The sequence below is a fragment of the Homo sapiens genome, chromosome 11 (assembly GCF_000001405.40).
Source record: "Homo sapiens chromosome 11, GRCh38.p14 Primary Assembly".
NCBI lineage: Eukaryota > Metazoa > Chordata > Mammalia > Primates > Hominidae > Homo > Homo sapiens.
This window is the reverse complement of record NC_000011.10, coordinates 56,298,140-56,442,318: the sequence shown is the minus strand read 5'-3', so window position 1 is coordinate 56,442,318 and position 144,179 is coordinate 56,298,140. Positions and strand designations below refer to the sequence as shown.

General features: G+C 35.9%; 5 protein-coding genes and 6 pseudogenes across 6 annotated transcripts, besides 1 other annotated feature; 2 read left to right on the top strand and 9 right to left on the bottom strand.

Moving 5' to 3' along the window:
- Positions 1-24,086: 24,086 nt before the first annotated feature.
- Positions 24,087-25,061, top strand: OR8U3 (olfactory receptor family 8 subfamily U member 3). The gene has a single exon (NM_001004744.1). It carries the CDS (start codon positions 24,087-24,089, stop codon positions 25,059-25,061), a length of 975 nt encoding a protein of 324 aa, NP_001004744.1.
- Positions 25,062-28,635: 3,574 nt separating this feature from the next.
- On the bottom strand, positions 28,636-29,623 carry OR5AL1 (olfactory receptor family 5 subfamily AL member 1 (gene/pseudogene); annotated as a pseudogene). The gene has a single exon (NR_145506.2). The product of NR_145506.2 is annotated as an olfactory receptor family 5 subfamily AL member 1 (gene/pseudogene), transcript variant 1, noncoding (transcript).
- Positions 47,670-48,589, bottom strand: OR5AL2P (olfactory receptor family 5 subfamily AL member 2 pseudogene; annotated as a pseudogene).
- OR8L1P (olfactory receptor family 8 subfamily L member 1 pseudogene) lies at positions 59,729-60,683 on the bottom strand (annotated as a pseudogene).
- Positions 65,766-66,695, bottom strand: OR8U1 (olfactory receptor family 8 subfamily U member 1). Its single transcript, NM_001005204.1, has one exon. It carries the CDS (start codon positions 66,693-66,695, stop codon positions 65,766-65,768), a length of 930 nt encoding a protein of 309 aa, NP_001005204.1.
- Positions 66,696-80,807: 14,112 nt separating this feature from the next.
- OR8J1 (olfactory receptor family 8 subfamily J member 1) lies at positions 80,808-88,028 on the bottom strand. The gene is made up of 2 exons (NM_001005205.3): positions 87,994-88,028; positions 80,808-82,092 (listed from the first exon to the last, which is right to left on the bottom strand). Exon 2 carries the CDS (start codon positions 82,070-82,072, stop codon positions 81,122-81,124), a length of 951 nt encoding a protein of 316 aa, NP_001005205.2. The 5' UTR covers positions 82,073-82,092; positions 87,994-88,028; the 3' UTR covers positions 80,808-81,121.
- On the bottom strand, positions 84,037-85,046 carry RPL5P29 (ribosomal protein L5 pseudogene 29; annotated as a pseudogene).
- A 7,292-nt stretch (positions 88,029-95,320) lies between the features above and the next one.
- OR8K1 (olfactory receptor family 8 subfamily K member 1) lies at positions 95,321-96,280 on the bottom strand. Its single transcript, NM_001002907.1, has one exon. The coding sequence runs from the start codon at positions 96,278-96,280 to the stop codon at positions 95,321-95,323; it is 960 nt and encodes a 319-aa protein (NP_001002907.1).
- OR8K2P (olfactory receptor family 8 subfamily K member 2 pseudogene) lies at positions 106,250-107,176 on the bottom strand (annotated as a pseudogene).
- Positions 109,708-110,208: an enhancer, noted in NCBI's record as "H3K4me1 hESC enhancer chr11:56099587-56100087 (GRCh37/hg19 assembly coordinates)". NCBI's record gives its function as "activates a minimal SCP1, AML or CMV promoter by ChIP-STARR-seq in naive H9 embryonic stem cells {active_cell/tissue: H9 hESC(naive)}" and the evidence as "EXISTENCE:reporter gene assay evidence [ECO:0000049][PMID:30033119]".
- FAM8A2P (family with sequence similarity 8 member A2, pseudogene) lies at positions 109,780-111,412 on the top strand (annotated as a pseudogene).
- OR8K3 (olfactory receptor family 8 subfamily K member 3 (gene/pseudogene)) lies at positions 121,680-127,175 on the bottom strand. Its single transcript, NM_001005202.2, has 3 exons — positions 127,152-127,175; positions 126,262-126,319; positions 121,680-124,035 (listed from the first exon to the last, which is right to left on the bottom strand). Exon 3 carries the CDS (start codon positions 124,010-124,012, stop codon positions 123,074-123,076), a length of 939 nt encoding a protein of 312 aa, NP_001005202.1. The 5' UTR covers positions 124,013-124,035; positions 126,262-126,319; positions 127,152-127,175; the 3' UTR covers positions 121,680-123,073.

Here is a 144,179-nt window from a genome sequence, read left to right as displayed (position 1 = left end):
TGAAGAAACTAATACTTCACTCTTCAGTTTAGAACTGTCATTCATATCAGCCTTTATTAGTCTCCTTCTCTAAAGCCTAGGAGGGTGGGCTGTTTTTTCCTTCTCCTCTGGGATCTCTTCAAACTGATCCAACTCTTGGACTGTGGTTTTTCTATACCTCAACTCAATTTAGGATGCTACCTAGTAGTGATGGGGACAGAGGGCAGCAAAATTCTAGACAGATGGGGCAGGTCCCTAGTGAATTCCCACCTCAAGCTGAAAAGCTTGAGACCATGGCCCAAAGTGAGAACTTCCATCCTTGTATTCCTGATGGAACGTTTGCTTTTCCTAAACTATCCATGGCCCAGCCCTGCCCCGTCCTGTGCCTATAAAGACCCCAGACTCAGCCGGCAGAGTGGATAAGCAGCTGGATGTTGGGGACTATAGCTGGACATCAGAGAGAAGTGGCTTGACTTCAGCTTGATGGTGTAACTTTGGAGAAGAATCCAGCTGGAGTGGGCTGGACTTCAGAGGAAGATTACCTACCCTCCCCATCCTCTTCTCAGCTCCCCTTCCCACTGAGAGACACCTCCACTGGCAATAAAATCATCGGCATTTACCATCCTTCAATTCACTTGTGTGACCTCATATTTCCTGGACGCTGGACAAGAACTCAGGAGCCATGATTATGGATACAAAGGGCTGTCACACTCGCCTTTGCCCTCCCTGGTGGAGGGAAGCCACAGGCCCAATGAGCTGTTAACACTTAAGCTATCCATGGAAGACAAGCTGAAAGAGCACTGTAACACACCCTCTGGGGCTTCAGGTGGTGTCACAGGCACCCAGCCTGAATGCTGCCGTGTAGCCTGCACAGAGTTCACTCCTGCTGGTGCCCAAAATTGTTTCTCCAGCTCCTGCATGTGTTCACCTGTGCACTCTCTCCCATGAAGAGTGGAATTCATTGGGGACCAAGTAAAGGGAGTTTGATCTCACCAGCACTGAAAAAGCCAGCTGGTCCCAGTGCTCCTGCACTCCAGTTCCTGCCTCGCTCACTCCTGCACTCCTCCAACAAGGAGTTGAGAGTGGCAGGCTGAGTAAATGAGGCACCCCTATGGCGAGTCCTGTGAAGGCGTCAGGGAAGTATCCTGCTTCAGTAGAAGGGCAGTAGAATCTCTTTTCAACGATTCAATAGCCTTTAAATCCTACCCACATTGCCAAATTCAGGTTCAACCCTTATTGCCTATGATTAGAAAAATCGTTATTTTGTCATTATAAGTGTGTTCTCACTCTGGCTTCAAAATTTATTTTCTGCTTTTTACACTACCTCTGCAAAATAAACTTTCGAGCCTGAATGTCATAATTATAGCTCATTCCTTTTGTCCAGAATTTGTACCTTGACAGTAATTCATTTAGAACACTTCCTTTCTGCTTTTATGATAATGTTCAGATTGGGTAAGGCAGATATAAAAATGCTTTTAAAAAATACATAATTTAATACAATAATATTAATGTCTTCACATTAGTATCTAAATTTAACCATAAAACCTGTTTTAAGATAACTTGAACTAACTTAAGCTAATGTGATTTTCAAAGACTTCTCATTAATTCCTAATACAGCAATTTTTGCCAATATTTACTAAAATATCATATGAGATTGTTATGTATAGCACACAGACATTTTGGTATTTTCAATATTTGAAAATATATAATATTTGTTGCTTTCTATTTGTGACAATTGGCACAGAATTATCACTTGCAGTGGCTATATAAAATTTAGTTTCGGATTTATTTAAATAAATGTGATTTAATTTAAGATAAATATGCTTAGCACACAATAGTCCATGTGATTTGTCAATGTAGGAAAAAAGAATGTGGAAAAAATGTTCTGAAAACACAACTCTAGGCCAAGTTAACACAGTCACATACATATACACACAAACACACATGCACACACCAGCCTGTCATATGTATACAGAGTCAGTGTGGATGTATTGTTCATAGAATAATATATATGCATATATAATATACAAAGTTTTACCATATACAGTAACTTTAGGGGATATTATCTGCCTCATAGGCACTGCTTCTCATGAGTTTTATATGTTATCCACCTTCTTTACAATGTTTCAGAGTTCAGTAATTTCCGTAATGTTCAGAACTATTAAGTAATATAATTAAGGCTTGAAGTCCAGTACATCTAATGTGAAAGTTTCTGTTTTTATATGACCGATTAATTTCAGTCATATAATATGCAAACGTGTTAGGAGGGGACTCAGATGTACCATGTGCTTCCTACATTGTAGAATGAAATGTTTTCCGGGACAGAGCCAGCTTTGAGTTTCTGAGTTTTATGAGCACCATTCACCCAGGAGTTCATAATGTTAAAGCAGCTTTGCCTCTTTTGCCCACCATTCAGAACTGGTTTTGAGGAGTCCATTTGAGAGAAGTCAGAATATTATCTAATTTAACTTAACCAGTGCATGGTACAAATGAGCTTTGACATCAAGACAGTAAGATTCCAAGAGCTACCTTCTTCCTGCTTAGCTAAGGTGCCACCCTTGGAATGCTGGCAAATTTTAAGTACTAATCATACCTGGATCTGAATCATGAGCTTGTTGGTGAGATGATAGCAATAATAGAGTGAATAACAAGGTTAATCAGGTCAGGATAGAAAAGGGATTGTCTGTTACTATAACACACACTTTTAGCATGGCTTTTTTTGGAGTACAATTAACATGTCAGAATGAGTTGCTAAATCCATTCTAACACTATCAGAATACGTAGGTCATAATAATGCAGTATTATAATTCAGAACATGGATTTAATTAAAAACTAAATAAATCTACTGCGGCACAACATATTTTGGCATTTTGTGATTTTTCTCTAATTAGTAAAATAATAAGCTATTATAAAATATTTTATTCTTAACTTGTTAGAAATAATCCAACATTTTTAGAACAAAATACTAAAAAATATGTGTTGAACAAGACAATATGGCTACTGTAAAACTTTTTACTTATTGCTAAATTAACTTTTTCTGATAATACTCCTTAGAGTGTTGTGTCTTTACATGTTGCTTCCAGTTTGTCTCCTTTCATTTTTTTTAAAATAGCTTCCATAGCCTTTTACACCCGCCTCCTCCACCACTCCACTGAAAATCTTACCAAGGCCATACACGACCCCTATGTTGCATAAAACGATTGTCAAGTCTCCATCACATGCTGTTTATCCTGTCAGCAGTATTTGCCAGAGCTAGTCACTCTTTGATTATCTTTCCTTATGTGGATTCCTACACTCTCCTGATTTTCTCCTACTTCTCTGGATGTACCTTCTCGGTTTTATTGCTGTTCCTTCTTCATTGCCTTCTCTTGTTAATATTGGAGAGACACAGATCCAGTCACTTCTCTGCCATTTTGTCTTTTTATAGCTGCACATCTTCCTTTCCTTGATAATTTCATTCAGTTTTTATACACACCACACACACACACACACACACACACACACCTAACAGGTCCTAGAATAACAATCTTTTGTTCAGCATCATTTTATTATAAAGTTGACTAAAAATTAAACATCAATCTTTGGCCAGAGCCACTGTCTGTGTGAAGTTTGCGTGTTCCCCTCATGTCTGTGTGAGTTTTCTCTGGCTAACCTGTGTGTTCCCACATCCCAGAGATGTGCACGTTAGACGAATTGGCACATCTACATGGTCTCAGACTGAGTGTGGGTGTGTGAGTGTGCCCTGCCATGGAATGGCATCCTGTCCAGGATCAGTGCCTGTCTAGTGTCCTGAGCTGCTAGATAGGGTCTGGCTACCTGCCGCCCTGAACTGGAATAAGCAGGTAAATAATTATCTTACTTGCTTTTATTAATGTTTCTTAAATCTATCTATCTATCTATCTATCTATCTATCTATCTATCTATCTATCATCTATCTATCTCACATTTATTTTGTGAGATAATTAGAAGTGTATTGGTATTTATTTTAGAAATTATTCTACCATAAAGACATATGCATGTGAATGCTCATTGCAGCGCTATTCACAATAGCAAAGATATGTAATCAACCTAAATGCCTATCAATGACAGATTGAATAAAGACAATGTGGTACATATACACCATGGAAAACTCTGCAGCCATAAAAAAGAATGAGATCATGTCTTTTGTGAGACTGTAGATGGAGCTGGAGACTATTACCCTTAGCAAACTAACACAGGAATCGAAAACCAAATGCCCTATGTTCTCACTTACAAGTGGAAGCTAAATGATGAGAACTCATGGACACAAAGAAGGGTACAACAGACACTGGGGTCCACTTGAGGGCAGAGGGTGAGAGGGGAGAGAGGAGCAGAAAAGACAACCACTGGATACTGGACTTAATACCTGCGTACAGATGAATTAATCTGTACAACAAACCCTCATGACACAAGTTCACTTATATAACAAACCTTCACATGTACACCTGAACCTAAAATAAAAGTTAAAAAAATCAATTTATAATATATCCAAAAGAATAAAATGCCTAGGAATATGTTTAACCAAGAAAATCAAAGATTTGTGAAATGAAAATTATAAAACATGGCTGAAAGATAATAAAGGTCTAAATAAATGGAAAGTCCTCCCATGTTCATGGATTGGAAGACAGTGTTATTAAGATGGCAATAAAAATGATCTACAGATTCAATGCAATCTCTACCTAGATCCATTTTTTTCCAGCAATGAAAAAGCCAGTCCTCAAATTTACATGAGTTTGAAAAAGAAGAAAAAAAAGAAATTTGGTGATGTTTTTGTTACCAGAAATATGCCGTAGGAAGTTAACTCTTGTTTACTTCAATTAGCTTCTGATAAAATTGATCTCATTATACTTTGTTTTGTGTCAAGTCACAGTTTCCAAGAACCTATCATTGAAATTAAGTGAGGACTGTGTATGTGTGTGTGTGTGCATGTAAAATTTCCCAATTACCTCCTCATCTCAGCACACTCCTCTGAATTCTAGACTCCTATATTCAACATCCTATTTGACACCTTTACTTGGAAGCATATTAAACATCTCAAATTTATTGTCCAAACTGAACTCTTGGTAAACCACCTCAAATCGGCTTCTTTTTAACTTTTCCTAGCTCAGTGCATGGACACTTCATGGTTGCATCAGGCAAAATCCTTAGAGTAAGGCTTGACTCGTGTTACTCCTATCTCACATTCACTCTGGTAGGAATTCTGGCTCCAGCGTACAACTACATTTACCAACTGCACTCATATTCTGTGGTCTTGCTTACCATTTTTTTGTAATACAAATATTTTTCCAAGTAGGTTTGTAGTTTCTATGCTTTCCGCCTACAGTCGACTGTTTTTGTTTTTTTTGTTTTTTTGTTTTTGTTTTAACACTGTAGCCATAATAATCCTTTTAAAAAGAATTGCCTCCGCACAGAAATTCTGCAATGGTTGCCCTGTTTCACCCAAAAATTCAAAGTCCTTATGACAGCCCGTAAAATCTGGCATGATCTGGCCCCTGTTAACTTTCTGATTCTTGATCTCTTAGTGCTACCTTGAAATCACCATTCTTCTATCCACTCTGACCTCAAACACTCCAGGGCCAGGGCAGCCGTGAGTATTTGTACTTGCTTTCCCTTCCTGGAATAAGTCTTTCTCAGATATTGCTATGCTTTCTCTCACTTACTGACACTTCCATGGTTATAAAGTGTGAGAGCCCTGGAGGTGGACTATCTGGCTGTAAATCTGGCTCTGCCATTACCTTCTATAAGAACTTGGTCACATAACATCTCTGTGTCTTATTTTCATCATCTTTAAAAGAGTAACAGTAATAGTAAATGCCTCAAGTGCTGCTTTGAAGACTGGGTTAAACTGTGTGAAGATCTAGAATCCTGCTGTATAAGGATTCATTATAATAGTACTACCACTGTATTCCTTCCCATATACCTTTTTTCTCATAACATTTATCACTATATAATATTTTAAAATTGTTAGATTATTTGATGTCCTTTTGATATTTTATTTTATTTTTTTAGATGGAGTCTTGGTCTGTCTCCCAGGATGGAGTGCAGTGGCGCAATCTCGGCTCACTGCAACCTCTGCCTCCCAGGTTCAGGTCACTCTCCTACCTCAGCCTCCTGAGTAGCTGGATTTACAGGCATACACCACCACACCCAGCTAATTTTTGTATTTTTAGTAGAGATGGGGTTTCGCCAAGTTGGCTAGGCTAGTCTCAAACTCCTGACCTCAGGTGATCTGCCCTCTTCCGTCTCCCAAAGTGCTGGAATTACAGGCATGTTCCACCGTGCCTGGCCTCTTTTTGATATTTACTGTGTCTGCAAACATTTTGGTCTCCTTTTCACTGTTTTCCGTAGTGTCTGACACAAACTAGGGACTCACTATGAAATTGCTCAAATGAAAGAATCTCTTAGAAAGCTTTGACAATTTCACTCACAGAACTGCTGTAAGAATGCCCAATTTTTCCTGCACTGTTATTAAGCATTATAAATTTGCCAAGTTGATTACTTAAAAATGCTGTTTCTTCTTTTATGTGTATATGTTTGATCATTAATAGAAATTGATTTCATGTTTTTTATTCACTTTTTTCTATTTGAGATTGTTCATGATTTCTATGTATTTTCACATTGTTTTTCAGATTTATTTACTGCTTTATAATACTATGTTATTTTAAAATATCGGAATATGTTTTCATTTACTGAAATCTTCTCCTCACTGTTTCCTGTGCATAAATTTTTGTTGTTGAGTTTCAAAATAGAGAAGCTTAAATGAATGCAAATATACCCATTAAGTTCTTTGTTCTCTCCCCTCTTTTAACTCTTCTTTCTCTCTCTTTCCCCTCTTTCCTTTCTTCTCTCCCTCCTATCTTTCCCTCCCTCCCTTCCTTCCTCCTTTCTTCCTTCCTTCCTTCCTTCCTTCCTCTTTTTCTTCCTCTTGGCTATGCTTGAGTTTCTCCATGCTAACATTGTATCAATGTTAATCTGGGGCAATTTTATGTCTTTTAAAAGTATAATTAACTCTTTAATTAGTCATAATTATTTTTATAATAACTATAAATAACTCATTAATCAATAATTTATTTTACTATGGGGAATAAATCAAGGATTCCACATTTTAACTTTATTTATTCTCCATAAAATTGGTTGATGATCAGAGCCTCATTTGGTGTTTAAGACATCTTTTTCTGTTTATTTAAAATAGTGAGTACCTACTATGTGTCAAACACTATATTATATGCTTGAGACACAACGGCAAGTAAATACAGAGAAGACCCATGCTCATATGTCACATATTTTGATGGGGAAGGGATATTAATGCACAGTGAAATAAATTTTCCCAAACTATAATCAATTATGAAAAAAAAATTGTGTTGTACTAGGAGAATGTGTAACAGAAGGGCCTGGTCTAAAATAGAGGTCAGTATCATTCTGTTGAGGTATGATTATGAGTAGGAACTCACAAAGCAATAATAAAATTATTTGAAATACTCCTACAAACCTGGTTTGCTTCTCTGATTTCTGTATTGTGCCATTAACAGAGCGACTCTTTCCCAACTCTTCCATCACAGTTTAAAGATTATTATAGATTGAAAATGACTTACTAAGTGGCAGTGTATTTTCTCACCTAATATTCTGTTTTTTCAAAAAATTATAGTCAAGATCATTCATTATATTTTTCTAAATAAATATCTGTGTATATATACCCCCCGCATATATGTGTATGTGTATATGTATATACACACATAATTTTAGAATCTCTGTTATTTTCTAAAAGAAAATCCATTTTGTTATTATAATTGTACCACATTTATAAATTAACTAGAAGGTAGAATTGAAATATTTATGATATTAGGTATGTTCCTTCATGAAATGTACTGGGCTTCTTTATTGTATGTCCCACAGTAAACCTTTTAAAGTGTCTTTGTGTTAGTCCTATCATTTTTTATTATAACAATATTCTGCTCATTTTCTCCTTAGTATAGTCAGAAGTATTTTTTATTGACAATGATGCAAGATTAAGCTATTACATGTATAGTTGTATGTATATATGCATGTGTATGTGTGTGTGTGTGTGTGTGTATATATATATATATATATTTGTAACTGGCCACATTAATAAAACTTTGTTAATTTATATACATTGTATTGGCTTTTCTATATTGCCCAGAAATAATAGAATACCTGTCTCCTTTTTGCTAATAATTATTTCTTTTATTTGTCTTCTTATCTTTATTGCATTTGGTTTCTTTCTTTATTGCATGTGGCTTCTTACTTCCTAGTCTCTATTTTTCCTACTGCCTACCACCCTCACAAAAATTCTTAGGCTATAATTTTAAAAGAAAATTAATGGAGGTAAAAGGAATCTCTCTCTTTCCTGATTTTCATTAAGACATTTCTACTTTTTCTCCATTAAATATGATAGTGACTACTAATTTGTGACAGATCATCCTTATTATTATGTTAATATTTTTCTTATTTCTGTTCCCTTGGAGCTTTATTTATGATGAGGAATTAATTTTTATTAAACACTTTCTAAAAAAATGTATTAGGGGAATAATGCATTTCTTTCGTCTCATTAATTTTTTGAATCACACCACTAAGTTCAACAATGAAAACTCATTAGCAATTAGAATAATCTTTACATTTAAAAATACCAAGCAAATAGATATAGTGTCTTAAAAATTAATTTAATTTTTTTAACCATTTAATTATATCAGTGATAGCAGCAGGAGGCAGACAAATGCCTAAGCAGATGGAGAGGGTTCTCAGTGAAAGGCCACCTCCATGCCAAAGGCAGCCTGAAAGCCAAGCTACAAGTCAAATCCATGAACCAGATTAAGAAACTGTCTTCCCATCTGGCAAGGTTTTCTCTGATTCATCTTTGCCCATCACCTATTTTACAAATGCCTACCCTTCCCTATTTGTTTTCTTACACTGTCAGGCTCAACTTTGAGTCATGCCTTTGTTTTAACTTTTTTTCATACTCACAAACCAATCAGCACACTCTCCCCTATTCTGAGCCCATAAAAGCCTTGGACCCAGCCACACTGGAGAAACCACCCAACTCAGGGGTGGAGGACCACCCCCTGACACCCATGTCCACTCTCTGGTGAGAGCCATTCTGCCTCTCAAAAAAATTCTTCACTCATCCTCACTCTTCAATTTTCAGCATATCCTCATTCTTCCTGGACATAGGACAAGAGCTTGGGAACCACTGAACATGGGTACAAGCTATAGCACAGGTGGGCCAAGTTGGTGGGGTACCTCCAGCAGCAGGCCCAGGGCTGAGTGAGGCCCACATGTGGGGGCATTGCTGGCTGTGGAGGTCCCTGGATGGCAAAGTGGCCTAGAAAAATCCTGTGTCAATAGTATTGTTAATGTCTATCTTTTCTCTCTGACAATATCCTTTCTGCTGCTAATACATGAGCATTTTTGTTGAAAATATAATCATGTTTGCTAGTGTGGACCATTGCTAATATATCGGCAGTGTGCTTGGCTAATACATTGAAACTGTTCTAATAACTTTTCACAAATTATGTCAACTTACCCTTTATAATAACCCTTGATTTCAGGTTTTAATATTAATAATATATATTTTCTTCTGCTCTTTATTTACATGTGAATAAAATAAGGTCAGTAGAAGGAAGACTAGGTGCTCAATATCACACAAGTTGTGTAAGTTTGAAACAGAGAATATAGTTTTCTCACCACCTCCCCCATATGAACCACATGAATCTTTTAACCATTTGTTATACAGATTTCCATATTAATGTTTTATTTTATTTCTAATTTGAAACTCAGCTTATCTCAGACTTTTTTTTTCTTTTCTCAATTTTTGGAACTTAATATCTAATGCACCTTGTTACAGTCTTTCTTATTTAATTACAAAGTGGTATAGCACTGTGCATGAATAACACTCTGCATATACCTTCATTTGTAAGTAAACACATTCAGAAACAATTATGGCCCTGATGTTCTAAACTGCAAAATTAAGATTTTCCTTCAAGAACATTTATTTTAGTAGTTTTAACTAGAGTGATTTATTTTGATATGTTTTAGTACAATATTTGTTATGCAATAAGATATTTGTGGCCTGTTATATTTCTAGAAAATAATTAGACCATAGTTATAAGCATTTTATCTTAGTTCAGTTTATAATGTATACTCTCAAAATATGCAGTAACCAATGATCTGCCCAACTGTTGAAGCTCATAAATCATCAACCCCATTGAAACTGTGCAGATGTGGCATGTGCTATGTTATATTATTAGCATGTGTGTCTCCACATTTGATATTTATATCCTATCTACATGTGAGTAGGCCTTTAACTGGTTGTCTGTCTTGTATTTCTTGTTCAAGAAAGAATGAAACAGCCCTTAGTTTCCTTTAATGCATTCTAATAGGGCATTCTTACCATAGAACATGTCAAAAATTTTTATTGTGATAAAAGTTGTAGTTTGCCATTGAATGTAAAAAACATTAATTGGTGATTATATTCCCAAATTACTTTATACAGATTAATATACACTGGCTCACCAAAGAATTTAAGAGCACCAGTGTAAAAGGAATTAGTTTAGCAATTCTATTTCTAGCCAGACTTCAAAAAGTCAAAGTATCTGGAAAAATTAAGAAAAATGCCATTTTATGTAACTGCTATTCTTCCTCTGTTGATTTTAATTAAATAATTGCTGATCATTAGGTAAAGAGAAATGAAGTCAGAGTTTGCTTACACATTGATGATGAAACTGTCTCTCTGGGTCTCATTACAAAATTCTTCATTGCAGACACAACTCCTTACCGTAATTGCTATAAAAATTTGATTTACTTACTAATCAGTTTCCAAGGGCCTTATTAAAATGATTGGTTTCTCAGCTTTTTCATGGGGACATATTAACTGGAACCAATCTCAACAAACACAAAGTTTCAACTTTTTCATTAAGATTAATGAATATGCAGTTTAATTTGAAAGTGTTGAGATAATTATCTTCTTCCTCAGGGATGGTCATTTCCTCTACTTCGAAGCACCTTCCTTTGGGAGATAAGGTATTTTAGTGGGAAAAGAAGAGGATTTGGAGCCAAACCTAGGTTTGTACCCAGGGTCTTCTCCTATTTACCCATGCGCTCTTGGGAAAGATATAAACTCAGAGCCTCAATTAAGAAATGAAAATACTACTTACAGCAGAGGACTATTTTAAAATGTACAGTTATAGTGAATATTAAATTACTCTGCAAAATAGAAATTAATGATATATGGATTGTGAATAAAATAACATTAATGATGATGACAGTGTTTAACATTTAGTCAATGCTTATTGTGTCCTACACAAGGTGCTAAAATATTTATATATATTATATCATTAATCTTCATAAAAACATGAAGATATAGGTAAAATGAGTCCACATTTTGAGTAAGAAAAGAGGCTCAGATAATTTAAATACTTTGCCTTAAGCTACAGCTGATAAAAGTGTTAGCGAGAATCCAGATGTGAATATAGATTAGATATTTTTGGCTACTATTGTGCTTATTCCCTCCCTTTCTATTTTATTTTTTCAAAATTTATTCTAAGATACTAAAGCATGCATTATGATTGTGTCTCAGTAAACTGTAACAAATTTGCCATTCTCATGTTATTTGTAATAATAGGATAGACATTGTATTAGACATATAGATAAGAGACAGACAGATATATACATACATACCTACATACATACATGCACATGACAATAATTCTTTGCCTGGTCAAACCTTTGTGTGGCTCCTGAGCCTTCTCCTAAGCCCATCTATGTACCTGCTTGTAAAATTCAATTTTAGCAAATAACCCCGCTAAGTCAGTTTAACAAGAATCCCCCCACCCATGATATCTGATTTCTTTCAATATCTGATCAGGTTCGTTATCTTCCACCATTCTCTACGTAATGTCTGATCATCCTGGCCTGTCTTCTGCAAGAATCCTGTAAGGTTGGTTTAGCCAGAAGCTTCTTTAACAATTATGTTTTCTCTTAGTCATTTTCCACTCACTGACCTCCACTCTGCCCCCTGGCTATACATTTCTACTTGCCCATGCCCTACTCAGAGCTGAGCTCAAACTCTCTCCCCTGCTGCAAGACCCCATTGCAGTCATCCCTGTATCTCTGCCAGTGGTCCTGGATAATTTCTTCCTTACTGTTGTTTAACAAGTGTCATTAGATATTGTTTTTTTCTTTAATACATGCGCACACTTATGCATATATTATTAAATTCCTCAACTAAGACTATCAGTCTTCTAACTATGAATCCCAGTAACACAATCCAGGGAATAGTAAACTAAATACATAAATATCAAAATTTTCACTTTTTTTAAGTTTCATACACACAACCTGTAATTTTTTTTTAATTTTGAATTTTATTCTGTTTTTCTTAATTTTCCCACATTTTAGCCTCTTTGAAAGTTACTAAGTTGTATTTCATTGTGTTAAGCCCCTATTTCATTGAAGGACTTTTTGAAAATGCTACTTCTGATTATATCAATCTTATATATCTGGTTGGTGCAAAAGTAATTGCAGTTTTGCACCATGAATTTTAAATCATTATAACTAGGCTCAAACAAATCTTTATTAATCAAACTAGAAACAACTATAATCAACACATTTTTGCCAATGAGACATAAATTTGCTTATTCCTGTAGTGTAAAAATCCGTGCTTTGGGATTTGACGAACTCTTAGAAAGCATTTTCTGCATCCTGCTGGTTGTGGAAGCGTTTTCCCTGCAAAAAGTTGTCGAGATTCTTGAAGTGGTAGTCAATTGGCAAGAGGTCAGGTGAATATGGCCGATGAGGCAAAACTTCATAGTCCAATTCGTTCAACTTTTGAAGCGTTGGTTATGTGATGTGCAGTCTAGCATTGTTGTGGACAAGAGTTGGGCGCTTTCTGTTGACCAATGCCGGCTGCAGGTGTTGCAGTTTTTGGTGCATCCCATTGATTTGCTGCGCATACTTCTCAGCTGTAATGGTTTCTCCAGGATTCAGAAAGCTGAGGTGGATCAGACTGGCAGCAGACCACCAAACAGTGACCATGACCTTTTTTTGGTGCAAGTTTGGCTTTGGGAAGTGCTGTGGAGCTTCTTCTCAGTCCAGCCACTGAGCTGGTTGTCACCAGTTGCCATATCCACTTTTAATCGCACGTCACAATCCGATTGAGAAATGGTTCGTTGTGTGGAATGGGAAGATGACACTTCAAAATGATGATTTTAAAAAAATTTTTGCTCAGCTCACGAGGCCCCCACTTGTTGAGCTTTTTCACCTTCCAATTTTCTTCAAATGCTGAAGGACCGTAGAATGGTCGATGCTGAGTTCTTTGGCAACTTCTCATGAGGTTGTAAGAGGATGAGCATCGATGATTGCTCTCAATTGGTCATTGTCAACTTCCGATGGTTGGCCACTATACTCCTCATCTTCAAGTCTCTTGTCTCCTTTGCAAAAGTTTTTGAAACTTTTGCACTGTACATTCGTTAGCAGTTCCTGGGCCAAATGTGTTGTTGATGTTGTGAGTTGTCTCTGCTGCTTTATGACCCATTTTGAACTCGAATAAGAAAATTGCTCAAATGTGTTTTTTTGTCTAACAACATTTCCATAGTTTAAAATAAATATAAAATAAACATCAAGTAATAAGTCATTAGCCAAAAAAAAATAAAGCAAGAAATGCGCATTAAAATGATGTATAACATAATCACATTTATTTAAGAATGCATTCCAACATCAAACAACAAATTTCAACAATGCAAAAACTGCAATTACATTTGCACCAACCTACTATATAGCATTATACAGCTTCTGTCTGCTATGGGACTTAGACTACACTCAGAGGTATGACTTATGAGGATTTATGTTGCCATACTCCTTTCTTTGTAACTTCTTTCCCTAATATTTTCCTCCTTGCCTACCACAAAACTTCTCCTTCATTGGCTGTGGCTGCATTTCTTGTCTTTGCACTTGCTGTGTCACTGAAATACTTTTTTTTTTTTATTACACTTTAAGTTCTAGGGTACATGTGCACAACGTGCAGGTTTGTTACGTATGTAAACATGTGCCATGTTGGTGTTCTGCACTCATTAACTCATCATTTATATTAGGTATATCTCCTAATGCTATCCCTCCTCCCCTCCCCCCACCCCACAACATGCCCCGGTGTGTGATGTTCCCCTTCCTGTGTCCAAGTGTTCTCATTGTTCAATTCCCATCTATGAGTGAGAACATGCAGTGTCAGGTTTTAAAGCCTAACATTTTCTTGTCCTTCTAGTACAAGCTCAGAAGTTAACTTCTTAGAAGAAATTTACCATATGCACTCACTCTTCTCCTTACCTGATCTCCAATAGAAAAAAAAAGTTAATTAACCATTTCTCAGTGTACTATCAGTGTCTTCTTGTGTCACTGTTGTATTTTCATACTGTGTTATAATTCTTTCCACATCTGTTTCCCTTATTAGGCTAGGAGTTATCTGAGGACAGGAATTCTGACCGAGTTATCCCTTTCTTTACCTCCAGTGTCTTATATATTATGGTGACTCAGTTTATTATTCTTATTTATTTATTTATTTTAGCAAATAGTGGACCCATTTGAAAGGCATTCAAAAAAACCCTTATAATAATAAAATATTATCATTTTAATTAAATTTTCAAGCCAAATCATTTTATTTCTTTAGGACCTTTTTTTATTTGAATATTTTTGATGTTTAATTCAACATACACTTTACCTAACAGATCCCACTCTAAGTATTTTTTTCCCATTGTATTTTTAAAATTTTTGTCTGCAATACATAGGGGTTTCATTTTTATTAAAATTTCAACATTCTGATTTGTTGATTTCCTTAGATTTTACTGATCACATAACTTGTAAAACATATTTTTATTTTTTCTTTAACAAATCTGTCTTACTTTTCCTTTGTGTAGATTTGTCAGCCTCTATGATAATACTTTTAACAGAGAGGTACTGATATTTCAAACCCCAAACTAATACAACTATTTTAAAAATTGTAATCTTTTTATGTTTTTACTATATAAACTACTTATTATATAAGAAACTATTAAAAACTTTTTATGGACATTTTCAAACAAATATAAAATTAGAAGAATTTTTATAGAAATCCCCCTATAACAATTACCCAACTTAAATTTTTCTCAAAGGTCTTAGAATGCACCCACCCACACCTAAATACATAGAGGTGATATTATTTCTAAAAAAATTCCCAAAGCATTTAATTATCAAGAAAAATGTTAGATAAATTGCAAGGAAATTAGAGAATTATTGGTCAGATTCTTGTGAAGAAACAACCCACAATAATTCAAATAAAGAGAAATAAACAAACATGGGATACTGAGTACCTGGGATCTAACCATGAAACTATTAGCACCTCAGTGGCTGAAGGGACTCAATGGGAATCGAGAACCCAATGATAGGTAGGGTGTGAGTGAGAGGTTGCCTGAAAGGAAATGAGGACAGGGATGCCTCTACTGCCAGGCATCACTTTAGAACTGTGACAGCCATAGTTCAAGAGCAGAGAGAGAGCAGGGCTAATGTATTCTGGCCTCTCTCTCCTCATCCCATCTGATCTCCTGTTACAGGTTCCAATTGGCTGCAACCTATTGAATCCAGCCATCAAGTATTCCTTAGAGATGTAGTCCATGGAAATCAGTAACTTCATGCTTAGAGAAGAGCAAGAAAGAAAAGTGTAAATTAGTAGTTATGTTTCTGGAGTTAGTCAAAGTCCCAGTTCGCTGCTGTGTGGCCTTGAGCAAAGTGCCTGACCTTCCTAGACTTCAGTTTTCACCTTTGTAAATAGGGATGATAATACTACTTATAGTGTTGCCAGGACTAAATATGCTAATATATGGACCTCTTAGACTACTGCTTGGCACAATATGAGTGACTATAAATGAGTTTATAGTCTTATTTACAGTGAATATTATTACCAGAGTGAATATTATTACTACGAAAGACTGTGGTGTCCTATTCTTCACTCATAGATGAAATTAAGAGAGATAATTGTGAGAGCTCGAGGATTCTTGGTTTCCCCATCTGTTTAAATGACCATGTTAAATTAGATGATCTTAGAAGGCCAGATAGAGAATGATGCAAATAATTACTTGTAAGACCTACATTAAGAAATTAAAAGCAAGGTTTAAAACACACTTTTCCTCTCATCTGATTTCAGTTGTGTTTTTGTGTGCTTATATTGTACAGAACAAACTACTTTTAAAATTGACTGATAGATAAGTCAATTTTAAAATATTTATTTTCATTTTTTATAGTAAGACCTGTGCTAGGATGCAGGAATACAGTGGTGAGCAAATTGGAAATGGTCCCTGACCTCACAGATCTTACAATTGACTGAGAGAGACTTAAAATAAATGGTCACAAAGGAGCATAAAATTACGACCTGTGATTAATCCTTCCAAGAAGAGATGCATGATGCTGAGAGAATTGGAAGAGAAACCCAAAATAGTTCAGTTTTCAGCAAAAGTTTCCCTGGTAAATGATGCTTAGTTTGAATACCAAAGGATTGGCAAAAGGGGTGAGAGTAGGGACAACATTTAAGGAGAAAGAAAACAATATTCTGAATCTTGAAGCAGCAAGAAACTTGCAACATCAGAAGAAATGAGAAAAGCTACTGTGGCTAGAACAAAAGTGAATTTGAGGGAGAGCAAGGTAGAGCTGGAGAAGAAAGTCTTAGATCATGCAGGAACCTGAATACGATTGCATAAAATTTCATCTTTATTCTAACAATATTTGGAAGTCATTAAAACTTCTTAAATCAATATGATTATTCAATGGGGTTTATGTTTCAATAAATTTATTAGAGACTAATTAAAATGATATTTTAGCCATTTTAGAAAAGATGATGTTAGTTGGGATTGGAGGATGGCAACGGAGAGGGAAGGAAAAGCATGAATAAGGTGAACATCTAAGAGGTAAAAAATTAGACATAAAATGGGGGAAGTAAGGAAGACAAAGAAGTGAAGGATAAATACTAGCGTATGACTTGCCTAGTAGGATAGACAATAGGGATAAAGCACACAGGACAACGACTAAATTTGAGGTCAAGATATTGGGAACTTGGCCTTGGGAATGTAGAATTTTAGTTGCCTTTGAGCCATGCAACTTAAACTCAATACTAGGTATTTGGATATAGAGCTCTGAAGCTACAGGAAGTGGTAAGATAGAGAAACAAATGTAAGAATCATTGATAATTGAAGTTGTGGGTATAATAAAACAGTCTACAAAAATGAGGAATGGGAAAAACTAACAGCTGAACTGAGGATGCCAAATCTGCAATTAGTGAGGTAAGAGAAAAACAAAGAAAATGTGGTGGCATCACACAAGACAAGTGAGACATTGTACAACATTTCCAAATTTCAGAAGAAATTCAGCTAAGAATGGACAATTTTCCATTGTATATATCCATAGTGAGACAGTAGGTTAACCTAGAAAGGATTGGTCTCAGTGATAAGTGGGAAGCTGGATTTGAAAGAGCAAAGGATTATGAAAAATTGGAAACAATAAACAACTTTTTTGAGAATTCTGACTAGTGCTACAGGTTGTGTTTTACATCCACATACCTAATTCATATATAATAGTTTCTTAGTTTGTAATTTGAGAAGAAGCTGAACTTCACCATTAATAACAAATAATATATTTTTCAATATTGATTTAGAAAAAGCATGAAATGAGGACTTCTTTTGTTCAGGTATACTTTTTTTTTCTTTCTTCTTTTTTTTCTTTTAATTTTTAGGTTTATGGGTACATGTTCAGGCTTGTCATATAGGTAAACTTGTGTCACAGTGATTTGTTGTACAAATTATTTTGTCACCCAGGTACTAATCCTAGTACCCAACAGATAATTTTTCTGATCCTCTCCCTCCTCCCAACCCTCCACCTTCAAGGAGGTCCCAGGGTCTGTTGTTTGCCTCCATGTGTCCCTGTATTCTCATCATTCAGCTCCCACTTACAAGTGAGAAAAGGTTGTATTTGGTTTTTTGTCCCCGTGTTAGTTTGCCAAGGATAATGGCCTCCAGCTTCATCCATCCATCTTTTATATGTCTCACATTTCCTTTATTCAGTCTACCACTGATGGACACTTAGGTTGATTCTATGTCTCTGCGATTGTGTATAGTGCTGCAATGAACATATGTGTGCATGTGTCTTTACGGTAGAAAGAAGTTCTTTTTTTTTTTTTTTGAGATGGATTCTCGCTCTGTCACCCAGGCTGGAGTGCAGTGGCGCCATCTCGGCTCACTGCAAGCTCTGCCTCCCGGGTTCACGCCATTCTCCTGCCTCAGCCTCCCAAATAGCTGGGACTACAGGCGCCCGCCACCGCGCCTGGCTAATTTTTTGTATTTTTTAGTAGAGACGAGATTTCACCACGTTAACCAGGATGGTCTCGATCTCCTGACCTCGTGATCCGCCCGCCTCGGCCTCCCAAAGTGCTGGGATTACAGGCGTGAGCCACCGCGCCCGGCTAGAAGTTCTTAATGTACTACAAAATCAATGTCTTCCAATGTTCTAAAGTGATATAAAATTTAAAAATAAGGGTATAATCCTTTATATTGAAAGATGGTTTTAGAAGATGTAGAGAGACAAATCAATCAGAAAAGATAGATTCAGTGGCAAAAAGAAAAAAGGTATGAACAGTAAGAAAACATAATGAGATGAGATGTAGAACTTAGAATGATGAGTCATATATGTGTCTGTATGCATATACATGGGTGGTGGGAGAGAGACAGATACATGAGGAAATGAATTTTGAGGAGTATGTAGAAATCATTTTCATTGAAGACAGCATAATGTACACCAGAAAGATTTAATAAATTTTCCACCTAGATAGAGATTGAAACTGGTAGTAACGGTTTTGGTTTTCTTGTCAGCTTTTGGAGTATCTTTGTTTTATTTGTGGTTCTGATTCTGTCTTGCTTATTAAAACAGATATCTTTGAACATTTACTGCCTACCCGACAGTTTACCGAACTTTTCACATACATTAACTCATTCAGTACTCTCAAAGACATTATAGAGAAGGTATAATTTTACTTCATTTTAAAATTGAGGAGATTGAGGCTCAAAAAGTCATAGACCTTTTCCCAAGATCTCATAAGTAAGTTGCTCAGGATTTAAGTGTTCATCTTATTGTTTCACAAAACTTGATTCTTAATAAAAATGAACTGGGTGTTATGGTTTATTATATCATTTCCAGTAGTAGATCACACATTTGCCCTCATGGATATGTATATAAGTATTTTTGAAGTATGACTGTCTCAGGAATACAGGTAGTTTGAAGGATTAAAAATTTTTTTCAATGTAATTTGTCCAGCTCATCTCACATTGAGAGAAACATAGGAGGAAACATCAAGCTTTCAGATACCTCTAGAGGTTCAAGTTTAGATCCAATGGGACCTAGGAACTAATAAATCATCTGAATAACTTCTAAATGAGCTCATTAGGAGTCAAGATCACTGCTAAGCAGGTAAGTGAGTCTTTATATGGAGCCAAGAGGCATCCCTCCACCCATGCCTCAGATCCTCATTAGAAGCCTCTCTCTTCGGTAAGCTTTAATGTTAAATGGATTCAGACTGCATCCTAACTGTATTTCATACCTTCACACTGTCTGCTTTTCCAGAACTGTCTAAAGGATATCTATTCGTATTTAAAATAATACTTCATTGCTGTATTTTAAATTTGTATTTGAAATAATACTTCACTGCTGAGGCAGGAGAATCTCTTGAACCCGAGGGGCGGAGTTTGCAGTGAGCCAAGATCGCGCAATTACACTTCAGCCTGGGCAACAAGAGCGAAACTCCGTCTCCAACAAAATAAAATAATAATAATAATAACAATAAGAATACTTCGTTAATCCTCAGTGCTATCTCTCTCTCTCCTCCTTACAAACATACACACACACAAACACGCTCTCTCTCTCCCTCTCTCTCTCTTCTTAAATGATGACATGATAAGTCGAGCAGAGAACCTCTTAGAATTTACCATGCTTTCTGCAATAGTTCCCACAAAATAAGAGTTGTTACTATATGGACGATGGAGGAGAGAGATGTATGCGGATGTGATTTTCTGACTAAAATTCTTAGGAAATTCATTTACCAAGAATGGCCCTCCTTAAGTTCTGGAAATGAGATTTTTAATAATCCATCCTTAGCCTTGGCAAACACTGAACATAAGGTAAAATTTTCCCTTCTAAATAAGAATGAATACTCACTATACATTTTTGAATCCTATAACACAATAAAGTAGAAACCTATTGGCATATCATTTACCGAATATTGCTTCTCAGGTGAAGTATTCAGCTTTAACCAGGGCTCCAGTGTAATCCAAATCAAACCAGGGCTTCCCAACCTTTTTCCATGCCATATCATGCCATTTTTGCATGCGTTAAGTTACATAGAGGGAACACCAATGGTTCAAGATGTCCTCAGGTCTGAACACCTATAGCACACTGGTGGCGCACAGGGTGCCCCTGCAGCCTGTTGCTAAGATCTGGTGAAGAAATCAAGCTTGTTGCAGTCCTGGAATGAAGAATGCTTGGCCTGAAAAAGCCCTGAACACCCTGATAAAGAACAAGGTAGAACATGAATAGCACTAGGCAGTGAGTAAATCAGAAAATGTCTTGATGTTTTGATTGATAGGGCAGTGGAAAGGCAAGAGGAGGTCTCCATTAATCTTTTGCTTTTCCGTTATTGAATATATTTTTCTATGCAAAGCATTGCCATTGTATTAGATGCCAAAGTGTTTAAAACCTGAGATATATGTCTCTAATTCTTAAGAAGCAAGGCAAGCCCTTCAAGAATTAGTGTTTCAGAGAGAGATATAATTCATGTTGCAACTGAGTTTTGAGAATCTAGATGGGCAAATATAACCTACGGAGATTTGAAGATAGCAAAATAAATAAAACTGCTTAATTTTAAAGAACTAGCCAACTATCAGAAAGGCCTAAAAAAGACAATTGCTAATTAATTTTGGTACTCACCAAAATAATTAGAAAAACCAATATTTTCTTCAACATGCATGGTTAAGTGAATATCTAAAATTTTCGTCCAATAGTTTAAAAAGGTACTAAGATGTAATTTTTCAATGCTGTAAATATTGGCATTTAAAATTAAATATAGATTTAAATGAATGCCTAAAATTAAATGTATCTTAATATAAAATAATTAACATAACCTATATTTTTCTAATTTTGATGAGTGATGATTAAATATAAATTTAACTTGTTGAAAATTGTCTTATTAATGAGATGGGAGTCATATTAATGGTGTCTTGATAAGAAGGATTATCCAAATGCTGAAGTCTTTTAGAATCCAGGATATTTTTTACACCTGGGGGCAAGAGATCATAAGATTCCAGATGGATGAAAAGTATGCCTTTTGTTTATAACATGGGAAAATGAATGATTTTGAAAATAGAAAACCAAGGAGAACCAAGAGCACAGGTACTTTCTCAATCAAATCATTTTCAGAAAAATGGAAAGATAGAAATAGAGGAACTGAAGATTAACTTTCTTAAGACTATTTTTGTGCAGTTGGGATTTCACTGACATGGTGGAGTGTTGTACTCAAACTAATTCACAGGTTAGGCAAACAAATCCCAAAAAGAAATTTTGAAAATATTTCCAAAAAATTTTAGATATTTTGAAAATTTTGAAAATATATCTGAACTCTGGTTGCCATTCCAAAAATCAAATTTGCTCTTTAGATTACTGATTCTCAAACATGGTTGTACATTAGAATCACTTGGGCCTCGGTGCCTCCAAGATGTTCTGAATAAATGGTATTGGATGCCCCAGTATTGTCATGTTAAGAGCTCTAGATGATTCCAATATGCAGTAAAGTTTAAGGCAAAACTTGCTTTAGGAAGATGAAGTGAAGGAAGAAACATTAGTGCTCATGAAATAACTCTTGGTTTGAAATATGGAATTGATTTTAGATTTCCCCTAAAAATAGGTAAAGATATGAAAATGACCAAATGGGTGGTGAGACTTTGGGATGGTGATTAATTCAAAAAAACCCAGACAAATGAATTGGAGGCTATGAAGAAAAACTGCTTTTAAAAACTTAGAGGAATTAATAAAATAATGTACAGAGTTGTAAGGTAGATACAAAATCATAAATGCTGTATTTTTATGAGCACTGTAACAGATTTTTATAAGTAATTTTATTTCTACGTGATTTTTAAGTTTATTGAATTTGGAATGTAAACTCCAGTTTAATATCCAACTTCGCTGTGGACTTTGTTTTTCTACCATAATGTGCTGTATGTATCTACTTAAACTTAAATATTCCATGTTACCTAATAGCACGTGTCCACCATAGTTAACGTTCTTACTGATACATCTATTTTCTCATGTGGCTTTTTCTCATTTGGTGTGACATGTACCTTGGAACCACCACAAATCTTGAAGTTATATAAAAGCAATAACACAAGAAGTGCTAACATATAGATGGACTTCATTAAGTAAAAAATAAAGTGAAATAAATGGTAGATAAACCTCTTTCCCTGACACTATTTTTCAGTGAAGGTGGTCTATTTACTTTTACATTGTGGGATAGCCTTATAATTATCCTCAATTAGGGTTCAAATTATAACTTCACAGCTCGAATTGACATAAAATCCTTTGTGAAAAAAAATTGAGCATATTCAAGTCCCATATGTAAGTCAGATAATTCTCACTTTTGAATATTCATGAACGAAACAGTTATTTACTGAGAATAGCAATATATATGTATATATGTATATGTCTATGCATCTGTGTGTGTGTGTGTGTGTGTGTGTATATATATATATATATATATATATATATATATATATATGTTTTAGGAGTCTTCTATTTTACTTTGACCTAGTATATGAAAACTTAGCAATCTTTGGAAAACTACAGTTTTCATGTTTGTCTTCTGTAAGCTTTAAACATTTAGTTTGACACTTTAGCCTCGTTCTTCCATCCATCCCGGCGATTAAAGCTTAAGGAACAAACCACTACACTTGGGCAGCATAAGGATGATTAGAAATATGGGCTCTGCTGTCAGTTATACATAGTCACACTAATACTCTGTGACCATCACCAGAAAGTCGGATTTTTCCAATGTTTATAAGGAGTTATGGGTGAGAGCCTTCCTCATAGGGTAAGCAAGAGACTATCTTAATTCATGTAATGCACTCAGAATATCTGATAAGGACATCACTCAATTGCAATAGATAAAATAATAATAGTACTAATCAATGGAATATGAAAGACAAAGTGGTTAGATATGATGATCTCTCAAAGCATTTTCTAGTTAATATTTCATGATTCTATTTTTTGAAAAATAAAGCCAGGACCAAATTAAAGTTTAAATAGGCTAATATTGGGCTTAACAAGATGAATCCTCTTTTTTTCAGGGCTGGTAGAAATACAAATAATTATAATTATCCTAAAAGATGCATCAAAAACTCCACCCACCAGTATATGTTTCCATAAAACTTTTTACAACTGAATGTTTCCTTTCTCATATTTCTGATCAAATTTCTTTCCATTTCTACAGCATAAATTACTTATTCTATATAAATGTGGGAAGGAATATAGCAAATTGAATAGTTCATAGGAGCTCTAAAATTATTTTGATCTATTTTTGACATATTTTATGGAAGCACGCACAAAACCGAAAAATAAGGAAATATAAATGTGGTCACGTCTATAAATTCAATATTTTTGTTCTGTTATATATGCATGGAAAATATATAAGATTTTTAATGGCAGCAAAAACATTGAAATATTAGTGTCAGTTGTCACAAGCGGTTTCATACTATATAATTTTAACCAACATCTTCTCTTATTTTCTAAAATTACAAAGCAAAATATTTCTTAAGGTGGTCTATTTACTATTCTGCAAGTAAAAGACTCCCCTCCCTCAGGCAAGATTGGCCTCTGTCATTAGAGAGGTAAGATGTATGTTTTTGCCCACATGATGATATGATTCAAGGCAAGAAGACAACAATCATCACCTTTACCCAACACTGACAGGGAACATGAGAAGTATCTTTTTTATTTTTCAACTGCGACAAAATCTACAAAACCTGTTAGGATAAATGGCTGAAGTTAATATCATTTATGTCACTGTATTCATTCTGAAAGGAATTACCAACCGGCCAGAGCTTCAGGCCCCGTGCTTTGGGGTGTTTTTAGTTATCTATCTGGTCACAGTGCTGGGCAATCTTGGGTTGATTACTTTAATCAAGATTGATACTCGACTCCACACACCTATGTACTATTTCCTCAGCCACCTGGCCTTTGTTGACCTTTGTTACTCCTCTGCTATTACACCGAAGATGATGGTGAATTTTGTTGTGGAACGCAACACCATTCCTTTCCATGCTTGTGCAACCCAACTGGGTTGTTTTCTCACCTTCATGATCACTGAGTGTTTCCTTCTAGCCTCCATGGCCTACGATTGCTATGTCGCCATCTGTAGTCCCCTGCATTATTCAACACTGATGTCAAGAAGAGTCTGCATTCAACTGGTGGCAGTTCCATATATATACAGCTTCCTGGTTGCCCTCTTCCACACCGTTATCACTTTCCGTCTGACTTACTGTGGCCCAAACTTAATTAACCATTTCTATTGTGATGACCTCCCCTTCTTAGCTCTGTCCTGCTCAGACACACACATGAAGGAAATTCTGATATTTGCCTTTGCTGGCTTTGATATGATCTCTTCCTCTTCCATTGTCCTCACCTCCTACATCTTTATTATTGCCGCTATCCTAAGGATCCGCTCTACTCAGGGGCAACACAAAGCCATTTCCACCTGTGGCTCCCATATGGTGACTGTCACTATTTTCTATGGCACACTGATCTTTATGTACCTACAGCCCAAATCAAATCACTCCTTGGACACAGACAAGATGGCTTCTGTATTTTACACAGTGGTGATCCCCATGTTAAACCCCCTAATCTATAGTCTAAGGAACAAAGAAGTGAAAGATGCCTCAAAGAAAGCCTTGGATAAAGGTTGTGAAAACTTACAGATATTAACATTTTTAAAAATAAGAAAACTTTATTAAACAAGCAGGAAATAAATCAAACTTTTTCTTGTAATTATTTCCCAATGAACTGAAAATGTAGCTGTTACTTTAATGGACCTTGACATTTTCTGCAAGAACCAGGCAGATCATGAAAAATCAGTACGAATTAAAGCATTCAATTCAGGCCATCACAGTCTTGGCAGACCACTGAAACCACGTTCAAATACAAACAGAGACACACTCATATATGCAAACACTCATAGGTGTATTTAAAGCAAAGGCAGCAGCATGTTTTTGTTAGAGTTTGGGATGCTGAAACAAGATTGAGTTTGAACACTATTTCCTTCATATTAGCTCTGCAACCTTGGAAAATTGAGCTAAATTTTGTGTGGCTTTGTCTCCAAGTCTGGGAAATAATAGGACCTAACTCATTGCTCTTTTTTTAAGGATTGTACAGGTTAATATTTATGAAATGCTTAGAAAAATATCCAGTGATAATAAGTGTTTTGGAAGCCTTAGGTATATAAATGTTTGTTATATAAAGTTAGAAATGAATTTATTTGGCCTGGCACAGTGGCTCACACCTGTAGTACCAGCACTTTAGGAGTCAAGGGTGGGAGGATTGCTTAAGCCCAGGAGTTCAAGACCAGCCTGGGCAACATAGCGAGACCTTCTCTCTCTCTCTCTAAAAACAAACAAACAAACAAACCAAAACATAAAACTATTAAAAAATAAATTCATTAAGGTCTTCAAGGCTAATTAGTCAAGTAGTCCTACTTGCTACAATCAAGTAAACATATGATGTGTGTGAAGTTTTCTCTCTAAATTGAAGGTCACATAACTAGCAATATGAAAATTCTAAAAGCAAATTTAGGTTTATCTGAATTTTTTGTTAACACTGTGGGTGTTAAGAATGAGGTTAATTGGATTTAAATGTGTCATTATCAGATTTTTTAAAAAATATAATTGGAAGAACATGTTTTATAAGAAATAATTTTTAAAATAAACACCTTCATTGTACTTGCATATTTGTTCAATTAGAAAGTACCCTATGTTATTATGTAATTTATTTGTGCCTGCTATTTATTCAGTCACCCTTGTAGATGATGACATATGATTAAAAAAAGTGATATGATACATTTTTATTGTTTTGACATTTCAGAAAAAGTAGTGGTTTAAAATTATTATTTTTTTTCAATTTTACAAGGAGATTATGATACTTGCAGCCATTATATAAAATACAATTTGAGCTTTACAATATACTGTGATTATTTCCTCTTCTGTACTTTCTTTGTAAATGACTCAGATATGCTACCCTGAGGTGCTTTTAGAACCTTGTGAGTGGAGTGAATTACCTGGCCTTTAAAACAGGTTTAACAGAGAAACCTGGTTTTTCTACTCTCCACACTTTGTCTTGTGAGTGTATATTTCTGTGGATGGATATACACAATATTCTCACATATCAGAGCCACGACAAGAGTCATAGACAGTCTCTCTTTTTACAGGTAGTGAGATTCAGGTCTACGGATCCTGAAAATTCACCTGGAGGAGATTGGTCTTCTGTGGTTTCACTGCACCTGCCTACTTGATAGAATTATTTACAGTAGCAATGTTTAAACATTAATTGAATTCTTCATGTCTTTACAGAGTTATAATTCCCTACTATTAACAATCACATATTGAGATAAACCTAGGTTTTCTAAGGGAAATGAGCTAAGAAATTCAACTTTACTCAATAGACTTTTTTTTTTAAATGTTTATTCTTGCGCAGATACACGCAGTTCTGTGCAGCCTCTAAAACTATCATCTGAAAATTGCTCCAGGTCACTGAGTTCATCTCCTAAAACACCAGTCCTTCAGACAAAACATTGAAATAAACACTATTCAGTCTCCAGGCATATTTAAATAAATACTTGTATTTGTCACCCTTCTGTTTGTGATCTCTATGATGTTTCTGTATCTAGGTATAGAATAAATACAGAGGCTGACAAATAATATAGGTCTTTAGCGGTGTCTAAGATCAGTGGAGAACATGCTTGATTCCAGAAAGATTTGACCACAGATTTGAGTTTTGATACTTCTAGTGTATAATATGTAAAGCTCAAATACCTTATAAAACAAGAAACATGCTTATTCCACAAGCTACAGTATGAGTATGTAGTAGAAACATGTGTGAAGGCCTTGGCATGATGGCTGTCACCTAAAAGAGCCTTGGTAAGTATCAGCTTTATTATTATTGGTGAACGACCCTTAATACACTTTCTTGTAAATAAAATTTTTATATAATTTATTTTTGTATCTACAACTGATTAGTGGTCCACCTTGAATAAATACTCATCTCCATTCAATGTTATAAAAATTAGCTGAGGCAATCCATTTTAAACACTTCACCCAGAATTTGATACAAGAAAAGCACTCAGTAGACGGTAGCTCATTCATACTTTGAAAAATTAGGAGTTCAATAAATTCGTAATTTATTAATCTAGTCTTTGTTAAATTAAACAAAAGTGGTTTTATTTTTTAAAAATGCATATTTTAAGTAACGAGTATGAAGGAACCTAAAAGAGTTATTTTAAAATATGTCTATCAATACACACACACGATGAAATTTAAAAGAATTTATTTTAAAACACCACAATAAAATAGCTCCTTAACTTTTATATTTTCTTTTTGTTGATTTTAAAATAAAGAATATCATATTGCCAGCTATCTCAAACTTTATTACCTTACTATCCAAGGCCAAATAAGAGAAATAATTGGTATAATAACAATGTCAATAATTAAGTGTAATACACACCATATGTGAAGTACCAGCTGTGTGCTAGGAACTTTGCAAAGCTCTATATTTATAATGTTATTTAATCTTCACAATCAGTCCAAGAGATAAGAAACTACAAGCGCATTTTGAAGATGAGGAAACTAGGTACAAAATGTGAAATAATTTACCAATGACAACAGTTGATTATCACAGAAACTAAAATTATTAGTCAAACTGTTTGAAGATTTGAAGAGTCCAGTTACTAATCAGATGCTTATATAGAGCAGGCAGTGAATTATAATGGTGTGAAATGGCTCTAGTGGTCCAAATGGATACGGAATTCATGGTAACTCTGCTGGTGCTACCCTTCCCAGTAGAATGCAGAGAAAGTAGAGTGCTAAGGAAATTATCCAGTCTTAAAACCAAGAAAAGTATCCTTGCTATTTAAACTTTGACACTGTTTCCAGATAATCTGTGCAGCAAATTTGAAATGTAAGATAACAGATGTTGAACTTTAATATAATTCAAATATCACACATGATTTAAATAAAACAGCTATTTCCCATGCTGTTTATTTCATTATTGATGAAGCTGTGTTGTTCAGAGAGGAGTAAGATTCTCTCTCTCTCTCTCTCTCTCTCTCTCTTTCCTTTTCTTTTACAATTCAATGACATAAAATTTACCAAATGCATTTTATGTGGAAACTATGGAAAACGACACAGTGGATGAAACATACCCTGAGTGATGTTGAGTAGCCAAACTACGGAATTTGGCTCTGTCATTTACCACCAATGTGACTCTAGATAAGACACAACTCAAAGTCCTGGGTTTTGCCTCTGTCTAGGGATTTTTAGGTTATTTGACAGCCAAACATAACTTTTCTATAATTCTCTTTAGTGCATTTTTTACCTCCTGATTTCTTAAACTATAGATCAGTGGGTTTAATGTAGGAATCACTACCACATTAAACACAGAAGCAACTTTATCCATATTCAGGGAATGGCTTGACTTGGGCTGCGGGTACATAAAAATGATTGTTCCATAAAATATTGTGATGGAGGTCAGATGGGAAGCACTGGTAGAAAATGCTTTCTGTCTCCCTTCAGCAGAATGTATCCTCAGGATGGCAAAGAAAATGAAACCATAAGAAATCAGCACAATTACTAGAGAGCAGAGAGTATTGAACCCAGCAATGATTAACAACATCAGCTCTTTGACATGAGTGTCAGAACAGGCCAGAGCCACTAATGGAACATCATCATGGTAGAAGTGGTTGATCACGTTGGAATCACAAAAAGACAAGTAGGATGTCGCCACTGTCTGTACAAGTCCCACAGTGAATCCATACACATACGTGCTAGCAATCAGTTTAATACAGTTTTCTAGGAATGAGAATGACATAAAGTAAAGGGTTACAGATGGCAACATACCGATCATATGCCATGATTGAGAGCAAATATAATTCACAAACTACAAATGTGATGAAGCAGCATACCTGAATGGCACATGCATAAAATGTTATACTTTTAACTTCACACAGAAAATTTACCAAGGTATTTGGGGCAACAGATGAAGTAAAAGAAAAATCAACAAAAGCCAGATGGCTGAGGAAAAAATACATGGGTGTATGAAGCTGAGGACTGATTTGAATTAGCATAATCAAACCGAAATTACCCATAAAGCTAGCTAAGTATACTACAAGGAATATACCAAAGAGAGTGACTTGAAGCTCTGCATTATCTGTGAGCCCCAAGAGGATAAATTCATACACTGTTGAATGATTGCCTTTGGCCACTGAGTAGGTATAAAAGTTTTCTTCCAGAAAACCCTTTAGAGCACACATTCTGAGTAATGGTGTTCCCAATGGAAATAATGAAGCAGATGTTAGGAAATGATTCTGACCCGCCCTGATCTTATGTTGAACACATTGAAAGGAGCATCTTCAGGCTAGTTCTGCTTTCTGAATAAAATAATTTGTCCCAAGTAGAAATTCCAAAACATGCATTTCTGTGGAGATTTGTAAAGATAGAAAGATGACATGTTAAAGGTTTACATAATTGAATGATCTATGTCATGTCTTTCTTTTAATAAGAGAAAATCAAGATAGAGAGTTATTTGAACACAGATAACAAAAAGCATTTTAAAATTACTGGGGCTGGACATGGTGGCTAACACCTACCTGTATCCCAACACTCTGAGAGGCCAAGGCAGGAGAATCACTTGATCCCAGGAGTTCAAGAACAACCAAGGCAACGTAATGAGACCTTGTCCCTATTAAAAAATATTTTTTAAAATTAGATCACTTTAAATAAAATTGTACTAATTCTTCTGGAAAATTTTAATTCACACGAAATAATAAGTTTAAAAAAATATTGCACAGTAGGTATACGAAAGTTCCTAAAAAATTATGGGTACAAATAATCTCTTTATAATACATTCAGAATTATTTTTTTATTTTTACTTTTTCTTTTATCTATCAATAATTCTTAGTTTTTCTTCAATTGCTATGTACTATTTGTGAATTAAAGATAGAAAAATGCTTAAAAATGTGAATAGACTTGCTTTTAAAAATATTCATAACAGCATTATAAATGCATTAAGTGATCCAAAAAACACATTTGTCATGTTTCTTAAAACATCCAGATGCAAAGCAGGAGAAGTAAACAATTCTAGAATGAGTGTGTAAAAGTACAACCTGGTTCCTGGCTAATTAAAAGTAGCCAGCATTTAATGATCTTCACTTGAACAGAAGTGATATAAATTTAATTTTTTGTTATTATTCTAGCTTAGATTATCTTTACATCTAGCCTATATAATGGCCCTATGACTATCATCTTTATTTTCACATATAGAAACTGAAGCTGAGAACTTAAGCCCTCTTCATGCTTCATGACTGGCATAAGGTGAAGCAGAATAACTCATTACCTAGTCTGTGACTCCCTAACCTCAATCCATAGTTGATGCAAATTATCAGAAAGGCAAAAATTTCTGCATCAACAAGAGATCAAGGCAACTTTGATAAAGCAATCAATGAATTCGTCCATGCCAAGTGCTTCAGGTAGTGACTATCTCATACTGTTTGCCAAATAAATCAATTTTAGCTCTTGATAGCGTTAATATTATTTAGATTGAGGCTTACTCTGCAGAAGCCTGTGAGTAATCTCTTCATATTGATGATTGTAGGAGCTTAATCTTTTTTGGAATATTTTGAAGTGTTCTTCCATTGCCTGTCTAAATTGTAATCTCTAATCCTTACCTCTCCTGGCTCTTACTCTTTTCAGTGCTTACATTGCTGTGCTGAATTGAAACCTGTGTGCCTTTTGCTCTGATATTACCAGACTCTCCAACATCTTGAATCATTTGATTTCTCATTTCTTAAAACAGAACTTGGCTACTCCTTGAAAATCTGTTTTTCCTCAGGACATTTCTATGCTCAATTTAAAATTCTCCACACATTTCAAATATGGCAGGTGGGATAAGGCATTGCTGATGCTTGGAAAATTGCTGCATATTGATAATTATATCTTGCATTTGTGTCAACTCCCTTGATGCTTTGAAGCTTACACACTTATATGCTTTGTCACTGTATTAGTCCATTCTCACATTGCTGTAAAGATACTACTCAAGACTGGGTAATTTACAATGATGGTGGAAGAGGAAGCAGGCACTTTCTTTACAAGGCAGCAGGAGAGAATGTACATGCAAAGGAGGAGCTGTCAAACACTTATGAAACCATAAGATCTTGCGAGAACTAACTCACTATCATGAAAACAGTATGGGGGAAACCACACCCATGGTCCGATAAACTCCCACTAGGTCCCTCCCTTGACATGTGGGGATTATGTGTATTACAATATGAGATGAGATTTGGGTGGGGACACAGACTCAAACCATATAATTCTGCCCCGACCCCTCCCAAATCTCATGTACTTTCACATTGCAAAACCAATCATGATTTCCCAGTAGTCCCCCAAAGTCGTAACTCATTTTAGCATTAACTCAATATCGTACAGTCCAAGTATCATCTGAGACAAAGAAAGTCCCTTCTGCCTATGAGCCTGGAAAATCAAAAACAAGTTAGTTTCTTTCAAGATACAATGAGGGTACAGGCATTGGGTAAACACTTTCCAAATGGGAAAAATTGACCAAAACAAAGGGGCTGCAGGCCCCATGCAAGCTCAAAATCCAGCAGGCAGTCATTAAATCTTAAGGCTCCAAATTAACATCTTTGGCTCCATGTTTTACACCCATGTCATGCTGATGCAAGAGGTGGGTTCCCATGGTCTTGGGCAGCTCCACCCCTGTGGCTTTGCAGGGTACAGCCCCCCTCGCAGCTGCTTTCATGGGCTGCTGTTGGGTGTCTGAAGCTTTTCTAGGTGCATGGTGCAAGCTGTCAGTAGATCTGCCATTCTGGTGTCTGGAGGATGATGGCCCTCTTCTCTGGGCTCCATTATGCAGTGCTCCAGTGGGGACTCTGTGTGGGAGCTCCTACCCACACTTTCCTTTCACACTGCCCTAGCAGAGGTTCTCCATGAGGGCTACACCCCCAACAGCAAACTTTTGCTTGGACAGCCAGGCATTTCCATACCTCCTCTGAAATCTAATTGGAGGCTCCCAAACCTGAATTCTTGACTTCTGCTCACCCATAGGCCCAACACCACTTGGAAGCTGCCAAGGCTTGGGGCTTGCAGCTTCTGAAGCAATGGCCTAATCTGTATGTTGGCCCCTTTTAGCCATGGCTGGGACATAAGGTACCAAGTCTCAAGGCTGCACCGAGCACAGTGGGGCCCTGGGTCTGGCCCACAAAACCATTTTTCTCTCTTAGGACTCTGAGTCTGTGATGGGAGGAATTTCTGTGAAGGTCTCTGACATGGCCTGGAGACATTTCTCCCGTTGTCTTTATGATTAACATTAGGCTCCTCATTATTTATGCAAATTTCTGCAGCCAGTTTGAATTCCTGCCCAGAAAATGGGTTTTTCTATTCTACCATATCATCAGGCTGCAGATTTTCTCAGCTTGTGTGCTCTGCTTCCCTTTTGAATAAAAGTTCCAATTTGAAACCATATCTTTGTAAATGCATAAAACTGAATGGTTTCATAATAATCCAGGTCTTGTCTTGAATGTTTTGCTGCTTAGAAATTTCTTCTGCCAGATACCCTAAATCACCTCTCAAGTCTGAGGTTCCACAGATCTCCAGGGCAGGGAAAAAAAAATGCCACCAGTTTCTTTGTTAAAGCATAGCATGAGTGACCTTTACTCTAGTTCCCAATAAATTCCTCATCTCCATCTGAGACCAATTCATCCTGGACTTCATTGTTCACATAACTATCAGCATTTTGGTCAAAAACATTCAACAAGTGGAAGCTCCAAACTTTTCCATATCTTTCTTCCTTCTTCTGAGCTCTCCAAACTGTTCCAACCTCTGGCCATTACCCAGTTCCAATGTCGCTTCCACATTCTTCGAGTATCTTTACAGTAGTAACCCACTCCTGGCATCAATTTACTGTATTAGTCTGTTCTTACTGCTATAAAGATACTACTCGAGACTGGGTAATTTATAAACCAAGGTGATTTAATTGATTCACAGTTCTGCATGGCTGAGAGGCCTCAGGAAACTTGCAATCATGGCAGAAGTGGAAGTAGGTATCTTAACAAGGTGGCAGGAGAGAGGGTGTATGCAAAGGAGAAACTGTCAAACACTTAGGAAACTATCAGATTTCATGAAAACTCACTTACTATCATGTGAACCACATTGGGGAAACCATCGTGGATTGAATCATCATTCAACCCATGATTCATTCAACCCATGATTCAATTACCTCCCACTAGGTTCCTCCCTTGACACGTGGGGATTATGAGGATTACAATTCAAGATGAGATTTGGGTGGCGACACAGAGACAAATGTTAACAGTCACTTATGTATTTCCAGGTCAGTCCTTGTTATTTATTGAGAATGTTGACACCAAGATCACTGTCCTGTCACAAAGTTGTCATTAGTTCCCATGAACTTGACACATTTAACATACGGCTTTTCTGATTATTGATTATTTTTATCAGTGACCCCAGCACCATTCCACTTCAGCTTTCCACCCCCATGGTTCCATGTTTAAAATTATTTGTCTACAAGTTTACCAAATGCTAGATATCCAAAACTTAAACATTTTCTTATGATCACAAACTTCTACCCTCCCCTTTTCACCTCAGTTATGACTACAGGTCTTCACTTATTCACACATATCACTATTCCTTAAACATCTTAAAATACTCATTTATTTTGTCACTTTATTTTTTCAATTCTTCTCCTATACAGCTTAGTCTCCATGACGTATTGCTTCAACTACGCTTCCCAACAACCAACATTTTTTTAGGTATACCCAAATCTGGGTATTTTGTAATGTTGTCTTCACAATGAAATCTGAGCTATCAAGAACAACAGTTAAGAAAAAGTGAACTATTACAAACTTATATTCAAAATCAGCTACTTATTTACTTGACTGACTTTTCCTTAACCAAGGGCTTTCTCCCAATCTGCATGTTGCTATTTCAACCCTTTCAATTCTATCCATGCTACTCCTACCACACATGCTAAGCAGTACTACTCCTACCACATATGCTAAGCAGATGCTAAACTTTTTGATATTTAAAATGGGAATTAAAATACTAAAATATAAATTTCTCTACTTCTTGTCACCAGTTGTGTGAAACTACCTGCTTCCACATCTATTCGTATTACATGTTTTTGTGGGGGTGGGGGATTGGGGAGGTCTCCTATTTCTTATACCTAAATTTATATTTTGGTTCCATTCTCTTTGGCCTTCCACGTCTCCTTCCTCTGCTAATCTATTAAATCTCTCCCATCAATCTACTACTCCTCCACCTTTATTCCTTTACCTTTATTCTTATCTTCATTCTTTTAGTACCAGAAAAAGTTACCAATGCTCACTGCATCCTTCACGTTTGTACATCAATCTCTTGTATTTAGATATTTTTTTCTTAGCATTGCAATGCAATTACTCTCTCCAAATTCACCAACATTCTCTTTTCTCCCAAATCCAATGAAGATTTAAAAATTTCACTTCTCTGTAGCATCAGACACCACTAGTATCACCTTTCATCATGAAAACCATTATTTTGTTGCTTTCCAAGCCATCAGAGTCTCTTGGTTTTCCCATCTTTGTGTCTACTTTGTACTTCCCTTGATGGCTGTACTTCTTTGTTTATGATTTAAATAACCCTATTACTTTACAGTTATTTCCTAAGCCAAACCATGTCTTTTTTGCATATTCTTGTTGGAAGCTATCATCCGATGCTATGGGTATCATTGCTATTGATGTGCTGGCGATGCAGATGTCTAGATCTCCAGGTCACATTTCTCCTTTGAACCCTTTGTACACATATCTACTTGCTTTTCAGACAGATTCTATTACATATTCCAGATGTACCTAAATTTAACATGTTCAAGGAGGATTCATCAGTTCAAAAGCCACCCAACCCCACTCACATGCCTCTGAGTATATATTTTATAACTCACTAAATGGTGCCATCTGCCATGCAGTTTAAAAACAAAAACAAAAACAAAAATTCATATGTCCCTCTAATGTCCACTAATAAACCATAAGTGAATGCTACTGATTTAATCTAGATTTTGAAGTCTGTCTACTTCTAATATCCTCCATATTTTCCTTATTAGAGCCTCAAATAACTGCTGGGGATTGTTACCCTCTAACTGTTATCTTCCAGGCAGTTTTGCCACCCTATATCCATGTGGCACCTTGAGGGTACGTTCTAACATGCAAATCTTAGCTTTCTGTTTCCCATTAGCTTTGGACTACAGCCCAAACTTCTTAACCTGGTTTATTAAAGCTTTCCTAAATAAACCCTTCTTTGTAAACTAGTCTCCTTTCTTGCAATTTCCTTTATGCAATCCCCATGCACCAACCATGTTGCATACCATCAGTTTCTCAGATGTGACCATGGACTTTGAACATAGTTTGGCCAGAATACTCCTTCCTTTATATCTTTGTTCCTCTGGCTGGCTACTATCTTTCCACTTGTCAAATCTGAGGTGAAATTTTACTTCATTCTAGAGGTGTTTTATTATCTCCCGATTATTACCTCCAACAATCTAGTCACCTCTTAATTTGTTTGTAAGCTACTTTAAATTGTTTAATTCTCGATAAGCAAAGATTTATATTTTCCCCAATACTTAGCAGGACTCAGCAATTACTAGACACTTTAAATAATAGTAGAATAAACGAACAAATGAATACAAAGTTTGTGTTACCTGAAACCCCATTTTTCTACCTCAATTACCTTGATTTCTTTCCCACTACATCTTGCTTTTGAGTAATGCACAACAACCAAAAAGATTCCAATGTATCCTTAGGCAAATTCTGTGAAGGTCAACAATACTTAACATTACTTAAGTGTTGTGAATATATTTTGTATAATCTGTTGGTTCCTCTAGAATATTCTCATTGAATTACATCATTTTTAACAATTCTGAACCAAAGACACAATGATGTTTCACAAGCATGAGCAATTATGTTATGGTTGATCTTTTGGGACCCAATTTGTTTAAAAGGCAAAAAATAACCACTTAAAGGGCAGGTTACTATCCTGAACTAAAGTATAATAAAGAATTAATAATGGATAGCAAAGGTTATTTTAACATATGGGAAACAAGTCAAAATGTTTTGATTTATTTTTTATACTTTGTTTTAGACTTTATGACATTTATAAATTTTAGTAAGTAGTCCTGGTATACACTCAATCAAAGTTAGTTATCTTGCAGTTGAGCTTTACAAGCCTACAAAGTAATGATTTGGATTGTACCAAAGATGCACCCTTATATCTGAAACTCAATAACCTGTTGAGCAGTAAGCAAATAATAATCAATCCATAAATTCCTTATTGTCCTGGAGGTATATTTAGTTCAATCTCTGAACATTATTGTCTGAACGTTCTGTTCAAAGTGTTCAAAACTTTGAAATTTCGTTGTGCTTCCTAAGGTCTTTTGGAAAACATTTAAAATCACGAAGATAACAAAGAAATTAATACTTCATCTCTTCAAGCCCTTAACACACTCTGTTCATCTGCATTCCACACACCCGTAGGGATGTAGAATGATAAATTGAAAGACATATAGATAAAAAATATCATAGGAAATCACTTATTTTTACAAAAGAAAAAAACAGGAAGAAAAATTTAGTCTTACTGAATGTGAATTTTTTATTAGAATAATTGCTCTGATTTTTCATAATATGACTCCAACAGAATTGAAAGCAACTACAAAAATATTAAATAAAAATTTTGTGGAAGTCACCATATTTTTCTGGATTTTTATGTCTAACTAATCTGTGATGATTATACTACTCATTTTCCTTGGAGTCTTGAAAGAAACTCAAGGAAGCTTGAAAGACAATTACATATACATGGGTAAGAACCTCTGAGAATCTGTTCTTCAACTATTTTAGAAAGTTTTTAAATTTTTTTTACTTCTGTCAAAATCACAATATCTAATTTTAGGAATTCTTCTTAAAGTTAATTTAATTAAAAATACAATTATTTATGTCATCATTATTGGTTCAGCCATCTATTGCTAAATAAAAATTTAGTCCAGACTTTAGTGACCTAGAGCAATGATTTGTTATGTCTTAGAATTCCATTGTGCTAACTAGACTGTTCTCCATGTGGTGGCAACTGAGACGGTGAGAAAGCTGTAAGTTCTAAGATGACCTCAGTCACCTGACTGCCTTTTGGTGAGGCTGTCAGCTGGAATGTTTTGTTTTTATTCATGCAGCATCTCCATAGGTCTGCCTTGGGCTTTCAACATGGCAGTTGGGTTCTAACATTAAACCTTCCCATGAAGAAAATACAGACACTTCCAAAACCCTTAGGGTCTACCCTTAGAAGTTGCACAATATACTTTTGCGCTTTCTATTATATAACGCAAGTTACAAGGCCAGAGTTCATAGGGAAGTGGAGTATGCAAGTATTCATGTGGACAAAGGGATTCATTGTGTTCATTGTGGACCATTTGGCAATAATCTACAACAACCATGATCCTGAATCTGCCTCAAGGCACTTAAAAAAAATAAAAAAAACAGATGAGACCATGGATCATTTGTTAATATCCAAGAGTAAAAAAGAATTTTCAATTCAGAAACATTTAGCTCCTAATCCTGATTTTGCTTTATATAAGATGCCTGTTTGCAAGCAAGACATTCATTTCCTTTACGATTCATTTACAAAATTGGGATAATTCCCACCACACAGGCTTACTATAATGACTTAACTTGGCTAATATGAATCAATAAAGTTTAACTGCTTTATAATCACAATATTTAGTGGTATAAGCCAACTTATTTTCTTATAACCAGAATTTATTAAATTTTATTTTTATCTCGCAATTATAAATGATTTATCCAAAGTATAAGTCTTAGAATGATTTTTTTTCCGAGTTTGACACGAGATGTTTTATTCTGTATATTAAATAATTTTCTTGGCCTTGGTTTCTCTGAAAAAAATATGATACTGTATAGCAAACTTCCTTAAAGATATATGAACTCTTCCGTTTCAAAATTTTGCAAATGGAGGTTTTAATCACCTTGATGTTTATTTCACAAAACACCATGATGTTTTACCATTTTGATAGAATCTTGCTAATTGTAAATGTTGAACTCTGAGTGGCAAGATCTCTAAATGCCTTAGTAACACATATAAATCAAATGGTAGGAGAAGAAAAGCCACAAAAATTCAGAGTCCAGTGGTTTCCCGGGTGCATTTGCTTCAAGTTAAGTAAGCAGTGTTAAAGCAAACTAAATATGTCCTGAGAAGGACTCCGTACTTCTATATTTGAGTCCTTGTGGATGAACTGTAACCTAGTTTAATAGTCACACAAAATTGAAAACCTAACTTAATAGTATGCATCTGTAACAATAGCTGAGGGTTGACCAATCCCAGCGGCCATACTTCAACCACTCATAGACTGCTGAGTTTTAAAACTGCCTTCAAATAAGGCAAATGCGGAGCTATAACCAATCTCACTGTTTCTATACCTCACTTTCGATTCCTGTACATCACTTTACCTTTGTTGTCTACAAATTTGTTCTGACCACGAGGCACCCTTGGAGTCTCTGTGAATCTGCTGGGATTCTGGGGGCTGCTAGATTCACAAATCGTTCATTGCTCAATTAAATTTCTTTAGATTTAATTTGGTTGAAGTTTTTCTTTTATCAGATGGCGTCAGAAGCGGGAACCAAAGTGGAGCTTCTAGCGACCCGCAGGAGTGCTGAGTGAACAGCAAGGAACCTGCAGGATCCACTTGTGTCCCTTGTCTCTCAGAGCCGCTGGGGATCATGGGTAAGCTCCCTTTTGGGTCTTGGAACTCCACGGATTTGTGTTTTGAGCTCTCCAAGTTACTTTCAGCAAACGTCTGATCCAAACTGGGTTTGGAGTCGCAACAGAAACTGGACTGTGTCTAAGAACGGATTTGATCTGGGAATTAACTGGCTTGGATCCAGTTACAGGCCTCTTACATCTCACTGGGTCAGAAAGGAACTGGTAATAAGCAGTAATATTGCAGGGGTTATAAAATTTGGATTTGAAAATTCACAGGGATTTTTGTGTTCTACCCCTTTGTTTCACTTTTCTAGCGCGCTTAGTTGGGGAAAAAATTGTTGGTTAAGTTAATCAAGAGAAACTGAGAGTAAAGCCAATGTTTTAGGTAAAAATGAGATCCTTAATTTCTGGAAAACTGAGAAATTTCTCGGTTTTCTGAAATTTATAGAAACTGAGTATAACCTTAAAACTTTTGGCTTATATTTTAAGCCTGGGAGGCAGAGAAGTCTTAGAGAAACAGCAAAATCTTACTAAAGATAACTTAAAGTGGAACATTCCTAATGAACAACAATGCATTGAAGTACATTTAAAAATGAGGGCTCTCGCCGGACGCGGTGGCTCAAGCCTGTAATCCCAGCGCTTTGTGAGTCCAAGGCGGGTGGATCACGAGGTCAGGAGTTTGAGACCAGACTGGCCAATATGGTGAAACTGGGAGGTGACAGCATGCTGGCAGTCCTCACAGCCCTCGTTCGCTCTTGGCACCTCCTCTGCCTGGGCTCCCACATTGGCGGCACTTGAGGAGCACTTCAGCCCACCACTGCACTGTGGTAGCCCCTTTCGGGGTTGGCCAAGACAGGAGCCGGCTCCCTCAGCTTGCAGGGATGTGTGGAGGGAGAGGCACGAGCGGGAACCAGGGCTGCACGCTGGGCTTGGGGGCCAACTGGAGTTCTGGGTGGGAGTGGGCTTGGCGGGCCCCCCACTCGGAGCAGCTGGCTGGCCCTGCTGGCCCTGGGCAATAAGGGGCTTAGCACCCAGGCCAGCGGCTGCGGAGGGTATACTGGGTCCCCAAGCAGTGCCAGCCCACTAGCTCTGCTTTCGATTTCTCGCGGGCCTTAGCTCCCTTCCTGCGGGGCAGGGCTCGGGACCTGCAGCCCGCCATGCCTGAGCCTCCCACCCCCTCCGTGGGCTCCTGTGCTGCCCCAGCCTCCCCGATGAGCGCCGCCCCCTGCTCCACGGCACCCAGTCCCATCGACCACCCAAGGGCTGAGGAGTGCGGGCACACGGTGCAGGACTGGCAGGCAGCTCCACCTGCAGCCCCGGTGCAGGATCCACTGGGTGAAGCCACCTGGGCTGCTGAGTCTGGTGGGGCCTTGGAGAACCTTTATGTCTAGCTCGGGATTGTAAATACACCAATTGGCACTCTGTATCTAGCTCAAGGTTTGTAAACACACCAATCAGCACCCTGTGTCTAGCTCAGGGTTTGTGAATGCACCAATGGACACTCTGTATCTAGCTACTCTGGTGGAGCCTTGGAGAACATTTATGTCTAGCTCAGGGATTATAAATACACCAATCAGCACCCTGTGTGTAGCTCAGGGTTTGTGAATGCACCAATTGACACTCTGTATCTAGCTACTCTGGTGGGGCCTTGGAGAACCTTTATGTGTAGCTCAGGGATTGTAAACGCACCAATCAGTACCCTGTCAAAACAGACCACTGGGCTCTACCAATCAGCAGGATGTGGGTGGGGCCAGATAAGAGAATAAAAGCAGGCTGTCCCAGCCAGCAGTGGCTACCCGCTGGGGTCCCCTTCCAGACTGTGGAAACTTTGTTCTTTCACTCTTTGCAATAAATCTTGCTACTGCTCACTTTTTGGGTCCACACTGCTTTTATGAGCTGCAACACTCACCGCAAAGGTCTGCAGCTTCACTCCTCAGCCAGCGAGACCACGAACCCACCAGAAGGAAGAAACTCCGAACACATCCAAACATCAGAAGGAACAAACTCCAGAGGCGCCACCTTAAAAGCTGTAACACTCACCGCGAGGGTCCGCGGCTTCATTCTTGAAGTCAGTGAGACCAAGAACCCACCAATTTTGGACCCAAAACCCCATCTCTACTAACAATACAACAATTAGCTGGGTGTGGTGGTGCACGCCTGTAGTCCCAGCTGCTCCAGAGGCTGAAGCAGGAGAATTGCTTGAACCCGGGAGGCAGAGGTTGCAGTGAGCCGAGATCGTGCCACTGACTCCAGCCAGGGCAACAGAGAGAGACTCTGTCTCCTCCACCAGCTGCCCCCACCAAAAAAAATGAGGGCCTCAGTAAAGTCCTTTTTGGCTAAGAACGGGTTTGGCACTACGGGATGTCAACTGCTATTCTCTTTGGAATAATCTGCCTTGCACTTTTTGCTGACAGCTATGAGTGACAGGATTAAGCATGCAGGATCTTGGGACATGGGGAGCTTTTTTCTCCCTCAAAAGGGGAAACTTAAGAGCTAATGGGACTTCTGGAAAAAAAATTCCTTCACAACAGCAGCCACAATTTCACTGTCGCTGCAAATGGATGGGTCTTTCTCTGGCCTCTCTGAACATTTTGTCTTTCCCACCCTGCCACAGGCAATGCTTTTCTCAAAAATTCAAACATTATAAAATTAAAAAATTAAAAATGTAAATTTCTGCCTAGATTAGAGAATTAAAATATTGTTTTAAAAAATTAAGCTAAAGGTTTGAACAAGTTGTTAAAAGTTTATGGAAAGTAATTATAAGAGATTCTATGTGTGAACATATTGGCTAAAGTTAAAATGGCATTATTCAGTTTTTTTTCCCATGAATTAAGCATTAGAATAGAAGCACAACAGAGTTTTTTTAGAACATTGCTCTGCTCTGAGGAAAACAAAATGTGAAGGGGTTATAAAAGGTTTATAAAAATCTTACATTATGGCCAAAATAATTAAAACTGAATAGATTTATAAAATGTTATTAAAAACTGACTTAAACATTAAAAATACACTAATGGAAACATAAAATCTGGTTTTCTCTTTTAAAAGAGAAATGTAATATTAAAAGATAATGAAATGTTTTTGTTTACCTTCTAAGTAAACTACAAAAGAGAAAAGGTGGGGGAAGGAAAGAAGGGAGACAGGGTCAGTTGTCCTCATGCTGTCTTCATTGTCTTGTTTGGAAAGCTGAGTCTCCTATGTATCAGAATAATGTTTCATCCTTTAAAACATTTTTGTGTTATTATTTTGGCTAAATGAATGACTTATGTAACCTAAGATTCTATTTTGTAATATCCAATGTTTTAAACCTTTGGTATTGACCAAACCTTTCAAAATCAAGCTCTAGATTATCATGCTAAATCAGTCAATACTAAAATTGTTTAAATATACAATGTAATTGAACTCCATGGTCTAAGTCAGATTATGATAACCCATTAGTTATCAGTGCTATGCACCTAAATTGGAGAAACAACTGGTATTCAAGAGGACATGAGTCCACTGTTAAGCATGGATTCATGAAGAACCAGGATGGCCTACTTGTCCTTCCTGAGCCCTTCAAGCTTTTGTTGTTAAAGGTTCTACCTTCCGTAACTCGTCATGGGAAAGACAAAATAATCTAAATTAAATATATTGATGTGGTGACTTATAAATTGCAAAAATAGTTTAAAACCAATGTTTGGTTCCATATTCCTGGGAAGACAATCAAAGCTTCAGATACAATTGGCTACCAGATGGACCATTTAAACATTTATAAAGGGATTTCATTCCATTGTCATTTTTAATGCATGTTTTCTGGTTCTATTAAAGGTTTTCCATGCAAGGGAGCTGATGTTATTATACCAGTAGTTTATTATGCTACAGTGTATTTTCACTAGTAAATAAAGCTTTTTATGGTTCACTGAGGACAGTTCCTTCACAGTCTAGAGCCTGAAGATTGGATCTTCTGAGAACATCTGAGGAAGACTGTCCTTGCCATCCACACTACAGCAAAACTTTGGCCCCTTGAATTTTGGGTTTATAATCTCACAACTGAGAAGGTTCCTTCCACACTCCTGGAACTGTACACCCATTGGAACCCTTAAGGTAAAACTAACCAGGGAAGTTTCTCCCCAGAAGAAGATGGAATACTTGATGTGAACAGCTTTTCCCAAGATCATGGATCAAAACTTCAACTACCATAAGACTCTTATCTTTGAATATTTTTTCCTTGTTATGTCTCTATGAACAACAATAGAAGTGAAAAGGGGTTCCATTATGTGCAATTATAGTGTATACTTTTCTTTGTGAAGGATTTTCCAGCCAGTCTTATACATGAATAAACTTATACTTCAATAGATAAAAGATGAAGGCCCAATATAGGCGAGAAACTTTAGTGGTGCATATGTTGCCTCATAATCAGTCAAAACTCCTCTTAACCCATATCATGAATTAAAGAGAACTTTATCAGGAGGCCTTCACTCTTCTAGAAGGACATCATTTATTAAGTTCTTTTTCCATGGTTTAGAATAAAAAAGGCCATAATCAGAAATGTCTCCCTCATAATAGGCTCAACAGCAAATTACACTATAAAGGATATTGTTACACAACAAACTTTAAATTGTCCTGTGAAAGTTATGCTAAATAATAGATTGGCTAAACAGAAAAGCACATGTGCAGCTGCTGACACTTGTGGCCTATGGAGAAATACACCAAATGTAAAATATAAAAATTCAGTTGCAGGGGATTAATGAAAGACCACTTAGTCAAGTGAGTAGACTTTGCACCTAGCTCATTCTTTAATCTATTTAATTTGTTTTGTTTTACGGGGACCCTGGGTAAGGATAACTCCAAACTCTTGGTGTTATCCTCCAGATATTCATAGTAATAGTTTCCCTGATGCACTGTATTTTTCTCAAAGGCTTTAAATGTTTGCATGCAGCCATCTCTAGAATGTCAAGTGCTTTCTCTTCAACTAGAATGACGAAAGCTGAAAGAAATGTGCTACCATGAGGACACCGTAACTTATGAGTGACATGCTGAGACTAGAAACCCAAAATGATGGTAACTGAGAGTGGTGCTAAGGCCCTAAGCTTTGGTCACACTTTCATCTAAGTGAGAACCTGAGCAAAAAGGGGGAATTTTTTTTAAACAAAATTATGGGAGGCCATTATTTTGGACTAAGCTCATGGGCGAGGCCCTAGCAAACCAAACCAAATGAAAATGGAGTCACTTGTGCTAAATGTGACATAATCAAACTAAGGCTTCAAGAAAACACTTAGATCCTAGAACAAAACAGGTTTTGTTTTTCTCCTGTAAATAAGATGTTCCAGCACAAGGAGGTACCCTCTACTCAGTCCTTATTCTCTCCTTACAAACCTCACTGTTTCCCAGTGGGTTTCAAAACTGTATAAGTACATTTATGACAGTGATAGTAACATCAATGACTAAGGTTTCAATCAATCTCTCAAAATTGAGGAAATGAACAAAAAGGGGGAATTGTTAAAAAAAAAATAAACTAAATATGGCCTGAGAAGGACTCCATACTTCTATATTTGTGTCCTTGTAGATGAATTGTAACCTAGCTTGTCAGACAAAATTGAAAACCTAACTTAATAGTACACACCCGTAATAATAGCTGAGTGTTGGCCAATCCCAGTGGCCCATACTTCAACCACTCATAGACTGCTGAATGTTCAAACTGTGTTTAAGTAAGGCAAATGCTGAGCTGTAACCAATCTCACTGTTTCTGTACCTCACTTCCAATTCCAACTCACTGTCACTTTAACTTTTTTGTCTATAAATTTATTCTGACCACGAGGCACTCCTGGAGGCTCTGTGAATCTGGTGTGATTCTGGGGGGCTGCCTGACTTGGGAATTGTTCATTGCTGAATTAAACTCCTTTAAATTTAATTCGGCTGAAGTTTTTCTTTTATCTATGGTAGTTTTTGCTCATCTCCTCCAAGTTAGAAAACACATTGCTGTGCCACAAGTTTAGAAATAAGTGTAGCACTTTTTGGAATGATTTAGGGTTACCATAAACAATATACTATGCTGGGGTCTAGAGCTGTAAGCCATTTACTGGGTATTCCAGAAGACTACCTCTTTTGCCTCAGTCCCAGAGGAAGAGTAGATTTGGAAAGTGATCCAATGATGTTGGAGATATCTGTGCTGGGAAATAATGATACTTGGTCTCTGGAAAGTCCAAATCAGCATCACAGCACAGACATTGAAGCAAAGCCAGACATTCTGATGAATACATGAAATAGTTTTCTGTCTGAAACAAAGTGCCAGATGAAGGGACACCAAGTAAACATTAAGCATCAGCTGTCTATTCTGTACTTGATATTATAAGATTCACCAACTTATAAGTTTGGGCAGCCACAACAGCAATCCATTGCAAATGGAAATTATTCATATACAACCTGGTTAAATCAGGTTGAGATGGCATTAACAAATTATATAAACAGCGAGTTCACGGTTTTTATCACCTATTCCTGCTGCATAGACCCTTTTCTGTCAATATGTGCTATTATTTCATGGGCTAGAGGTTCCAACTGAGGAGTTTCCAAGTAAGATTTGTGCCCAGTACAAATAAGGGTTGCTACATCATGTAGAAAATAATCAGATATAAAGTTGTGCCACTTTATAGTCCCACTAGGAGGTGGCCTTGAAGGATGACGGTGAAAGCAAACTGTCCCAGTGGGTAGAATATTTGGTCTTCCACTTCATATGGAGAAAAGGTGGCCTGAAGAAATGGATATATACTGATTCATAAGCAGTAAGAAATAATATTGGCCAGTTGGTTAGAGGACTGGGAGTAACGTATTTGAAAAAACGTGGTATCCTTGGAAAGGAGATTTTAGATAATTTTGTAGAAGTGGGCACAAGACATTAGTTTCATTTTTAACTCCCAAAGATTAGCTCTAGCAGAGGAGGCTTGTAACAATGAAGACTGGATAACCTGTCCTGTAGATGGCAGTCATCCTTTCTCCTCTCTTGCAACCTCAGGGCTTTTACATGTATGCAATGGCACTGTGAGCAGAGCAAACAATGTCAGGAATGAGCCTATACATATATTCAACAACAATTTACAATATTGCTTCAGAAGAAAATAATACATTTTATAGCAACGAAAGTTTGATGTGATCATGCTATATAATGAATGGTCTCAACATGTACTCATCACTGACAATCATTTTGCTTATAGAATATGGACCCCTTCCTTATACAAAAATTAACTCAAGATGGATTAAAAACAAATGACACTTCTCAAAAAAACAGACACTTCTCAAAAAAAGACATGTATGTGGCCAACATATATATGAAAAAGAGCTACACATCACTGATTATTAGAGAAATGCAAGTCAAAACCACAGTGAGATACCATCTCACACCAGTCAGAATAGTGATTATTAAAAAGTCAAGAAACAACAGATGCTGGTGAGGCTGTGGAAAAATAGGAACACTTTTACACTGTTGGTGGGAATGTAAATTAGCTCAACCATTGTGGAAGACAGTGTGGCGATTCCTCAAGGATCTAGAACCGGAAATACCATTTGACCCAGCAATCCCATTACTGGGTATATACCCAAAGGAATATATATCATTCTACTATAAAGGCACATGCACATGTATATTTACTGCAGCTCTATTTACAATAGCAAAGACATGGAACCAACCCAAATGCCCATCAATGGTAGAATGGATAAAAAAATGTGGTACATATACACCACGGTATACTATGTAGCCATTAAAAAGGAATGAGATCATGTCCTTTGCAGGGACATGGGTGAAGCTGGAAGCCATCATCCTCAGCAAAGTAACAAGGAACAGAAAACCGAACACTTCATGTTCTCACTCATAGGTGGGAGTTGAACAACGAGAACACATGGACACAGAGAGGGGAACATCACACACTGGGGCTTGTCATGGAGTTGGGGGCAAGGTACGAAGAGCACCCGGACAAATAGCTAATGCATCAGTTCAGTAAATGTGCTGGCTGAATGTGAGGGTAATATGGGAGGGATGATGCTTGAATGATCAGGTAAAAATATTCAGTCAAATCAATAGAGATATTGTAAAATGAAGGATAATCTAACTTGTAAGGGATATTCAAACCAAAATCTTTCAGCCAAGCATCTCACCATTTTCCCCCCAGTTCAACTATGGAAGAAAACCTTGCCTAGTATTTGCAATATTATATGCAGTAATAATAATAGCACATGTCTCTCAAGATGACCTAAAGTTCTCAATATCATAGTGAAATAAGATAAAGTCATAATTTCAAGGTGCTTTCTTCTTTATTTCTATTTAGTATTGAAGCATCTCATGGTTAAAGAGAGTAGATTATTCTTATCTCTCTTTTGCAGTTCAAAAGTGAAACATTTACAAAATGCCTATCATTTGTAAGCCAAAGCAATAAAAGACATATTTTCAAAGAAAATAAGTTCCAAAGGACAAAGGCTTCTACATATACTAGCACTGTACAAACCTTGATTCAAAATGTCCTGACTCTGTACGTAGTATTTCTTTTAGTACCAACAAATTTTACTGTTGATTACTAGAACACATTTTTTCAATAATTTTTTTCATAGCATTTTTTTACCTCTTGATTCCTCAAGCTATAGATCAATGGGTTTAGCATGGGAATCACCACTGCATAGAATACTGAGGCAAATTTGTCTTTATCTAGTGAGTGGCTTGACTTAGGCTGTAGGTACATAAAACTGAGGGTCCCATAATATATGGAAATAGAAAACATGTGAGAAGCACAGGTAGAAAAGGCTTTCTGTCTTCCTACGGCAGAGTGGATCCTTAGATAGCAAAGACGATGAATACATAGGAGATGAGAACAATGATAAGAGAACAAAAAACATTGAACGCAGCAATGATGAACAACATCAATTCCTTGACTTGTGTATCAGAACAAGCCAGAGCAATCAGAGGAACATCATCACAGTAGAACTGGTTGACCACATTAGAGTCACAAAACGACATGTGGAATGTGGCCACTGCTTGTATGAGTCCCATGGTGAAACCATAAATATATAAGCCAGTGACCATTTGAATGCAGAGTCTCCTAGGCATGAGAACTACATAGAGTAAAGGGTTGCAGATGGCAACATACCGATCATATGCCATGAGAGCAACAATAATTCCCAGACTGAAAGTGTAATGAAGCAGCACACTTGAGTGGCACATGCATAAAATGACATGCTTTTAATTTCATGCAAAGAGTTGACAAGGGTGTTTGGAGTGATAGCAGAGGTACCGTAAAAATCCACAAAAGCCAGATGGCTGAGGAAAAAATACATAGGTGTGTGAAGCTGAGGACTGATATGGATTAGCACAATCAAACCAAGATTACCCAACACAGTAACTAAGTAAATCAGTAGGAATACACCAAAGAGAATGACTTGAAGTTCCTGATTATCTGTGAGCCCTAGGAGGATGAACTCAGTCACTGATGAATGATTGCCTTTTGCCATGTAATAGATACAGGATTCTTCTAAAATGAACTCCAGAGCATACCTTCTGAATAATCTTGACTCTATAAGAAATGACCAATTAAATGTGAGAAGATAGCCATGACTTACCAGTGTATTATATTAAGTTTAATTAAATTAAAGTTCTGATAAGTACTCTGAATTATACATAAATTTTCCTTATGCTTTCCAGGTAAAATAATTTGGTTCAGGCAGAAATTCCAAGATAGAAAATTCAGTGAAGAGTTGTAAAAGAAAAAAGTATTTTAAGTAAAATACTGTAGTCAATACAACAGCAAAATCTATGTTGTACTTTTCTGGAAAAACCAAAAAATAAAAACACATTGCAATGCTAAGAATGTGAGTAACATTGACAATATATGTAAATTTATTTCTTAAATTGTAAGTTTGTTTTATGAAATTATACACAGATATATTAGTTCACAAGGATATCACAAATTAACAAAATTAAATGAGGAAAATATAACATAAAAGTTCAAAATCAAAATATTAACACTATCATCTTGGGCATCCAAGTTGGAGTGATTTCAAAATTTTCTTCCTTTTGCTTATCTCTTTTTTTTCCTTTATAGACATTTCATTTTGATATTAAAGAATAGCAGGATTTTGAATACCCTGGCTTTGTCTTTTTGGAAGAGTACACACCAGTGAACAATTTTACAGAGTATGAAAAAACTTTAGCTGACGGAAAACCTTATTTAACTTCTATGTTTAGATATCTAAGTGGTCCAATGTGTATAGCATTTGGGCAGTGTTTTGAAGAACTAAATTCTACAGACCATTTTCTCAAACCCAAACTGGGCTCTGAATGCTTGAAAGCTGATGGAGTTAAATTGATCCCTGCATTTCTTAAGCAGAGCAGGGGATAAGTAAACTTGATTCTTTTTTATAATTATATTGTCTCTTGTTGCTTTACATGTACCTTGCAGATCTTCGAGGAAGGTAAAAAAATAAATAAAATATAAAAAACACCCATTCCCATAACCTTTGTCATCTCCTTAGAAATTTTATCTTGGTTAGTCTCTTCTCTTTTCTGTCACTTGCACTTCTCAGCCAAACATCTTAGAGTAGGCCTCTACTTTTTCAATCACATTCATAATTTAATCAAGTGTAATTTGCCTTCCTTTCCCATTAAACCAAAAAATCTCCTCACCAACTTCACTATTGACTTCACGATCTCCAAATCCAATCCAGCCTATTTTTCTTTGGCAGGGTATTAGCACTGGACTCTGTTAATATACCTTAAGTTTCCCAAACAAAGCAGTCTCTAGGTTGATTGTTTACTTTGATTCTGTACGTTGGAAGCTCTGCTTCCATTATATATGCTTCAGGTGACATGTACTTCAGGTTCTAAGCCCCCAAGCTCTCTTCTTTACATCTTCTTGTTCAGTGATTTTATCCAATCCTATGTCTCCAGTAAGCATCTATATTCTGGCTACGCACACATATATATTTCTATTTCAGATTTATTTTCTCTATTGGTATCTCTGTGTGTTAAATCTAATATTCAAAACCTGGAATATATACTTTCTCTAAATGAATAGGGACATTATTCACCCAGTGTTTCAAACCAGGGACCAATTATCTTTTACTATGCATTCCTGTTCCTTATGCCAATATTTAATTTGTCCCCAATTACTAACAATTTTATATCTGACATACTTTTCAAATCTGTTAACTTACATTCCTCTCTTGATGCAACTTTTGTTTTCTTTATTGTAACTGGCAACTGACTCATATTCTTGCCCCCAGTCTTTCCTATTTCTCTCTCTTCCTTACATTGCAGCTTAAATAAACTTTTTACAGATACAAACTTTATTCCAATATTCTCCTGGTTAAATCTCGTAATGCCTTCTCCATTGCCCTTAAGATAAGGTCCTAGTTTTTTTTTTTGTTTGTTTGTTTTAAACATGGCTGACATAGCTCTTGAAAACCTAGGCCCTGCATCTCAGACCAGGCTCATCTTTTGCAGCATTCTCCATTTGGTCTTCATGTTCCAGATATGATCAACTATCGCAGTTATTCAAATGTAATCTACATATTTATATAGTTTCCTTCTGTGCCCAGAACACTTTTCCTCTGCTATTATTACCTATCCCTGATTTTTCTTCTGGTTAACTTTAAATTTTTCTGTTGAATAATTTCCTCCTGGAGGCTTTCCTGACCTTCCAGGCCAAAATTAGTGCTTCTTATATTCACTATTTTGGATCCACTGATTGCTTTACGATAGCACTTGCCACACTATATTGCAACCAACTGTTAACACATGTCTGTAACACACCCTAAACTTGAAAGTCTTCTTTTTAAGCAAGTTTTAATTCTTAAATTATTTTATGCCCATTTTAATTACTTACCTCTAGTAGTGTCTAATATAAACAGATCATCAATAATTTCCTGTTAAATGATTAACTGAATAGAAGTAAAAGCCATATAAGTTTGATGCCTTTCCCACAGTTTGAGTTTTTTGTTTTTTCTATGACCCAGTGTCTTTCTATATTCAAAATGCTGTCTTTCAGTTCAACAACAAACCTCCAAATAGCACATTGCACCTGAAAGCAATGTTTGTGAAGCCAGTAACATTTAAAATTATGTAGACGTGAGACAGCTTTGTAATTTTTTTTTTTTTTTTTGGTGGTTCCTCTGGAAACTTTCTGTTGTTACTTTTGTTAAACAAACATTGCAAAACAAAATAATGATTATTCAGTAACAGGCGATTATTTGATGTTTAGTGTTTGGGGACAAAGCTATTTCCCTTGAAATGGTAGATCACTCTTTCAACTATTAGTCAATAAATGAATAGGGAGTAGAGGAATATTTTAATGATCTCTTTTGGGAAAGCAATTTGATTAATGGCTATATCTACTTTGATTATTTGCTACATTTGCTTTAGTTTTGCTGTATTGGCTTTTAATGGCAATTAAGAATTTATTTAAAATAAATGTTGAGCTTGTGGGCCTCATATTTAGCAGCAGATTTTATAAAGTTTTAGATGAAAAATAACTTTTCCAGTTAATAACACTCAAATCTGCCTTCTGAGATTAATATCACAACTTGTTGTTATAATTGGCGTTGTAGTTCAACAGTAAGGATTAATTATTTTTTAAAAATTTGTTTTCCTCCCTAGGAGAGAAATGCATGCAAATCATAGGTTAATTGACACCTAGTTGTTCTCATTCCATGGAAAGAGATGAACTCCTTCATCCAGGAGAATGTTTAGCAGTAATATCTGAAGCTTTTTTTATAAATTTTCTGAGATGGCTCTTTAAAGTCTGTATTGAAAGATGCCTGACATTATATGCAACAGATAAGCTAGAAATACTTTCACATAATAATGAAGGCACAGGAAGAAAATTGAGGTATGTAGGAGTATGATGATTAATTTATTATGTAGAAATAAAAACTCTCCACCTGTCTATATTTTTAGGAAGTCACAGAAGACAGTTTCATTGCTTGGGCAATAAGGAATGCACTAGCGTAGAGGAAACTGGTATTTTTTTAGAGGCTCAATAGTGGCTGTGCTCTTCGGCTTGTATGAATGGAGTGGACCTACAGGTCTGTGCTCCCTAATAACAGTAGGGATGTTGTTATTCCAGAATGAGAGTAACAAGGTGGATGCAACACTGGTATTGGGTTACAATACTTGATTAGGCTGCAACTGAGGTACTTTAACCCGGTTTCTATGGTAATGGGTTATGGATTGTGATGTTCTTGGGTTTAGACGGATGGGCAGCTGATGTTGTTTAATAATTGTATATAATTCTATAATTGTACAGGACATATAAAGCATAGTATTTTAAAATATTCGTCCATTTGTGTATTTAGACAAAATATGGAGCTGGTGAGAAAAAAACTAATAACAGCTGTCACAATGAACAATGTTTTTCCTTAAGATTTTTTCAAAATTAAGTCCGATCATAGATTTTAAAAAAAATCTCTTTTATTGAAATGAGAACTGAATTTCCTTGAAGCAGGTTCCTTGAACCGTTCTAAAATACAGCGTGTTAATATAATAGCTCCTTTTCAGATACTTTCCAAAGGAATATACCCAGTGCTTTTTATATGAACATGTGAGAATATCAGAGACTTAATATGTCATAATTGGGAATGATGCTCTAGCTCACTTTTCAGGCACAGTAGATCAATTAGTTGTATTAACAGCCCCAGTTAAAGGCCTCTCTGTAATCATGCTCTTTTTCTATAAATGTATAGTACTTCTGTATTCTGCCTCTGGCCTCAGTCATGTAACTTGTTTTAGCTGATGCTTTGATAACAGACTTGACACAAATGTAGGCTTGAGAGAGGTGTAGTGTATTTCAACTTCCTGTCTTACTCTTCCTCCTTTGCCCTGACCACAGATTCATGCTAACCTGTTGGCAGATGAGAAGTCATGTGGCGCTAAACCAGTTTTCACAGGTGGGGACATCTTATACCAGCTTGTTTCCAGGCAACATATTAGCTGAGGATGAACTCATGAGTGGATGCAGACAAGATTAGCCAAGCATGGCCCAGAGCAGAAACTGTCCTATGACACATGGTAAATAATGCATTGCATTTGTTTAAGCCACTCTGTTTTGGATTTTTAAATTCATCATTTTTGTTTCAATAGAAAACATTTTATTACGTAATTCCAGTTGTGAATGGACACAGAGAAGATATGGAAACTCCTAAACAGTCACAAACTGCAGTGCAAACTTCCCTGCTACTTGGGATGGGAGCTTTCTCAGGGATTCTTATACATACAGTTTCCTGGGGGCATTTGCGTCACTGTTTAGGGCTAAGGTCTTCATTATCTGTTCTGCTCACCTTCAAGCTATAGCTTTCCTAGCCCTGTCCTCAATATTTCCCTAATCTTTATTTCCTGAGATATTCCAATATTCATATTAGCCCTTATTCTTATAACAAGCCCTTTCTCTATTTCTGTACAGAACCAACTGTGGCACAGGAGTGAAGGAGAAAACAGATATCTGAGGAAGCCAACACCAGGCCAAAAGACAGCCTATGCAAAGATGCTACGGAAAGCATGCAGCAGCTGTTGTAAGGGCAAGGAGGTCGGAACAGAGAAAGGCATAAAGGTTAAGGTGACAAGGTCGGAGATTTAGCATGAGGTCAGGTAATTCAGAGTTCTGTGGCTCCTTGCAAGTCCTTTGGCTTTTGCTTTGAATAAAATGGGTTTCCAGAATAAAAGTTTGTTTTCTTTTTTTTTTCACTTTTGACTTAATTTTATTTTTAATTACTTAAACTTGTAATGTTTTTCAAATCAAAACAACATAGTAATATTTATTTTTTAAGGGTTGACTTCTGTCCCTATCTGCACTTGTTCCACTCTTTTTCATTTTAACTTATCCTCCCATTATTTTTGTCTTTTTTTTTTTTTTCTTGAGAGAGGGTCTTGCTCTGTCTTCCTCAGGCTGGAGTGCGGTGGCAAGATCTTAGATCACTGCAGCCTCCGTCTTCTGGGTTCAAATGATTCCCCTGTCTCAGATTCCCAAGTAGCTGAGATTACAGGTGTGCACCACCACACCCAGCTAATTTTGTATTTTTAGTAGAGACGGGGTTTCACCATGCTGGCCAGGCTGATCTCGAACTCCTGAACTCAAGTGACCTACCCGCCTCTGTGTCCCAAAGTGCTGGGATTACAGGCATGAGCCTGCAATTTTTAATCAAATATAAGAAGCTACACATGTGCATTCTATATTCTTCCTTTTTTCTTGCACAGTGTAATGTGTAGTATTAATTCTTTTCTGCATTTTTGTCTTGTCAATATTATATTCTGATAATTACTCTGTATCATACCTAGAAATCTTTCCTCATACATGGAAGGGCTGTCTCTATTCATGGATATTCGGGTGCAAGTCTCTATTCATGGATATTCGGGTGCAAATCTGTTGCTAATTTAAATAATATCCCAGTAAATTACCTTGTGCACATGTATTAGCTTGTATTAGTATTTGTGTCAGTATTCCTTTGAATACTTGAATTCCTTTCTTAGAAGTATGATTGTTGGGTACCTGCAACTTTGCTAGATATTGCCAAATAATTCTTCACAGAAGTTTGTTGTTTGTTTGTTTGTTTGTTTGTTTGTTTTTTGAGACAGAGTCTCACTCTTTCGCCCAGGCTGGAGTGAAGTGGTGCGATCTCGGCTCACTGCAATCCCCATCTCCCGGGTTCACGCCATTCTCCTGCCTCAGCCTCCCAAGTAGCTGGGACTGCAGGTGCCTGCCACCATCAGCAGCAGATGAGAGTTCTTATTTACTTTCAGTCTAGTCAAATTTTTGCATTTTGAAATCCTCATAAATGAAAAATAGTATCTCTTGGTATTTTATTTTTAAGTTGAAAGGACTCTTAGCTCGATGCTATCCCTCCTTTCTTGTATCTATAAAGTTGATTTTTTGACATCAGGATTTCTACAACAAAAGTATAACGCTTTTTTGGCAGAATGAAAATTCTAATGATTTTTGGTTAGATCAGTCAGTGAGGGGAAAACTCAAGGAAATCATTACATTAACTTTCACTTTAAAGATAAGGAAACTCTCTCTGGTAAGGCTCAGAGGATTTAGATCACGTAAGTAGGTTTTGGGAGCAAACAGGGATTTCTTCAGAATATTGGCAGGGAAAATTCTGGAAGTTCTATGCTTTCAAAAATGTTAACAAAATGAGTGTTAAACAAATTGAAAGAGATTTTGTCAGTTCATTCTTGATTATTAATTAATTAATTAATTAATTAGAGACAGAGTCTTGCTCTGTCGCCCAGGCTGGAGTTCAGTGGCCCGATCTCGGCTCACTGCAAGCTCCGCCTCCCGGGTTCAGGTCATTCTCCTGCCTCAGCCTCCCCAGCAGCTGAGACTACAGGCGCCCGCCACCATGCCCGGTTAATTTTTTTGTATTTTTAGTAGAGAAAGGGTTTCACCGTGTTAGCCAGGATGGTCTCCATCTCCTGACCTCGTGATCCGCCTGCCTCGGCCTCCCAAAGAGCTGGGATTACAGGCGTGAGCCACCATGACCGGCCAAGTTCCTTTTTTTAATACCAATGGGAATTATATCTTCAAGCAAAGGGCTATCATTTAAAATTACCTTTTTTGTGGATTATTACTATGGGCTTAATATTCCATATAACACTTTTGAGGACATTTGCTCTGGTACTATGCAACACTGGTGACAGTGACAGAGTAGAATCTGGCTGCATTTGAAATGGAGGTGGCTAGAAATTTGATAGTGGTGGTTGTGATTCAGGCATTCTCTGTTAAGGCCGGGGTTCACTCCAGACAGAGTGAAAATGACTGAACTGATACAGAGGTGTATTTTTCTATGACATTCCTGTAAACTGTCCCACTTCCAAATGTGTAAACATTGAATTGAATATGAAAGAGCCAGATCCAGTCTCCTGACTCAATGAAGAGTTGAATCCTTACATACACATTGATATCTCTCAGAAACTTGAGTGTAATTTAATGGCTGGTCATAAAGTAATTAACAAAATTCTAGATATTTTAAGAACTTTGACAAAATTGTGACAACGTTTTCTTAAAAGTATTGAGTATTGTTTTAACTTATTATTGGTGAAAAATAAAAACTTAGTTAATCAGCACTTATAAAACAAAGTCGATTTTGTTACACTAAACTTTATTGAAGATGAATAGATGGTATTATTTAACAATTTTCTTAAAAACAGATACTTATAATTATTTCTTATAAATAAAATCTTTTTTTAAGTTACAATGAATTTGGAATTGGGCCAACAAAATACTATATTAAAAGATATTGTTCAATTAAAACATTAAATTAAAATTAAATGAAGACTTATTTTTAGTTTTTAATTTTTTAAATTATAATAGCTTTAGGAGTAAAAGCGGATTTGGTTTCATCGATGAACTGTATAGTGATGATGCCTGAAATTTTAGGTCACTCATGTAGTGTATGTTGTATTCAATATGTAGTTTTTTGTGGCTCAACCCACCCACCCACCCCTTTTCTGAGTCTCTAATGTCCATTTTATACTACTCTGTATGTCTTTGTATAGCCACAGCTTAGTTTCCACTTATAAGTGAAAATATGCAGTATTTGGTTTTCATTTTGGAGTTAGTTTACTTAGAATAATGATCTCAAGTTCCACGCAAGTTGCTGCAAAATACATTATTTTGTTATTTTTCGTGGCTGAGTAGTGTTCCGTGGTGTTTGTACACCACATTTTCTTTATCCACTCATGGTTGATGGGCACCTAGATTAGTTCCATATCTTTGCAATTGTAAATTGTGCTGCAATAAACATATACAAGCAGGTAGCCTTTTGATATAAGGACTTTTCCTTTGGGTAGATACCCGGTAGTGAGATTGCTGGATCAAATGGTAGATCTGCTTTTAGTTCTTTGAGTAATCTCCATACTGTTTCTCATAGAGGTTGTGCTAATTTACTTTCCCATCAGCAGTGTATATGCATTCCCTTTTCACCACATCAATGCCATCATCTATTATTTTTTTAATAGATGTCCATTTTAATAATGGCCATTCTGGTTGGGGTAAGGTGGTATCTCATTGTGGTTTTAATTTGCATTTCCCTGATGATTAGTGATGTTGAGCATTTTTAAAATATATTTGTTGACCATTTGTTTATCTTCTTTAGAAAAATGTCTATTTATGTAATTTATCCACTTTTATTTATTTGTTTTTTCTTTTTGATTTGTTTGAGTTCCTTTCAGATTCTGGGTATTAGTCCTTTGATGGATGCATAGTTTGCAAATATTTTCTTCCATTCTATGGGTTGTTTGTTTACTCTAATGGTTATTTCTGTTGCTATGCAGAAGCTTTTTAGTTTAATTAGGTCCAATTTCTTTTTGTTTTGTTTGCATTTGCTTTAGGTGTCTTAGACATAAATTCTTTGCTAAGTCCAATGTCCTGGAGAGTTTCTCCCAGGGTTTCTTATAAAATTTTTAAAGCTTCATGTTTTACATTTAGCTCTTTAATCCATCTTGAGTTGATTTTTGTATACGATGAGAAATAGGGATCCAGCTTCATTCTTCTACAATTTTCCCAGCACCATTTATTAAACAGGGTATATTTTTTTATTTGAGCTTTTATTTTGGCATAATTTTAGAATTACAGAAAAGATGCTAACATTTTACGAAGAATTATTTTGCACCATTCACCCAGCTTCTCCAGATGTTAACATTTTACCACATTTTTTCTGAGCTTTGATAATAAGTTGAAGACATGATGCCTCTTTACCTTTATATACTTGTTATATTTACTAAAAGCAAGAACATTCTCTTAAATGACCATGCTACTATTATAAAAATCAGCAAATTAGCAATTATAAATATACCTCATCGATAGAATTGTTTTTGACACTAAGGTACTTTTTGTTTCATTTGTTAGAATTCAAGTTGCTCTTTTAGTATTTTTTAATTAGGCTTTGCACCAGTCTTTTTAAATTAGGTGTTAATGCCAGTGTCCCTGTCATGTCATCAGAACCAATAACTCTTTTGGGGTTCAACTAATAGGTCATGTGTGTGTGGGTGTGTATGTGTATTTTATAGACAATGTTAATGACTCAAAGCTGCTTTAGTGATATAAAGTGGACATAATTTTTACCAATTCAAGGTTTATATATTAAAAGTGTTGAAGTCAAAGTCTTCACTGGAAAAAAAGATTGATTTTTAAATGTTCCATGAAACAAAATTTAGCCTACTATTTGCAACTGAATAAATGTCATTTTCACTTCTCACAATATCAACACAGATTACTTTCATGATTTAAAATAACATTTCTCCACTTTGAATTGTGAAGAAGTAATCCGGAATGGGAGATAATATTTGCAATCTACAGATTTGACAAGGGATCAATAAACAGAATATATAACAAGCACGAACAACTCAGTAGGAAAAAATAAAATCCACAAAAATTCAATTGAAACATTGGCAAAAAACCTGACTAGACATATCTCAAAAGAAGACCTAAAAATGACTAATAGGTATATGAAAAATGGTTTAATATCACTAGTAATCAAAGAAATGCAAATCAAAACCACAGTGAGATGTCACCTAATCCCAGTTAAAAATAGCTTTTATCCAAACGACAGGCAATAATGGATGCTGGCAAGGATATGATGAAAGGAGAACCCTCAAACACCATTGGTGTGAATGTAAATTAAATTAGTGCAGTCACTGTAAAGAACAATCTTGAGGTTCCTCAAAAAACTAAAAGTAGAACTACTATATAATCCAGCAATCTCACTGCTGGATATATAGCCAAAAGAAAGGAAATTAGTATATTGAAGAGATGTTTACACTTCCATGTTATTGCAGCACTATTCACAACAGCCATGATATGGAATCAACCTAAGTTTCCATCAGTGGATGAATGCATAGAGAAAATGTGGTACATATACACAACGGATTATTATTGATCCATAAAATTAATGAAATCTTGTCATTTGCAACAACATGAAAGATATTATAAGTGACATAAGTCAGACACAGAAAGACGAATATCACGTGTTCTTACATATATATGTGTGTGTATATATATATGTGTGTGTGTATATATATATATATGTGTGTGTGTGTATATATATATATAAAACTCCTGGAGATAGTAGAATGGTGGTTGCCAGAGCAGAGACTGGGAAGTGTATTGGGGAGGAGAGTTGATAATGAGGAAATAGTTAATGAGTACAAAAATACAGTTAGATAGAAAGAATAAGATGTAGTGTTTGGTAGCACAGTAGGGCAACTATAGCTTCCAATAATTTATTGTGTATTTCAAAATAACAAAGAGAATGGAATTAGAATGTTTCTAGCACAAAGAAATGATAAATACTCAAAGTTATGGATATCCCATTTACCCCGATGTGATCATTACACAGTGTATGCTTGTATTAAATATTAGATGTACCCCATAAATGTGTACAACTATTGTGTATTCACAACAATTAAATATATACATTTAACAATTCAAATAATGAAATATGAAAATTAATGCATGTTCTGTATCGATATCAACTTTGATATTATAACATTAAAAAGCAGGTTACTAATGGTGTGCTAGTGCAAAAATACTTAAAGTCTGGCTTTATTTTGCCTCCCAATTCAAAGGGCTTTATGATTAGACCCAAGGTCATTTATCTTGTAGTAAGACATAGATTTTCCATAATCATCTTCAAAGCATCTTTGACTTCGTGGTTCCTCAGGCTATATATTGAAGGAATTTTCACAATACAGAAAACAGAAGCTATTTTGTCTGTATCCAGAGAATTATTTGTTTTTCACTGCATATACATGAAGGTAATTATACCATAAAATATGATGATAGAAGTCAGGTGGGAGTCACAAGTAGAAAATGCCTTTTGTCTACTTTCAGCTGAATTAATTCTCAGAATGGCAGACAGTACTGATATGTAGGAGATGAGGATGATAAGAAGGGAGAAAAGTGTATTGAAACCAGCAAGTGTGAACAATATCAGTTCTTTTACATCTTTGTAATGGTTTTTATGATAGGGTAGACATGCTAGGGGAACATCATCACAATAGGAATTATTTATTATATTTGAATCTCAGAAAGACAAGTGGAATGTAAGAATTGCCTGTAGGAGTCTCACAGAAAAGCCATACAAATATGTACTTACCACCATTTGAATACAGACCCTTCTGTTCATGATGATACTATAGAGTAAAGGGTTGCAGATGGCCACATACCTGTCATATGCCATGGCTGAGAGCACATACATGTCACAAACCACAAACATGATAAAGCAATGCAACTGAGAGGCACAAGTAGGTAAGGATATTCTTTTAGTTTCTTGGAGGAGGTTCACTAGGCTGTTAGGGGTGATAGAGGAGGTGTAGCAAAAATAAACAAAAGCTACGTGGCTGAGAAAAAAATACATAGCTGTGTGAAGCTGAGGACTGATATGAATTAGCATAATTAACCCAAGGCTACCCATGACACTACTTAAATTGATCACTAGAAAGATCCCCCTAAAAAAGGGCTTGGAGCTCTGGATTGTCTGTGAGTCCCAAGAGGATGAATTCAGTAACTTCTGAATTATTGGTTTTGGCCATGAAATATGTGTAGAAGTATTTCATACCATTATCTTCAAAACATTCATCCTGGATAATCTTCCATTTCTTGGATTAAAGACTTGACTCACACTTATTTGATGGTGATCATACTGGAAAGATAACTCTCTCTTGTCCTATACATCATTCTCCCTGCTTATTATCAGAAGGGATTTGCTCCAGTCAGATATTCCAACATGCTTAGTAGTCTGGAAGATTGTTAAAGAAGATAGAATATCTTGAATTAAAATGTGGAATGTTATATATACAATAAAAACCCTGTATCATAGGAAAAGCAGGATAAATACTTCAATGATAAAAGAAATGCTAACATATTTTAGAATACTACATTAAGGCAAAATACTCGATATTTCTACTCAACTTAGAATCAAGACAACCATGGCTTTGACTAAACATTATGCAGTATCCTAGCCCATGCAACAAAAACAGTGGTAAAAATATCATTATTTTTAAAGTATGTATTATACTATATTGGTATATATTCTAAAGTATATATTACAGCTTATTGGTACTTGAACCAATAAGCTCAGTGGAAAAATATTATTAGATTTGTTATGATTGTTGTGAAGCATTCAGTTACCAAGCTACATAATGAAAATGATACCATAATAAAAATGTAGCTTCAAGTAAAAGTGAAAATATAGTTTTCAAGATTCCATTTAAAATAATGAGGAAAAAGTAAAACCCAAATTTTAATTTACTATTAAACTTGGCAAAATATTGGCTTTATATATTCATACATATATAAGTTAAGCATATATAACAATATGCTTCAGAAGTTAAGCATATTGTTTATGCTTAACTTAAATAAATTTATAGATTCACATTATTTTGTAGTGGGGTGGCATTTGGGGAAGAAAAAAATTATTTACAGGTTAATTCAAATTCATAATGCATGAAAGATAAACTGAAATTGATTTATTAAACTTTCAAGATAAACAAGATATTTCTTAAAGTAATTAAAGGTTACTTATTCTTACAAAAAGTAAAATATAAACTGTAGGATGCAAAGCAGGGTGGAGATCAATGGCATTCCAGTGGATGTTTATCAACTGGCTTTCAAATTTAAAAGAAAAAGGAAGATTTAATTTGTAACATCTGTTGATTTTGTGATTTCCATGCTGTAAATACTCCCATCTTAGCTGATTTTAAGCTACTGACCTACAGTCATGAACATGAGTTCAAAAGAGATTTGCAGATATAGTTCTTGGACGCTAGTATGGGCTGCCTCCAGCACAGCACTGGTGGTAGTTATATAAACATAGGTTAATATTATAAATAAAATAATACAAAAATTAGTAAATGACAAATATTTTATGATTACGCAATATGCTAAAAGCAGAACACAAAATCAATGATGAATCTCTAGCTGCTTTCCATGTAATATATTTGTTAATTACAAAGGGAAATAATCAATTTTATTAAATATCAAAGGACTAGATAACATAAGATTGATCAAATTAAAAGGATGAAAATATCCATGTTGGTAAAGGTGTGGGAAATGGATATATCCTCATGAACATCCTGTAAAGATGTAATTTATCCTCAATTTTCTAGAAGGTAGCTTAACAGTAAGCATCAAAATTGTTTAAAATATTTCTGCCACTTGATGCAATGATTTCAATGCTAAGTCCATAAGAAAATAATAAAAATATGCAAGTACATATATTGTTTAATTTCAGTTACCGTAAAATGGAATTTGTCTAAATACGTTCTAACAGATATTTAGTAACTGTAAATTCTTCATAAAATACTAAATGACCCTTTAAAAGTTGATATAGGTTTTCATTTATTGACATGAAAAGAAGGATTACATATATAAATATATACAGGTGATATTGCATGTATGTATACATATATATGTGCACAGAAATACTCAAATAAAATATGACAAAATGTTAACAGTAGTTATACCTATGTGGTGATATTGAGATTGATCTTTCCTTTTTCTTTCCATTTCTTTCTTCCTTCCTGCCTTCCCATTCAATTTTAATGGTTCTTTACATTTTATGCTATCCTCTGTTTTCATAAACTTGACTTTAATTTTATATGCATATTTCCATGTTTCAATATCTTAGATGCTTATGCACTTTGACAACTTAATTTTTCACATTGGTGTTTCTATAATTTGTGCTTATCTGGTGCCCGTAGGGATGCATGAATTTATTTGCTACTAAAGATTGTTTGCCCGATCAAAAATAAAAGTTAAAGAAAAGATTGTTTGCCAATTATTTGCCATTAAATACAGACTCATACTTTCACATTTTTTGGAAATATTTTGTTGTGATATGTTCCACAGGTGGACTAATTTGTTAACGAGTTTGAAGCACTTGTCAAATGAAACATGACTGTCCTCAAAACGGACAAAACCAACTTAACAAAATCATCCGCAAAATTTAAGCGGAAATCATGACAAATCTTTTTCTCCTATATTAACAGTTATATAACAAATCCTCAGTTTTAACCTGAAAATTTTAAGCTTTAATTGTGATTGGATAATTTTCCAAATGTTTAGCTTTTTCAAGTTAGGTATGAAATTGTAAAAATTACAATTAAAAAATTTTTCACTCAAACAAAAGTTTTTAATCATAATCTTTTTTGATTTTGGGACAATTAATTTAACAGCTGATATATTTTTATCTTCATACTGCTTCATTTTATGAATTTAATAGTTGATATTTTCTTCACCTCATTTTACTTTTTATATTTCATACTTTCTTATAAGATCAGGAAACTAGAGTATACATAAATAGAATAAACTGTTGAGGACTTCCAACTCAGCAAATGTTAGATTTAGAGCTCACATTCAGGCTTTTATTCCCCAAAATATCTACGCCCTTTAGTAGAATGGCTGATGCACAGACAATGTACCAGCCTGCTAAGATAAGAGGTTATGCTTTTTTTTTTGAGACAGAGTCTCGCTCTGTCACCAGGCTGAAGTGCAGTGGAGCGATCTCTGCTCACTGCAACCTCCGCCTCCTGGGTTCAAGTGATTCTCCTGCCCCAGCCTCCTGAGTAGCTGGGACCACAAGCATGCACTACGACGCCCCACTAATTTGTAATATTTTTAGTAGAGATGGGGTTTCACCGTGTTGGCCAGAATGGTCTTGATCTCTTGACCTTGTGATCTGCCTGCCTCGGCCTCCCAAAGTTCTGGGATTACAGGCGTGAGCCACCACGCCCAGCCAAGAGGTTATGCATTTAAGAACATTAATTATAACCTTTCAATATATAGATGACAGACTTAACATCTTCTGCCAGAGCTTAATCCTATGTGAGACAATAGGAAGGCACTGAAATGTTCAAGTAGTAGATACATGTGTTTAAAGAAAAAAGGAGGAAATAAACTTTTGAGAACTGTGGGTCATGCTACTCCTATGTCTCTACAACCTCACAAATATATAAGAAAATTATTGAAAATGGACACTAACCTAAAGCAGGTTATTTAAGAATTATTTCTATTTTAATATAATCTCTCAGTGGGCATTAATAGTATATTTCTAATCTTTTGCCATTAAGTATGGAAACAGGCTACAGATGAAAAAAAGTGAAGCAAAAATATTAAATGATAGGCATGATTCATAAAATCAAATCTTTCTTAGGCTAAATGATGAAAACACATGAGCACATAGAGGGGAACAACACACACTGGGACCTTTCAGAGGCTGGAGGCTGGGAGGAGGGAGCCAATCAGGAAAAATAACTAATGGGTTCCAGGCTGAATACCTGGGTGATGAAAAGATCTGTACAACAAACCCCCTGACACAACTTTACATATGTAACAAACCTGCACTTGTATCCCTGAACTTAAAATAAAAGTTAAAAAGATACTTTAAAATGATTACTCTCTCTCTCTCTCTCTCTTTCTCTCTCTCTCTATTATCAATTTATCAGCTGTGGTGTACAATAATCTTCATTTATAAATTGCTCCCTCACGTTTATGTGACTTATAATTAGTAGACTAGCACTCAAGTCTGCAGGTTCATAGAAGGAAGGGAAATGATACTCAAGTGCCTACCATGAATTATTACCCCTTTCCATATTGCTTAGTCCTATAAAAGTCTCTAAACTGAGTAACATTATTCTCATTTATCTGATGAGTAAACTCATAAGAGCATACCTAGAGCACAATGACATGTTTGGGATCTAACCACATACTTTGACTATAAGGCATGTGCTTATTCACTCGGCTACATTGCCTACTGGGTTCATTGAGTTATAAGCTATACCTTAATAAATAATGACCAGCTTACCTGAGCTTTGCTGTGCACAACTGTATATAATCCTTGTTACTGGAAAAATGATTTATGATGTTTCAATGACTGTGAATATATTTGTTTGAATTATAATGCCCTCCCCTCCTCCCTCCAGAATTCTATCCCTGAGTTACATTATTTACATTTTGGGAAAAAGTATAATGAGATCTTGTAGGCATAAGAAAAGCAGTTCTCTTAGAGAGTTAGTCTTCAGAGACAGAACAAGACTTCCAGGAAGTAGAAGGTACATTCAGTCAGTAACATAGGTGAGGTTAGAAAGCAGTACTCTTTGTATTAATAAAGACAATATGTTAAATGCATAAATATAGGACATTTTTATATTGTCATGTATTTTTTCAAAAAATTAGGAATTGAGAAAGAAAATGTTTAGACTATGTGTCTTTATTTTTCACGTGGGATATTGTAAATACAGCTTCAGAATCCTGAACTGGGGATGGACGGGGAGAGGAGTTAACTTTTGTCTGTGCTCTGCACATAACTAATTATATATCTTGATGATGACTTTTTATGCATTCTTCATTTGAGAAATAGGAAAATTGGTATAAAATATTATGCAAGAAAATTAATAATTTTAATATATTTTCCACTTGAAAAATAAGAGAAGTGTTGTAAATTCTTATAGTTACTTTTATACCTAACGTTCTAAGAGAAATTCTCTAGAAAATTGTATTACACAGCGAAAATATATGTATACATCACATATTGAGAAACAAGGATCCTGATAACTTATACTGGGAAAAAAATCATACCATGAAAGAAGTCCATTTTTCCTTACTCAAGTTACTTTCTTAATTTTATAAACACAAAACTCTAGTTTTTATTGATAATGATTTTCTTCAGAGCTTCTTTCACCTCCTTATTCTGGAGGCTATAGATTAAGGGATTCAACATGGGAATGATCACTGTGTAGAAGACAGAGGCCATCTTGTCTGTGTCCAGGGCATGGCTAGAGCTAGGCTGTAAGTACATAAAAATGAGGGTCCCATAGAATATGGTGACTGCCAGCATGTGAGAGCCACACGTCGAGAAAGCCTTCTGTCTTCCCTCAGCTGAATGCATCCTCAGGATGGCAGAAATGATGAACATGTAGGAGACAAAGACAATCAGAAGGGAGGAAATGAACATGATACCAGCACAGGCAAAGATCCAGAGCTGTTTGAAGCGAGTGTCTGAGCAAGTTAGCCTGAGGAGAGGCATGTCATCACAATAGAAATGGTTGACAATGTTGGAGTGGCAATAGGAGAGGCGGAAGGTGAGGATGGTGTGAAATAGTGCCATTAGGAAGCTATAGCTATAAGGAACTGCTACAAGTTGAATGCAGATTCCTGGAGTCATTACAACCATATACAATAGAGGGTTACAAATGGCCACATATCGGTCATAGGCCATGGAAGCCAGTAGCAAGGATTCTGATATCATGAAGGTGAGAAAGCAGCCCAGTTGAGTAGCACATGCATCAAAGGATATAACATTTTGTTTGTACAAGAAATTCCCAAGCATTTTGGGTGTAATGACAGAAGAGTAACAGAAATCCACAAAAGCTAGGTTGCTAAGAAAGAAGTACATTGGTGTGTTGAGACTTGTATCCGCTCTAATGAGTAGGATCAAACCCAAGTTGCCTACCACTGTGAAGAGGTAGATGGATAAGAATAGCACAAAGAGGGGCATCTTCAACTCCTGATGGTCTGTGAGGCCCACAAGAATAAACTCTGTCGCCTGGGTGCAATTGATGTGAGCCATATCTTTTCTGGCCATCTAAATGTGGAAGTAGAGAAAAGAGTTAAGTCTAAGTCATATTTTAATACTGTAAATCCTATATGTGGTGTTTTTATATTTATTGTATTGTAAAGAGTTTAATTAATTAGATTTATTTATTAATTTATTTAACTAATATAATGATTGTTAGCATACTGGAATTCTGGAAATGTGATGGAGAGCAAAAAGAATATAACACCGTATAAACATCTTTATATCTAAAGCATGAACTTACATGAATGTAGGGAATGAATCCTCACATAATCTTATCCTGTAAATTAGAGTAAAATTGATATTTGCTTTCTAAGAGATTTGGAAGTTTATGTTTCTTTACATTCAGTTTATGTCTGCTTTTTTATCTTTTATTAAAAAACTGATTTAATTACATTTTTTGCATTAATTTTTGTTTTCCTACTCTATTTAATGTTGTGTATCATCATTTTCTTATTCATTTTGGATAATTTTAAAATTGAATTATTGAATACCCAAATAGTATCAAATATCATGTCTCTCAACTCCTCTTTCTTCTCTCTCCCACCATTATATCTAGTAATGGAAAATAGAGCTTTCCTTAAAAACTTATAAATTTCACGCTTTGAAAATTACTATGCAAATAAATATATAAATAAAATAAGAGCCTGTGTTTCTTCACTGTTCTTCAGAGTTTACTAATAGCTCTTGAGTATTTACTTCTGCTCAATTAATCAAAGAATCCATTTCAGTTATTTGTGTTTTGTATTAATAAACATATTTATTGAGCAACATAATGTGGTAAGTAGTAACTTTCAAAAAATACTTATTTACCTTAATTTTATTCTAAATAAATTATATTTATTATATGTATAAGATACATATTAGATATGCAATATGTAAGTATATACTAGATATCCTAAAACCCTAATACAGATGGAACATTAATGTCTAATTATAGCAACATGGAAATTGATGGATAAGGACATAGGAACCCATAAATTCCAAATCTCTAATTGCATGTTAAAAACTGAACGTCAATTTTGAGTTAAAATAGGAAAAAGAAAAGAGAAAAGGGAGGTAAGTAAAAAGAGAATTTTTGGTCTTTGCACTGCTCAGACCAAACCCTTCTCAAGAAGACTAACTTTCAGACTCAAACTTTTTTATGACAAACTATAGAAATAAATACTTGTTATAAGATGGCATGGAACTAATAGATATATTGAGAATAATACTTTTGCTTCCCTGACATCCGCTTGTATTACATATTCTTTCGTTTTCTAGCGTAATCTGTTCCATTCTATTTAATTCAAACAATGCTTCTTGGGATCCTAAAAAGTGGATTTAAGATCTACTAGTAGTTACAAGCACAGTTTCAAAACCTACACACTAGTCCCCACACACTGAACCATTTTCACTAACATGAGTAGATAAGCAACTTACCTTTAACAGTTCCTAGCTATACCACCCACTGTAATCTGTAACCAAGACTGAACATTCTATCCTTAACATTTTCCTGGATTTTGTCTAACTGCTACTCTTGTAGAAGGTTATTTCAATTCATTCAGTTCTTTATTCAATAATATATAGTGGGGACTATTAATTTTCAGAGCGTGCATAGAGTCTGAAGATAGAGCAGTGAAAGAATAGATAGTAGTCCAGGCTGGAAAGAAAGCAAGCGTTATCCAACTTTACCCTATATTTCTGGTCTCTTTTCTTATCATTCGTTTTTCTCCACCTGTAAAACACAAAACCCTGAAACGTGTGCACACAAACTATTTTACTTTGAATCCAAAGGAGAGCATGCATTATATTTGAAAGGACATGTGACTTTTTATAGTATCATCTCTGAATATTTTTATTATCCCGGTTCCACTCAACTCTCCAGTCAGCAGGAGCATCCATTGTTTCAATTAATGATTGGTCTCAATTTGTCAATAACAAAATGCCTTTCCATACTTCTCTATTTTTAATCTTGCCATTCCTAGTTTCTTTCTTTACAGAAAAATAGACAGTGAAAATGGAAACTCCTACTTATCTTTCAAGCTCTGCTGAAATATCACACTTCTATGAAGAGCTACTTAATTTTTCCTTCCCATGTTAACAGCTTTCATATTTGTCTTCCAAAAACATTTTAGACATACCTAATCTATATTTCATCTCTTATTACAACCATCTGTTTCCATATATCTTCCCCTGATAGACTTTAGACCCTTTGTGGTTGAAAATCACGCTGTTTTTATTCATTTCCTAATGTAGTCTCTTCTAGATGTTAGATGATGGGGAATTAAAGATTAATTTTGGAATGACATTTGAATATTTCTTCCCCTTGCCCCTAGGTTATATTATTTTCTTTGGAAAATATCTCTAGAGACATATTAGTAATGTCTAACGAATGCCCCACTAATCCTGGGTAAAATTTCTAGCTACTGCAAGAGGGGAAAGCAGAGTTTGGGCATAGAATGTATAATTTGGTCAATAACGGAACTGTTTATTTCCAAACATTTTTAAAAATTCTAAACAGGAATTTTTAGTTACTTCAATCTAATAAGAAATATTTTAAAATCACAATGCATACCCACATATAAAATTAAAATAAAACCAGAGAAAACACTTTATTTTATAAAATGTACTCGTAATGATTTTTCTCTAATTATTGTACGGCACTCTTTAATTTTAAAAATACTTATCTCGAGTTAATATAGCAAATGTATTAGCTATAAATGAGTCAAAGCCCACCATCTTGAAATATGCTCTATTCTACCTGGGAAGAGGATACTTGTATTTCTCCTCATAATAGGTGTGGATAGCAATGACTATGTGGTTTTTGTTAGTGTCTCTTTCCCAAAGGATCTTGTTCCAGAGTATGAAGCAAGTAAGAGTATCATAAAAATTACAGTCTGTACTTCATTGGAATTGCAAGGCAGGCTAAAGATTTATTGACCTGATCTGTTTTTAAATAACTGCAGATGTGAAGCTGTTTTTAGTATGACATTATTAAGGGTCCTCTAACTTTAAAAACATTACTATATTTTTATGTTTTACAAAATATATTTGCTGTTGTAGATTTAGTGTCAATCTTCAATATTGGCTTTGAAAGGCAGGTAGCTAACTATCTTTTTTGAAAATTCTCACAAATAGCTTTCTATGAAATGTGTATCCAATTCTTCCAAGGACCTACTCCTTAATATTTTATGCATGAGACATTTTGCAAAAGCTCTGGGCATGTGCTTATGTCCTAGTCACTCCAAACTAGACAACGGATAAGAAATGTCTTGTAAATTACTGTGTGAGTAAGAAGAGTGGATTTGTATATTTTCCATATTGGCTATAAATTTAAAATCATCCCTGTAGTTTTCTGTTAAGTAAATTTCTAACAATAACAGTAGCTTTATGAACACAGTACTTTGACTGAAACAGGAAAAGTGACAAAAGCTTAGAAATCACAACTTAGTTAAATGGTGTAAATATTAATTAGGATAAGAATTATAAGTGTGTGTGTAATATATTAAGTAATTATTTGAGTACATAGTTGTTTTTTCAAATGAGAAATACATCTAGTAAAATTGGCTTAATTTTCCATCTCTGTGATTTCGTACAAAATGCCATGACTTGAGGTTTGATATTGAGATACTGAATCGATATGTGCAGTACAACATGCACATGTACACACACACACACACACGCACAAAAAAAAAAAAAAAAAAACTTTCAGAGGATGAGTGGTGATCCTGATCCTGGACTAGCCATTTGACACTAAATCCTTACCAATGAATAAAAAATATTTTAAAACTCTAAACATTACATTTGGTTCCCCAATTCTCTTTATTTTTTGTCTTAAAATATATGAGATTAAACAATAAAATAATGAAATAATTTTAATACCTGAAAAATCAGATTTATAGATGGCCACAGAAAGCCAAAATTGTCATTTGTAAAATATGGAAGTTCAGACGCTTTATATAGAAAATGTTGTATGTATTTTAAATGATGGTATTTTGAAATATAAGTTAATACATTTCTTCCTCAGAGAATAACAAAGGCCTTTACAATTCTTATTCAGAGTTGTAACTGGCACTGTAAGTGTCTATATGTAACTCATGGCTTAGTCCATTCTACATTATCCTTTTTCTCATTCTTATATCTCATCACAAACATAACTTAGAAAACAGTGTCTGTGAGTAAAGACATACTAACACCATACCCAGAGAGTAGACTTGACTGTTCAGATAAATGTAATGTGGCAATTTTTTTTAATCTTGTCACATTAGACTAGATTTGTTTACCAGTGTTTAATGTTGATCAGTGAGTGAGTGTATACTAAAAGTCACTATACAATTCCATTCTTTCTTACTTTCAGCGGATCTATGAGTTCCCATGCCTAAGTTTTCTAAATTTCAGGAAAATAAAAAGATTCTGAAGAACTGCAGCACCTCCTTGCTTACCGAAGCATCTGTTAATGCTGGCCATGCTTCAACAAATGCCATTCATCAATTTTTTTGTAATAAAATTAAGGAAATGATGTCCCATATTAACTTAGGGATCTTTTACAATGTTATTTTAAGTGATAAAGGAAAACTTTTTTATTTAAGAGGCCTCATATGTTTTCTTCCTAAACTGGGGAGCTTAGAAGGCAATCCTTCGGGTAACATTAATTAGTAGAGAATAATCGATTAATCAAGAGTTTCTTTTAATAGTTTCATCTGTTCCTATTATCATCCAATAGATAAAGACATTGCATAAAAGAAATGATTAATAGAGTATTATTGATTTTATATTCCATTTACTTGGTGAAAGAATCAACTTTGCTGACCAGTGTGTTGGCCTCCAGAACAATTATTTCAACATCATAATGACACTCAATGGCCACAGGGAATTTACTGCTTTGTAATGTGTTGCTTATGTTACTCAGCTGTTTAGCAGTGGATCAACAATGATGGCTCTTCTTTTTGTCCTTTCAAAGGAACTTGTTTTTTACTGCAGAATTATTCCTGAACTTCCTTGCTTTAATCACTGCGCTCCGGCCACACTGACGTTCTAGCAATTTCTTTTTGTCTGTTTGTTTGTTATTGCCGTAACTACAACATATTTTAATTTCTGGTTATTTTTCCATATACAGAAGCAAGACATTGGGTAACACGTAGTAAATCTAAACGATTCCATAAATATTATATTGGAACAGAAAATGTACGGTCACAAGAGATGAACCATATTACCAGGTCGTGTAATTAGATGTGCAAACTCAGTTGCATATAAATGTTACCAAGTTCAGAATGGATCAAGCGATATTGACTTGTACTGGGAAGACACTAAACATTGTGCATGGCCTTTGTGTTCTAGTCTTAAGATTTGAGTACTTGCTATTCCCTCTGCTTGGAACACTCCTCCACATAGTCACAAGCCCTGCTTGCTCTCTGATATTATTTTATATATTTGCTTATTATCCATCTTCCTTGTCAAATAGAAACTCCATATGAGAAGAAACTTTGTTTTGTTCATTACTGTACCTTTGGGGCCTACAATAGTATCTTGCACAAATTAAGCACCCAATACATATTTTCAAAAGTTTGTAATACATACATCTTCTGTAGCATGTGACCATTTTGTTGAAATAGATACTTTCATGGTCTTTGCACTTTTGACAGATTCAGGAACAAAAAATCAACTAAGGCTATGACAAGTGTCCACTCACAGCTTGATATTTAATGGAGTTATTAAAAATATCATTCCTCAAACTTTTAATAATATTCAAAAGTAGATGAATCCTGATGGCTGAATTTACTTTTACCATCAGAGACTAAACTTTATTATTATTATTACTATTGCAATTATTCAGTAACATCAATACTCATTCAGTAGGTATATTATATGTCAGGCATTATGCCACATGCTTTCAAACATTTTCAAATTGTATTATCTATGAAATTTCTACTAAAAAACATTTTTTTTTTTTGAGACAGAGTCTCACTCTGTCATCCAGGCTGGATTCCAGTGGCATGATCTTGGCTCCCCGCAACCTCTAACTCCCAGGTTCAGGTGATTCTCCTGCCCCAGCCTCCTGAGTAACTAGGATTACAGGCACCTGCCACCTAGCCCAGCTAATTTTAGTAGGGATGGGGTTTCACTATGTGGGCCAGTATGGTCTCGAACCCCTGACCTCAAGTGATCTGTCCACCTCAGCCTCCCAAAGTGCTGGGATTACAGGCGTGATCCACAGCACCTAGCCCTAAATAACATTTTTGTAGTTTCAATTGTTTCCTCTGTTTTGTCGATTACATTTTTATTTTTGAAAAGGTGAAACCCTAGGTTTTTTTTATTCATCAAAATGCTGAAATTATACATAATTTTTCTATAGTATGGGATATTTTTCCATTGACTGTAACAGATTTGACTCTTGCAATGAGCAATCAAACAAAAAATAAGCAATCAAACAGAGATACCTGTGCTTACATCTGTGCCACTGATTGATAGAAGTGGAAGATGGGTCTGCCTAATGTACCCTCATCACCACAGTGTAGTTCTCATTAATCCTTGGAAGCAAAGTCCAGTGTTCTCTCCACTCCTCTAATGAAAAGTTTGTGTTTTCTCAACATTGTTTTTTCCACTTTGACTTGTGTAGGTGGAGATTGGGAGGTTTATTTGTTTGTTTTAATCCTCATTTTAAGGCCCTAGAGAGTTTAAAATAAGGTGTACTTTTCATCTGATGTCCTCAAAGAAGACTCTACTGGGACATTGTTATTAATCTCACCTTTTCTCCTGAGTTGTGGGAAATTATTATGTGAGAACTTTAGGTAGAGCCAATGTAAACAAAGGAAAAAACATTAAATGGTGTAGAGACTTTTTCATAGTTAAGAAAAATCATGAAATTACTAATAAATATGCAATTTCTAGAGTCTCAAGTCTGTCATTGAAATGTAATTTCAATAATTGAGGAAATTGTATTTTAGCTCAGGCACACAAAATGACTCTCACTATCTAATTTTCCTCTAGGAAAATTATTAAAGATAAAATATATCTTTCTAATCTAAGAAGAATAAACATTTATCTAAGAAATATGAGCTTTCTAGATCTTAAATTTTTCCAGCTGACAATTTATTTTTTCCAGTGGAGGATTTATAATTGACAGAAGAACCGTAGTGAACTTGGGTTTTTTTTTTAGTGATACTGAAGTCAACAATATGGCCCTACATTTGAAGTTTACATGGTTCTAAATGTTTTAGGGGGAGATTCATTCATGGTCAAAGGGCAGTATTAGTGATAAAGATTTTATTGGCAAAGCAGAATTTATGGATGCATCTTGGAGAATTAATGTTAGAAAATTACTAAACTTGGTGGGAGTGTAGATTATATTGTCAGCTTCAGACAGCTTTTTGAAATGTATCTGAATTCTATGGAGATGAGCATTGGCTGACATTTCTAAAGCTATTTATACTAAGCTTGATCAGATAAATAAACAATTAGATTAGAGCTAAGAAGCTGTGTATTCCACTCTCAGAAAAAGAAGTTGAAAATGATCAGTGGAGATGACTAGAATGAACACTGTGATGCTAGATTAAAAGCTGTGTCATCACTATGTGCTTAAGCTTATCTAGATAGATATAATAGTGAAGTAGGTAGGTAGGCAGAGAGATAGATATAAAATATCTAATATATATGTGTGTATATGTGTATGTGTGTGTAGATAGAAGATAGATAGATTGATAGATAGATAGATGATTTGTTTTATAAAAAACAGGGTCTTAATCTGTCACCCAGGCTGGAGTGCACTGGTGTGATTACAGCTCACTGCAACCAGCAACGCCTGGGTTCAAGTAATCCTCCCACCTCAGCCTCCGAGTAGCTGGGTTCAATGATTCTCCCACCTCAGCCTCCGAGTACCTGGGACTACAGGTGTCCACCACCACATCTGGCTAATTTTTTAATTTTCGCAAAGATGGGGTCTCTCTATGTTGTCCAGGCCGATCTTGAACACCAGGGCTCAAGTGATCCTCCTGCCTCAGCCTCCCAAATTGCTGGGGTTAAGAAGAGAGCAACCACACCCACCCTTTTTGTGTATTTAAATGGTTTGTTATCCATGCTTATAATTCCTATCTAAATTTGCTGAAAGTAACTAAAAAGAGTGACACCTTAGTAGCAACCAGCACACCTTGTATCTATACCTTGATTTCTAAAAACTCAGTGGTTCTATCAGGAGTCAAGCCCATGGTTGCTGATGACACAATATGTTCATCTGTCTTTCTTCCCCAAGAATAAAGAGGCCTGAGGTTTTTGTGGGGAAAAACATACTAGACTTAGCAACATAAACTGTGTTATTCAGATTTTCATTTTTAAAATAAAATTCCATTTATTCGTATGGAAAAGGAGGGAGATGGGCCACAGTAAGTCTTAGCTAACAGAGTGATGTTGATGAATGTCAGGCATTCTTGTTGTTTTTAATAAAGTTCACACTTTATTCAGCTTTCTTTAGTTTTTGCCCAATGTTCATTTTATGTTCCAGCATCTATCCAGGATAGAATATTGAATTTTGCCATTATGTTTTCTTATGCCCTCTTGACTTCCTATTTTTATGACTGTGATAGTGGTTAAGTGTTTTCTGAAATGTCCCTCAATTAGGCTTTTTCTGATATTTTTCTCATGATTAGACTGGGGTAATTGGTTATTGGGGAGGAAAATCATAACTGTAATTGACATTCTAATCATATCATAATGAAGGTACATACTATCAGTATGACTTATCACTGCTCATGTTAACCTTGATCATCTGGCTGAAATAGTGCCTGTCAGGTTTCTCCACTGAAAAGTTACTCTTCTCTCCTTTTCATATTAACTTTTCAGAAGGAAGTCAGTAGGTGCAACTTACACTTACAGAATGGGGAATTATGCTTCACCTCCTTGAGGGCAGAATAGCTACATAAATTAGTGAGAATTTTGTAGGGGACATTTGTCTCTTTTCTTCCATTTATAATTTGTTCAATCATTTATTTCTACCAATATGTTATAACAATTATTTTATACTTTGGATAATAATTCAATTCTGATATTCTACATTATTTATTTTTGTTGCACCAATTATTCTGGCTTTATTCATTGGAAACCCTTTCACTTTGCTCCTGTGTTATTTTGACATAGCTCTATCATCGTGTTTCTCTTTTGCTTTCTTCTTTCCTTCCTTCTTCCCTACCTTTCTCTCTCTCACGTTCGTTCAGTGCTTCCTTAACCTCTGGAACTATAATATGCTCTGGATTCATTACGTAAATGTCCCACCCTTTCCTAGTCAAGTCTCAAAGGAGCTCTGGCTCCTTTTTTGGAATATTGTTATTAGAAACTGTTATTTGGGTTCTAAGTCTGTTTGCTGCACTGAATTGTTCACATACCTTTAGGCCTTCTCAGCTGACAGATCAAGGAGGTAGAACTGTGGATACTCACTCATATATGTTGTATATACATATCCATAACTATTTCTATCTAGTGTTTATATTAAGTTGATTATAAGTTCATTTCATCGTTAACACTAATCCCTGATCACATGGATCACTCTAGAATACTCTCCTTGCTAATCTATAACCTTCTACTCCAATAATGTGAAATGTGGGAACAACCATATGCCATCCATTTATTTAACTGTTCATTTCTAGTATACAATCATACTTGTTTCAGAATTGTTAAAACATATCCCTATGAGACACAACTTTATAATTACAGTGTAATGTATCGTTCATTAGTTCATTCTGCCTTTAATTTTCACACTCTTTTAGATGTTACTTACATCAGCACATTTACCCCATCTCTTCCAGGGAAATTGTTTCATGATTTGTGTGAGTGTGTGTGTGTGTATGTGTGTGTGTGTGAGACAGGGTCTCACTCTGTCTTGCCGGCTGGAGTGCAGTGGCACAAACTTGGCTCACTGCAACCTCTGCCTCCTGGGTTCAAGTGATTCTCCTGCTTCAACCACCTGAGTAGCTGGTATTATAGGCATAGGCCACCACTCCCAGCTAATTTTTGTATTGTTAGGATAGAGGGGGTTTTGCCATGTTGACCAGGCTGGACTCGAACTCCTGGCCTCAAATGATATGTCCACCTCCGCTGGGATTACAGACATGAGCCACCATGCCTGGCATGTTTTGTGCATTTTTAATACAATGTATTGTTTTGCCACATTCTGCACTCCTTTTCAGGTTCCTCAGACCTACTAAATGATTTATTTTTAAATTATCTTTCATTAACATTTACTCTCTGTTCTGTATACCTCTATGAGTATTTGAAAAAGGGATGGTGTCATTTATCTACCATTACGGTATTATATCATACTGAATAGTTTGACTACAGGAAATAATTCCATGTGTCTTACCTATGTAACTACACCCTTTCATCCCTCCTTTCAAGCAAGTCTTCTCATTTCCTTTAATAAATAATTATTTTACACAACCACCTTTTTCTATTTAAAAAAGTAATAGTGGTGTTTAAATATTCACAGATATTATGGTAAATTCACAGTGTATGATTTCATTGCTGTAGGCATTATCTTGTTATTTTTTACATGTTTTTTTAAGGAGAGCAATAAAGGAAAGTAATAGATGGAACCCATGTACCCTGATTCACAAGAGAGAGGAAGCATAAAACAGACAGGATTGGAAAATATCTACTCAATGCTTTTATGAAGAAACTTCTAAAGATTAAGAAAAATATTCAGGCTGGGCATGACGGCTAACGCCTGTAATCCCAGCACTTTGGGAGACTGAAGTGGGAGGATTGCTTGAGACCAGGAGTTTGAGACCAGCCTGGGCAACATAGTGAGTCCCCGTCTCTACCAAAAAAAAAAAAAAAAAAAACCATGGTAGGTGGTGCATATCTGCCATCCTATTTGGGAGGTGAGGCGGGAGGATCTCTTGAGTGCAGGAATTTGAAGTTACAGTGAGCTATGATCACACCATTGCACTACAGCCTGGGTGACAGAGCAAGATCCTGTCTAAAATAAAGTAAAATAAAGAAAGATATTCAGAAATTTCTTCCCAAAAAAGTTATACTCATTGTACTGTTAGTTTCTTCAACACAAATTGTTTGAAAGGAACATAGATACAACTTTATCATTACACAAAGAGTGGTTTAACATTCACTCTTTACTTCAGGGTCTAAATAAAATCAAGCATTTTCTGAGACATTCTTCATAGCACCAGGTACACACCTTGTGCAGAGGTCCAAACATTTTTTTGTAAATTTATTTCAAAGGATAATTTTTCTCCTTCCCTAGAAATGTCCAATGTGGTTACATGAACACATAAGAATGATATTTCATTAATTTATCATCACATTAGGTTAAATGATAATTTTTTAAATTGATAGTTATTGTATTTAATGAAGGAAGTACTGTCTCTCTGTAAAAAGTAATGAGGTCCTGTCATTTGCAACAACATGAATGGAATTGGAGATCACTATGCTAAGGGAAATAAGCCAGGCACAGAAAAACAAACTTTGCATGTACTCACTTAATTATGGGAGCTAAAAATGAAAATAATTGAACTCCTGGAGACAGAGAATAGAAGGATGATTACTAAAGACTGGGAAGGGTAGTAGGGGGATAAGGGGGGAAGTGAGGATAGTTAATGGGTACAAAAAATAGAAAGAATGAATAAGATCTAGTATTTGCTAGGCATTTGATAGTAGCTGTGGACTCACCATGTATTAGTCTTATTGTGTTCAGTTACATTTCTTTTATACTAATATGTTTAGAGTTTTATCATGAAAGGATATTGAATTTTGTCAGATGTGTTTTCTGTTTATGTTGAATCGATCATATGATTTCATTCTTCTCTCTGGTAATGTGATGTATCACATTTATTGAGTTGCATATGTTGAACCATCTTTGCATTCCTGGAATAATTCCACTGATCATAGTAAATTATCTTTTTAGTATGCTATTGAATTCAGTCTGCTAGTATTTTGTTGAGAATTTTTGCATGTATGTTTCTCAAGGATAGTGTCCTGTAGTTTCCTTTTTTTCTTGTGTTTTTTTTTTTCTGGTTTTGATATCAGGGTAATAATGCTGGCCTTGTAAAATAAGTTTGGAAATATTCCCTCATCTTTAAACTTTTGGAAGAGTTTCAGAATTGCTATTAGTTTGCTTTTTAATGTTTGGTAAAATTAGGCAGTGAAGACATCGGGTCCTGGGCTTTGTTTTGATGGGAGGCATTTTATTATTTATTTTGGTCTTCACAGTCTGGGAAATTCTTTTCTGGGAACACTCTTAAACTGTAAGCTTGCTTATAATTTTTGGGCAGGTTGGGTGGCATTGTCCTTAATCCTGTGACCACGGCAGCTGTTGCAGTGCTAGGTGGTACCCTAAACCCAAGACTGCTGTGGTCAGTGCATCTTGGGGCTGGAATCCTGGTGACTGTTGAGGCTGGTGCAGCACTGGAGTATACTCAAAGTCTACTGCCACTAAGGCCTGATTTGCCCAGAGCCCAAGACCAATGTAGTCAGCCATCAGTAAGGCAAGAAATCAGGTACATTTTGCCGTGCCTATAGGTTCGTGCCTGGCACCAGGGCAGGCCAGGAGACTCAGTCTGCAGGAGGCTCTGACCTCCGTCAGGAGTTACCAGCCCAGATTCAGGGGCCATGAGGGGCTGCCAGGTGCTAGATTTTACTATAGTAGTCCCAGTGTTGGGGACCAAAACATATCCTATGCTCATTTTATTTTCTTTTTACAAAGCAAATGGTGTGTCTGTCTATGATGTGTTTCCTGGGTTTGGAGGAGAGGTGATGTGGGTGATGTAAAGTTGCTCTTCTTACTCTCCTCAATGCAGCTTTTCTTATTACTATGCTCTAATCAGGTGCTGCAAACTCCACCTGGTTTCCTTAGCTCTTGTGAAGATATTTTTGTGCATGGATATTTGTTCAAATTGATGGTTCTCTGGGGAGTGATCCCTGGAGAATCCTATTCAAACATCTAGCTCCACTCTCCTACATTTCTTTTGATGTATCATAATTATCATGACTTAAGATTTACTCCCTATAATTGAAGAAACTCTTCTACACTGAAACACCCTTATAAATAAGGTGAACATACACACAGAATGTAATATATCTTGTCCAGTATATGTATATTCATTCTTTTCTTTTTTCTTTTTTTTTTTTAATACAGTGTCTTGCTCTGTCTCCCAGGATGGAGTGCAGTGGCAAGATCTTGGCTCACTGCAAATTTCACCTCCCGTGTTCCAGCAATTCTCCTGACTCAGCCTCCTGAGTAGCTGAGATTACAGGAATGTACCACCGTACCTTGCTAATTTTGTATTTTTTGTAGAGATGAGGTTTCATCATGTTGGTCAGGCTGTTCTCAAATGCCTGACCTCAAATGATCTGCCTGCCTAGGCTCCCAAAGTGCTGTGATTACAGGCATGAGCCACTGCCCCAAGATTCATTCTTAAGGGTTCTATGTCAAAAATTCCCCATGAAGCTTATTAACATATAAATTTATTGACCTTTATCTTATGATTCTGATTTGATAATTCTGAAATTTAGCTGTGTCCCCTCATATGCAAAGCTGTGCAAGAAATTTAAATGTACGCTCAGTGAACAAGAGTTATCAGAAAGCAGAAAAAAATTTTTATAAAATGAATTTTTTATTTCCAATTATGTAAGAAACTTTCATTAATATGTTTCACTCAATGTATAATAATATCATAACACAAGGCATTCATTTTGTACACTAAAGAAGAATAATACTTAGAGTAAGGAGAAAGGGACATTTGTACAGAATCCGTGGAGTTTATAAATCAAATCCAGACTGAAAGCATATTAAATATGATACTCTGTCTCTCATTAAAAAATCGTATAAATTATATTAAGTGGAATAAAATTATTTTAATCTTATTCTGGTTAGCATTCAAAATATAAATTCATTGATAGTATTCATTTCATTCTTAGAGCAAAATTAAGAAATCATTAGAAAATTTTATTTTAAATATGATTGTTAGTTTAATTTTGATAACTTAGATGAAGAAAAGGATCTTTTAATCAAATTTCAGTTTTTCAAGATGAATTGATTGACTATACCCAACTATACCTGGAGGGCAGTGAAAGAAGACAAAGAATAAGAAAGTCAATTTTACTTCTCTCATCGTAATATTTTGCCTCATTCAAACTTATTTAACTTTTTTTAATTTTTTTTTCTAACTGCTGGAAACCATTTTTATTTCAAACTGTCTACCTGCTTAATCCCAGGCAGAATTGGTAAATAACATTTTTTTTTTCTAACTTAACCTCACAACTCAAAGGGTTTCAGTTTATTTTTTAATTCAAAGCTCCCTAAATTGTATCTTGTTGTAATTCTTATGATTGCTTACGAACCTGTAACTCGGCTACCTACCTTTTCTTTTTCCTACATTTTCTTTTACATAATGGCAGCTTATATTAACTCTCTCCTCATTTACCTGTACTGTTTAAAATTACATTGTTTTAAAGGAATAGCACAGATTTGTCATGAATCTCTGTAGAGCAGTCTTCACATCCTTATTCCTCAGGCTGTAGATCAAGGGATTCAGCATAGGAATTACCAACGTGTAAAACACAGAAGCCATCTTATCATCAGTATCCAGTGAATGGTTACTTCGGGGCTGCACATACATGAATAGCAATGTCCCATAAAAAATTGTGACTGCCATCATATGTGAAGCACAGGTAGAAAAGGCTTTTTTCCTTCCTTCTGATGAACATATTTTTAAAATAGACAAAACAATATTGAAATAAGATACTAGAACTATAATCAAGGAACCAACCACATTTGTTGCTGCAGATATAAAGACAACTGTTTCTGGTAAGTAAGTATCAGAGCAAGATAATGCTAACAGAGGAACATTATCACAGTAAAAATGATTGATTATATTAGAAGAGCAATAAGACACAGAGAATACATAAGATGAAACCACAATAGCTGTAGAAAAGCCATAGAGGTATGTGAGGGAGACCAGCAGGAGGCAGAGCCGCCGAGACACCACCACCATGTACAGCAGAGGGTTACAAATAGCCACATAGCGGTCATAGGCCATCAAAGCCAGCATGATTACCTCCGATACAATAAAGAACAAGAACCCTCCCAGTTGGGTGGCACATTCATAGAATGAGGTAGTTTTCTTCTTTACTAAAAAGTTAATCAGCATTTTAGGGGCAATGACAGTAGAGTTACCAAGATTAATGAGAGCCAGATGTTGCAGGAAAAAGTACATGGGGGTTTGAAGTCGAGAGTCAACACTGGTGAGGGTGATGATGCCCAGGTTCCCTGCCATGGTCAGCCCATAGAGCACCAGAAAGACCAGGAAGAGGGGAATCTGGAGCTCTGGACAGCTAGAGACACCTGTAAGAATAAACTCAGTGACTCTGGTGAAATTTTCAGGAGCCATGTCAGAGTTTGGAAATTCATCTGTTTGGGGGAAAAGAGAGGTTAAAAACTTTAAAGAATTATTTGCAGGACTGCCCTTATATGGCTAGGACAATTCCCTGATAACATTTCTTTGAATTGTTTATTACTCTAACTCAGTTATTAAACTCAAGCTTCTAGGTCTAATAAGTAAACTTGGTAATTATTTCAGAGACAGAAAGATCAAGTATGGAAACGTATAGTAAATTAAATAGATGATCCAGCATCATGAAACATTTTGAGGATTTACTTCCTCACAGTCTTATTGAATTATGAGTACATTCTTAGTTTGCAAACATTTGAAGCCACAATTAATATTTTATATCATTTGCATTAGGCATGAGAAAGGCTTGAGGTCATTTTATGTCTGCAAATAATCCAATTTCTAAATTTGAGACTTCTTGCTTTTTCTTAGGAATGGGTGATTCTAGGTACTATCCTAACCCATTTTCTTTATTCATTTCATCCTTGTATAATGTGTATTATGCACATTTAACTCATACATTTTACCATCCATGTCTGTTTGCTTTTTCTCTCTTTTTTAAATTAACTCTGACTAAAATACATGGAGATATGCCCTCACATTTATTTTTCAGGTGACAATTTTTTTTAGCTTTCAATGTATAATATTGGTGAAAATTGTATTAGTTTTGTAATTTCTTGGCATTATGCTTTACTGGATACTACTTTCTGTTCCTTCTTTCTCATGTCTTTTTGTTGGTTCTGTTTCACAAGTTTTTACAGCTCCTCATAGTTTTCACTTTGTATTTTATGTTTAATCACAATTTTTATTTATATAATTAGATATTATTTTTACCACTTATAAAGTATATCTGCTCTTTCAGTTGATTTTTATTCATCTTTTTTATATTTTTATATTTTTATCACTGTAATGAGTAAATATTGTTATTTTATAGACTTTCTGTGATAACTACAATGCTCATATTTGACATAGAATTTAAATGCTATTTTAATATGGCTAAATATTTCCCTTGAGTTCTTTATATTTAGGATAATCTTCTACCCCTAACTAAGCCAACTGGAGTCTCTGCTACAATTTATAGTTCCCCTGTTGTGGACACCTGGCCCAAAGAAATCCTGTCATAGTCACTTATTTAAAAATGTGGAGTTAAGTTACAGAGAGTTAACACTATATCATTTAAAATGCCTGAATTTTAAAATCCCAGCGTTGTTTAAATTTTGTCTCCTTGTAAAAAAAAAGATACAATGAAAAGAAAAATAGAAAACTATCCTGCAGTGTGAAAAAAGAATGAAATGAACCAAAATAATTCCTAACATTGTTAATATCCGATCTCAGTTTGATTCTCAAACCAAACATCACACTTTTTCTTGTTTTTCAAAATAATCTTCTTATTTATTTATTTACCACCTGTTTATTGAATTCTTACTCTGGTAACGTGCAAACTTCACATAAACTAGTTATCCCTTGTTTTATGGACCTACTATTCCAATGAAAGGAAACATACAAAAATCTGGTAAAGAAATGTAGAAACAAGATTATTGCACATTTCAATAATAAATAAGGAAATTAAATATGAAGATACATTATGACAACTTGGGAGAATATTTTCACATGGTATGTTATGGGAAGGTCTTTTTTAATTTTAGCAGTTTCTTTTTAGTTTTAATTTCTTTTTCTTCAACTTTTATTTTAAGATGGGAAGCCCTTCTTGAGAAGGTGACATCTGTATTGAGACCTAAAGGATCTGAAAGAACCAGATGTTTAATGAATCATAGGAAGAACATTCAAGGATTCTAGTGGAGAATGTATATGCTGAAAATACTGGTATGAGGTAGAAAATAAGTTAAAGCATTTAGTTTTTGAGGGGGTAGGGGGTCTTAATGGAGGACAGTGTGAATAGATTATAATAAGGAAGAATTAGGTCACAGTGATTATTTGAATTTTATTTATTTCTTAATTTTTTTTAGTTGCTGTTCATAAGTTTATTGTCTTTATCTGAAAAATCCTCATAGAAAATTGTTTGGTTTAGCTTTCAGCATCCTGCTCCTGAGCTCTGAGGAAGCTTGCCTTCTTTCGAGCTACCCAATCTTTCTTCTGAGCAAGGGACATTCTGGGATGGTTCTGCCTCTTCTTCATAACTTCTGTCTTGGGCTTCTTTTCATAAACTGGATTTTCTCCTATAGCAGCATGAGCTTTCTTATACGTCTCCTCCATCATGTCTGGAGTTATGCTGTTCTTTATATATTGAGAGAACTGTTTCTTGTAAGCATCTTCATCTTCTTCCATTAAGTAGCGCTAGCAACTAAGCTGCAACATTCTGGCCCATGATGTCCTTCCGGTGTACTTCTGCATTAAATCCCTTGCTTTCAGAATCATAATCAGGGAATTGTTTGGTACTGTGAGGGATAGACAAGCCTCCAACCGCAGCTTCCTTCAGGGTGCCAAAAACTTTATTGCCAGTGGTAGTTCTGGCAAGGCCTGCACCCAAATAGCAGGTAAAGGCACCTGGCTGACCATCAATGCTTTCCACATTGTATTCATCACTAGTCGCCTCCACTTGGCCTTCATAGATCTTGTCCATGCCAAACCTATTGAGAAGCCTGCAGGCCAGCAGCAGGCAAGTACAATAGGCTGCAGCATAATTTGTCAGGCCAACCTTCACACCATATTTTGGCAGTTCGTGTGCATGTGCCGCGCGGACTATCACATTCCCCTCTATACAGCCATAAGCAATCTGACAAATGATATATCTGTTTATTACATGAACTATCATCCAGTATTTGGGTGTGTTGTATTTATTTTTATCCTGTATCACCAAGCGTTTCCGAGCATAGTAATCAGTTTTACCCTCTCGTCGTCTTCTAAATTTCACTTGGTATATCTCTTAAAGTAGGCCTTACTCTTAACAACTTTAACAAACTCCGTCCTGCTGAAGAGAGGCCCGCATCCACGGCTTGACAGAGACCTGCAGGCCTTGAATTGTAAGCCATGACAAAATTTTAAGATAGGTGAAAAACATTATTGGCTTTAAGTTTTAAAAAGATTACTCTTGTTGTAAAGATAATGAATTATAGGATTGAAAAAGCTCGAGGCAGGGCAGGAATGGAAATTTTAAAATAACCACAAAAAATGAGTTTAGAGGTTGATATGGGATTTCTGGTATAAGATAACGTGGGCTTCAGCTAAAATGGAGACACTCAATATCAAAACATGGTAACATTGACAGGAGCAGAAACAAGATGATCTCCTCAATGTAATTTATATAATAAGTTATATAACTTATATATGAGAGAATGACAGATGGGGGATTTATTTTGACTGGGGTAACTAACAGCTGTGCCATTTTTGAATATGAGACAATATGTTTTAAGATGGAGTAAGCAAAGTGATATTTTGAACATATTAAGCTTTATGTGCTTATGAAACATTTAAATAATAATTTAAGCAAGCTAATATTTAAGTCTGGAGGATATTGATGTGGTTAGGCTTGAGAAACATCAATCTAGATAATGATAAAGTATTTTTTTCATATGTCAAGATTTTATAAAAATTTATAATCAAAATTCCTAACTTGTTCTTCATTCAGTTTGCATCATTTCCCACTGAAGATCAATCCTATTTTTGAGACTCTAGTTTTCCTTTTATTTCCAAACACTACGTAACAGGTAGTTGTGCTTCTGTGTCCCCTCCCATGCCCTTTTCTTACCTTGCCTTCCCTGGGTTTCCAATTTTAATATTCTGTCTGTAGCTTTCAGTCTATTTGTTATCCCCCTTAGCAAACATGCCAACTATCAGCCAATGTAAATGCTTACAGATTGTATCAGATACTCTGTTTCTGCTGAAACCTGGTGCTGTACTGGCTTTATGATTTATTTGAAAATTCAATAATTAATTATTAAAAAGTGATTTTTAATCACAAAAGTCATATTCATCCTATGATTTTCTCTTTTAAATCTCAAGATTGCACTATTTGCTAATTTCTATGAATACTTTCCCATCCTATGCACCTCCCTCTTCTACTTCCTTAGAGCAAGCCTTCTATAACACTTTCATTAATTATTGTATCCTTCTTGGTTCACCATGTTATGATTCTTTATGGTTGTACTGGCAAGAATGCCAGTCATTAAGGATTTTTGTGCAATTAGGTTGTGTTATCCAAGGTATTCATTAGAATAATTGAAATATGCTTTTACCTCATTTATCATCAGATTCACATGACTTTTCTGGTCATTCACCCTACAAAACATGCCTTTAAGGCATATTTTTATTTCTGACCTTCCATGTCTTCACTGTTATTGATTCTTCTGAGATTGCTTTGTTTTTAGTGAGAGGTAGAATCTTCTCTGCAAAGTTTGTCCACCATTTGTAGCAGTGGCTCCATACATTTAAAAACCAGAAATGAGGGTAGCATCAAATGAGGCTAATTAACTTTAATTTTGTAGTATTTAAAAATGTCATTTCTGATTACTCTCTAGGCATGTTCAATCTTTTCAAAAATGCAAATGAATTGAGAGCGTAGAAAGATAGATGAGCTTTTGTTTGTTTGTTTTTTTGAGATGGAGTCTCACTCTGTCACCCAGGCAGGTTGGAGTTTTTTGTTTGTTTGTTTGTTTGTTTTTGAGACTGAGTCTCCCTGTTTCACCCAGGCTGGAGTGCAATGGCACGGTCTCGGCTCACTGCAACCTCCGCCTCCTGGGTTCAAGTGATTCTCCTGCCTCAGCCTCCCTAGTAGCTGGGATTACAGGCGGGCGCCACCATATCCAGCTAATTTTTGTATTTTTAGTAGAGACGGGGTGTTGACCAGGTTGGTCTCAAATTCCTGACCTCAGGTAATGCACCCGCCTCGGCCTCCCAAAGTGCTGGGATTACAGTAGTAAGCCAGCATGCCTGGTCCTTGATGAGTTGTCTTTAAATTAGCACAGTGTTTTACGGCTAATGGGTAACAAAAATAGACTTTAATTTAAATATATATATATATATTTATTCCCTATTACTAGTTTTAGTCAACAATAATAGCCTTTTAAAAAGTGTGTTTTTGAAATACTTTCATTGTACTTAGGGTTTTCTTTTGTTATACAATCTGAGGGAGAATGAAAAGAAAGTAAACTTACTTTTGAACATGCTATTTTAGGTTAGTTGAACTAAGAGCAACCCAGGCAATGAGTTTTTTTCTATATTCCTCTTGATAATGTTATAGAGATTTTGTCCCATTACACCAGGAATCTAGGGTTGGATAGTGTATCTTAAAGTCTTGCTCCTGCTTTTGGAAATGTCTTCCTGCAAATTGAAGTCCTTTGTTTTGATGTCTAATGGAAGTTCTTCTTTGCTATTTCTTCTGAAGTAAAATGCTAACAGATTTATTTTATGATAAGATAGATGATTTAACTAAACACTTTCCATTATTGCAGTGGATTACATATTATGCTTCTATATATATTTGCTTGTACATTACCACATTGAATGGATAATTTTTCTGAGAATACTTGCATTCTAAACTTGTATTCTCAAAAAGGGGCATCATTTTGACTTTGGGTAGATGTCTATCCAGTTTTCTCTCATAGGCTATCCTGTACAATATACAATTTTTATTGTAAATAATATTGCAATAATACAACCATGATATAAACAGTCTCTATGAGCAGCAATTCCTAGTTTCAGTAGTGACATAATTTTTTAAGTACATGAGACATAATGATGCCATTTCTATTTTGGAGACATAAATAGCTTGATCATATTTGATGCCCTCTATTCCTAAAAACAGTTATAAATCTGAAAAACAAACTTATTTATCTTATCATATTTCTGTATAATGAGCTTTAAAAGATCCAAAACCATACCTTGGCTCATTTTAAGTATGGTTTTGATCTTTAAAAGGTCATTATGGTCATTATACAAAAATAAGGTAAGTCTTTTCCACCCACCTCTAGAGGAGAATCTGCTTCAGGTTCTTAGAGTCTATACATGACTGGCAGTGAGAGTTGGTGGGGCTTTAAAAGCCTTTGAGACCTTAACTCTGAAGCACAGGTGACTCTAGTATCTACACATTGCCTTTCATGTCTTTGGGGAAGGTGCCTCCTGGGACCGGTTTCTTAACAAGGTCTCCCTCTAGAAAGTCAATCAGACACCCCATGAGTCTTTCTGGTAGTCTGTGTTTATTTTGTATTATTGAAGTGAGTTCAAGTTCATTACAGCTAAGGGACATGGGGGTTAAACTGCATCTTTTAAAGTAATTCACTTCCATTCGGAGATTCATTATTGCAAGATGAGATATGTAAGAGCTAGAAGCTGATGGTATCACAGCTTTACAAAACCTGTTATCTATAAATAATATATTTATTATGTCACTATCTGTGTTGTCTCCCTTTAACTCTTATTTCAAAGTATAAAACATAAATTCCCTGATGAACAAAGGCATTTTTTGAAACACTAAACATTTAGCATGTATGCATTTTTATCCATGTAATGACTAATGGAATTGTTTAGAAAGGAATATGCCTTGGGGAAATTATCATATTTAGGAATTAAGTCCCCTTTGTAGATCCAAAGATCTGCTTCTACAGGCCTTAAATTAAAGCAGAAAATGGAGTTATACAGCATGATGACATTTATGTACAGTATAAATCCATGACATAGAAAACTATTGTATGCTTTGTAAGAGCACAAGAAAACAAACAGATTTACATTGAGTTATTTTGTGGCAGTTTCCCGATGGTGGTGGTTGGGACTGGGTAAAGAAATTAAGATGAAAGGTACACTGAAGACTATCATAACAAAATACCACAGACTGAGTGGCTTAAACAGTGGAAATTTGTTTTCTCACAGTACTGAAGGATAGAAGTTCAAGCTCAAGGTCTCAGCAGGTTTGGTTTTTTCTGGGGCCCTCACCTGGGCTTGCAGAGGGCCACCTTTTCACTGTGTCCTCACATAGTTGTCCCTCAGTCTGTTTATGTGCCTGGTATATCTCCTTCTCTCTGTCCTAATCTCTCTTCTTATCAGGATGCCAGTTGTATTGAATTAGGACCCAGCTAAATGACCCTAATTAAATTAATTGCCTTTTTAAAGGCTCTGTGTCCAAATACAGTCACATTCTGAGGCACTAGTGATTAAGGCTTTAACGTATGAATTTTGAGATAGACCATCCAGTCCATAACAAGAAAGAATAAAACATGAATAAGAAAGAGGTTTTGCTGGCTGAATAATGAAAATTTGTCATGAACAGAGGAACATAATTATTCTAAACCTCTTATGTTAGGCCCAAAACAGCTGAAAAGATGGAATCTTCATTGGGAGGAAAACCCGCTTCTGGAAATCTGTTCTACAGAAGTAATATGAGTTACTTAAATATATAAATAAAGTCTTCATAAGATTATTTTTTCAGTGAGATAAAATACTGAAAACTACACAGTTTAGAAATTTGTTAAGTAAACTCTGGGATATGTTTAGTATATAATCATATATTCTTTACAAATTTTATTTATGTAAATTATATAGAAATTTGAGGAAAGCTTCTGAGAGGCTTAATACTAAAGATAGTATTAAAAGGGTAATGTTTTACTTTATGGTCACACTTTTATGTGGAATCTAAAACAATCAAACTCATAGAAGCAGACAGTAGAAGTGGTTGCTGGGGATGAGGAGTAGCAGCCACTTGGAGATGTTGATCAAAGAGTATAAAGTGTAAGTTATGTAATGTAGTATGTTAAATGTAAGTGTGTAATGTAAATTATGTAAGTTAAGTGTAAAATGTAAATTATGGAGGATAAATAAGTTCTGGAGATCTAATGTCCAGCATGGTGATTGTAGTTAACAAGACTGTATTGTGTACTTGAAAATTGCTGACACAGTAGGTCTTAAATGTTCTTACCACACACACAAAACTTAACTACATGAGATAATAGATATGTAAATTAGCTTCATCTTGGTAATAATTTCATAATATATATGTTTATGAAAACATCACGATGCCAAGTGCAGTGGCTCACGCCTGTAATCTCAGCACTTTGGGAGCCTGAGGCAGGAGGATGGCTTGAGCCCAGGAGTTCAAGACTAGCCTGGTCAACATAGCAAGACGCCCATGTCTACAATAAATAAATAAATAAATAAATAAATAAATAAATAAATAAATAAATAAAACAAAATAAAAAATTGTCATGTTGTACACCTTACATATATACAATTTGTTGTGCCTATTATAACTCAATAAACTTAGAAAAATAAATAAAAGGGCCATATTATATTGGTTTATGTTAAAAGTTCAATAATTTACATACAATAAAATGCCAACTATATAGAGTTAACATTTAAATAATGTATTTTAATAATCCCGAAATGTTCCCCAATGTCTCTTTGCAGTAAATTCCTCCATATTATATCTCAGGATACAATTGTTATTATTTTTTTAATATATGTACACAGTTTTATATACAACGCAGCATCAAATATGGGGCATTTTCTCCTATTTTACACACTCAGATATGTTTAAAACACTTCTTAAGGCTACAAAACAGAACATAGAAAAACAAATAAGAATACATTCAACACTTACAAAAAGTGATATGATAAAGAATATAAAGTACTAGTTTTCTTTCAACACTTCAAACTATGTATATATACTATTTTTTTACAAATAACATCACAAATGATCACATATTCACATGATTTACATATTATTTATACTCATTTTGAGGCTATTATTATTTTTGATACATAAAATTTTTGTAGCTCTGAAACAATGCAAAATTTTTAATCCATTTCAGTAAGTTCCACCCAAAGTTGCTGCTTCCCAGCATTAAGACATGCAACCACCCCTCTTCTAAGATTTTCTAAAGCTTGTATGTCAGGGCAAAAGACCTCTTTTAAAAAGTAATCCCAATTAGTGGGAGAGTAAATGGCTGACATTGGTAGCAAAACCTTAGTTCATTGGAATTCACATGCTCGAAATTGCTATGGTTTTTATCACCATATATTAGTTTACCTGTTCTAGAACTTCATGTTAAAGGAATAATATTGTAGGTTGTGTCTGGTTAATGCTATTGAAATTCATCTGTGCTCCTGTATATAGCAATAGCTCATTCCGTTTTATTGCTGAGTAGTATTCTATTTTAGGAATATAGCACAATGTACATTTTTGTTTACAAACAGTTGAAATATTTCCATTTTATACTATTTTGAATAGAGCTATCAATAACACGAATGTACACATTTTTTAGACATGTTTTCATTCCCCTTTGATAAACATCCAGAAGGTGAACTCTGGAAACATGTGGTAGTAATGCATTTAACCTTATTTATAAACCACCACACTGTTCTCCAAAGTGAAGAACCATTGTACATGGTAATCAGCAAGTAAGATAATTTCAGGAGCTAATACTCTTGATCAAGTTGACACTCACTCCTTAGTAATGAAATATTTTAAATTTTACTCAAACTAGTTAATGGAAAATAGTATCCCATTGTTACTGTAATTCCATTTCCTCGATAGCTGAGGATGTTGGGCTTCTTTATCATGTGCATATTGACCATTAATACTTACTATATGAAATATATTTTATCCTATTTTTGTTTGATTGCCTTTTAGTTACAGCCTTGTAGGTGATATTTATATGTGTCTAAGGTCCCATATAAATTAAGTGGGCTTTTTCGTAGATAATCAATCAAACATCCATATGTACATGTGTTTTGGGCTCTATTCTGTACCATGAATCTATTTATCTATGTTTATAAAGTGCTGCATTATCTCCAGTACTGGAGGTTTATAGGAGGCCATGGAGTAGCTATTGTGAGTGCTCTAACTTTGTTGTTTCTCAAGATTATTTTGGCTATCCTGAATTTTTTCTGTGTCATATAGAAGCAGATCTAAAGCCGGATATGGGGAACCTTACTTTTATGCCATGAGGGTAGGTCTACACCTGTCCACTCTTAAAACAGTCACCTTTGGTGGTAGTTATTAAAATTACTTACTTACTGAAATGGATTAAAAATTTTGCATTGTTTCAGAGCTACAAAAATTTTATGTATCAAAAATGATAATAGCCTCAAATTGAGTATAAATAATATTTAAAAGCATGTGAATATGTGATCATTTGTGATGTTATTTGTAAAAAAAGTATATATACGTATGTTTGAAGTGTTGAAAGAAAACTAGTACTTTATATTCTTTATCATATCACTTTTTGTAAGTGTTGAAGATATTCTTATTTGTTTTTCTATGTTCTGTTTTGTAGCCTTAAGAAGTGTTTTAAACATATCTGAGTGTGTAAAATAGGAGAAAATGCCCCATATTTGATGCTGCATTATATATAAAACTGTGTACATATATTAAAAAAATAATAATTGTATGTATCCTGAGATACAATCCAGTCATTAGGACCTTTCAACTCTTGTCATGTAAACATTAGTAAGTACAGATATATTAAAATATCCTTGGTAAAAGCTTTTGGTGTACCAAGTCATTAATTAGACATGGAATGATAATAAATCAAATAAAGCTCAAGGTTTTAACTCTGGGAAGAAGTTTGAGAATGTATAAATACTAAAGGAATTTTATATAGGTTGGCAGCATTATTTTTCAACTACTCATGATTATAATTGTAAGCAGAATGTGTGTTTTGTGGTTATTAGGGAAAACAACGGTGTCCAACTAAGTCTGGAATATTATAAACTTTTTGTAGAAAAGAATGTAATGTTTGAAAACCATCTATATTTTATCTATGACATCAAATAGCTGATTTTAGACACCTATTATTGTCATTCTGCATTTTTTAATCACACAATTATATTAGTAAATGTTAGTATTCATAAAAATGTTAGTACTTCATTCTTAAAACGTTAGTATTTCATTAAAAAAATGAACAAAAGAGGAAACACCACTTAGAAAAAAATAACATTGCATGGCATTTATTCTCATTAAAATATTTTAAAATTATAATTTATGTATGCAAAATATTTACCCAACAACACATTATTAGAATGTGGAATAACCATATACATTTATTTGAGAAATAGAAATTACCAGTACTTTATTTTATAATCATAAAATATTTATTACAGCATATGTTTTAGGTGGCAGTTTAAATAACTTAAACTGTCAACAACCAAAGTTCATCAATCAAGGAATGGCTAAGTACAACGTGATTTGTCTATTTTCCAGAGTTGTATGCTGATATTAAAAATTTTTTAAAAAGAATTTTTATTGGTCAAGAAAAATTCTGCTGATGAATTCTAAAGTAAAAAAAAAATTGCAGGGAACATAATATAGCATGATTTTTTAAAAGCCCTTCTTGTGTGGATGGTATTACAGAATGCTATTAATATTATTTAATTTTAGTTGTGGATTATAGAAAGGGATAGAAATTGTAGAATTTGGGAAGGGAAAATATACAAAACCAAAGAGTTATATTTGTGCATTATAATATAAAATTCTACTATGAGGCCGGGCACAGTTGTTCACACCTGTAATCTCAACACTTTGGGAGGCCAAGGTGGGTGGATTGCCTGAGCTAAGGAGTTCACAACCAGCCTGGGCAACACGGTGAAACTTGGTCTCTACTAAAATACAAAAAATTAGCTGGGCGTGGCAGTGTGCACCTGTAGTCCCAGCTACTCGGGAGGATGAGGCAGGAGAATAGCTTGAACCCGGGAGGCGGAGGTTGCAGTGAGCTGAGATCGCACCACTGCACTCCAGCCTGCTCTACAGAGCGAGACTTAGTCTCAAAAAATAAAAATGTTACAGTGGAAATGTAAAATTGATTCCTAAAAATCAATATGGTTATGAGCAGGATCAGATGTTATCAAAATCAGAAGTAAACAAATTTGATATGATTGGGTAATGCAATTTTGTATTACTGTTATTATGTTCAGTTTATGTTTAGATGAAGTAAAATACATCATAAGTGAAAGAAGAGGAAAAAATGAAAGAAATGGATCTGGATAAAGACACTTTGGTTCATTTTCTGATTCAATTCCTCACAATTTTTACTTTGAACACTAGATTAAATTGGAACAGACACAATTAGAAAAGTGTATATATTTTTAAAATCGAAAAAAATAGAGGCCCGTCGAAACAATGGAAGAATACCAAGATGTAAGGAATTTATTTGCTGAGTGAGAGTACACAATGTAGATGCAGCATTATGGTAGAATACATTCCATGCCACTGTGTAGACAGGCTCATGAAGGAGACAAAGAAGACAGGAATGAAGATGAAACTAACCCTCGAGTGTGTAAGTTTTTTTAATCTGTGTTATTATCTCCATACATTTTTCAAAATTCTATATTGCTACCATTACAGTAGATGACGAGATAACTTATTTATCTTCAGGTTGCCAATTCTAAATCAGCTTATCAGGAAGTTCTCATAAACCAGTGTTTGCAATAGTGCTAGAATCTGTCAAGGAGGATCTAGAATAATCCAATATTTTTCTCATCATTCCTAATCAAAAACCTACTTTATCCCTAAGATATACAATACTAACTTCATCTGATTGAAAAACCTCATTCTGAGATAGCATACTTTATTGTGTTCTTAGCTTTAATGTTTACACAGCCTTTTCTTTTCTTTCTTTTCTTTTTTTTTTTTTTTTGAGATGGAGTCAGGCTCTGTCGCCCAGGCTGGAGAGTGCAGTGGCGTGATCTCAGCTCACTGCAACCTCCGCCTCCCGGGTTCAAGCAATTCTCCTGTCTCAGTCTCCCGAATAGCTGGGACTATAGGTGAATGCTACTGTGCCTGGCTAATTTTTGTATTTTCAGTAGAGACGGGGTTTCACCAAGTTGGTCAGGCTAAATAAACAGCCTTTTCATGTTATGTTATAATCACATATTTACTTACTTTCTTGCTTCCTATCTAGCCTACATGTTCTCTATGGTTCAATCTTATTTACATTTAATACCTAGTGCCTGCTGGGAAATATCTATTACTAATTTTCCGGTTATTTTTACTCTGTTTGAACTATATAAGCTTTTCATTTTAACTCTGCAACTCTAAGTTTGACATAATTTGCCTTATTTATAAATAGTAGCGGTTCCAGTATGATTTCGAAAATTGCTTAGGACATATATTACCTGAATATAGTATTTATTTATTCCATTGAGGTGGCAAAGAGTACAGGTTGCTCTAAGAGGACATGTTTTGTCCAGAAAAAGAGGAAAATCTAAGCAGATAGAGTATTTCTACTTTTTTTATGTTATAATTGGTTTGACAGAGTACTAAACAGATTATTGTACCCAACTATGCAACTGAGTATTAAGATATTAAATGGGAATTTTGAATCGATTGGTTAAAGTTCTCTTTAGAGCATCTTTTACTTCTTTGTTCCTTAGGCTGTAGATCAACGGATTCAGCATAGGAATCAACAGGGTATAAAACACTGAGGCCATTTTATCAATAGCCAAAGTATGACTGGACTTGGGTTGCAAGTAAATAAATAACAATGTCCCATAGAACATGATCACCACTGTCAGATGAGAGCTACAGGTGGAGAAGGCTTTGTACCTCCCTTTCCTTGAGTTCATTCTGAGAATGGCCACTAGAATAAACATGTAGGATATGAGAACAATTGAGAGGGAGAAGAGCAAATTACAGCCTGAGAAGATCAAAATTATTAATTCTAATTCATTTGTGTCAGAACAGAGTATGGACATCAGAGGGATACAGTCACAGTAAAAATAGCTGATTATGTTTGAGCCACAGAAGGACAGTTTAAATAACTTAATTGTGAGAAATAGTGACACAAACGTGCTATAGAGATAGGGAACAATTACCAGCACCCAAAGTACTTTCTCTGCCATGATGATCACGTACAGAAGAGGTTTACAGATGGCTACGTAGCGATCATAGGCCATTGCTGATAGAATAAAGAGCTCAGAGATGATGAAAATCTCAAAGAATGCTAGCTGAGTGGCATACCAATTGTAAGAAATTGTGTTTTTGTGCACTATGAAGTTTACTAACATCTTCGGGGCAATGACAGTGGAGTAACCAAGATCAGTGATTGACAAATGTCTAAGGAAAAAGTACATGGGGGTGTGTAGCTTGGAGTCCAAGTAGGTCAAGATAACCATGCCCAGATTGCCTATCACTGTGACCAGATATATGATGAGGAAGAGTCCAAACAGTGGAGCCTGCAGCCCAGGGTTGTCTGTAATCCCCATGAGAATAAATTCAGTCACCTTGGTCACTGCCGTGTGATTGTGTTTTACCACATGATTCATCTTGGTAACTGTGCAAACTAGAAAATCAATATTTATTATATTTGAAACATTATCTTCTAAGAAAATTAACAATTTGATGTATGAGCAATAGAGGTATTTCCTTTATTTCAAATTCTAAATAGAGTCTCCTCTTCCCATCAGGTCAAAACCACACAAAGCTACAGTCACATTCATTAAAACTGTGGTAAAGTATAATTAAAAGGGGCAAGATATTTTGAAGTTGTTGTTTTGATGTAGCTACTATGACCTACTTTTTGGACCCAGAGTCATTTTAATTATGTAAAAATAGCTACCACTTTTGTTTCTGCTTACCACAATTTTCAGGTAATTTGTAAAACAAACATCTATACATTAAACTTTACATTTTTGCTGATCATTGAAAGAAGCAAGACAAGATTTTCAAAACTATAGATGGAGTAATGAATAGGGCAGTAGGAAATCTCTGATCATTATATACATGTCAATACTTCTGTCTATAAATTCAACTTGTTTACCAAAAACAAAATTTTATGCCATAATTTGAGAATTTTGTTAATAATATCTTAATCTGCATTTGAACTTTTTGCCTATTGAATTGCTGCTTCTAGTGAGCAATTGGGGGGATGTATAATCCCCCAATTATACATCCTTCTGCAGGAAAAAAAAAATCTGGCTGTTCTTACAATTCATGAACATTTAAGAGAGAATCATAAAAAAGGGCTCAGTGGATAGAGAAACACAAATGAATATCAAGAACCTAAGCAAATCCATAGCATGCTAGGCAATTTTGCAAGTGCTTTACACATATTAACTCATATGATCTACACAATAACTTTAGGAAGTAGGCAGTAATATCATCCCCATTTAAAAGAAAAAGAAACTGAGGCACAAAGAGTTGGATAATTTAACAAAGATCTTTCACATTATAAGTTGTAGTGTAAGGATTCAAGTAAAGCCATTCTGCCTTCAGAATATGTTCTCATAAACACTCTAACACACCACTTCTCCATTAGGGATACCCTTCATTGTTAGGAAGTGAGAATGAGACAGGAAAGACACAAGGTAAATAATGATAAAGATCTTTGTTAAAATAGATGACTGAAGCATGAAGTAATTTGAAAGCTAAGGTGGCATAAATAATGACCAGCCTCGAGTATTGGAGACTGTATAACAGGTCTGTCTGCACATCTGTCCTATTGATGACAGAACAGTATATTGCAAGGGAGGCAACAGTTTTGCAGAGAATGGGACCCTTCCAGATTTTTGGTGACAACCTGCTTTAAGGATGTACCCTTAGAAATTTTCTAAGACCAATGTTTCCGCTTACCTCAATGGAGAATTTGCTTTGCTTTCTACTGCTTTAGGCCTCATAGGTGGCTACCGAATGGATTTAAATTTTTTCTCCTCCCTTGAGACTCATTGTGTTGAAATGTTAATCTGACCCAAGGTTAAACAAATTCTACGTAATTACCTGAGGGAAAGTGCCTTGAATATCTGTTGATTATTCTCCGAATGTTCCATTAAGAAAAAGTCGTAAATACTTATGCCTTTGTCTAACTGAAAAAATAAATTATGCAATATCACTAAAGACTGGAAATCACAAATGCCATTTTCAGCATTGCATGCAAATATTACATATATAATCCCCAACAAGTCACAAGTAAGTGAAATAATGACTTTCTTGAAAAAAGTTATATAATATTTGATAATACATCCATTGACCACATATATTTTGTTGAATATATGATTATAAACTGACATAAAACAATTTCTTATAAACTATATTAAGCTGAGAGAAGATAATATTTTATTAATTGTATTGTTTATGTCAAGAAATCAGTGGCAAATAATTTCTTCATTTGTTTATGATGTATCATTTATCTCTGGCTGTTTTTAAGAATTTTTCTTTGTTATTGGTTTTCAGAAATTTGACTATAATGCATTTTAGCATAATTTCCTTTCAATTTACCCTACTTGGAATTATTTTAGCTTTTTGTATGTCTAGGATTTTGGTTTTTTTTAAATACATTTAGAAGAAAATTCTGGCCAATATTTTTTACTGTGTATTTTCTGCACTATATAATCTCTTCTTTACACTTAGACTTAAAATTAAACATGACTTAAATAACTTGTTATTGTTCTACAAATCACTAAGACTATTTTCATGGTTTTCGTTCAGTATATTTTTACTCTGGCTTTATTTTCAGTAGTCTTCATTGTTGACTGTTTAAGTCATCTTTTGTTCAGTTCATAATCTGCCATTGTTCTCACTCAATATATATTTTTTATATCCAATACTGTATATTTATGTCTAGAAGCCCCATATCTGTTGTTTCATAAATCTTCATTTTTTTCTCACTATGTTAATGTTTTTGTTAAATCATTTAGTTTACTAAACATATTTATAACAGTTGTCTTAAAGCCCTTGCTTGCTAATTCTATCATTATACCTTTTCAATATCTACTTGAATTATCTCCAAGATAGGGCCACATATTCCTGCTTTCTCAAATGCCTAGTATTTGTGATTGGATGCTGAATATTGTGAATTTTGTGTTAATCAGTGCTGTATATTTTTGCATTGTTTTTTGAAAGAATATTAAATGTTTTAAACAAAGATTTAAGCCCTCAGAAGCATTTGGAGTAACATTTGCCTCTGAAATCTCTAGTGGGTGCCCAGTTGTTGATCAAGGATGATACGTTCCAGCTTTTTTGTAACTAGAATGTCTTCCTTCTCAGTGTGATACCTATGAATTGTTCAGCTTAAAATTCTTAGGTCATTCTTTGAAAAGCCTTATGGACATTTGATATAGCCATGCATAATTTAGAGTTCAAACACAAACTCAAAGAGAACTTGAAATGGAGGAAAGGATGAAAAATAATAACAAAAATATTACATCTAAGAAAAAAATGGCAATAAGTAGAAAGTATGTCTTCCAACATCTGTAATTACTTTTTTTTTTTAACTTTCAAGTTTTATTTTAGATACAGAGATACATGTGCAGGATTGATACATGGGTATATTGCATGATGCTGGGGTTTGGGGTATGGGTCCCTTCACTCACATAAGCAAGCATAGTACTCAATAAGTAGTTTTTCAACAGACACCCTTGTCCCCCTTCTTGTAGTCCACAGTGCCTATCTTTCCTATGTTTATGTTTAAGCTCCCACTTAAAAGTGAGAACACGTAGTATTTTGTTTTCTGATTCTGTTTTAATTATGGCCTCTAGCTGCATCATGTTGTGGCAAAGAACATGATTTTGTTCTTTTTTATGGCTGCATAGTACTCCAGGGTGTATATGTACCTTATTTTCTTTATCCAATCCACCATTGATGGGAACGTATGTTGATTTCATGCCTTTGCTATTGTGAATAGTGTGATGATGAACATACTTGTGCACGTGTCTTTTTGGTGGAATGATTCATTTTCCTTTTGAATGTATAGCTGGTAATGGAATTGCTGGGTCAAATGGTAGCTCTGTTTTAAGTTTTTGGGAAATCTCCAAACTGCTTTCCACAGTGGCTGAAATAATTTACATTCCCATCAGCAGTGTATAAGCATTTTCTTTTCTTGGCAGACTTGCCAGCCTCTGTTTTTTTGTTTTGTTTTGTTTTGTTTTTTAGTAATGGCCATTCTTACTGGTGTCAGATGGTATCTTGTTGTGATTTTGATTGGCATTTCTGATGATTAGTAATGATTAGCATTTTTTATCTGTTTGTTGGCCACTTGTATGTCTTCTTTTGAAAAGTGCCTGTTCATGTCCTTGGCCCATTTTTTAATGGGGTTGTTTTTTGATTGATGGTTGGTTTAAGTTCTTTATAGAGTCTGTGTATTAAACCTTCATCAGATGCAGTTTATGAATATTTTCTCCAATTCTGAAGATTGTCTGTTTATACTGTTGACAGTTTATTTTGCTGTGCACAAGCAATTTAGTTTAATTAGGTCTCACTTGTCAAATTTTTGTTTTTGTTGCAATTGCTTTTGCAGACTTATCCAAAAATTAATTTCCAAGGCTGAGGTCAAAAGGTTATTTCCCAGGTTATCTTCCAGGATTTTTATAGTATGAAATTTTACATTTAAATCTTTCATCCCTCTTGAGTTAATTTTTGCATATGGTGAAAAGTAGTGAGTACAGTTTCAATATTCTGCATATGGTTAGCCAGTTATCCCAGAACTATTTATTGAATAGTGAGTCCTTTCCTCATCTTTTTTTTTTTTTTTGGTCAGCCTTGTCAAAGATCACATGGTTGTAGTTGTATGGCTTTATTTCTGAGTTTTCTCTTTTGTTCCAGTGATCTGTGTGTGTGACAGTATCATGCTTTTTTAGATTACTGTAGCCTTACATTATAGTTTGAAGTTCAGTTGAGTGATCTTTGTTCTTTTTGCTTAGGATTGCTTTGTGTATTTTGGCTCTTTTTTGACTTCATATGAATTTTAGATTTTTTTTTGAATATTTTGTTCTAATTCTATGAAGAATGATGTTAGTATTTTGATATGAGTAGCATTGAATCCATAAATTACTTTGACAATATGGTCACTTTAACAATATTGATTCTTCCTGTCCATGAGCTTGCAATGTATTTCCATTTGTTTGTGTCGTCTCTGATTCGTTTCATGAGTGTTTTGTAGTTCTCTTTGTAGAGTTCTTTTACCTCCTTCATTAGCTGATTCCTTGGTATTTTTTTCTTTGTGGATACTGTAAATGGGATTGTGTTCTTGATTTGACTCTTAGCTTGGACATTTAGGAGGCTTTTGGTGGAAGCTTTAGGGTTTTCTACATACAGAATCATATAATCAGTGAAAAGAGATAGTTTGACTTTTTCTATTTCTACTTTTATGCCTTTTTTTTTGTTGGTGTTCTTGCCTGGTTACTCCAGCTAGAACTTCTAGTGCTATGTTAAATTGGTGTGGTTAGAGTGGGCATCCCTGTTTTATTCCAGTTCTCAGGGGAAATGGTTCCAGCTTTTGCTTTTTCAGTATGATGTGGCTGTGGGTTTATCACAGATGGCTTTTATTATTTTCGGGTACATTCCTTCAATGCCTAGTCTGTTGAGGGTTTTTATCCTGAAGGGATATTGGATTTTATAAAAGGCATTTTCTACATATATTGAGATGATTGTATGTTTTTGTTTTTAATTCTGGTTGTGTGTTGAATCATATATATTGATTTGCATGTGTTGAAATAGCCTTGCATCCCAGGAGTAACGCCTACTTGATTATGAGGTTTTAACTTTTTGATATGCTGCTAGATTCAATTTGCTAATATTTTTTGAGGATTTTTGCATCTATACTAATCAAGAATATTGGACTGAAGTTTTCTTTTTTTGCTGTGTCTCTGCCAGATTTTGGCATCAGGAAGATGCTGCATTCATAGAATGAGTTAAGGAGGAGTCTCTCCTCCTCAATTTTTTGTATTATTTTCAGTTGAATTGGTACCAGATCTTTGTACACCTGGTAGGATTAGGCTGTGAATTCATCTAATCCAGGGCTTTTTTTTTTTTTTTTTTTGGTTGGCAGGTTTTTTTTTTTTTTATTACTGATTCAGTTTTAGAACTAAAAATTTGTCTAGTCAGGGTTTTAATATAGTCCTAATTCAACCTTGGGATATTGTGTGTTTCCAGGAATTTATTCATTTCATCTAGATTTTCTAATTTGTGTGCATTGAGTTCATAGTTTTCTCTGAGGATGTTTTGTATTTTATGGGAACAATGTAATATCAAATTTTTATCTCTGATCTAGCTAATGGTCTATCAATCTTGTTTAATTTTTCAAAGAATCAACACTTGGTTTAATTGATCTTTTGTGTAAATTTTTGTGTCTCAACTTTGTTCAGTTCTACTCTACATTTTCTCCTGCTAGCTTTGGAGTTGATTTGTTCTGTTTTTTGTTTGTTTGTTTGTTTTTCCCTAGTACTTGTAGGTGCAAAATTAGACTTTTAGTTTGAGATCTTTTAACTTCTTATTGAAGGTATTTAGCACTATAAACTTTCCTCTTAATACTGCTTTAGCTATATCCCAGATATTTTGGTAAGTTGTCTCCCTATTTTCATTACTTGAAAAGCATTTTTAAAATTTATGCCTTAATTTTAATTTTGATGTTAACCTAAGAGTTATTCAGAACAAAATTGTTTAATCGTCATTTTTTTTATTTTGAGGGATGTCCTTGATATTAATTTCTATTTTTATTGCATTGTGGTGTGAAAGTGTGCTTGGTATGATTTTGATTTTTCTAATTTGTAGAGACTTGCTTTATTACTGAACATATGGTCAATGAGAAGAATGTCTATTCTGTGGTTGTTGGGCAGAGTGTTCTGTAGATGTCTATTAGATTTAGTTGGTCAAGTGTCAAGTTTAAGCCCAGAGTTTCTTTGTTAGGTTTCTGCCTCAAAGATCTGTCTAATGCCATCAGTGGGAAGTTGAAGTCTCCCACTATTATCTTGTGGCTAAATATTTTCATAGATCAAGTACAACTTGTTCTATGAATCTCAGTTCTCCAAAGTTGACTGCATATTTGTTTAGGATAGTTAAGTCTTCTTATTGGATTGTATACTTCATCATTATGTAATATCTGTCTCTGTCCTTGTTATTGTTTTAGTCTATTTTATCTGATACAAGAACAGTGACTCCTTCTCTTTTTTTTTTTTTTTTTCATTTGCATGGTAGCTCTTTCTTTGTCCCTTTACTTTGAGCCTGTGGGTGTTAATACATGTGAGATAGGTCTCTTAAAAGTAGGAGATGGTTGAGTCTGTCTTTGTATTCAGCTTGCCCATTTACATTTAGTATTAGTATTGAAATGTGAGATTTTAATCTGTCATTGTGCTTTTAGCTGGTAGTTATGTAGACTTGATTGTGTAGTTGTTTTATAGTGTCTGTGGGCTGTATGCTTAAGTGCATTTTTGCTTAAGTGCAATAAGTGTCCTTATTTTGATTCCATGTTTAGGACCTCCTTGAAGACTTTTTGTAAGCCTGGTCTAGTTGAAACAAATTCCCTTGTCTGAGAAAGATTTTATCACTCAATCACTTCTGAAGTTAGTTTGGTGAAATATGAAATCTTGGTTGGAATTTCTTTTTTTGGAGACTGCTGAAAATAGGTGCCAATTTCTTCTGGCCTTTAAGATTTCTGCTGAGAGGTCCGTTGGTAGGCGGATAAGGTTCTCTTTGCATGTTATCTGACCCTTTTCTCCGGCTGCCTTTAAGATTTATTTCCTTTTGCATTGACCTTGGTGAATCTTATGGCTATGAGCCTTTGGGATGGTTTTCTTGTACAGTATCTATCTGGTGCTCTCTGTATTTCTTGAATTTGCATATCAATCTCTCTACCGAGTTTAGGGTAATTTTTGTGGACTATGTCCTCTTATGTATTTTCCAAGTTGCTTATTCCTTCTCCTTCTTTCTCAGGAAAGCTAACAAGTTGTAGCTAAGAAATATAGGAATATTTCTTAGAGGTTTTGTTTATTTTTAAAATTATTTTTCTTTTCTGGGCCGGGTGCAGTGGCTCATGCCTATAATCCCAGCACTTTGGGAGGCCGAGGCGGGTGGATCACGAGGTCAGGAGATCAAGACCATCCTGGCTAACACAGTGAAACCCCGTCTCTACTAAAAATACAAAAAATTAGCCTGGCATGGTGGCAAGCGCCTGTAGTCACAGGTACTCAGGAGGCTGAGGCAGGAGAATGGCATGAACCCGGGAGGCGGAGCTTGCAGTGAGCTGAGATTGTGCCACTGCACTCCAGCCTGGGCGACAGAGCAAGACTCCGTCTCAAAAAAAAAATTATTTTTCTTTTCTTTTCAGACTGAGTTGATTGGAAGAACTGGTTTTTGAGCTCTAAGATGCTTTCCTCAGCTCGATCTATTCTGCTGTTAATACTTCACATTAGTTCTTTCTTAAAATGTCTGCATCACCTCTTGAACCATTTTACTGAATTTCTTGGATTCCTTAGATTGGGTTTTAAATTTCTTCTGAATCCTGATCATCTTTATTGCTACCCAGATTCTGAATTCTATGCATGTCATTTCATTCATTTCTGACTGGTTAAGAACCATTCCTGGAAATCTAGTGGGCTCACTTTAAGGTAAGGGTACACTCTGGCTTTTTGAATTCCTAGAGTTCTTGTGCTAATTCTTTCTCATCTGGGAAGACTGTTGTTCCTTTAATTGTGATGTAAATTGAGTATAGTCGGTTGGCTTTGTTTCTAGATGTTTTCAGAGGGCCAAGGCTCTGTACAGAGTCTTTATTTGTGGCTATATGCTTGCCCTTTGTTTCACAGGAGGGTATAATAGCAAAATATTTTTGGTGTTGTAGTTTGAGCTGCTATCCAGGAGATGATGCTTAGGAGTAATGGCCAGTAGATAAGCTCTGACTCAGCTGCATGGCTTCTTTTGTATTTTCTTGTGTGTGCCTGCTGTGTGGAGGGAAGAGAAGTGACCCCTCTCACTAGCTTCACTCCTGGACCTTAGAGGAGCCCCTTCTGATTATTGGAACCACACCTGCATTTCTTTTGTTAGGTGTTCCAGGCCACAGGACTCCCTTGGGCAGAAGCTTTATTAGGGAGGTAGTCCACCTCCTTTCAAGACCAGCTCTGCAGAAGACACCATGCCAGATTATGAACTTGTGCATCTCAACCCTCTCAGTCCTCTGAGAATGTAGGGTCCTCTCCCAGACAAGTACAAGCCACAGATCTTGGATTGGTGCTCCCAACCTGCATGCCATAGCCCTGGGGCACCAGAACTGGTTCACAGCTTAATTCTCTGTACCTTAGGGATTGGGTTCTGAGTGTGCTAGAGAATCCAAAATGCTCCCACCCCACCAGTTACATACTGAAGTAGAGCAAAACATCCAGCCTGGGCAACAGAGTTTGCACTGTGCATACACTTCTGTGGGGTAGCCAGGCAGGGGCCATGGGAGGGGCTAGAAGGCAGGAAATTTCTGCAGAACAGATAGGCCCCATTTCCAAGGGGAAGTTGTCTCTGCTTTCTCCGAGCCTAGCAGTCAGCTGGGGATAGAGCTTCCCAAAGGGAGATTTAGAGCCCTAGGGGATGGACACATATGGCCATGTTCCACTGGAGCTCTTCCATGCACAAAGGCCCCCAGCTCCACTCCAATGAAGCCTTGTCTCTGTCTACTGTCTGGATAGATTCTCCTGCCAGCTCAAATGTTCATCATGAGATGGGGTTGCCTGTAGCTAGGATTTCAGAGGTTCACAGTGAGAGTGAGCCATTCCACAGTCCTTTCTCTCATCCATTCCCCAGGAGCTATTTGGTGACTTGGAGCTAGCTCTAGCATTCAAGTATTCCACTCAGGGTTTCCAGCTTCTTTTATCTTCAACCTCAGAGCCTGCATTACTTCTCCATTCACTCTTGGTGTTTTCTCTCTGAAGATCTGTTCATATTATGTTGGTTTACTCATAATTTAGTTTCTCCCAACGGGAGCAGAACTTCTTGGCTTGTCTGATCAATCATTTTGCCCCTCTCCTGACTAATCAGTATCTGTAGTTACTTTAAGTGTAAATGAATTACATTATCCATTTAAGAGGCAGAAATTGCCAGAATTAATTTAATAAAAATCACCCAAATATATGCTTCCTGCAGATTATTCTCATAATTTAAATTGTTGCTTTAGTTTTTGAAAATAATATTGAGAAGATACCTTTTCTAAAAAAAATTAAAGAAATGAACACATATTTTATTGATGTAGAGTTTAATAAGTGTTTATATGGCAAGGAATATGAGCTTCTATACAATAACTAAAGAAAACATTGAATCAGAAGCAAGAGACGTTGATAAGAACTTCACATTTAATTGAGATATAAAACTTGAAGATTGGTTTGCCTAAAGAAAAGGAAAAACCTATTTGTGTGTGTTATACCCAGTTTTTGCTGTGGAGCCCAAAATAATGTATTTATATGTACTAGAAATATTCATTAGTGACATTTGCCTCTATCATAGCTTCCTAGAACAATATTCCATATTGACCATTAAATTACAAAGTTTTCACTGCTTCATAAAAAAACTATAGAAGGCATTTTTTTTACTCCCTTTGTTCTTTACACTACAGACCAAATGGTAAAGCATGGTAATCACTAAAGAGGAAAACATGGAGGTCATTTTATTATTATCAAAAAAAAAGGAACTGAATTTGAGCTGCAAGTACATAAAGTATAGAAACCCACAGAACACAACCACCACTATCAGACAAGAAACATACGTGAAGAAAGTTTTTTACTGCTCTCTGCAGAATGCATTCAACAAACAGTTAATAGAATCAGCATGGAGGACATTAGGACTACCAGAAGAAAGAATATCAAATTAAGTACTGAAAATAGTGTGATCAACATTTCTATTCCTCATGCATTTGAGTCCACCATGGCTAACAAAGAAACATCTTAACAGTAGAAATAACTTATGACATTGGAGCCATAGAAGGCCAATATAAAAATCTTTATAGTGACCATCAGAGCTTGAAAGGTACTATAAAGGTATGGAATACCACCAGCACATGACAAAGTTCCTGAGACATAACATTTTATGGCAGAAGGCTATGGATGTCCACATAGTGGTCATAGGCCATGGCTGATGAGACGAAAAGTTCACAGATAATGAACATAATGAAGAAAGCCATCTGCATGGTACATGCATAACAGGGAATGGCATTTTGAGCCACAACAAAGTTTACCAGTATCTTGGGATAAATGACCATAGAATTACCAAGATTAATAAAATTCAGGTACCTGATTTAAAAAATACACAAATGTTGTGTAGACCCAAGTCCACATTGTTCAAAATGATTATGCACTCTTTGCTCACCACTGTGAATGTGCAGATGATGAGGAAGACCCAAAAAAGGGAGAGCTGCAGCTCAAGCCGCCTTGTGATTTCCATCAGAATTAATTCAGTAAGCACTGTTAGATTCTTTTGGCCCATTTAGTCCAGTTATCTCTTCCAGGAAGAAACAGAACAGTTGTTAAAAGATTTTATGTAATGTCATCTAAACAAATTATAACATTTGTAGACAAAAGGTGTTATTCACGATAGGTAATAAACATTATTTCTACATCTGATCCTAAAACTAAAAAAAAAAAAAACAAGAAAACTTCTATCAAAAGAAGGGACCCATATTAAATACACATATAATTATGAGGTAAGTTAAACTGTAAATATCAATAATGTTTGGAACACATCAATTGATAACAAAATTATATAGTTATTAATATGGAAATGTTAGACTTTATTTCACCCACACAGTGGCGTCACAGTTTTTTTTTTCTAGTATACTTCCATATTTTCCAAAGAATTCTTGTGGAATTGTGCTATTATTAAAAAGTGAGATAGAGATAGCATGAAGCTACTGTTGTTTAAATTTTAGTTTCCCTCACTTGCACTTTCTGGGTAGGGATTTAACAATAAACTCACAAGTAATATGTCTTTGTGAAAATTCTGTAAGCAAAGATATTTTAACCATGACCAACTAAGGCCACTTTCCATTAATATTCTGACTTCCACTTCATCACACTTTATCTGACAAAACAGTGCATTAGCATATCTGCAGGCATTTTTAGGACCCAGCTAACAAAGGATTGAGTTAATGATACTTTGATGTTTAATGGGTATATTTATATGGCTCAAAATCAATGACATTATTAAATAATGCTATCTCTTTTGGTGTAGGAATGATCACTAAGAACACCCTTACCACCAAATGTGCAGAGATTTGTCTGGAATTTCATTAATAAAATAATATTTATAGATTTTATGATTTTTTGACCTTTGGTTTATGACAAAATTTGTATTATTTTTTCTTTTAAATATTTACATATATTTCAACTTAAATGTGTAATTTTATTTTTTAAGAAAAAAGAAAAACTCCCAAACTAATATAAGCTTAATGATTACCAACATGTGCATCTATTCCTACTAAAATATTTGTTTTATGTCAATACAGAGGGATTATGAATATTTAATTTTATAAGTTTTATTTCCTTTAAGATATCACTGTGAAAATAACAGAGTTTAGAGGGCATTTAAAAGCATTGAGCATTTATTACATCACATATAAATTACCGTTTATTTCTAATATTGCCCCATAGAATACAGATCATTACACTGTGATTTTCAAACATTTCAGTGATAAGTACTGGTCCTCTATTTAATCTAATTAATGTGGGACATGAGCAAAAAAAAGTGGAACAGGTCTGATTAAAGTTAGTAAAATCTGCTTTAGCCTAATCTCTTTGTCTCTCCTCTTCTACCATTCAGTTTCTCTTCAGTGAAAACATGGAACTCTGCAAGCATGAATTTCAATTCGAGCAGTAGTTGCATTTTAAAATATTCAGTCAAATAAAATACAGAATTTAGTTATAACTTCATGGAATGTCAGGTTTAACCCACACAACTATCAAGTAGAACCTTCTGGGAGCCCACCTTAAGGTCCAAACCTATAGGTTAGAGGAGTTAGAGCACTCTCACCTTGTGGAAGTTAGCAGCAACTGATTAGTTTTATGTGTAGATCTTGCTGTTCTGACTCAGGAAGTAAGGACAGGGGAGGAGAGCAAGACTGGAGATTGGTAAGCTGTCTGAAACCATTCTTCCCAGATGAAACTGTTTGTTCTTTCTTCACTGAATTCCATTCTGTCTTTCTGGCTCTTTCCTCCCTTACAAGTAAGAACCGTAAGTCCAGCATTTTTGAAAACATTCTTTTGAACTTACCAGATGTCAGGGTATGCCTTCAAAGGGTTTTATTGTAGAATAGGAGATGCAGTGGACTGAACAAAGGAATTCAGTATTGCAGCCACAGTGTCACTGCTTTGAAATGTTTAAATTTTACCAATAGTCCTTTGTTCGGAGAAAAGCTGAGTGTTGAGAGAGAAGCTGAGGCAGGGCTTGCGTGTCTGCTAGACTTGCTGGCTCCTTGCTTCTAGAACTCTTGTTATCTCAAGCAGCCAAATGTTTCTCATTCACTTCATACACTGTTTCCTTTCAATCCCCACATCCCCATCAACTGTTTGTTTGAGCACCAATAAGTAGCATGGCCTCCCAGAGCTTGGGGACTTTGCAGCCTCCACACTTGTGATGGCCCCCTGGTCCCAATTTCTCTCTCAAACTGTCTTTTTCTCATTCCTTTGACTCCGCCGGACTTCATTGCCCCCAAGACCTGATGTTGGGTCTGAGCACCCCAACATTCCTGGTGCCCAATGTGGGGCAACCCTGGTGAAGGAACGCTAGAGCGTGTGAAAGCAGAGGACGCCTCATCAAAGGACACCCGAGGTCGTCTAAAAGAAGTTCGGCGGGAAAGCTGAGCGCTGGGAAGAACCAGGGTAACAATGGGACAAAGTGAATGCAGACATTCTGCTTATTTAAATTTTTTAAAGCATTTATTATGAAGTGGGGGAGTAAAAGTTGGTACTCAGTTTGTTATCACTTTTTAGTACAGTAAAGCTGTTTTGCCCATGGTTCCCGGAACAGGGGACTATGGAGTTGGATGAATGGGAGAGAATTGGAAGAGATTTTTTCAAAAAGGTGTATAAAGACGGAGCAGTGACAGGTACGGCGGGGGGTGCTGGGTCCTGCTGAGGCGACAATGGCAGAGGGGCCCGAGGAAGCCCAAGGCCGCCCTCCTGGGCACGACGAGGGTGGAGGGGGCCACGAGTCCCTCCCTACCCTGAGAGGCCCTCCTGCCGCCACCGTCCCATGCCCCCATGACGACCCCCAGGCCAAACCCCATGCCCCTGGCCAGCCCACAGCCCGGGCCTCATGGCTGTGCCTGACAAATCAGAGCCGCCCCGGTGAGCTCAGGAAGCGCGGGGAGGCTGCTTCCGGCTCCGTGCTGGGCTGCCGAAGTGCCCAAGGCACAGCCCCGCGGGAGAGACCGAGTGCTCCCGGCAAGTGCGCGAGTGGCTGTATCAGTCCTGCTGTGGCTACCTCACCTGGCACCGCTGGCCAGGCCGCCTTCCCGGCTTGCTGCAGTCCCCAGCAGTCCCCGCAGAGCTTCCCTTCGGACAGCGCTGCTGTCCCAGTGGCTGGGCTATTACAACCCCTTCTACTTCCTGAGTCCTGGGCCGCCGGCCCTGACCCGGGTACAGCTGCTGGCATCAGCACCCAGGCTCCAGTAACTGGCCTGGGACCCCGGGCTTCTCATGTGCAGGCATCAGTCTGGGCCACTCCAGTGACGAAGGTAGGATCAGCAGCCCCTTCGTGAAGCCTGAGTGAGACCGGGCAACAGGCAGGCGGAGAATATGTTATTCCATCCTTGGCCCAGGATGGTGAGTTTCTTTATTCTTTTCTTTGTAAAAGCAACCATTGTCTTAAGCATTATGCACCTCAGTGGGATAAAGGATATCTCTAAGTTTGCTATGCATTATGTAATGGAAAAAATAGATAAAGACACATCAGTGGAAGACTTGCAGAAAATGATGCAGACTATTAGTTTGTTTCTATGAGATAATTTGCATCTGGGGAGCAGGTGGAGCTACCCCAGGGAAGTTCCTGGTGGGGCTTCGAGTTGTGACATGTGATACATTAGTGCTTATTGCACTAAGTCGGGTTTTAGTGATTCTTTCCTCAAACGTTAGCATTACAATGTCCACTACATGAGCTTTGATCAAGAATTTTTCAATTGCTTCTTTTTTCCCTGCTTGCATCACACTGCTGTTTTTTCAGCATAATCGATCAGCCTATGATATTGTGGCAGGAACCACTGTGGTAAAAAGAAATGGGGTCAGATGATGCCCCCAAAGCCCTGATTTCCACACGCTATAATGACAAGACTAAATTATGTATCAAGGCCATCAGTATCCCTGGGCTACACTAATTGATGATTTAGAAATTAAAGCAGTCACTCCAGTGTGATGCAGATGATTACTCTGAAAGTATTGATTTTACTTAAATGTCAAAGAACTTGTCCAGAAGAAAAACCTGTTAAATTCAGGTATTAAAATTTTTAGATAAAAAAGGCAAATGATTTTATAAACAATGAACAATATATTCTTAAGATCTAAGGCATTTTCTTAAGATCTAAGAATTTGCTGAAAGCATCTTCAGCTTTGAAATCTCCAAATGAAACTTTAAAATTTATTTTAGTTTATCCCAAAATAATGGAAAATGTCCAGTTGTGTATTGTAAATATCTATGTAACTCATCTTTTAGTTCACACTTCCTGGGGAGCCACCAAAGAAGGTACCCACAGGAGTTAGGGGACCCTCACCCTGAGGAACAGTTGGCCTATTACTTGGAAGGTCTAGTCTGAATTTAAAAGGTGCTACTGTACATATGGGAATAATTGACTCTGATTATACTGGAGAGATTCAATTAGTTATTAGTTCCTCTCCGTGTTCTGCCTCCCCAAGAGAAAGAATTGCTCAGTTGTTGCTGTTACCTTATATAAAACTAGGAAGCAGCACAGTGAAAAGAACAGGAGGCTTTGGTAATAATAATCCAGCAGGAAAGGCTGTGTATTGGGTTAATCAAGTGTCTGACAAAAGACCTATTTGCACAGTAACTGTTCAGGGAAAAGATTTTGAAGGACTAGTAGATACTGGAGCTGATGTCTCTATTATTGCTATAAATCAATGGCCCCAGCACTGGCCTAAGCAAAAGGCATCCACTGGTATTGTTGGAGTAGGAGCTGCCTCAGAAGTTTTTCAGAGTTCCTTGATTTTACCATGTCAAAGGACGAATGGTCAGGAAGGGACAATCCAACCTATCATTACACCTATTCCTATCAATTTATGGGGTAGAGACTTATTGCAACAATGGGATGCTGAAATACCTATTCCTATGGATCAGTATAGTAATCATAGCAGACAAATGATGAAAAACATGGGATATCACCTGGGAAAAGGACTAGGACAATATAAAAATGGCCAATCAGAACCTTTAGAATTAAAAGGGCAAACAGATCAGACCGAATTGGGGTGTCATTTTTAGGAGCGACCATTGTTGAGCCTCCAGCTCCCAATCCTCTTGTTTGGCTATCAAACCGGTTTGGGTGGAGCAATGGCCACTGAAACAGGAAAAACTGGAGGCTTTAAAAGAACTGGTGCAGGAACAATTGCAAAAGGGATATATACAGCCTACTTTCTCCCCTTGGAATTCTATTGTATTTTTCATTAAGAAAAAATCAGGGAAATGGAGAATGTTAACAGATTTAAGGGCTGCTAATGCTGTGATTCAACCCATGGGTGTTCTACAACCAGGGCTGCCCTCCCCAGCAATGATACCAAAATAGTGACCTCTCATAGTGATAGATCTAAAGGATTGCTTTTTTTTACCATTCCTTTAGCTGCCCAAAATTATGAAAAATTTGCTTTTATTGTTCCCACCATAAATAATGAAGAACCAGTGGACAGCTACCATTGGAAAGTATTACCACAAGGCACGCTAAATAGCCCGACTATTTGTCAAACTTATGTGGGAAAGCTATTAAGCCAGTTAGAAGACAGTTTAAAAAATGTTATATCATCCATTACATGGATGATATTCTGTGTACAGCTGAGACTAGGGAAGAATTGATGTTGTGCTACAAACAGTTATAAAAGACTGTAAATGCGGCAGGGTTAATTATAGCCCCCAATAAAATCAAAACTTCTACTCCCTTTCATTATCTTGGAATGAAGGTAAAGCAAAGTGCTATTAAGCTTCAAAAGGTTCAAATTCAAAAAGATAATTTAGAAACCTTAAATGATTTCCAAAAGTTATTAGGAGACATTAATTGGATTTGTCCAACTTTAGACATTCCTGCCTATGCTATGTCTCACCTCTTTTTTTACTTTACAAGGTGATTCTAACCTTAACAGTAAACGCTTCATGTCCAAAAAAGCATGGGAGGAACATCAATTAATTGAGGAAAAAATTCAGCAAGATCAACCCATGTCTGCAGCTGAACAACACTTGACAGGACAAAAGGAAAATAAAAAGGCTGGACAAGATGTATGGTAGAGGGATGCACATACAAAGAGCTGGGAAAAAGGAAAGATAATTTTATGGTAAGAGGATTTGCTTGTGTCTCTCCACGTGACAATCAGGTGCCTGTGTGGGTGCCCACCAAACATCTGAAGATCTATCATGAACCACAGCATCTAGTGGACCCACCTGTACAGTGCAAATTGAAGGCTTAAGGATTACTTTTTTGCTATACTGTTGCACAAGAAGGATAAGCCTCGATTTGCTTTTTCTATGCTTTCTGTTAATCAGAAAAAGCCTGCTTCTCATTATCAATGGCAAGTTTTACCCCCATGATAATTAACCAAAGGGCAGAAGCTGAGTTACAAATGCTTCAGCAATGGCATGCCTCCCAGCTACAGCCACAAATGCTTTTGCTTGTGTTTCAGTGCATTTACTAACGTGGGGGTGAGGATATGCTTGTGTTTTTGCAGGAGATGAACAAACCATGTAGATGCCCTCAAGATGTGTTTGACCATGGAACAGGAGAATGGAAGGACCCATGGATCCCAACCATGGCCTGGGTTCCCCCAGTACGAGCCATGCTGAGAAACTGCTGGAGCACCAGGGTTTTACCTATAGATGCTTAATGGACCAGTGCTTTCTGACTGAACTCCTCTCTACCCTGAATACAAGAGACCCTAATAGGTAGGCAGGAGTATGATCACCCCTATTCAACATGAAGAAGTTACAGAAGACAGACCTTCATCCTTCTGCAACCCCTAGGATTAAGGGTCCTCTTGTAAAAGGGAAAGGGGAGATATGTAGGAAGCATTCAAATCAGAGCAACTCCATTTTGAATAAGGGCTAAGAAAAATGAAGCTGGATCACCAAGTGGCAATTAAGGGCTGCACAGCCTGCAATTGCCTTGCTCAATTTAAAGAGGCCACCTTATGCTAATAATGATAGCTGGGGCAGTTTTTACAAAAAAGAAGTGGGGCATGTTGGGAGAAAAGCTGAGTATTGGGAGAGAAGCTGAGGCAGGGCTTGCACGTCTGCTAGACTTGCTGGCTCCTTGCTTCTAGCACTCCCATTATCTCAAGCAGCCATGTGTTTCTCATTCACTTGATCCACTGTTTCCTTTCAACCCCCACATCCTCACTACGTGTTTGTTTGAGCACCAATATATAGCATGGGCTCCCAGAGCTTGGGGCTTTCGCAGCCTCCACACTCAACAATGGGCCCCTGGTCCCACTTTCTCTCTCAAACTGTCTTTTTCTCATTCCTTTGACTCCACTGGACTTTGTCCCTCCCACGACCTGGTGTTGGGTCTGATCACCCCAACGATTCTTCTTGTGTTTAAGTCTGTCTTCATATCCAGTGTCAGTTATCTCCTTTTGAAGAGGTATGAACTCTTTCACTTTGTACATGATTCTTGCATGGAAAAGGATATCTCTGCTCTCCTTTTAATATTTTAATGTTTATATTTTAAATGTAACAATGTAGGGCTAAACATTAGGACAGAAATAATACAAAAAGTATGCAAATGACTGAGTTTTCTATCTTCAGCACAGTAATATCAGTTAGAAATTTTTTGAGGTTCAGGGTTTTCTCAGTAACTTCATAAGTCTTAAAAGCCATTCTATTTATTTCAGTCTACTAAATGATTCTAATGCCCATTGTTAAAAAAAAACAAAACAAAACCTCTCAAAAACAGAAGAAGCCCAGGAGGAAAAAGAAAGAACTAAAAATATTTTAAGTTTTTGCATTTGGTTTCCTTAAATTAAAATTATTCTTAGTTTGTAAACTATTGCCATAGAAATAGTTATAAAATATTCTTTTAAAAATATCAAATTATATATTAATATAATATTTGTTATTTTTCAAACCTGGATATCATCACCTGTATTTTCTCTAAAAATTCTAACCTTGATGCAGTCTAACAGATGAGCTTACTTATAAATTTTTTAGGTGATTTTAACTTCCTCTTTACTTGAAATATCTAAACATCACATTCAACTCTCACAAAACAAATAGGTATAGGTCATCTGTTCAATTCATAGGATTTAATGCTCTCTAACACCATATTAGTCCAGAGAACTCTGATTAGCAGAGATGATATGCCAAGGCTTGGAGTTTGCACCCTCTGAAGCCATGGTCTGAGCTGTACCTTGGGCCCTTTTAGCCATGACTAGAATGGCTGGGACATAAGGCACCAAGTCCCTAGGCTTTACACAGCCAGGAGGCCTGGGCCCAACCCAGGAAACCACTTTTTTCTCCTAACTCTCTGGTCCTGTGAAGAGAGGGTCTCCCACAAAGGTCTCTGATACTCTGGAAATATTTTCCCCATTGTCTTGGTGATTAACATTTGACCCCTAATTAATTATGCAAATTTCTTCAGCCTTCTTGAATTTCTCCTCAGAAAGTGGGTTTTTCTTTTCTATCCCATTGTCAGGGTGAAAATTTTCTGAGCTTTTATGCTGTTTCCCTTTTAAAACTGAATGCTTTTAACAGCACCCAAGTCACCTCTTGAATGCTTTACTGCTCAGAAATTTCTTCTGAAGGTACCGTAAATCATTTCCCTCAAGTTCAAAGTTCCACAAATCTCTAAAGCAGGGGCAAAATGCTGCCAGTCTCTTTGCTAAAACATAGCAAGGGTCACCTTTACTCCAGTTCCCAACAAGTACCTCATCTCCATCTGAGACCACCTCAGCCTGGATTTCATTGTCTATATCATTATCAGCATCTTGATCAAAGCCATTCAACAAATCTCCAGGAAGTTCCAAACCTTCCCACATTTTCCTGTCTTATTCTAAGCCATCCAAACTGTTCCAGCCTCTGCCTGTTACCCAGTTCCAAAGTTGCTCCCACATTTTTGGGTATCTTTACAGCAGTGCCCCACTCTACTGGAACCAATTTACTGTATTAGTTCCTTTTCATACTGCTGATAAAGACACACTCAAGACTGGGTAATTTATAAAGAAAAAGAGGTTTAATGGGCTTACAGTCCCATGTGGCTGGGGAGGCCTCACAATTATGGTGGAAGACAAAAGGTACATTTTACGTAGCAGAAGACGAGGGAATACGAACTAAGCAAAAGTGATTTCCCTTATAAAACCATGAGATCTCAAGAGACTTATTCACTACCATGAGAACAGTGTGGGAAACCACCCCCATTATTCAATTGTCTCCCACCAGGTCCCTCCCACAACATGTGGGAATTATGAGAGCTACAATTCAAGACGATATTTGGGTTGGGACACAGCCAAATGTATCAAGAGAAATGCTTAGTTAAGATAAAAGAGCCACTAAATGTATGGGAGGTAGACAGAAACATGTTCTGATTTATAGCAATCAGGTTCAGTACTATCTGTGGTTTCAGGCATTTACTGGGAGTCTAGGAAGTTATCTTCTATGGATTAAGTGGACTACTGTACTTGTATTTTTTGAAAGAGTTTTAGAATGATGTGTAATGATTCTGTAAATGTTTGGTAGAATTCAACCATGAAGACATCTGACCCACAGCTTTCCTTGTTGGGAGGTTTTTAATTACCATTTGTATTAGTTTGTTTTCATACTGCTCTAAAGAACCTTACCTGAGATTGAATAATTTATAAAGGAAAGAGGTTAATTGACTCACTGTTCTGCCTGGCTGAGGAGGCCTCAGGAAAACTTACAATTGTGGTAGAAGGCAAAGGAGAAGAAAGGACCTTCTTTACAAGGCAGCAGTGGTTGGGGAGAACTCATTCACTATGAAGAGAACAGCATGGGGGAAACCTTCCCCATGATCCAATCACCTCCTACCAGGTTCCTCCCATGACACATAAGGATTGCAATTCAAGATGAGATTACAGTAGGGACACAGAGCCAAAAGATATCATTCTGCCCTTATCCCTCCCAAAGCTCATGTCCTTTTTAGATTTTAAAACCAATCGTGCCTTCCCAACAGTCCCCCGAAGTCTTAACTCATTTCAGCATTAACTGAAAAGTCAACAGTCCAGGGTCTCATCTGAGGCAAAAATCCCTTCTCTCTATGAGCCTGGAAAATCAAAAACAAATTAGTTACTTCCAAGATACAATGAGAGTACAGGAATTAGGTAAATGTCCTCATTCCAAATGGGAAAAATTGGCCAACACAAAGGGGCTACAGGCTCTGTACAAGAATGAAATCCAGTGGGGAAGTCATTAAATCTTAAAGCTCCAAAATAATATACTTTGACTCAATGTCTCATATCCTGGGAATGCTGATGTAAGGGGTGGGCTCCCAAGGCCCTGTGGCTCTGCAGGGTAGGGCCCCTGCAGCTGCTTTCATGGACTGGCATTGAGTGCCTGCAGCTTTTCCAGGTTCATAGGCCCAACACCAGGTGGAAGCCATCAAGGCCTGGGATTTGCCCCCTCAGAAGCAATGGCCTGAGCTGCACCTTGGCACCTTTTAGCCATGGCTGAAGCTGTAGCAGCTGGGATGCAGGGCGCCAAGTCCCAAGGATGCACAGAGCAGTGATGGGGCCCTGGGCCTGGCCCAGGAAATGATTTTACCCTCCTAGGCCTCTGGGCCTGTAATGGGAGGGACTGCCATGAAGATCTATAAAATACCCTGGAGACACTTTCCCCATTGTCTGTGCTATTCACATTTGGCTCCTAGTCACTTATGCAAATTTCTGCAGCAGGCTTAACTTTCTCCTCAGAAAATGGGTTTTTCTTTTCTACAGCATGGTCAGGCTGCAAGTTTTCCGAACTCATGCTCTGCTACCCTTTTAAACATAATTTTTAATTTTAGATCATTTCTTTCTTCATACATATAAACGTACACTTTTACAAAATGTCTGGTCACATCTTGAACACATTGGTGCTTAGAAATGTCTTCCATCAGATAGACTAAATTATCTCTCTCAAGTTCAAAGTTCTACAGATCTCCAGGGCAGGGGTAAAATGCCACTTGTCTCTTTGCTAAAGCATAGCAAGAGTGACGTTTGCTCCATTTTCCAATAAGTTTCTCATCTCCATCTGAGACCATCTCAACCTGGACCTCATTGTCCATATCTCCATCAGCATTTTGGTCAAAACCATTCAACAAGTCTCTAGGAAGTTCCAGATTTTCCCACGTCGTCTTGTCTTCTTCTGAGCCCTCCAATCCATTCCAACCTCTGCCCATTACTTAGTTCCAAAGTTGCTTCCACGTTTTCAGGTATCCTTATAGCAATGCTCCACTTCTCTCACTACCAATCTTCTGTATTAATCTGTTTTCAAACTACTTTAAAGAATTACCTGAGACTGAGTAATTTAAAAGTAAAGAAGTTAATCGACTCACAGTTTCACATGGCTGAGGAAGCCTCAGAAAACTTACAATCATGGTGTTATGTGCATCTGTGTGAAGAGACCACCAAACAGGCTTTGTATGAGCAATAAAGCTTTTTAATCACCTTGGTGCAGGCAGACTGAGTCTGAAAAAGGAGTCAGCAAAGGGTGATAGGGGTAGGGAAGTTTTATAGGATTTGGGTAGGTAGTGGAAAATTACAGTTAAAGGTGGCTGTTCTCTTGTGGGCAGGGGTGGGGGTCACAAGGTGCTCGGTGGGGAGCTCCAGAGACTTATTGTCCAGGAGAAGGAATGTCGCAAGGTTAATTGATTAGTCAGGGTGGGGCAGAAACAAATCACAATGGTGGAATGTCATCAATTAAGTCAGGAACTGGCTATTTTTACTTGTTTTGTGGTTTTTCAGTTGCTTTAGGCCATCTGGATTTATACCTGCAGGTGACAGGGGATATGATGGCTTAGCATGGTCTCAGAGGCCTAACACATGGTAGAAAGCAAAGGAGAAGCAAGCACCTTTTTTTATAAGGCAGCAGAAGAGAGACATTGGGGGCAAGGGAAAGTGCCCCACTTTTATTTAAACCATTATACCTCCTGAGAACTCACTCATTATCATAAAAACAGGATGAAAAAACCACCCCCGTGACCCAATCGCCTCCCACCAGGTTCCTCCCTTGACATGTAGGGATTACAATTCAAGATGAGATTTGGGTGGGGAAACAGACCCAAACCATATCACTACTTCAATCTCTATATTTGTTGGGTTTTTTCAGGCTCTTTATTTATGTCTGATTTAATATTGGTAGATTGTATTTTGCTAGGAATTTATTCATTTCCTCAATTATTCAATTTATTGGCATATGATTGTTCGTAATAGTCCCTCATCCATTTTATTTCTGAGATATCAGTTGTAATGGTTCCACTTTCACTTATAATTTTATTTTACTCTTCCCTCTTGGTTAGCCAAGCTGAAAGTTTGCCAATTTTATTTTTTCAAAATGCCAACTCTTCTTTTTGTTATTTTTTCTATATTTTTCTATTCTTTACTGTATTTATTTCTGTTCTGATCTTTTTTGTTTCCTTCTGATAATTTTGGGATTGATTTTTTTTTTTTTATTTTAAATGTTGTTTTCTGGGGCAGAATGTTAGGCAATTTCTTTGAGATCTAAATCTGACCCCCACAGGCCACAAGTACCTGTTATTATTATTTCATATATTATATCATGTGTCCTAGTGTTTTAGCTGGGACTTAAAGAATATACAAATACTTTCATCCTCATCAGGGAACTTATAAAGGTAAGATTAACTAAACATGATGTCAACCTATGCTCAAATATGACATACTGGAAAATGGGGAAAACACTATATGCCACTGTGAACGATGTGGTCCTCATTGTTCCAAGATGCATCAATCACATATACTGGAAATTAGAATATAGTTCCTCCTGTTTCATGATGTCTGAAACTTCTCTACCTTGTGGCATGCCTGTTCAGCTCAATAGTAATTTACTCTGTGTCCAGGGAGTCTGAGGATTTGCCAAATTGTCATCGTCCTTCCTCATCTTTTCCTAGGAGGGTCCCTTCCCCTATTAAGAAAACAACCTCAATCTTTCTTTCTCAAAGATGGTTGAACTTATTAGGATAGAAATAAAGAAAATCTGCCTGATTATTTATTTGTCTTCAGCATATTACTGACTACTTAATGCTAATTTCTGCTATCCTCATCCTCTGCAATTTATTACAACTCTACTCAAACTCTACTTTTTGATGGCTTTCTACTTGAGCATAAACACTCTTTCAAAATGTCAAAATGGACTGATAAGTTTACATTTCTGAGTCAATTTTCTTTTTGATTATGTATTTTGTAAATTAATTTTATGTGTCACATAGTTCACTGCTTTCATTTATTTTCTTATTTGAAAATATTTCATTGACAAAAATATATTTTCAAGGTGCACAGTGTGATAATTTTATATATGACTATGTTGTTTAAGGATTACTAAAATAACATTAATTAGCACATCTGTTACCACCTATAGTTCACCCTGCATATGTGTGTGCATGTGTTTATGTGTGTATGTGTGTGTATGTGTGGTGAAGACATTTGGAATCTGTTCTTCCATCAAATTTCAAGTAAAAAGTTCAGTATTATAAACTACAATCACCATGTGGTACAATGGATCCCCAGCATGTATTCTTCCTGTAATTGACCCCTCTGCTCTTTTTCTCTTCTAATACCAAATCTGCCAAAGTGAGGTTTTGCTCTGTCACATCTCAGGGTAACATCAGTGAAGCATACAAATGACATTAAGAGACAAAATAGGGCTGGACGCAGTGGCTCATGCCCTTAATCCCAGCACTTTGGGAGGCTGAGGCAGGCCGATCACTTGAGGCTAGGGAGTTCAAGCCCAGGCTGGCTAATGTGGCAAAACCCCGCCTCTTCTAAAAATACAAAATTATCTGGGCATGGTGGCACATGCCTGTAGTCTCAGATACTTGGGAGGCTGAGGCGCAAGAATTGCTTGAACCCAGGAGGCGGAGGTTTCAGTGAGCTGAAATCACGCCACTGCACTCCAGCCTGGGCAACAGAGCCAGACCCTGTCTTAAAAAAATGAGAGAGAGAGAGAGAGACAGACAGACAGAGACAGAGACAGAGAAAGAAAGAGAAAGAGAAAGAGAATATAGAGCCAGGCATTGTGGCTCATGCCTGTAAGTCCCAGCACTTTGGGAGGCTGAGGTTGGTGGATCACTTGGAGCTCAGGAGTTTGATACCAGCCTGGGCAACATGGCAAAACCCTGTCTCCATGAAAAATACAAAAATAGGCCGGGCATTGGTGGCTCATGGCTGTAGTCCCAGCTATTTAGGAGGCTGAGGTGAGAGGATTCCTCGAGCTCAGGAATTTGAGGCTGCAATGAGCTATGGTTATGCCACTTCACTCCAACCTGGCCAACAAAGGGAGATTCTATCTGTTAAAACGAACGAGCAAAAATACAACAAAACCTGATTCTAATACTCATTACCTTGGTGATCTCTGACAACTTACTTACTGTATCTAGGCTCTACTTTATCATCCTAAAAATGGAACTTTTAATAGAACCTACCTCAAAGAGCTGTTGTGATGGCTAAATTAATTGAGACATGTAGAATCTCTATAATATAATAGTAAGTGTGAGATATTATTACTACCTGGTAATTTCTATGACCATCTTAAAGATTCATTTTCAGTACAGCAACAATATGGTAATATTTATCCTCACATGACAATGTGCTATGCAATGTTTAATTTATTCCAATGAGATATATTCATTAGTGTTTCTTTGGCTGCACATGGGATTTTATTTTATGATGGTGAACCAAGAAAATATTGTAGACTCTGATACTTTCAATAAATTCTTAGGATTATTAAAAAGAATAAAGGAAATCAAAATACATAAGAAAACATATGGAGTTAAGGAAAGCAACCATGTTTAAAAGGCAAGATAACGATATCATTGCATACAGATCAGACCTCACTTGCATGGTGAAGGTCTGTAACTGTCAAAGGACATCTGTAATAGCCAGCAGATAGATACAGTATGGTGTAGTGCATTTTATTACTTTTATTTGCTTTGTACAAGTAGAAAAATCAACTGATGCAATCAAACAGTGAAGTAAATGAAAATATAGTGCATTCGATATAGTGCATATTGATAAAAATTATGGATTGTCAACTCAGTGAGAGACTACAAAGTTAATTCATCATAGAATGGTCCCCCTCCTCAAAGATGTAAAAACAACTGGAACACAAATTTTAACCACAGTTTATTACTTTTTTTTAGATAAATAACGGGAAAATCTGTGAAAAAGGCAGTTATTAAGCAAGAACAACTAGAGAGAAAGAATAAACCTGAGAATTTCTATGGATGTCTTCTAAACTTAAGCATAATTGATATATCTACTCATGTAAACAGAATGGGCTAACTGAAACAAAATCAGGTGCTAATCAGAATTTACCGATTATTGAGCTACAAAGTATGTTCGGTTAACAGACTTCTATGTGGAAATAAAAACATTGATAAGGAAATAGTAGGATCCTAATATTCGGAATAGTAATTATTCGAGCACATCTGTAAGACTTAAAATCATCACATATCATCTAAACAACCAGTATTAAATGCAATGTCAGAATATACAAGCAAAAAGTATGAAGGCTAAAACAGAAGGAAAATGCTTATATACACAAAAACACACAAACAGAAACATACAGAAGCACACACACTGTAAATTTTATTCCAGTAGCAGATAAAAAACACTGGAATCCTCGTAACTCCCTTCTGTAATGACCACTGTTTCCTACTGCCACCCAGCATACTAGCTTTCCTTGTCTCCCTTTTTTCTTTGTCTATATCCATCGTGCACATTCTACTGTTATATAAAATGGACTTATTGTGAATACAATTCATCTATCCATCAAGGAAGGCAAAGATTTCTACTATTTTGTTTATTAATCTATGTATAGCAATTAGAAGAGCCTATCATGTATGAGACATATGTAAATATATGTTGAATCAGTTATGCTTGTTATGTCTTCTGGAAGTATGCAGAGCAAAAATTCATGCCCATAACCTAATTTATAGGAATCATATTGTACAAAATTTAAACAAAAATATTACATAAGTTATTCCATGTCCTTCGTAGGGCATATTTTACATCTTTGTTTCGTAAACTATAGATCAAGGGATTCAACATGGGGATAACCAGGGTGTAAAATATGGAAGCCACTTTATCAGTGTCAAAGGAATGACTGGACTTGGGCTGCACGTACATGAAAAGCAAAGTCCCATAGAACACTATGACCACTGTCAGGTGGGCTCCACAGGTAGAAAAAGCCTTTTGTCTGCCAGCAGAATTCATCCTGAGAATGGCTACAAGGATGAGCAGGTAAGATAAAAGAACTATCAGAAGAGATGAAATCAAATCAATAGCTGCAAAGATCAGAATTATCAATTCAATTTCATGTGTATTTGAACAAAGCAAAGGTAACAAAGGGAGACTGTCACAGTAGAAATGACTAATGACGTTGTAGCCACAGAAGGATAAAGTAAAAATCTTTATGGTGACTAGAAGAGAAATGAATGTGCAATAGAGGTAAGGGATTGCTACCAGCACCTGACATACCCTTCGTGACATGATTACTGTGTATAGCAGAGGGTTACAGATGGCCACATAGAGGTCGTAGGACATGGCTGAGAGAATAAAAAGTTCACTACCAATGAACACAAGAAAGAAAGCTAGCTGTGTTGCACAAAAATAATAAGAAATTATATTCTTATCCACAACAAAATTTACTAACATTTTGGGTCCCACAGTTGTTGAATAACCAAGATCCATGAAAGCCAGATGTCTGAGAAAAAAGTACATAGGGGTTTGCAACCTGGAGTCCAACTTGGTGAGGACAATCATGCCCAAATTGCCCATCACTGAGATCACATAGATCATGAGGAACAATGCAAATAATGGTGCCTGCAGCTCAGCGATATCTGTGATTCCCGTAAGAATGAATTCATTCACCGTTGTTAGATTGTGTTGTTCCATCCAGGTTCATCAGAAAACCTATTCTGATAGAGACATCGGCATTGTCAATAGCTTTCCTCTATCATCACCTGAGAAATTTTTTAGTATGCAAAGCTAACAGAAGATATACCTAAATTTCACAATTTGCGACATTTGAAAACATACCTCTCACAAATAAAAACATGTTTAAATAATTTAAGAAAGAGATAAGGCAGATCAGCAGTTTTCAGTTGCTTTTGATTTTACTCACCCAAAAACATTTTCTAATGTCTAGAGACATTTTATTTATCACAATTTGGAGGTGGGCCACTGTTGCATCTAAAGGTTAGAAGCCAGTAAGCTGCTAAACATTCCACTATAATCAATACTCAGCCCATCGCAATACCCAACCCCAAATATCAATAGTGCTAAGGTTGAGAAACTCTGATGAGATACATGAATAGACAGATGATAGATAGATAGTTAATGGGTAGATAGATAGATTATGGATGAACAGATAGAATCATATGAGAGAGAGAGAAAGAGATACAGATATTCATGTCTGTATAGATATATAAAGAAAAATTTTAAAGTTAAAAACATTGTTAATACCGTGGATATCTGATATATGAACAATTATTGTACTATGTTTTTAGAGCTTGGTCATATTTATAGATTAAAATTGTGACATAATACAATTTTAGTTATATAAAAAATTTCTGTCACAGATTCCAAAAATGCATAAAACCACCTGCTTCAAAACATCATCCTGTGAATACCCTTATCTCTTCGGGTGGTACAGCTGAGACTTTAATAGAGTTGACAGATATTAGGCATATGAGTAAGAGCAGCATAACAGATGACAGTGGCAATTATTTATATTTACAAAGCAAAAAATATCAGGAAATATATGGATATAGATATATTCTACACTATATCTTAATTTATGTCATATTTGAAAGGTTATTTTAGGCAAATAGTGTAAGTTATCTAAAACTGTTTGTTCTAATATCCAGAACCAACATGTCATTGCAGAATTGTTGGGAAGGATGACTGAAGATTAAGTGATTCAATGTGTCTTTGCTGCCTAGAAGTAGTTCTAAAACATCAAGTACATTGTGAGTTTTCTTCTTCTTGTTATTTGTTTTAATTGTGACAATGCCTTACTTGAAAGAGGTTTTTTTTACATGTGTACACATACATTATTCTGACTATGAATTAACTTCTTTGTTAGGACCATAATGATGCCTAGGGGAGTCACAGGTCAAGTAGGATGTAATACTTGCAACTTAGGGCAGTTCTTCTCCCCTCCCCCAATTCATGACTAAACTTGGGTAATTGGTATGCTATTGTTTTGGATTACTTATCTATTTTTCACAACGAATTTAATAACATTTTAAATAAATTATTTTTATATAAACTTTATTAAAACATTAATCTTCCCATAGTTTTATTCTCAATATAATTGAGAAATGCTAACTTGAATGTGAACGTTAAGTTTGTTTTATCATACAAAATCTTAGGGGAGTTTGAGGAAATCTGAACAAATTGGGAGAAAATGTGGTCCTTCATATTGGTTTTGTATAATGAAAATTAGTAAAAGCTACTTTTTGGGTAAAAGGATACTGTAGATTAAAGAAATGATTAAAAGTCACCTTGTTACACAATAACATAGAGACAAAATGAATACACTAAACATGAGATATACGTGGATTTCTGGCTGTGATTTAAAACTTTTCTGAACATGCAAGCCACAGAAACTAGGAAATATGGTATAGCACATAATACAAATTAACATATGTATAATCGAATAAATATATATCTAAATATCCCCCAATAACCCACAGATTTAAAATATAGTAGAGCAGGAGATGGAGGGCATGATAACCTAAGATAATCATTATTAGTTAAAAAAAATCGTAAGCCCCAATGTTTTTTGAAAAAAGAAAAGAAAGAAAATAGTTTTTACAATGAAAATTATAGTGACAGCAATCTCAGAGTGAGCTATGAAAAAATAAAGACAAGCAATTGTGTTACATTAAATATAAAGATGATTACATATTATTTGAACTTAATTTTTTAAATAAAATTATGACCTACTCCTATCCTACCCTGACTCAATGAACACACCTTTCTCATATTAGATATATGGTAATGTGTGGCAGTAGATGGAAAAGTTAGATAAATATCTTTAGTAAATAAGATGATGAGCAGCATAAATCCTGTATTTTGTTTGCTTGTTTTGTACAGTTTGGCAATTTAGAAAGGCAAATAATATCATGGATAAGTACCTGTTTTCTTGTTAGGTAAGGAAATATAAATGAGGTTCCTTTCACCATCTTTGGAGTTCTGTGGAAAGAACCAGATTGCTTTTTTTCATATTTTGCTGTCTTTGTTGAATATCAATTGCATTTTTTAAAGCTACAATCTTTGAGAAAATAATATCTGCTTTTGTCAACTCTTAGTGGAAATTGAAGTACTTTCTGAAAATTGTATTGTTCCCTAAAACTGGGTACTTAACAGTCTCCTAATTTTATTTTCTTCTATTTTAAAATGTTTTTTTTTTCTGTGCCTATGATTACCCAAAAAGCCTCATAATTTTTAATAATGCTTTTCACATTCGAATGTAAGGTAGCAACCCCCTTTTTGACTCACCAAGCAGTGAGAAAACAATCATATCTACACATTTATTTGAATAATCATTCAGTGTTAAATTATTGTTAAGGGGTCTGAGAGCCTAGAGCATCTAAATAACAAGTATTTGGAAGGACATGAACATGACTGACCAAATAGTTGCAGTTTCTCCATTCTTTCATTAAAAATATATTTATCTCCTTGTCATTGTGCTTTATTTTCTCCAAGTTTTGGCCTCAATTAGAGAAAAATATGTAAAATGAATACTTTAGAAACAATATCATGATAATGTTTCAAAGATGCTTATAGCATTCAGCCTGTGAAACCATGTAAAATACTTAAAAAGCATATGAAAAATGGAGCACCGTTATTTCTGCTTAGGCATTATTGAGTAACAGAAATCCCGGAGAAATGAATCAGAAATTGTCACACTTTACTATGGTTATGTCATCAAATTAAAGTGGCAGTTTTCCAATGTCACTGAAGCATTATAGATATCTGTAACATATGACACCACAAGAAACATTCTTACTTTTTTTTTTTTTACCTGTAAGGAAGCCTCTGTCTTGACTCCTCCATGTGTCTCTCACATGGCACAGTGAGAACAATTTATGCATTTTTTAATCTTTTGAGACTCTCCCTGAGGAGATGGCAGGCAATTTATTGATAATTCCTAAAGCATTTGAGAGCATAACAAAATGTTTGAGGCTGTCCATTAGTTGTAGAAGACAGTTTGTATTCACTAGTGTATCAGAGTTCTCCAGAAAAACAGTACTAAGAAGAGATAGTTAGATGAGAGATGATAGATAGATAGATAGATGATAGATAGATAGATAGATAGATAGATAGATAGATAGATAATAGAGATTTATTATGAATTGTTTTATGCAATTATGTAGGCTGAGGATTCCTGTGATTTGCTGTCTGCAAACTTCAAGAAAGCTGGTGGTATAGATTCAGTTCAAACTTGAAATATTGGGAGCCAGGGGAGCCAAGGGTGTACATCATAGTCTGAATTCGAAGGCTCTGGAATCTGGGATGTCAATGTCTGATGGCAGGAAGCGAAGGATGTCCTAGCTTAAGCAGGGAGTGAACTCACCCTTCCTCTGTCTTTTTGTTTTATTCAAGGCCTCAATTGATTGCACTGATACCCACCTATATTGGTGAGGATGATAGTTACTCTGTCTAACAATCGTAGTCTCTTCCAGGAGTATCCTCACAGGCACACCCAGAAATAATGTTTGCCAGCTATCTGGGCATCATATAGCCTAGTTAAGTCAACACTTTAATCGTCATTACTCCACCCCTTGTCAGCTTGGCAAACATAAGCATGTACTTAAACCATACTTAGTCTCTCTAAACATAGACAATAACAAGGTCATAGTTTTGCTTTACATGACACAACTATCCGGCATATAAATAAAAACTCACTAATCCTTTATTCCAATCAGGACATATATTCTTTGAGTGATACTGACTCTTCTCCTGATTTTCTCAGAGTAAAATTCTACAGTGTAAAAGTAACAATATTTAAATATTGATGTAAAGTCCATATATCATATTTATATAATAAGGTAATAAAAAATGGAATAAAGCATCTTAATAAATACACAGACATATTTATAATAAAATTAGGATGGAATTCTCATTACAATTACAGTCCTCATTTCTGAACTGGCCACATGATTATAGCTGGTATTTATAACCGTCTTCTTCTTCTTTCCATACTCTATTCCTTTTGTCTTTAGCAAGCACCTTAGTTGGCCATGGTTCTTTTTTCCTTGTGAAGTGGCCCAAACCTTTATTCCTGAAGAATGTGGGCCATTAGTAGTTCTGGCTAGTTTGGGCTATTACAGTTTTCCGTATATTATTATTACAGTTTTTCTTATTAATAAAAGATGTCCTAAGGAATGTCCCATATTCCAGGCTTATTCTTCCTTGTATTGTGAAGTAATAGCCCAATTTCCCCTGGAAAGTCAGGATCAAGTGTGATAACTTCCTGTTTTGTCTATTGATTCAGTTGCATGAGGAGCTCAAAATGGCTGGGTAAGAGTCTTAACTTCCAATTCAATAGAATTATTGCTATTTCTCTAGGTGGAAGCATTCATTCCTCTGTGACTAAGACCTGTAGGTCAGTAAAGCTTAAAGTCAATGGAGCAGGAAGCAGAAATTTTGACAGTGGGTCACTAGGGTTAATAGTGAGTGGTGTCTTGAATGTTAAATGACGAGTTAATGGGTGCAACACACCAACATGGCACATGTATACATATGTAACTAACCTGCACATTGCGCACATGTACCCTAAAACTTAAAGGATAATAAAAAAATTAAAAAATTAAAAAAAATAGTGAGTGGTGTCACTCATACTTCCATCTCTTCATTCCTAGGCTACTAGATCCAGTCTATGGCAAAAAAACAGCACAATATACTGGAGACTAATTCAAAGCATATATAGCTTTCTTGCAAACTTTTCCCCAGCTATTCAAATTATTGCCATCTAGCTGAATTGTAATTAAAATTTCAAAGCCAGTTTCTTTGGGATGTTGGGCAGCATGGTGAGTATGACTAGTGAATTCCATGATCATGGACACATTGCTGCACTTCTTTATCTGTGAAGTGAGTTTCTTGATATATGTAATGCCATGTGGAATATCATGATGGTACATAAGGCATTCTATAACTTGGAAGGTAGTTTTGGCAGAATTGCTTGCAGAGAAGGAAAATCTGTATCCAGAGTAAGTATATATTGCACTAAGAACAAAATGCTGCTCTTAAATGTTGGAAACAGTGCAATGTAACCAAACTCCTGCCAGGCAGCTGGCTACTCCCATTGGGTAATGGTGCCATATTAGTGGCTCTGTGTTGTTCACTGCTGCTGGAAGATTGGACACTCAGCAGTGACTATGGCCAGGTTGGCCCTCATGAGTGGAAGTCCATGTTGCTGTGAGACCACACATAACCTATGTCCCTGCCACCATGTCCACTTTCTTTGTGAGCCCATTGGGTGATGACAGGGTGCCTGAAGAAAGAGGCTGGCTAGTATCCACAGAATGTGTCATACTATTAACTTGAATATTACAATCCTCCTCTGCTGAGGTCACCATTTGGTGAGCATTCACATGGGACACAAATATCTTCACGTTTTTTGCTCATTCAGAGAGTTATGGTCATACTTCTTCCCTAAATTTCTTTGTCATTAATTTTTCAATCATGTCCTCTCCACGTTTTTTACTATCTAGCCACACCACTTGCCACAGCCCCTGAATCCATATGTAATCATAATTATCGCATGTCTGTTCTCTCATGATCACTTTCTAAGCAAAGTGCATCACCAGGTGCACCACTCAAAGTTGTGCACAGTGAGAGTATTTCCCTTTACTTCTGTCCATCAGGAATGTCCCAGAAAAGGCTTGTAGTGCTACAGTTGCCCACTTTTAGGGTGGTGTCTGCATATGATGCAGAACTATCTTTAAATGGGACTGGAGTCTTTTCTTCCTCTGTCATCTGACCATAAGGCACTCTCTATGAGGCCATGGGTGGAGACTGCGAGACAGAAGATAGTGTAGGAGGAGCGGGGACCATGTGCATCAGGCTATTTCTTCATGTAACTTACTTGTGCCTCAGGGCCTGTTCAGTCTTGAACACCATATACAGCAGTCACTTGGATACCTATTTTTTGCTTTTTGTGGTTTCAGTTACCTGCATTCAACTGTGTTCCAAAAATGTTAAAGAGAATTTCCAGAAAACAACTCATAAGTTGTAAATTACATATCATTCAAAATAGCACAATAAATTCTCACACTTTTTCACTCTATCTTACCTAGGGCGTGAATCATTTTTTGTCCAGTTATCCACAGTGTATATTTTCCTTGTCTGTTCCACTTAGTAGCCATCTTGGTTATCAGATGACTGTCACAGTATTGCAGTAACTGTGTTACATAACCGTTATTTTACTTAATGATGTCCCATACTGCAAGAGTTATGATGCTGGCAATTCAGATATGTCAAAGAGAAGGCATAAAGTGCTTCCTTTCTTTCAGTGTAAAGATGAAAGAAAAAAAAAATCCTATGCTAAGGTTGCTAAGAGCTGCAGTGAGAACAAATCTATTTGTAAAATTATGAAGAAGGGAAAATGGACTGTGTATGTCCAACTTTATGGCTGAGTGAGTCAGAAATCGTGCAGTTTATGATGTGTCAAGATAGTCAAGACTTCAGTTTCTAAGGCCTAATAGCAGGCCAAGAAGTGTTTTTTTAAATTTACTTGTTTGTTACCTATTTTTTACACTTGCTTAAATTTGCATTTGTACCACAGAGGACTCTTGATTAAAATATTGTATCTATAGTGCAGGCTCACAGAAAAAATATTGTATATACACGGCAGGTGGTATATACACAGTGGTTTCCTCAAAAAGGTGACAGAGTGGAGATGGTTTTCAACGTTGTCCTATTACTTTACTTAAGAATTTTACATGGAATAAAATAATGCACAAAGGAGAGGTGTTGCTTTTTTACTCATTTATGTTGTTCCTTTTTATTTCATCAGGGATAAAATTATTTAATTTTAATTTTGTTTATTCTTCAAATAAAAAATGGATATAATTACCCCTACTATGTACCTATAAAAATAAAAAATAAAAATAGTACTTAGAACACAGTAAATTTATTAGTATTAATAAATTATCTTAATATTTATTTTATTGTGACTTACCATCAGGTCTCTGTTTACAAATTATTTAGATTTTGGTTTTTTTCTTTATTACATATTGCAGCATTTCATTTTTTTATTCTGTTTAACCCTCAACTAAATTTTTCTTTTCTGTCTTGACAAAAACTTGATGTTTTATTAATATGTGTGTCCTATATTACTAATGTCATCCTGTGAACACATACAATTTGTGTATGTGTGTGTATTTACCATGCATATATGTTATTGTTATAATTTCATTGCTGTATTTAAGTCACTTTTTATTTGTGATATATCAATATTGTAACATTTGTGTTTCTTTCTGCATTATATACCTGCATTATATCATATATAATTATATAACTATGATACATGTCTGATAATTTTACCTTGTTTATTTTTTGTCCAGAGCAAGCCTATCCACAAAAACCAGCAACTTCCACGTTAAAGGCAGGGGTAGGGGGTAATTAGATTTGGAGTAAATGGTAGAAAATCCATGCACAGTAGTGAACGCAACTCTTTTAACCTCAGGTTATGATTATAGTTGGGGTAAGTAGCAGCAGGGAGGACTAGCCTGAAATTTAAAGTTCCTAGAAAGGAGATGCCAACTGAGGGATTTGATAAAAACTCCAATATCCTACACATCACCAGCTGTCTGACAACCTAAATACCCACATAATGGAGACTTGAGAGTACTCAAGAGGAAAGTAAATGCTGGGGTATACTTGAACACTAATACAGTTTAATGTGCTCCCCAAATCAGGCACATGTCAGCAGCAGAGGGTGCAAGCCTTATGAAATAAAAATTTTTAGAACAACTTTGACCACTAACCTAGAAGACAAAGAGGTAACTCTTAGAAAGTCAAGCTAAAAGTTAATAATGCAAAGGAAATGCTGAGCAGATAAATTAGTGGCCAAATTCTGCATATTAATTCTAAACAAGGTATTTTATAACAAAGAAACAAAAACACACACAGCAACAGAGAATCATAGAGGGAAAAAAATAAATAAAATCAAATTTTGGAGGTGCTAAAATATATTACAAAATTTCCAGTTCTCAGTACAAATCTGAGTCATTAAAAACAGAAAGAGGAAATAATGACCTATACTTGGATATGATTGATAGGTAGTCTATAAGCACCGCCTGTGACTGGACATAGATGTTGGATTTAGCCGACTCATATTTCAAAGAAACCATAACTAGTATTTCAAAGAATTGGAAAAATGTTTACAGTACTTGAGAAAATAAATCCACAAAAAATGAATATCAATAAAGAATTTGAATCCATTAAAAATAGATTTGAGAGTTGAGTATGGAAGTAATATATTAAGAAAATTTATCCTCATGGTTCAGTGTATAATATGCAATTGGTAGAGGTTCATAAAATACAGATATTCAGGTGTCAAACCTAGAGGCTGAAACCATGCCTGACTTGAGGCTCTGCAAAAGGAGAAAGTGAAGCCTTTGGCAGAACTGTAAGCTGCCTGAGCATTTGTTTGAGTCCATTTTTGCTTCTATAACAGAATACCTAAGAGTGGACAATTTATAAAGAACAAAAGTTTGTTTTTTGACAGTTCTACGCGTTAGAATTTTCAGAAAAAAAAGTACTGTAGAAAATGATTGACTTACCAAAGGAGAAAATCAAAAAAGCATTTTTTTTTTTCTGAAAGAATCAAATAGAAAATCTGGAGTTAAGAAACAAAATAACTGAAATGAAAAATTTACTTGTTAGATGCAACAGAAGATTGAGAGGCAGGGTGAAGAATCAACCAACTTAAAAAGAGGTAAATAGACAATATCCATTCTAAATAAAATAGAAGAAAGGTCACCAAAAAATCAAGACATCCTTGGACACTTGCAGTACTACTATTATGTTTATCAATAGAGTCAGTTGGAGTAGCAACAGAAGTTAAGGAGAAAAGAATAAAAATATTTCAAAAACTCCTGCAATTAGAGACATATCAGTGATATGCAGATATAGGAGACTAAACCAAACAAATTTGATAAACACAAAAGATTCTCACAGAGACATATAATAGTCAACTTTTTGGTAGCAAAAGAGGTAAACAGGGTATTTAAAATATCAATATAGAGGGGGAGCCTAGATGGTCGAGTGGACACAGCCAGAAATAACATTTCCCAGTTCCTGAGACATTGGGAAGACTGGCACACTCTGAATGGATCTTCAGAGAGAAGGCATTGAAAGTAGACAAAGAGAAAGTGCAGACACTGGGCTAAAGGGGTAGAAAGTCGAGAACCCTACACAGGCCTGCCGAGCACTGGGACCCACTCCTGGACCCCACTCACTCCTGGCGAATGGGTGAGTCAAACAGACAAAGAATAACCTGCTTTATCCATGGGCCTCCAGAATCCTAGTTGCAGGAGAACCAATGATCCCCCATGGACACTTGAGCTGGCAGGAATTGCTGCTTAGAAAAGTAATGGGGGCAGGACTCCAGATTTTACAGAGCACAGAGGGTTTGGTGCAGGAACAGCTTCAGTGGAGCATGGCCAGGGATACCCATTCCCCAAGGATCACCAAGCTCCTCTAGGAGGCTTCAGCCTTTAGGAGACTTACAGACCTGGACAGAACAGGGTGATCTTGTCTGTGTGATGGGGACAGTCTCATCTGAGTGCTCCCCTGTTTCCCAGCTTTTCCTGTGGCTCCAGCCTGGCTGTCCCTACTTGTAGCACAGCCTCCAATATCCAATCAGAGTGCTTTCTGGGGGCCCTCATCATAGCTGCTCTGCTGGTAGGCCACACATAACTAATGAAGAGGTCTAGCAGACTGGACCAAGCCAACATGAGCAGCCCATACACAACCATCCCCTGCTGCTTTGCTAACACCCGCCCCCCACATGGAAGTCCCACCACAACTTGACTAGCATGTGCATATGGGCGGATCTGTCTCCCCTCCTCTGATAGTGCATATGTGCACACGTACCCCACCATCATACTGCCAGCATGAGAATACCCCACTATCCTACCCACCCCTGGTGGCATGCTGCCCCCACTGAGGCACTGGCAGCCAGCCATGTTATCACTAAGGTAGCCAGTGCAAGTGTGTGTACAGACACTGGAACCATCTCCCCAACCTGCACTAAACCATTGCCACCACCAATGCCACCAACACAAATGTGTGTGTAGATGCCAGTGAATCCATCACTACCCTTCCAATGCATGGGCACCACACCATTACACTGCAGCTGCTGGTAAACATATGTGAGCATGGATCACAAGCCACCACCTTTACAAAGTGCTTTGGCTGGCACCCCTCATCACAGTATTGGGGCCAGTGGACTGGAAACACCTTGACCCCTTGAGCACAGCAGGTTTCTAACCTAAAGGAGTCAGAGAACAAAGTCAGTGGCACAATACAAACCCTCACAATTACAGCACACAGCCTAGGAGCGATGAGCTGAGCTCATCTTCCAGAGTCAGAGCCAGTTGACTGAACTCATAAGAAAATCAAACATCCCAGGGTATCAAAGATGATTAAAAAGAAAACAAAAGTGCAAAGGACAGTAACTTCAAAGATTAAAGGAACATCAGGCCACATAGGTGAAAAAGAACCAGAAAAGAACTCTGGCAACTCAAAAAGCCAGAATGGGCTGGGCACAATGGCTTACATCTGTAATTCTAGCACTTTGGGAGGCTGAGGCAGGTGGATCACCTGAGGCCAGGAGTTTGAGACCAGCATGGCAAACATGGCGATACCTCATCTCTACTAAAACTACAAAAATTAGCTGGGCATGGTGGCAGGTGCATATGATCCAAGCTACTCAGAAGGCTGAGGAAGGAGAATCACATGAACCTGGGAGGCAAGGTTGCAGAGAGCTGAAATTGTGCCATTGCACTCCAGCCTGGGTAACAGAGGGACATTCTGTCTAAAAAAAAAAAAAAAGAGTGTCTTCTTACCTCCAAAAGACCACGCTAGTTTCCCAGCAATGATTCTTAATCAGGAAGAAATAACTGAAATGTCACTCATGGAATTCAGAGTATGGATAGGAATGAAGATCATTGAGATTCTGGAGAAAGCCCAAACTCAATCCAAGGAATCTAGGGAATATAATAAAACAATACAGGAGAGTAAAGAGGAAATAGCCATTTTAAGAAAGAAGCAAATGTGTCTGATAGAGCTGAAAAACTCACTTCAATAATTTTATAATACAAGTATTAACATGGAATCAACCAAGCTGAGGAAAAAACCTCAGAGCTCAAAAAATGGATCTCCAAAATAACTCCATCAAACAAAATAAATAATAAAGAAGAATGAACAAAGCCTTTGAGAAATATGGGATTATGTAAAGTGAGCAAATGTATGGCTCATTAGTGTCCCTGAAAGAGAGGGAGAGAAAGCAAGGAACTTGGAATACATATTTGAGGATATTACCCAAGAAAATATCACCAATGTCACTAAAGAGGTCAACATTTAAATTCAGGAATTGCAGAGAACTCATGCTGGATATTATGCAAAACAACCATCCTTGAGACACATAGTCAATTCTCCAAAGTTGACATGGAAGAAAATAATATTAAAGGAAGCTAGAGAGAAGGGGCAGGCCACCTACAGTGGGAACCCCATAAGGCTAAAGGCAGACCTGTCAGCAGAAACTATACAAGCCAGAAGAGACTGAGGGCCTCTTTTTAGTGTTCTTAAAAGAAACTCCATCCAAGAATTTCATATTCAGCCAAACTGGGCTTCATAAGCAAAAGACAAGTAAGATCTTCTCAGATGAGCCAATGTTAAGATAATTTATTACCACCATGCCATCCTTACAAGAAGTCCTTGAGGGAGTGTTAAACACAGAAATGAAAGACTTACTGGCCACCACATAAACACACTTAAGTACATAGACCATTGATCGACATTGTAAAGCAACTACACAATCAAATCTGCTTAATAACCAGATAACGGCATGATAATGGGACATATCAAATTTTCACCTATCAATATTAACCTCCAATGTAAATGAACTAAAGACCCAATTAGAAGGCATAGAGTGGCAAGTTGCATAAAGAAGCAAGACCCAACTGTATGCTGTGCTCAGGAGACCTATCTCTCGTGCAATGACACCCATAGGTTCAAAGTAAAGGGACGGAGAAAAATCTACCGAGCAAATGGAAAACAAGACAAAACAAAATTGCTATTCTAATATCAGACCAAAGACTGTAAACCAACAACCATTAAAAAAAGACAAAGAAGGGCATTATGTGGTCCTTTAGGGAGTGCTAAATATGGGTTCAGTTCAACAAGAAGACTTAACTATTCTAAATATATATGTACTCAATGCAGGAGCATCCAGATCCATAAAACATGTTCTTAGAGACCTACAAAGAGAATTAGATAACCCTACAATAATAGTGGGAGAGTCCAACACTTCACTAACAATATGACATCACTGAGGCATAAAACTTATAAAGAGATTTGGAACATGAACTAGATACTTGGCCAAATGGACCTAACAGGCATCTACAGAATGCTCCACTCCACCAAAATAGAATATATCTTATCATCTGCATACGGCACATACTCCTAAATTGACCACATAATTTGCCATAAAAACAACTCTAAGCAAATTAAAAAAAAACTGAAATTATAGCAGGCATACTCTTGGACCACTGCACCATACAAATTGAAATCAATACTAAGAAGATCACTCAAAACCATATAATTACATGGAAATTAAATAATCTGCTCCTGTTTGAATTCTGGGCAAACAATGAAATTAAGGGAGAAGTCAAGAAATTCATTAAAACTAATGAGAACAAAGATACAACATATCAGAATATCTGGGAAACAGCTAAAGTACTGTTAAGAGGAAAGTTTCTTGTTCTAAACACGCAAATCAAAAAGTTAGAAATATCTCAAATTAACAATCTAACATCACACTTTGAGGAACTAGAAAAACAAAAGCAAACCAACCTCAAAACTAACAGAAGACAAATAATAACCAAAATCAGGTCTAAACTGAATTAAATTGAGATGTGAAAAGCCATACAAAAGATCAACAAATCCAGAAGTTAGTTATTTAAAAGAATGGACAAGATAGTTCACCAGATAGACTAATACAGAAAAAAGAGAGAAGATTTAAATAAACACAATCGAAATGACAAAGTGGACATTGGCAATGACCCCACGGAAATACAAAAAACTTTCAGAGACTATTAAAGTCATCTAATATGCACACAAACTAGAAAACCTAGAAAAAATTGATAAATTCCTGGAAACATACAACCTCTCAAGATTGACACAGGAAGAAATTGAAATCCAGAAGAGACCAGTAATGAGTTCAGGAATTGAATCAGTAATAAAAAATCTGGAAAAGCCCAGGAACAGACAAACTCACAGCTAAATTCTACCAGACATATAAAGAAGAACTGGTACCATTTCTACTGAAATCATTCCATAAATAAGTAAATAAATAAATAGGAGAAACTTCTTTCTAGCTTATTTTATGAGATCAGCATTATTCTGATCTCAAAACCTGGCAGAGATACACACACACACAAATTTTAGGCCAATAGCTTTGATGAAAGTAGACGAAAAATTCTCAATACTGGCAAACTGGATCCAGCAGCACATCAAAGTGCTAATTCCCATGATTGAGTAGGTTTTATCCCTAAAAAGCAACGTGGTTCAACATATGCAAATAAGTAAATGTGATTCATCACATAGGCAAAAATTTTTTAAAAAACATAATCATCTCAATAGATCCAGAAAAGACTTTTGATAAATTCGCATCGCTTCATGTTAAAAAATCCTCAACAAACTAAGCATTGAAGGAACACACCTCAGAATAATAAGCCATCGATGAAAATCTCACACCAGCATCATACTGAATGGATAAAAACTGGAAGCATTCACCCTGAGAACTGGAAGTGGACAAGGATGCCCACTCTCGTTACTCCTATTCAACTAGTACTGGAAGTCCTAGCCAGAGAAATCAGGGCAGAGAAAGAAATGACAGAGATCCAAATGGGAAGAAAGGAAGTCAAAGTATCTATGTTTGCAGATGATATAATTTTATACCTAGAATATTCCATAGTCTCCACCCCAAAACTCCTAGATTTGATAAACAACTTCAGCAAAGTTTCAGGGTACAAAACAAATTTATAATAATTGTGGTATTTCTATACATCAACAACGTCCAAACTGAGATTTTATGATGAAGATGCCAAGAGCAACAAAAACAAAAATTGACAAATGTGGCCTAATTAAACTGAAGAGCTCTGCACAGCAAAGGAAACTTTCAGCAGAGTAACCAGACAACCTGCAACAGAATGGGAGAAAATATTTACAAACTATGCAACCAACAAAGGTCAATATCCAGAGTCTATAAGGAACTTAAATACATTTTGAAGCAAAAACCAAATAACCCAATTATAAAGTGGTCAAAAGACATGACCAGGCACTTTTCAAAGAAGACATACACATGGCTAACAAACATATAAAAAACGCTCAACATCACTCATCATTAGAGAAATGCAAATCAAAACCACAAGAAGATACCATCTCACACCAGTTAGCATGGCTATTATTTAAAAGTCAATAATTAACAAATTTCAGTGAGATTGTGGAGGAAAAGGAATGCTTATATACTGCTTGTAGCAAAGTGAATTAGTGCAGCCATTGTTGAAAGGAGTTTGGCGATTTCTGAAAAAAACTTTAAATACTCCCCATTCAACTCAGCAATCCCACTATTGAGTATATGCCCAAAGGGATATAAATCTTTCTACCATAAAGGCATATGTGTGCATATATATATTCACTGCACCACTATGTACAATAGCAAAGACATGGAATCAACCTAAATGCCCATCAATGCTAGACTGCATAAAGAAAATCTGGTACATACACACCATGAAATACTACACAGCCATTAAAAAGAATGATATTATGTCCTTTGCAGCAATATGGATGGAGCTAGAGGGCGTTATCCAAAGTAAATTATTACAGGAATAGAAAACCAAATACTGCATGGTCTCACTTATAAGTGGAAGCTAAACACTGAGTACATGTGGACACAAAGAAGGGAAAAACAGACACAGGAATACTTGAGATTAGGAGGGTGGAAGAAGGGTGAGGAATGAAAATGTAGCAATCAGGTGCTATACTTATTACCTGGGTGACAAAACAGTCTGTACACAACCCCAGTGGCATGCAATTTATCTATACAGCAAACCTGCACATACACCTCTTAACCTAAAATAAAAGTTAAAAACTGTAAAAATAGGCCGGGTGTAGTGGCTCATGCCTGTAATCCCAGCACTTTGGGAGGCCGAGGCTGGCGGATCACCAGGTCAAGAGAGCGACACCATCCTGGCCAACCTGGTGAAACCCCGTCTCTACTAAAAATACAAAAATTAGCCAGTCGTGATGGCTGGCGCCAGTAATCCCAGCTACCCAGGAGGCTGAGGCAGGAGAATTGCTGGAACCTGGGAGGCAGAGGGTGCAGTGAGCCGAGATCGCGCCACTGTACTCCAGCCTGGGTGACATAGCAAGACTCCATCTCAAAAAACAAAAAACATGTTAAAACTATGATTAATGGAGATACCCAACGGTAGAGAAAATAGTTTAATAAATGGGGTTGTATAAATAGAATAGATTATTATAAAGTCACTCGTATTACCAACATAGGATAGATATTTATTAAATACCTATCATATCCTCAACATAATTTTAAGTGCTTCATATATAATATTTAATTGAATATTCACAAACACATGAGGCAGGTTCTAGTATTGTCACTTTGCAAACATGGACACTGACGATATGAGAGCTTAAGAAACTTTCACATGGTCACAAAGTAATTATATGATGTTTCTAGATACAAATTCAGAATTATGGTTTCCAAATACAAAGATTTTTTACCATAGCATAAAGTCTTTACTTGAAAAGTTATAATTGCAAAATGTTGAGAATGTAAAAGTATTCAAAATATGTGTGAATCCTAATTAAAGGGAAAATATATAAGTACACATATAATAGTATAATATTGTTCAGATCCTGTTTTCTAAATGCCGTAGTCTCATAAAAGCAAGACTCCTTGGAGCAGTGGTTAATTTTAGAGCTGAGTCCAGGAAAATACAAGATGACCTGGAGCACTTTGTGCTGCTAGAGTGTAAGAAGTAAAAACAAAACAACAGTGACAAAAAGAATTTTAAAAGACAGGGACATGTTCAAAGAGCAAAGAGCCCAGGAGCCAATTTGATGGTGATTCTATTAGCAAAGCTAGAACGATTTGAACAACAGAATAAATGATGTCAGTATGAGATAATAACATAAAGAGTAAAATAATTATGAGTGCATATTGATTTAAATAGAAGGCTGAATAAATAAACATATAGGGGAGAAATAACAACTCTTCCTTACAGAATAATTCCAATATATAGAAAGAGTAAGGAAAATAGTAAATTTTACCAAAATTATACAGTAATAATTGTTACAAGCAACAAACATTGATGAATAGTAAAAAGTAGTCATGAAATATTTACATAGTCTAAATTAGCTTTCCCCCAATAAATATTTAATAAATACAAAGATAGAATTATACTTCTACAGTAAAAAAAGTCCAGCACACACTACTTTAAATGATCAAGTTTAATATCACTAATAATATCACCTATCAACACATATACCCTGTGATAAAATGGAAAATGGTATACAGATTGCCTCTCTGGAACTATTCCCAATTATGAAAAACCTCAATTTAATCAGTAGAAAACATCAGGCAAGTTTTAATTGAAGGATAACCTATAAAATACTTGACAGGTACTAAAAAAGTATCACAGTCATGAAGAAAAGAAAAGAATATTGAACAGGAACAGACTCCGATAGACTAAGGAGACATGACACTAACCACAACCTGGCATCCTGGATTGGATCCTGGAAGAGAAAATAGGACTTCAGTGGAAAACTTGGTGAAATTTAGTAAGTCTGTAGTTTAGCTAATACTGTTTTATCACCATACATTTCTTAAGTATTAATATTCACCCTATGATTAAGTTAACATTAGTAAAGCTAAAATAGTTAATGAAAAGTTAAAAAGATTTGATTGACAGAAATCAAAATAGATGTGCAGGAAGATGTAAATTCAGTTAATCAAGTAGTTATTAAATGTCTATTTGTCCTGTAACATGGTCAACAATAGCCCCTATAGCAATTGTGTATTTGTGAACACTATACATATTAGTTCACCAAATATCGGAATATTAAATAGCTGAGACAAAATTTGAATCTTGAAAGAGACAATTAACTCTAGGTAGTGTGAAAGGAGAAATGATATCATTTTCATAGTTGAAGTCCCACAAAAAGCATAGTGCCTGCTGTCTAATAGCTGTTTAATCAATTTGTGTTGAACAAATAAGTAAGAGTAGATGAAAAGTTAATATTGAAGGGGTACAGCCCAATTCTTTCAAAGTATAATTTTATCAAATTGCACACTTATTGGGGGAAAAATTACTGCAGTCTCTCCTTATCCTCAAAGAATCTACAACCCCAGTGGATACCTGAAATTTCAGATACTACCAAACTTGATATATACTTTTTTCTATACATACATACTTGTGATAAAGATTAATTTGTAAATTAGACACAGTAAAAGATTAACAATAACCACTAATAAAATGGAACCATTATAACAATACTCAGAAATGCACAATTTAAAAACCTCTAATTTGTCTATTCCTGGAATTTTCCATTTAACATTTTTAGACTCGTTGACCAAGGGTAACTGAAACAACAGAAAGTAAAACCACAAAAAATGGGGGACTACTGTATACCATTTATTTTGTCCTAATATCTGATAATATTATCAGTGAGTGATAAGGCACATCTATAATAGATTTTATTACTTTTTTAAAACCTCTAATGTGACAGGTAACATTAGAGATGGTTTCTGTTGCTAGGAAAAATGTATTTTCTTTTCCCCATGAAAATATCTGTCTTGTTTCATTATGTAACAGTAAGAAGAGATTTGTTAAAGGATGCAAAATTACAGCTTGAGAAGAGGAATGTGTTCTATTGTTCTGTACTACCGTACAATGACTACAGTTAACAATATCATATTATGTAGGTTCAAACAGCTAGATGGAGGATACTGAATATTCCCAACACAAAGAAATGATGAATGTTTGAGATGATAGATATGTATAACCTGGTCACTACACATTATGTTTTGGAACACCACTATGTACTCCATAAATATAAACAGTTATTACTTGTCAATTAAAAGTAAGCCCCCCTTTAAAAACAAGAAATAAGGAGAATGTAACAATCACAGCAGAAAATAATTTAATTAGACAAGTCTGAGAGATCCTTCCAAGCTAGTGTTTGCCCAAGTATAATCCATGTAACGTGGGGCATTTTAAAAAATTTAATTTTATGGGTCAATACCAAACCTAATAAACCAGAATCTGTATAGTAGCATAGGCTAGGAAGCTGCTCTGAAACAAACAAACAAAAATAAATGATAATAATGTGAATACAATTGTGAGAAATATTGTATTTACTCATAAATTGATCATTAAATGGAAAGCATGAGTTTGATTTGTACCGTAGGTTTCTTGTTCATTTTCTTAGATGGCATACTTATTATCAGCCAATGATATTATGTATATACCATTAAGCACAATTAAAAATAACTGCCTGAGTTAAAAGTAAACACATCTATGATTGTTGACATGGATGGTAATGTAATTTCAACACATATTAACAGTATTAAGTCAATGAGTAGGAAAGCTTACTTCTGTTGCATAAGAGGGTTATCTGGGAAACAGTGGTTATCTGAGATACCCTAACATCATATGTCACCTTTATTTTCATAATGATTTAATTTTTCATAAATGTTTCATGTATACATCTACCAATAACATGTAAATAGCATGATTTTTAAAGCTACATCAATTGAATTTTTAAATAATATCTGCTGTTATTTAACTGAATACACAAAAATAAATATTATACATTTCCAAAGACTTCTATTGGAGACATACCCCAGACAAATTAAGAAGAGATCCTCGAGTACAATTAAGATAGGAATCTCAAGAGATTAAAGATGATAATTGTCTAACCTCTTTATTAGGTGAGTTTAAGTGTTTGAGGAAGAGTTGCAGGTATAAGAATACTGCTTAACGTATGAGATTTCAGAAGAAAATATTTTGTCATGGGATTGCTTTAGAAATACGCTAAGATCAAAACTAATTCTAAATAAGAATCTAGACGTGAACAAAAAATATAAACTTTCAATTCTCAAGAATGCACACAAAAACAAGTTAACAAGTTAATTTGGCTCTTATTTCTATCTTATCAATGGAAGATAATATATATAATACCCAGCATTATCATCAAAACCACCAATATTTTTCATCAACATCATAATATTTAGGGTCCATTATATAGGAAATAGAGCTCTGTGCTAAATAACTACAGTAACAACAACAACAGATCCAAGTCATTATGTTGACAATTCATGGGATTCAGAATTATAGATGAGGCAAATATAACAAACCTGAAAATAAATGGAAGATAACTGAAAAAAAGGATGTTTCGTTTGGATTATTGAATCCCAGGCATATCTAATTTTATTACCTTTTTTTCCCCTAAAATTTGCATGTCTGCCAGCCTGTGAGTATTATTTGCATGTTTCTCACATTGAGAAACTTTTTATTTTTTAATGTCTGCGTCTTCCATGAGGCTTTAAGAAAAATGCCCTTCATGACGAGCAAGACATTTGGTCTCACCTCACCCAAAGACAGAAAGAATACATGATAGGAGAAAAAGGTATAAGAAGTTTTAGCATTAACATGTCAAGTGAGCGGGATGTGTCTAGTTTTGTCTTTTCTATTTTTTTCTTAACAAAATCTAAAAAGCTTTACAGAGTCCAAGG

What these genes read in the sequence shown, in the direction of transcription:
- OR8U3 (NM_001004744.1), top strand. Translation starts at nt 24,087, where the DNA reads ATGGCTGAAGTTAATATCATTTATGTCACTGTATTCATTCTGAAAGGA.
- OR8U1 (NM_001005204.1), bottom strand. Translation starts at nt 66,695, where the DNA reads ATGGCTCACATCAATTGCACCCAGGCGACAGAGTTTATTCTTGTGGGC.
- OR8J1 (NM_001005205.3), bottom strand. Translation starts at nt 82,072, where the DNA reads ATGGCTCCTGAAAATTTCACCAGAGTCACTGAGTTTATTCTTACAGGT.
- OR8K1 (NM_001002907.1), bottom strand. Translation starts at nt 96,280, where the DNA reads ATGAATCATGTGGTAAAACACAATCACACGGCAGTGACCAAGGTGACT.
- OR8K3 (NM_001005202.2), bottom strand. Translation starts at nt 124,012, where the DNA reads ATGGAACAACACAATCTAACAACGGTGAATGAATTCATTCTTACGGGA.